At 39.9% G+C, this 144179-nt stretch overlaps 4 protein-coding genes and 1 long non-coding RNA gene across 10 annotated transcripts; 1 reads left to right on the top strand and 4 right to left on the bottom strand.

Moving 5' to 3' along the window:
- Positions 1-18051: 18051 nt before the first annotated feature.
- Positions 18052-26325, bottom strand: PDP1 (pyruvate dehydrogenase phosphatase catalytic subunit 1). 3 transcript variants are annotated; one of them, XM_069005133.1, is made up of 3 exons: positions 26191-26325; positions 25737-25771; positions 18052-22641 (listed from the first exon to the last, which is right to left on the bottom strand). In XM_069005133.1, the coding sequence occupies exons 2-3, from the start codon at positions 25765-25767 to the stop codon at positions 20990-20992; spliced, it is 1683 nt and encodes a 560-aa protein (XP_068861234.1). In that variant the 5' UTR covers positions 25768-25771; positions 26191-26325; the 3' UTR covers positions 18052-20989. The 3 variants fall into 3 exon arrangements, with proteins under 3 accessions (XP_068861234.1, XP_068861235.1, XP_068861233.1); XM_069005134.1 differs by lacking the exon at positions 25737-25771; XM_069005132.1 differs by lacking the exon at positions 26191-26325 and having other exon boundaries at positions 25737-26182.
- Positions 26326-27682: 1357 nt separating this feature from the next.
- Positions 27683-32323, bottom strand: LOC138105974 (uncharacterized). The gene is made up of 3 exons (XR_011148840.1): positions 32215-32323; positions 30260-30395; positions 27683-28838 (listed from the first exon to the last, which is right to left on the bottom strand). It is a non-coding gene; the product is annotated as an uncharacterized lncRNA (long non-coding RNA).
- Positions 32324-50351: 18028 nt separating this feature from the next.
- On the bottom strand, positions 50352-82924 carry TMEM67 (transmembrane protein 67). Its single transcript, XM_069005131.1, has 28 exons — positions 82732-82924; positions 80677-80765; positions 79144-79237; positions 77604-77703; positions 77081-77150; positions 76900-76974; positions 75639-75701; positions 73207-73361; positions 72978-73086; positions 71345-71431; positions 69341-69406; positions 66254-66410; positions 65751-65874; positions 64789-64894; positions 62910-62966; positions 62715-62813; positions 62126-62224; positions 61682-61768; positions 60840-60939; positions 60599-60738; positions 58959-59099; positions 58405-58485; positions 57118-57234; positions 55797-55913; positions 55610-55714; positions 55156-55258; positions 54001-54143; positions 50352-53553 (listed from the first exon to the last, which is right to left on the bottom strand). The coding sequence occupies exons 1-28, from the start codon at positions 82922-82924 to the stop codon at positions 53473-53475; spliced, it is 2958 nt and encodes a 985-aa protein (XP_068861232.1). The 3' UTR covers positions 50352-53472.
- A 1673-nt stretch (positions 82925-84597) lies between these two features.
- Positions 84598-90995, top strand: RBM12B (RNA binding motif protein 12B). Of its 2 annotated transcripts, none has more exons than XM_069005126.1 (3): positions 84598-84721; positions 87614-87659; positions 88345-90995. In XM_069005126.1, the coding sequence occupies exon 3, from the start codon at positions 88373-88375 to the stop codon at positions 90470-90472; it is 2100 nt and encodes a 699-aa protein (XP_068861227.1). In that variant the 5' UTR covers positions 84598-84721; positions 87614-87659; positions 88345-88372; the 3' UTR covers positions 90473-90995. The 2 variants fall into 2 exon arrangements, with proteins under 2 accessions (XP_068861227.1, XP_068861228.1); XM_069005127.1 differs by having other exon boundaries at positions 84598-85468; positions 85762-87659.
- Positions 90996-94706: 3711 nt separating this feature from the next.
- CIBAR1 (CBY1 interacting BAR domain containing 1) lies at positions 94707-115870 on the bottom strand. Of its 3 annotated transcripts, none has more exons than XM_069005128.1 (8): positions 115781-115870; positions 113710-113944; positions 111174-111242; positions 105882-105983; positions 101577-101681; positions 100925-101038; positions 99248-99367; positions 94707-95517 (listed from the first exon to the last, which is right to left on the bottom strand). In XM_069005128.1, the coding sequence occupies exons 1-8, from the start codon at positions 115810-115812 to the stop codon at positions 95404-95406; spliced, it is 891 nt and encodes a 296-aa protein (XP_068861229.1). In that variant the 5' UTR covers positions 115813-115870; the 3' UTR covers positions 94707-95403. The 3 variants fall into 3 exon arrangements, with proteins under 3 accessions (XP_068861229.1, XP_068861230.1, XP_068861231.1); XM_069005129.1 differs by having other exon boundaries at positions 94707-95514; XM_069005130.1 differs by lacking the exon at positions 105882-105983.
- Between the last annotated feature and the right edge of the window lie 28309 nt (positions 115871-144179).

Below are 144179 nucleotides of genomic sequence, written 5' to 3'. Positions count from 1 at the left end.
ACCTAGAAGCCTTGCTGCTATGCACATGTAAGTGAATCATCTTACTTCATAAATAGTGGGCAGCCTTCTAATCCTGTGTGTGACACTCCTCTGGATCCATTCCAACACATCCATCTTTCTTGTGCTGTGACCCCAGAGGTGGATACAGCACTGCAGGTGGGGTCTCACCAGCACAGAGCAGAGGGGCAGAATCCCCTCCCTCACCCTGCTGCACACACCTCTTTTGATGCAGCCCAGGACACAGCTGGCTTTCTGAACTGCAAGTGCACATTGCCAGGTCATGTCCAGCCTCTCATTCACCAGCACCCCCAAGTCCTTCTGGGCAGGGCTTCTTGCAATCTCTTCCTCTCCAGATTGTATTGATACAGAGGGCTGCTCCAACTCAGGTGCAGTACCTTGCACTTGGGCTTGTTGAACGTTATGAGATTCCCATGGGCCCACTTCTTGAGCTTCTCCAGATCCCTCTGGATGGTATCCCATCCCTCACATGTGTCAATTGCACCACTCAGCTTGGTGTCATTGGCAAACTTGCTGAGGGTGCACTGGCCCCACTGACTACATCACTGATGAAGATATTAAAGACATTGTTCCCAATATGGACTCTTGAGGGACACCTCTTGTCACTGATCTCTACTGGAACACTGAGCCATTGACCACTATCCTCCGGATGTGACCACACAATTAACCCCTCATCCACCAAACAGTCCACCCATCAAATCCCTCTCACTCCAATTTAGAGAGAAGGACATTGTGGGGGACCATGTCAAAGGTCTTACAGAAATCCAGACAGATGACATCCATAGCCATTCCCTTGTCCACTGATGTAGTCACTCCATCATAGAAGGCCACTATTCTGGTCAAGCAGGACTTACACGTGGAGAAGCTGTGCTGGTTGTCCCAAATCACCTCCCTGTCCTCCATGGGCCTTAGCACAGCTTCTAGGAGGATCTGTCTCATGATATTTCCAGGCACAGAGGTGAGCCTGACTGGTCCGTAGTCCCCAGAACCCTCCTTTCTCCCCTTTTTAAAAATGGGTGCAATGTTTCACTTTTTTCTGTCACCAAGGAATTCACCTGACTGCCATGACTTTTCAATATAACTTATTGTCAAATAAGCATGCAGAATAATTTGACTGCTATCTGCAATGATCAGGAGGAAGCCAATAAGCAGCTCTGCATTGTTCATACATGAACCCACAATGCTGCCAGGTTTTTTCATGCTTACATGCAGATTTGCATGCCTGGGTATCTCTGCCAGAATGCAATTTCAGGATAAAAGCCAAGGATTGGAAAAGGTAAATTGAGAGAAATATGAGTAGTTCTAAGGACTGGGGAGATTTGCCATCCATTTCAAGACCAGAGGAGGGTAACTGAGGGTAGGATAATGGAAGGGAAAATGAGGAACATCTAACCACGCAGCCAAAAGGTAAAAAATGTGAAAGTACCAGAACAGATCCAGATTCCTGAGCAAATAGCTGCACCAAAGCACCATACTGTGGCTTGGGAGTGCTGTTGTCACCTTGCCATGGCAGGGCAAGAATTCTCTCAAACTTATTTTTGTCATTGCACTGACAAAATGCACTGACAACTCTGAGAAATATCTCAGAGGAACGGAGAGAACAATACATCTGTATATAATTATATATATATAGGCCTGGAAAGATATCTTAATGGTTTAAAAACTGTAGGGAAACATTTTATTTAGAGACAGGGTAAAATTATGACACAATCAAAATGCCAGGCATTTTGTCACTGCCTTCACCAATAAGTCAAGATTTGATCAGCTATCTTCAGTTGAAAATATATAATTATCTCAAGTATGCTTAAACAATGAAAACCTGCAAAGGAGTAACTTTAGATTGGACCTATAATATTTTCTTTTGATAATCAAAATACTTGCTTCAATTTGGCTTTAATATTGCTGAAAATTAATTTAAATTTTTAAATTTTTTTTAAAAAATCTAACTGAAAAGTTGAAGTAGAGTATGTGAACAACTTCTAGGCATTTTAAAAAAGGTTTTAAATTTATTGAAATTGTTATTTTACAATACAGAGTTTGATAAATTAGCACTTTCTAGTGGAAAATCATTATGCGGGTCGACTTCTCAGCAGCTCTACCACTGTCACATCCTGCCTCTCACTATGAGATGTTGCCAATAGGACTTGACATTAACGGTACTGCTGATGGTTTTAGCCTGTTTAGATAATGAACCCAAGTGAAATCTCTGCCAAAATGACTGAGTAGGCAGCTTTTTCCAAGACTTATTGGTGACTGGGCAGGACTCTTACTCTACTGCAGCTGACAGGACAGATGAGTCACCTGCTGCACCTCACCGCTCATGCACTCCTGACCCAGGCAAGAACAGAGACTGCCACGTGCACACTTGGACATGCCCATTAGGTTTCATCTGAAGACAAAGAACTGTTTTCCAGTGAGAATAATCATTCACAGAACAATGTTCCCAGGGTTGTGGTAGAGTCCCTATAACTGGAGGTTTTGAAGATGTGATTGAACAGGGTGGTCGCTAATCTCATCTACACTCCCTTTCCCATGAAAGGTTGGACTAGATGATCTTCTGATGGCCCTTCCATTCTGGACTGTTCTATGATTCTATGATTTATATGCCCACATGCCCATTAGGATATGGATAATAAGTACAAATTATTTCAGAAAATGTTGGGTCCCCTAATTTTTTGGCACTTTTCTATGAAATAGCTCTTCACACAGGAATGAAGAACGTTGTTCTCCAAGACTTCAGAGATGAGGTGAGTCCCAGGAGAAACCTGCACATGAGAATTTTACTGAGTATGGCAGACGAGGGCTGTTCCTTTTGCCCTACCCAGCACAGCTTTCAGATGCTGTCAAGGGGATGTGACAAGAGCACTGTGAAAATGATGTAAAGCCCAGAGTACCCCCAGGCTCACAGAGTCTGCTCAGTACTCCTGTGTGGTGCTGAGAGCCTGTGGGGCAGTCGCTCTGTGAGAAAGGAGATGTGAGATATGTGAGAAAGGATTCATTCTGACTCTTTAAAACAAGCCATTACAGATTCTGTTGGAAGGATCGGCCCAATTCACTAAAATGTGAATTAATGCAAATTAATGAAATTCAGTACAATACAAGGCTTCAGAAAATGCCAAAAACAAACAGTGTCAACACACTGGAATAGGCCAATCCTTGTATTAGCCTTTTAACATTTTAATACTATTATCCTTAAACTTCTGGAAACAAAGGATGCTGGAAATAATAATAAGAAAATATTCATACTTATTAAATAATGAGGGAATCCTCACTAATAGCATCTGCAGATATCCACTTCAGTAACAATTAATAATGTTTAAGTGTCAAAACAATACCCAGGCTATACTGGTGAACTGAGTTCTCTTAGGGTTTGAGCCAAGTTGTGGCACACCAAGGTAGGCTAACAGTAGCTTCAGTGGACAGATATGACTGCAACATAACATCCATTTCAAATGTATAGCTAAAAACAGAAGAAAAGAATTCTTGAGAGGACTCTTCCCTGTATGAGAGATAATTTAAGATGATTAAGGCTATATTGGTGCCACACCAAAGGACTCTCAAGCATATTAGTGTACCAAGCAAATGGATTTTCTTAAGGTATAAAAATGGCCTGTTTGAAAAAAATTTCCTAATTCAAAGCTTGCAGTTTTCATTTTGGCATACCTTTCATCCTTCTCCTACCTTTACTTTTTGTCATAGGTTATTATTCTTCTTATTATTATTAGTTATTCTTTTGTTCTTTATTTTGTTTTGTCTCACTACATTGTTTTGTCCCTTGGAACTGCTTTAACTATAGAGCAAGAAAACATCCTAGCTGCTATATTTATTAGGATCTCCCTACTATAAATGAAAAATTAATTTAGAATTTGTTTTGAACTTGCCATGTGCCAAGAAGGATGGAAGAACTAACCGGACCTATCAGCCCTGCCAGCCCCTTGTGAGATCTGCTGCATGCCTAAGCTGCTAGGAGGTAGAAAATGAGAACAAAATTAAGGCCTCACTAATTAAAGACACAAGCCTTGGTCTTGTGTCTTTGCAAAATGGCCATATATACATTCAGTATTGAGTAACAAGATTTCCAATAATCCTCTCCAAAAAGATGCTTTTAAACATAACAAAGAGTTAATATTTTAAAGATAGTTTGTCCATTTAAGTAATGAGAGCAAAGGCCAAATAATGGCAGGAGGGACTTGAGAAGGACATGGCTGCTCAGTGTGTGCCATGTGAGGAAAAACTCTGGGCACAAAATATGGTATTTGCTCCTTTGCGAAATGGAAATATTTGAGAATTCCAGTTTAAACCAAGGAAAATGCCTGGAGACAAAACCCCAACTATTTTTGCACTCTCTGATGTCAGCTGAAAAGCAAAGACCAAGCAATCTCAATCTGTAAAGCTGAACTGAATCTGAAGAGAGGCGTTCTTGACTCATGAGTCATTTGGTTTATGCCAGCCAGAGCACATCCACACTCAGGCTTGAAACAAGCATTGTGACAGATGTAGGAAATAACAAGCAGAAATGCTCTTCAGATGGTGCTTTCCAGCATGGAGTCACATGGAGTAAATTTAAACATTACAGACTTTTCAAAAATTCAAAGCAGAATGTGAATGCTACAACTCCTCCCTGACTTCAGTAGCTCAGCCCCTTCCTTCCAGGAGCCAGGGACCTGGGCATCATGCAAACATCATGCAGTTTTTGTTTCAGAAAATGATGGGGGGTGTTTTGTTGTCATTGAGAGGCCAAGGGATGTCCAGAAGGTTCACAGATACAGGACCAAAACAAAGTGCTTCTTACACAGTTGTATCTTTCTGGCCTTACATTTAGTCCCTATCAGTACATTAAACAAATTATTTGGTTTTCTTACAGGTGAACCTGATTCCATAAGGTACCAAGAGGAAGACTGACTTTTGCTAACCATATTTAGCACAATAATTTTTAGATAGCTCAGGTCAGAAGTCCATTTAGTGCAGAACACTTAGGTAATGTGATTTATCAGAGGATCAACCCAGTTATAATCATCTCAATAAATTCCCTTTCCAAAGTCAGCTTTATCACAGGGGAGTAGTATTTCTTTCTAGGCTGAGATCTGGGTTACAGAAGCTCAGACAAATTTTAGCACTAACAGTTCTGTCATGTACAGGACAATGATAGAATTAATATCTCATAAATGTCAGCATCAAGTTTTCATAAAATATAGGACTAATCATAGGGACAAAACTTAAAGAAAAAAAACCACCTTGCCATGAAGTGGCTGTTCATCTTCTACATGATGAGATGGGCAGGCAGATCATAATTCCATGCTCATCCACTCAAATACCAATTTCTCTTCTAAATCAGTTCTGTCAGTTCAAGTATTTTTCAATTATTTATCTTGTTAGTTCTTCTCAAAATGTTCAAGCTAATTTATTCTTCCTTTGAGGAACAGTATGAATATTGAATTTTAAAAGGTATCTTTCTGACAGTCTTTCAGGAAGATAAATTTGCATTAATTACAATACAGTGACTTTAGCTTCTTCAGGAAAGGCTTGTTTGGATTATTTACTGAGCCAGGAATACAACTGCCAATAAATCCATACATCTTATTTATATATTTACTAAACCATTCTTCTCACATTCCATTATCTTCTCTCTTCTATACCATCTCCAAACCCAATGTAACAGTTTTTTGAGAAAGTTACAGGGAATCTATAGTTTGCAATCAAAAATTAACTTATTACTAAAACAATGTACTTCCTAAGGTGCTCAAAATAGCTTTCACCTTAAAGGTATGGAAGTAATCCTAATTTCCAAATGCATTTATAAAATCCTGCAAGTACTTCAGCTGTTTATATCATTATCTCTGTGACAATGACATAGACACAAAGATAATAAAGATTCATTTTTTTTCTTGACAAGACTATTGACAGGTTGATTGTAAGAAACCCTTTCTTTTGTAGTTCTTATTTTTATTTCCTTTCATGGCTGTTGAATATACTTTTTCCGTATTACAAAGAGCAAAGAAATGGGCTTATTTTCTTAAATACCTGCACAGAAAAAGTTTCACCTATCTGTATAGGATTTTTTTTTCTGCACTCAGTAGCATGCATAGTAGATAGTGATTCAGTCAGATCACTTAGATAGGTTTTTAAATTATTATTTTTATAGTATATTTCTACTGTTATAACTCTAATCCAAATGGAAAATCACAACAGCACTGTGGTCATCTTCATGTCCCAAGGACCTATGCAGTTATATCCCATGAGAATTCAACTTACTGGTTTGGTGACTCCTCTGGTTGTTCTGGTGGCACTTCAGGGCTCAGTAGGGTGAAGCTACAGGATGAGGAAAGGGACATGAGAAGTCCCTGGACTATGTTCCTGCTGCCAAGCAAGCTCATAGCAGCTGAAAACAAGGCTGCAGTGTGTAGAGCTTGCAGGCCAGAGCCAGCGCTCGTGACTGCTCACACACCCAGGCACAGATGCATATCTGGTCACAGCTGTAGTTTGAAAGACACAGAAATGTCATTGCTTGTGTCTGTCTAGAGTGAAAAAGTCACCAAGAGCAAAGCAAAGGAGGACTGTGAAAGCTATTCCCTGTATTGATCTTGTCTAATCACCTGCATATCCCTTTCATAGGGTATTGTAACAAATCCCTGATTAACATGTTTGCTAGAAAATAAAGACAATGCATAGACATACATTTTTGCTTCCCCTTGTCCTCCTATCTTAAAAATGAAAAAAGAACAGTAGTAAAGGGAAATGAAGTTGAATGAATGCTTTTTTCTCCCCTCTTTTCCAAGTGAGTGTGGATGTTAAACTTGCCATTTGCCAAAGCTGGGAGCTACACAAACACCCCTGACAGGACCAGAACCATCCTCCACTGCTTTTCCAGCCCAGGGAATGTCAATGCTAAGTACAAAGAGAAGCAAAGACTACAAAGAGTGCTTCCTAAAGACGCCATTAAAAGCCCAGTTAATATAAAAGAAAGGGAGATTTTTTTCATCATTTCTGTAAAGGATTTGTCTGTTTCCTTTTAAGAGTGTTTGCCTTTCACAAACAATCAATTTTAAATTAAATGAAAATTCAAAAATGTTATATTGAGAAAATCTCCGTTTTTATTTCAGGTGGACCTAATTTTATTTTGATTTTTCATAATTAGATGGAGAACATGTTTTGTGATTGGAAATATATATAAGATAGAACATCAAAGAAAAGCTGCATATAAGAACTACCTATAAATTGTATTAAGGTAAAATTTGAGTTTTTCAGACTTGAGTGGACAGTTTCAACTTTAACAGGATCCTTCATTACGGCATAACGTTCAGATATGATATTTGAAGGGTTGAAAATGCAGCTCATTATTCCAGCTTTACTAAAAGAATATTTGAGTGAAAAATCACCACGAAATAAAACTGCAGGCAGATTGGGTCATGGCCATTTTGCATTAATTCGAGACAAAGGGAAGTGTTAATGTTGGGGCCCTCCCCCTGCCATGTAGCCCTGGGAAAGGGGCCCTGAGGGAGGCACGGGGTTCCCCTGACCCTGGTCAGCCTCGTTCCCCATCGGTTGTTTTGTGTTCCCCTGCGTGGGCAAGGACCCTCGGGTCCCGTGATTGCCACAGTTCCTCGGCAGAGCCCCGGCCATGCGGCTGGAGAAATAAACATCTCTGAAACATCTACCAAGAATCAGTCCATATCTATTTCTTTTCCACAGCCTCGTTGTTTGATACCCGTGTTACAGCATCCACACTGTAACATGTTTCCTCTCAGGGTCTTTGCCCTTGCCAAGCCTGATGCTTTTGGCAGCAGTAGCTCCAGCTACTGTAAAATTAATTTTACATTAATGGAAGAGTGGTGGGTAAACTTGCTGGTATCAGCCATTGTGCCTTGCAGCCATTGAGACATAAGCGGCTGCTGTGAATAAAAGGCTGGTCGGGCTCCTCTGGAGAGCATCTTCCTTCGCACCACCTTGGCCTGGCTCTACAAAAACACCTCCAGAGCTCGTAACCATCAGCCACCCCTCACGCTTGCACATGAACCTCCGGTGTGAAGCGTTGGCACATGACTGAAAGGCTTTTTGCATATTAATCGCTAATGATTTGCTGTGCCTAAATCCAGGCAGCTGCAGGGATCGGCCCGCCCCTGCCCAGCCCTGTGCTATGAACATCACCCACAAGGAGGAGCCCCATTTACAAATAATTCATTAAGAGAAAAGACGAGAGTTCTGCCTTAGCCGTACCCAGGCTAAACAGATCAGCGAAGAACCACCTCCTGATGAAAGAAACAGTGGGGTATTTTACAACTAATTTCCCATCAGAGACAAGATTCACCAGATAGGGGATGTTTGCCTAATTACATTATTCCAACTTTTCCCAATTACAAGGAGAACACAAGTTTTGTGACTGGAAATGAACCCAAAGGGAAGAAACATCAAAGACCAACTGCCTACAACAAGAGCCTACAAAATCAATTTTTTTTCCTTAGACTCATTTAATTACGATGCCAAGCACGTTTTGTCCAGGCAGGAGGGTGTGATTAAGTGAAACTGCTTCCCTGGGGACTACAGGATGATGCTGAAAGAAACAGTAAAAGTTAGTAGAAAGTTTTACACAGTAAAGTTACTGCATGAATATACAACAGCAGTTTTCACTGTGAATTTATGGTGCTTATTACAGTATAACCCAGAAAGCTTAGTTTCACTGAGCACTGTCTTTGTGAATAGCCTCATTACTATCTTACAGCTACAACAGCATGGAGAAGAGTAGGAAGAGCAAGCGCACAAAGCCCTTGTGCAGTTGTGACTTCTCTTGCTCGATTTTCAGGTGCACTGAGCCTTCTGAGAGCCACTTGAAGCCAAAAGGGTGCATGGGCACTCTGAGCCTGTATGGGCACGGGCTTTTGAAATTGTAATCCAAAGCCTGAGGTTTGCAAATTAAGTGACTGTGTTTCAAAACTTCATCTTGAGCAACTTACCTAAGGTTACCCAGCCATGCCTGGTAGAATAAGGAACAAAATCCATGCCAATAATCAATAAAATTCTGCCAGATACCTCAAAAGAACAAGCAAGGATTTAGCTTGATCTCACTTGAGGAAGAATTTAATTCAAGATTTCTTTCATGTAGGTGGGTTTTAGCTCAATTTTCAGCTCACTCACTTTTAAAGTGGAGTGTTTTTTCCTTCCTGTTTGTACGTTTATTTTACATACCCAGAATTCACAGTAAGGTAAGCAGTTTTCTCTCTTTCTTATCTGTCTGCTGCTATCTTGATTACTTTTCAGCATGTTTAAGTTGTTGCCTACTTTGCAAAATAAAATTACCAGAGCTGTTAAGACTTCAGAAAAAAATCTCATGGCAATATATTTATTTTCTGCATTCTTCAGAAACAAGTATCTTCAACAGATTGTTTTAATAAAATGCTGAATTTTTATATTCTAACAAAATTCTGCCCTGCTATGATACTGGCTGGGAGGTCAACCCAGAAGGACCCAAGCAATCAGGGGGTTACTAGAGTGAGCAGCCGCCAACAAATATGATCACAGAGCTAATGGGGGCAAGACATTCTGCTGGACCCCACACTTAAAACCAAGGAATACAACCAAAGAAGAACCTACTGGGAATATGAAGGTCACAGGCAGCCTTTGCTGCAGTGGCCATGAAATGGTGGTGGATCCCACAAAAAGGGAACAAGCAAAATAGCAGGATTGACCTCTGGAGATCAGGAGAGCAGGTTGTGGCCTCTTAAGAAATCTACTTTGAGAAATCCTGTGCAATGCATCCATAGAGAGAAGAGGGGACCAGAAGAGTCAGTTGAGTTTCAAGTATCACCTCCTCCAGCTTCAGAATGATCCATCTCAATGTGCAGGAAATCAGTCAAAGGCAAGAGGCAGCTGCAAATATGAGCAAGGAGACTGAACAAAGCTCAAACAGAAAAAGGAAGTGTACAAGAGGTAGAAGCAAGGACAGGTGAACTGCCAGGAATATAGAGATGCTGTCCAAGCACGCAGGGACAGGGCTGGAAAAGGCAAAACCCATCTGGAGTTGAACATGGTAAGGAATTGTGGACAGCAGCAAGGACATCTACAAGTATACCAGCAGCAAAAGGAAGACAAGAGAAAACGTGGGCCTGCTGCTGAATGTGGTAGGGGAGCTGGTAACAAGAAAGCTGAGGTACTTGTGTTTTACTGGCAAGGCCAGCCTTCAGGAACCTCATGCCCTGAAACCTGTGAGAAAGTCTGGAGCAAGAGGAAAAAGATCAAGTTAAGGAACATTTGATTTAAAAAAAGGCATATTAAAGTCCATGGGGCCTTATGGGATGTATCCATGCCTCCTGACAGTGCTGGCTGGTGTCATTGAGGCCACTCTCAATTAAAGATTATGGTGCTCAGGGAAAGTTCTTAAACCATAGAAAAGAGTGAATGCCACTCCTGTCTTTAAGTAGGAGGACATAGGGAACTACAGGCCGGTCACCCTCATCTCTGTCCCCTGGAAGGTGATGGAGCAAGTATTCCTGGAGAGCACCTCCAAACAATTGAAGGACAAGGTTACTGGGAACAGCCAGCATGGCCTTTGCAACCACACAGCCCTGTAATACAGCGTAGGCATTGCTAGCAATGGGCCATAAGCTTTGTACTGAGTTTGCAAGGCCTCAGGATAGAGAGTCTTCAGGCTCGCTTTATCCAAATATCTCTTGACCTGCCTGAAGCTTTATTTAATTTGGTTGAGCTGAAACAGCAATTTTACTAACGGACCAGGGGGTTAAACATGAGAGTTGGACTAGATGATGCCCAGAGGTTTCTGGCAACCTCCACTATTCTGTGAAAATAAAGTCTGATGAAATTCAGCTAGAATTTGCCTCCCATTTAAGAAATATACAGAGCATTTTTTAAAATTGCTTGACTTCTTAAATAATTTCAAACCATTATTTTCTCCTTATTCCGACCCTCTCTTTTCTTGACTCAAGTGAAGGAATGAAAAGTAAATCTGATGCAACATGTTCGGGAGGAGTTTACAGATATAAAATGTCTTATTCAAGTTCCTAATTAAAAAAATAATGGTTTACTTTAACTTAAATTTTAAGAAAAAAATAAAACTAGCAAATAATGGATTTGTAATATTGCTCTTCACTGCTTCTTTGAAGAGTAATTCAGCAAATTCATTTGTTTAAATCTTTGGAAATCTATTTAAGCATATGAGAATTAATACACATTTTGAATTCATGATATCTTTTGCAGACATTGTAACTTATGCTACTTCTTAGTTTTCTCTTACAAATACATCTGCAAAGACCTGGTTTTTGAGTAGGTCTATTGATTTTCTAAAATCAAAAGCAGATCAAAACTGGTATTTGCTCAAACATTATCTCTGTCCTTATTATTAACCACTAGCTTTTGGATTTTTACCCTTCTTTTACAAAAAAACTTTGAACTTACAATGGAAAAGATTTGTTCGTTCTAGGTGTGTTAGACTTTTTGTTAGGTTTTTTTGTTTGGTTTTTTTTCAGCTGGAACAGGAAATTTTACTTCATATTTTACAAACTTTCATCCAGACCAATAATGCTTTTATTGTCATGCTATATATAGGATTGCCCATTAAATTATTACGCTTAAGATCTGAGTCAAGTTTTCTATTTACTTTGGGTTTTATTTTCCTGTTATGTTTTGCTGTCAGGTGTGGATGTATTACTGTCCCTGCTAATCAAGTGCTCTAGAATGCAATTTCTGCTTAGTTCAGTCAATGACTGATCAATTACTATTGCAAAGTTGAAATGTATGTTGCACTAATGTTCCTGGCAGGTTCTGCCCAAACAATCACACCATCAGTACAGACATAGTCACTTCTACTAAATTTCCACCAGTGGAACATTCTGGCAACTAAATTTATCTCAGAGGAAGTTTCTGGAAATGAAACACCCCCAAAAGTCATCCTAGGATAAAAATTTTAGTTCTCTGCCTATGAAGCTGCTAGGCATCATGTGATGCTCCCAGTTTTGCAAACAATTCAGCCATCTGATTATTTACTCCCCTCTTGGTAGTAGCTGACCCAGTTGTCTTTGATGGACTGGCAGGATGTCCAAATGCCTTGAGGACCTTCCATTTAAGGAATGCACATGGACATGCATTTGCATGCTTGCAGCATTGTTCTCTTGGGTGAGGGTGATTTAAGATAGACAAAATGAACTTTCTGTCTTCAGGATAGAAGCATTCACCTGGGGTATGGAGAACGAGAAAAACTTGTTGAACAAGGGAATGCCGCAATGATTAGCATTCATTTGGGCAGCAACTGGTGGAATGCAGAAGAGCAAAACTCCCAGTTTGGCATTTTAACAACCCTGAAAATGTCAGCATGTAGTTGCTTTTAACTACATTCTAAGCCAAACTTAACTTTTCACAGTCTACAAGCATAGCCCGAGGGCTCAAAAACCTCTGAAAAAAACCACACAGGCATCATTCAAATTAGAAGACTGACAGAAAAAGAAAATAAGTGACAAGTTCTCCTCAGCTCTGATTTTCTTTCCTCTTAGTTTTTTCTGATCTTTTTTCTTTCATCCTCACTCACAGCTTTCTTTCTGTCTTCTGTACTGAGGTGACATTGCAATGTAAAAATCAGGAAAGTACTGTTTTGTAATGTGCACTGCACACATACATTTGTTTTGATGACTTGTGTCTCTGTTTTCATATTTGCACAGAAATGGTAAAATAAACTTCATTTAAAAATCAAAACAACAGCAGCTGTACTTTGTTCAGGTTTTGTTGTTTTGGGTTTGTTGGTCTTCAGCTTAGACATTCAGTCACTTCTGATCTCTTGATCTCGCATTTGTTTTTGTTTTTTGCAGGACCATGTCACAAACCATAACTGCTGCAAGACCTTTCTCTTCATAGCTATCTCTGACATCATTCTGGTTTACTGTGCTGCCTTCTGCATTTGTTTTATGACACACACCTAAGTTTTCTTTCATGTGTGCAATTTCACCTTTAAAGACACATTATGACAGGTTTTTTCTCCCTTACATTTTCCTGAATTGTTTTTAGATTCACACTCTTGTATTTCTGTGTACTGTTGAAATAATCCACATTCTGTTGCTTTTCTGAATCTGTCTCCTAACTTCTTATTGCCTTTCTGGTCACTGCTTCACAGCTTATGATGGGCTTTTTGTGTCTCTTCTTTAGCTAGACAGATCTTGTGGTATTTTGGGTTTTTAAGAGTTAGTTGCTGCAGCAAGTGAGAGTTTCCAAGCCCTCCTCCTGTGCATACCCTGGGAACACTTGATCTCATATCAAAGGGACTTCTATGATTCTCTGACTTCAGAACTGAGCTTTTAGTATCACTGCTGTGATGCATTTCAAATGCCCCTTTAAGCTGCAGCATTGAGAAATAAGACTCATAACACTCCAATATTTCCATTTTAATACAGGTTAGCAAATACAGCAGACATCAGAATTGTCTTTTATCAATTTAGTCACGATATATTTCAACTGTTTGAAGCCTTGTCATAACTCAGGCAATTTTAATCCCCAAAATTTTGTAATACAGTGGTTTTAAAATGCAGTACTTAATCCATCTTGAATGCTTGCCATCTACCAACCTGGAGAGCCTATGTTATTTTTGGGCCCTAATCTTGTATGACCTCCTCTCCTCACTGCATTTTTCTGCCAGTTGGATTTTCACAACAGTTCCTTACATATTCTTCACAAAGTAGCAGAAGTAGTCAGCTCCTCATTCCTCAGCTGCAAGAAGCGTCTCTTACACACTGATTCTATAGAATATAGATTCTTTTCACCTGTTTGAGCACAATTTAGCATGAAGTTACATAAATATGATCCAAACATAAAAAAGCCCCAAATACTAGAAAGACAAAGTGTCTGTCAAAAATCTACACATTTTTTTATGCTTATCTGACATTGAGCTAGACAGCTTCTCAGACTTTTTTTGTCAGTGTTTGCTAAGCAGTGAATGATACTTTATTGTTCATTTCTAGATCAGCCTCAGAAGACAGACACAGGACTGCCTTGCATTGCCACACTACAATGCTGCCAAGCCACCTGCTAGAAGACTCTTCTGCCTTCTGTACTATCAACTATAAGTTTAGGCTCTGTTTTTCCTTAATTATTAATATTTCAGCCTTTTACAAGCTAGACTATTTTGGTAAAAAGACATTGTCTCTTCAGTTTAGGATATTTTAATTCTTTTAATTTGAATTTTAATTCATGTAAAGGGGGACTACGTAAAGGCCTGGATCATCCTTTCTGTAGAGTTGTTCTTAGGACTGAGCTTTGTAAAAAATAAATAGAAGAACATAGATTCCTCTGATCAGCTGTGTTGGGAGCTTTACAGATTCCTGCTTAGGCAAGAAGGAATGCTGAATGCTATTCCAAGTGCAGGCTTCAGAGGTTATGCCAAGGGAACCGTATGCTGCTTGCTTAACTTAACACTGGCAGGGCTCTGAACAGGGGAGACAAAGGGAGTCCTTGGTGTAACAGCAACACGTCCACGCGCACAGCAGTGACATCCTACACACCATCTGCCTAGGTCAACATAAAAGATGACACTGGCATTTGAGATGCACTTCCACATACCTTAAGAACCAAAGAGCAAGAACAAGCCCTTAGAATAGAGTTAATTACAGGTACATTAGGTACAAGACAATAAAAAACCCAAAGTAATTACGCAAAAGTGACAGATGCAAAAACTTCAGGACTACTGTACCTTTGAAGACCCTGGAAAAAATGTTTCAGATTTGTCTCCAGAAAACACCTAAATGGAGCTACCTATGTGTGGACAAGGTGACTAAACTTCTGTTGGGCTCAGTGGAGTTGAATGTAGGTGTGGAGTGGGCTGAACAGCTGAGACTCCACAGCATGCACTGAATGCATGGACAGCTGGACTCCACTGCCTGTAACAGGCGCTTCAACACTCAGGATGCAGCACACGCACAGAAGCACCCAAGTGTCTTAAGAAAAAGCTGGTAAGGGATCTGCCCATAAGCAACAGTGCTTATACATACACAGGAAAACACCAAGTTTTGCAGGGATATTTGAGCTACTTCCAGAGTAGCAGGGTGGTAGCTGCACTCATGTAGCATGCTGTACAAATGAATACACTTTGCTTCTTAGCAAGAGTAAAAAACCCCTATCAAACACTACTGTGCTATGGCTGGGTCTTGTGTACAGCAGTCAGGTTTTGTTAATAGAAAGATTTACTTTTTCCCCCTCTAGAAGAAGCTGCTCCCAGGGAAACAACATTCATTCCTCTCCCAGCTGCCTAAACCTAGGAACACTAACGAGTTACTATTAGCCATTTTAATCACCTTGCATAAAATCCACAAAATCCTGGAAAATGGTATTCTTGTTATTAGCCCAGCTGTTGCACCACCACAGTGGGCAAAGAAGTACTACGAATGAGCAACAGGAAAGACTACAGAATTAATGACCAAAGGCTTATAGCAATTTTGACAGACTCATTTCATTAATATACAGAGCTTTTGAATGAAACTATGCTTAATGCATGGCTGTGTGTCAGCTCATGGGTGCTTTCCTGTTAGCATCAATGATCTCCCTATTTATTAGGCATTTTCCTTGTCTTTCAGCATCATGTGACATGACACATGATGTCCAATTAGCCCTAACTGGACTGTTTTTGCAATTAAGGTGTGAGGCAATACATTAAAGGCTACCTTAAGTACACATATTGGATATTAAAACTGACCAGTTTGTTTATGATGCTATAAAAATAGTTTGGTATTCACAAGTTTTACTAAATAGGATTTTCTATCAAGGAAATCTAATAGAAAGTCTATAAAGCAAGCATAATTTTTGTGTTCAGAGAAAGATTGGCCATGAGGAGAGTGAACAGTCTGCTGCATAAAACATCCCCTGAAATCCATAAGACTGATTACTTACTTACCCAGACTAGGAACCATAGGAACAGATATATACTTTGCAGTCCACCTTTTTTTTCCTTCAACACAGAAAGAGATTATATTGGGAGAACAATTCTAAAATAATCTTGTACTGGGTCACCCTGATTTTTTGAGGTAGAGAACTTTTAGTCTACTCCTTTTATTTGTTAAGTTCTAAAAAAAAAAAAAAAAAATCAATCCAATTTCCTCTTAATTGCCACAAACAAAATAAAGTACCTGATTATCATGGTATATACTGAATGGTGCCTGTATTTTCTTACGCTGTTTTATGTAATCCTGGAAAGCTTCATGACTGACTAGGTGGGTCATTTGCAAGAAATGCCGTTTCAGAAGACTTGCACACTGATCAATACATGAGATAAGTTGTTTGGGTTTTTTTTACCCTCAGACCTTGCAGAACAGATAAGAACAGCCCATTTATGCATCTCAGATTGCCTTTGTTTTTGCCACCCAATGCCCCAGCCAATTTATACTTCATTTGTGATCCAGTTATGAAATTCGGGTTACCCTTTCCTTCTACCCAGAAATTTATTAGTAATACTCAGGAGCAGCAAATAAAACAGAATTGTAACAATAGGCCTATCTGTTGCATTGCAAATACAACCCTGGACTTGCCGCCACCACCACGTTAGCGGTGGGAACAATTAATACTGAAACCTGTCAAGGAAGCTTTTGAATACAGCCCTACCTAAGCTTCAATAAGAAACAACACTCTTTGTACAATTAACATGGGTAGTTTGTCACCATTCAGATGGATGGGATGCCAAACAGGACAAAAATTCAAATTAGTTTGACCATTTAAAGGATTAATGACAAGATTTGCTCTGTTAGTATTTTCCCCTCTGTTAAGAAGCTACTTCACATATTAAAAGCAACTCAGCAACTAGTTTCGTTTTTTACAAGACAGCAGCTTAAACACCAAAAATTAGCCATTAATAATGTTTATTATCTAACTGTTTACAATAGGGTAAAAGTAAAGTGAACCTATGTGTTTCCTCAAAGTATTCCAACTCCACAGATTTTGTTTCTACTTATACAATACTGAAAAACAATCAGGAGCTGTACAGGTTTCTCACACAGGATCAAGCATATCCACTAAAAGATGCCAACTCCACTGGTCTCCCAAAATGCCTTGTGCTAGCACTGTTCTTGGACTGCTGTGCAGCAGCACTCATGACAGTGTTCAGCAGCCTATGCCACAACAGCCCCTGGTACAAATCAGATAGCAAACTTTTTTTTTGTTATGAGACCAGATAAGACTGCAACAGGGACCCTATCTAGTTCTGTGCCAGGTAATCTCATCACAAATATGACTCCCCAGTGAGGAAGAACAGAGCATCTTAGCCATTCTGCAGAGCACTTATCAGAAATAGTTACAAAACATCCTCTCACTCCAGAATTGCTCCAAGTACAGGGACCCATGTTCAAGAATCTAACTACAAACAGTACCTCATGTTGAGGCTATGCTCCTTGGTGTAGGTCAAGTTTTACAAGTCTGCTATATGCAAAACTCTGCCCTGCAATGAGGAAATGAGTGGAAAGTGAGAATATTTAAAGTTCTGTACTCAAAGTCATGCACAGAGGGGGCAAACGAACAGTGGAGCACAAGTCTTAGGAGAAGCAGCTGTGGGAGGTAGTGTTTAGTGGAAAGGAGGCTTAAGGGAGACCGCATTGCCCTCTACAACCACCTGAAAGGAGGTTATAGACAGGTGAGGGTCAGACTTTTCTCCCATGTAAAAAGTGATACTGCGAGAGGAAACTGCCTTAAGTTGCACCAGAGGAGGTTTAGAGTGGATACTAGAAAAAAAATTATTTTTTTGGCCAGGCATTGAGACAGGATGCCCAAGAAAGTGGTGGAATTACCACCCATGGAAGTATTAAAAGAGCCCATGTAGATGTGGTGCTTTGGGACATGGCTGAATGGTGGACCTGGCCATGTTAGGTTAACAGTTGGACTCAATGATCTTAGAGGTCTTTTCCAACCTTAGTAAACTGAGAATATAGAAGTTACCACAAGAGTAGTTGTAAAATACTGCCAAATACAATGCACATACCACTGAACACAAGGGAACAGAGTTAACAGAGCCTTAAGCTCAAAGTACAGGTAACAGATGTCCCACTCCTCTCTTACCTAGTATTACTGGTAAACTGACACACTCATCTAGAACAGTTTTAAAGATTAAGGTGAAGCTTGTGTTTACTGTGAAGATTCAGCTATCCTCCCTGGTTGAACCACAGTTGCAGCTGTGAAATCCTTATTTGAAAAAGTAATCCCAGCATCCCCTCACATACACAATAACCGTACTTTCTACAATGCAACACTGCAGAAGACAAGGCAAATGTGCCCTCAGCCTGTAGCTCACCATCAGCTTGTTCTTACCCCAATTTAATCTGCACATATTTTAGACTGTTTATGAAATGCTGTACTGCTCTTTACAAAGTACAGTACACAGCTTTAAGATCTGAAATGATGCTGCTTCCTCAGAAGCACTGGCCCTGAAGGTACTCATGAGGTGCTGGGAACTGAGACGTGCAGTGATACCGATGTAAGCGTCTGAGCGTTGCTGCCTGGGGGAGGCAGCACCCTCATGCCTGATGCAGGGTGGCATTGAGCCTCACAGTGGCATTGAAGAGCTCTGAAGTTCAATTCTCAGTTTGTTTCCATTTATACTTCACTTTCATTGGCCATCTGATATATTCATAACAGGGGACACACAAAAGAACAAAGTCCCAGCAGAACAGATATCACATTCTACATCAACTCAATACACGTGGATTTCTGCATAATTGATCATTTTATTGGAATCTGTTAAAAGATGTTTGTTCACATCACCTGTTCAGCAGGCAGTTATGCTGCTTCTGTTCACTGCATACATACCGAGCAAGTCTCCAAGCAATATATAAATATTGTCTGACCCCATACTTAAGTATCTTTACTACAAAAAGCAGCTTTTCCTCAATGAAGTTGTATCCATGGGACCAATGTGCATTTCTTCTAGCTATGACTTGTACCAAATCTGTATCAACAACCATAGGTTAAATACATCAATGCATGTTAATAGAGCTTTAACAGTAAAAAAAATGTAAGAAAGTTAAATACTGCAACAGCTGAGATACATACTGCATTTGAATGATAGAACATAGTCTGTTGACCTAGTTAATGACACAGTCACCAAAACACAACATACAGAAGCAATGTCAACAGCCAGTACTTGTCTAAGCATTTTAGAGTTCCCCTTTTCCCTTCAAATAAAGAAGGGTTGTGCACATCTTGAATGTGAACTTAGGTATCATTAACCTTACAGCAGTATTGAAGCTGATAAAGGTTAGGTAGAGACACACTAAAGCTGCAGGCCACTGAGTACACATAGCATTTGTGAGTTTGAGAAGCCAATGTTTACTATAGGACAGGGTCATTGTTCAGACTAAGTGCAGCCTATGTAAGAGTAGCATTAATTGGCAAGACACACTTAGTAGAAAATGCCACTTTAGAAACCTAGCATATTTCAGTTAATTGAGTAAAGTGTTGATTTAACTAGCTATAATGAGGGCTAGGGAGGTATTTTAACTGAAACACCTTGGTAAAGTGAAATAAGCTGACTTATCATTGTTCTCTAGTACCCAGGAATAAAGGTAAATGCATTCTCTCTGTCATCAAAGACTAGTATTTCAGCAGGCATTTCAGTTTTTAACCCAAGGGCAGGTTAAAATAAATCTGTATACAATGTAACATACCTAAAATAGATGCAATGATGACCAATTAGCTGTCAGTCTCTACTTTTACTATTACAAGCCCAACAATTTTGACACACAAGTATAGCCAATCTTTTAAGTTCAAATTCAACCATTCCAAGCCAGAGAGACCCATTTCAGAGATTGCTCTGTGATAGCATTCTGGACTGTAAAAACATGCATATACCAGCTGCCCACAAACACACAACTAAAAGAAGTTGCTAGAAATAGCCACTGAACATACACATGCATGCCAGTGAGTTTCCCAATTAAAATGCTATTTACAAGCCATACTTCAATTTTTTGTAATTTGTAGTTTTCAACCCAACTTACACATATGAGTTCAAGTGAAGGACAAACAATACAACCTTTTGAAATATCCAAAGTGAAAATGAGTGCAAGTGACAAAGCTAGAAAGAAGTTAGCAATGATTTCCTGGTCTTTTCAGGTGAAAAATTATTTACTAGATAAGCAACACCAGAGAGGGGTGGAGTCCATGAAGGACATAACCTTTAGGAAAGCAAACACAGCCTCAACCAACAATACTGACTTTTTGAAAAGTCTGAAAGTTTCTTTATACTGAAAACTGAAGTCCTCCACAAAGTTATCTGGTATCTTGCTGCATGTTGCAATGTTATTGCCCTACAAGTTGTGCAGAAACCCACAGCAAAGTATTAATGCACAAGAAATTTAGAAGTTACCGTGCATAAGATATGATTAAGCTGTATCAGAATCTCAGGTATTGATTATGGCTTAGACCTGCATTGAAAGTCAACACTTAGACAAATATCCTTGCGTGGATGACATTGTCCATATGAAAGTGAGACAACTTTGCTACACTGAAGACTTACATGGTTAAAGTGACCTTTTGCTTAGAAGAAACAATAGACAATATATTCACAGATAACCATTGCAAGAATTAGCCCTGTAAAAAATTCAACAATACTTTTCATTTAAGTGTATATATTTGCAGATATTTTATAAGCAAGCTGTTTCTTGAACAGCCAGATATTTGATAGTTAATTCTTTATCCTACTTCCTCCCTCATCCAAATTTGCCAAATTCAAGACATTGTTTTAGCAGCATTCATGAAATCAATAGTGCAAAGCTGTTATAAAAACCTCTCTTCCCAAGCTATGACACACTTCAAGTTTTGTATTAGGTCAATAGCACTTCCCATGTATTTAGAGCTCTGGGGAAAGGCAGGAACAATAGATATGCTGAATCTAGCAAGCAAACAATTGTTTGCCAAAGGCTTTTTTGTATTTTATTTTTGGGTGGATTTTTTTTAATTTGCTGCTCATACTGGCCCTTGTTACAACTTTGGTAACTAGTTCACTGCATTAAATTCACAATTCCTCATTTTGATATGCACCTATAACATGTGAATTGAACTGCACCACAATAATTGTAATGTCATCTCTATACATCCGAGCCAGCTCTTCAGGAAGACTAAGCATCTTGGACAGTCGCTCATGATCCACTGTTCCAAACTCATTGTTACCCACTGCATGACGTATCAGGTGAGTTGCTGCATTCTGATCTTCAAATACTGAAGAGATTCGTGCTCTCCTTTCTGTTAAGAGACCATGCATCTGTCCCAAAGTTACCTTATAGCCACCAACAGCTATTGGCTGTTGGTGATGAACACCAGTGAGGTACTCCCCTACAATTCTAGCTACATCTTGCCTGTGCATTGTCTCCCACAGCCCATCTGTGGCCAAAACCAGGAACTTATCCTGTGGCCGTAATTTGTGATGTATGACTTCTGGTTCAGCTGTGAGGTATGGGGGAGTGTAATAGTTTGGAGGAATAAACTTTGTATATTCATTGTCATTCAGCTGATCTGGGCCTGATTCTATTACTCTCTTTTGCAGTTCAATACTCCATTTAAACTTTACGTCACCAAAAGCTCTGAAAGGCATCAGGAGACCCAAGAGACGATCTTGTTTCACAAGACTTTTCTCTTCAGACTTTGGATGCTCCATTTTCACACGTTCCACTTCATGTTCATTTTGTGCATTGTGGTCATAGGACAAATTAACTGCAGACCACGATCCATCTTCTTCCTGAACGCCAAGCATTGCCCTACTGTCACCTGTGTTTGCAATGTGCAAGTCGACACCATCCACATGAGCTACACATGCAGTTGCACCAGAAAATGCTACTCGCAGTACTAGGTAGTTGAGAAAAGAGTTAGGATCTCCTACTTGAGCTTCCAAAGAAATATCATTATCAAGCCTCTTAAAGGCATTAATTAAAGCTTCTCTAACATCAGTAGTCTCTCCACTGTTGAGATCAATCAGCTCCTGCCAGTAAGTTCTTAGACTGTTGAAGTAAAGCTTGGAAGCCTCTTTGCTAAAATAATCATTGGGATGCTTGTGCCACTGTAAAATGGGCAAGAGAGCTCTGCCGCTCTCCACAGCATTTTCTATTTCAAGTAGAGTCTCATGAGGTAACAAAGAGACAGCAATGTAGTAAAACAATCTTTCACTGACAGCTTGAGCACAAGCACAGCCTGCGTGGCCATCAAACACACCCAGAAGCATCCCTCTCGTCTGTAAACAAGTGGCAGCACTTCTCCGGTCCTCTATCGGAGCATTAGCAGGCAACTGGTTGCTATCGAAGCCAAGAACAGAACTTACATTTTTACCATCAAATTCTGGGACTTTGAAACTGTATTCATTTGCCTTCAGAATGCTGTTGACTTGTGGAGGGGTGAGGTAAAACCTCTGTGGTGTAGAAGCATAATCCCTTGTGTGAATAAAGTGATTAAAGTGCTCCTTTGGCCTATAAAGTGCCGCAAATTTCTTCTGCGGTGCATATCTGAAGTGACTGTGAGCAAAATGAGATGACAAACAACACAGATGTCTATGGTGGCAGTAACACGCAGTACTGCCTATCCTGCTAATCTCACAGTTACGAATCAATGGGAACAGATGAGCTGGTGCTGGCATGGCATCAGACAACAATGGCAGCCTGGAGCTTCGGACTGGAATTGCTGAAAGACAAGAGAACAACTATGCTTAGCGGGACAGCTAACAGATTATTTTTCCCTAGAATTCTGTTAAGATGTTTACAGCTCCTAACCAAGTTGCTTATTATATGGAGTTCATAGCTTCAAAGGACTTGACAAAAGAAAGGCATTACAAGGTGCTTGTTTATAGACACTACATTGGGTTGTAACCAAAAAGCTATACCATACTTCAGCACAGGTATTTTGGCTCTTATACCCAACTCAGATAGCAGGCAGGAAGTGAAAGCATCGCCCAGACAGTCAATGAAGCTTCAAACAACTTAGCACAATGGTTAGCATGGAGCACTCAACATAATTGCCACAGGACTTTTACAGCTATGTGCTTCCCTGGTGATTTCACAGCTGACAAACATGGCACACAAGGAAGAAAACTCTTTCTATAAGCCGGAAGAAGAGAAAGCATCTAACAGGAGGACTCAAGAAACAACTCTGAGATGACATACAGTGAAGACTGTTAAGACAACAGAAGCAAGCAGTAGGTGATAGAGAATGGATATTCTTTACACAATCAGAAGCCAGTAGCAGGTTTTGTTTCTTCTCCCCCCTTTCACATGTAAAACTTCAAACTTGTGTGACATATACAAAATAGCCACAGCAATCTATGCAGCAACTTTCTATCTTAAGATATAAGTACAAGAGTTAGAAAGGAAATAATACATATTTCCAACAGCTACTCCATCCCAGTAAATTTTAAGATTACAAAGCACTTTAAAAAGCTACTCAATTGAAGGACTGTATGCAAATTATTTGCTTCCATGTCTAGAACACAGGCTTGCACGATACTCTAATTCAGTGTTAAGATAAACCACTAGTATCTGAAAAAATATTCTACTGCTACTTGCCACATCTAAAAGCTTTCCTTACTTTTCACTTCCCTGAAGAAAGAGTATGCTAGCATACTCTTTCTTGTCCCCATTTACATACCAAATCACAACATCAGTGAGAGGGCCTCTCAAAAGCCTTATTCACTATGCCTCATTATCAGGAAGTCTTTCACAATGTAATACTTGAGAAACAATTCCAGAGGGGAATGGAGTTGAACTGTGCCTTGTGTGAAGTACACACATTTAAGGCAAATTCAATTTTCTCTTTTATGATCAAGTTTCATCATAAAAGCTTTTTCTCAGAAAAGACCATTAGAAAGCTTACTGCAGTCATAAGTATGAATCTATCAGCACTGCTAAATGTCATACTGTTTTACTGAAGAAATGGATACTGCTGTGTTATGCAAGGTGCTTCAGCTACTAAATGGATTTTTCAGCCAAGCAGGCACACCAGTATTTCAGATGAGACTCAACCCCACTAAAATAGGCAGCAAGCCCAAATACTCAGTCTAAAGGATCATACAACATAGGAGAAATTGCATTTTGCAATCACCCATAAGCTTTCCATAGCTTCAGCCATAGGATTCTGATCATCTGGACCAGCTAAGAAGTGTCTGGAAACATATGAAGCTTTACCCCATTCTCTCTGTTTCAAGAACGGGAAGCAAGTCACATTCTTACCTCCAAGCTTGTTTGTTCTTTTTAAGTAAACCAGATTGGAGCCCATTTCTCTGTTACATGACATGTAAGTGCTGAAAGCAGAGCAGAATTCATATTGCTATCACTCCACTGACTTCCCAGTATTAGTGAGTGACTGTTGTATGTTGACAAAGACTCTCCCGAATCTCCCACTGACAGCTGTGAAGACTGAAGTTTTCTGTTGTGCAGGTACCAGGAAGAGCTTGGGCTGCAGTCCAGACACCGAGCAGCAGTGAATTGGCCCAAGCTTCCAGATGCATACTGAATTTATGTTAGCCATTTGCTTCTCCAGTCCAGGCTTCACACACACACAGCACGACAGCAGTAGACTGCAACTCTAAATATAGATTTTAAATTCTATTCATTGCCTTCTAATTATATGGGAGCTATTTTGGTAAGTTATGCATATTTCTTCACGTGACATTGAAAAGCAACAATTTTGCTTACAGAACAGTAAGCTTAAGGTTCTATGGATGTGCCTGGCCTACAGCAGCACCTCAGTTTCAGTACTGGTCTCCCATTAGACTCCCACCGAATCAAGTTCTCCTGACTGCTCAGCATTTGTGTTCAGTGCTGACCCACAGTGGTGCCTCAACTGTTCTGACAGTTTTGTTGGTCCATGATGTAGCAAAAATACAAATGTATTGCTGCTGTAACAGTTCTGCAGTGCCAGCAGAGAATATTTTGCTGATTTTTAATCATTAGTTTATCAAATGTTACATGAAATCCAAGAGAAAGTAGTAAAAAGTTGGCCTCCCATTTTCCCTGGCTCTTATCATTTTCAGTAAATCTGTGTCAGTTTAAGAGATCAGTCTGTTTCACATACCAGATTCAATAATTCCAAGTTGATTAAGTAAATGCATAATTCCAAGTGTCCAAACCTGAACAGAAGTTAATCTCTCCCATTCACCCCCACAACACAGATGCCCCAAATATAACCAGACACTTCAGCTAGCCTTTAAATAATTAAGATCCCAAGATCATTATGGTGATCAAAAGATGGCAGAGAAGAAAAAGAAGTAGAAATTTTACAGTTCAAGCAAGATTCATTAAGATATTAGAATCAATCCAGTGTAAACACCTCCCCAAGCCCAGAGCAGGGTACAAGTGTTATTTTTCAAACTGTAAACATATTATGACCAATAATGAGTCAGATGGTCAACTTAGGGGTTTTGTAGTACTACACTAAAAAAATAGAAAAGTGTTCCACTTTTCTTTAATAAAGGCTCGTTATAGCCATTCTATAAGGGCTAATTGACACTGCACAGACAGGTTCCTCCAAAACACTGCGCCAAAGACACCCATGGCTTCAGGTAAAAACACTTATTCGGGTGCCTTTCCTACACCTGACAAACCTGAATGAGCCAGCTGGAGAGGACGGGGAGGTGGGGGAGGAGGAACAATAAGCATTCAACACAAGCAGCACCGTTAATCCTTCCCTTCGGCTTCAGCCCTCAGGCACAGCCCAGCCTAGCAGCCCCTTCCCAGGTCCCATCCGACCCCCGAGCCCGTCGCTCCACGAAGGGAGATACATACCGATCCGCCTGGGCCCAGGACATACACACATTCTCCTGTCACAACATGAAGCCGCCAACATCCACAAAGCAGAAGCCCGGGGGCGGGGGGAGAAGCAAGGCAGAGAGTTTGTTAGAGAAGACGTAGAGCTCCGGCACGGAGGTGGGACGGCAGACAGGAGGAGACACGCACACACAGCCCTTCTGCGGGCGCACGGCGCCGCTACTGCCGCTCGCCCGGCGATGGGACCGAGCCAGCTCCGCAGGGACCGCCCGCACCCGCCGCCCGCCCGGGCACCGAGCCGGCCCCGCTCTCCCTTCCGGCAGGGCGAGGGGCAGGGCCCGCTCGCGCTGCGCGCCGCCGGGCGGACACGGCTACCCGCTCAGGCACTGCGCGGCCCCGACATGGCCGCCCCTCCCCAGCTGCCCGCCCGCCTCCGGCACGACCACCTCCTCCTCCCGTCCCGGGCACAGACCTGGGCCTTTCCCGGGCGGCTCAGGGAGACGGGTAGAAGGACCGTGCGGCACAAGAAGAGAGGCGGGTGGAAGGCCCGCGCCGCCCCGAACACAACCGCTGCTCCCAGACCCCCCGACAGCCACCGCCTCACGCCCGCCGCCGCCGCGCCTTATAAAGGGCCCTGCAGCGCGCGGCGCGCCGCCTATTGGCTGCCGAGGAGGGCAAGGCGGGCACGTGACGCGGAGGCCGAGGGAGAGCGCGGGGGGCGGGAGGAGGAGGGGGCGCTGCGTGCGCGCGCACCGCGCAGGGGCGGGAAGGCGCGAACGCGGCGGCGGCGCGCGGTGTGCCCGCCCCCTCCCCCCGCGGTGTGCGTGAGGGGAGGGAGAGGCTCCCGGCGCGCTTTTCCGAGTGGGAAACCGGGCCGTGGGGGTTTCCCTCTGAAATGTTCGTGCAGGGTCTTTAACAGGTACGAAGCACGTTAACTCCAGAAGAGACCGCTAAAGTCTGTTCCCTAAGCCGGGGACCTTTCTGCCCTGAAAAAGCCCCTCACATTCCTTCGGTCAGGAGTCCAAGTCACAAAACTGCTGACTGTTACGGAGACCGAATATGGGAAAATGTCTAAATTTTGTTGGGCATATTGGCATTTACTCTGAATTCCTTTTAAAGAATGGTGCTCTGGTGTGTTTTTCCCCCCTTGAAATGTTCGAGTTGACTTGAACAGTCACAAAGCATGTTAACTCCTCAAGAGACCACTGAAGCTTGCACTGAAACGTGGGGTTTGGTTTTTTTTTTTTATTAATTTGCCCCGTGGAGTTTTGTCTTCTCCAGAATCCCTCCAGACAAAGCAAGCTGCTATGGAGTGCCAACGACCAGGGACCTGTCTGCCCTGACATCGCCGCCCTGCTGCCGACACTGCCAGCAATGAATGGTTTGAGGGCAGTAGCTGCGAAGAAGGAGCAGCCCTTCCCTAGAAGGGCAGCAGCTGCCTGTCGTTCCTGCCGGTGCGGCAGCAGCAGTAGCCTCCTTTCCCTCCCCCCTCTTAGTTACTGTCCTGTCCCTGTTCCACATCTCTACAGCAACACTCAATTTTGCATGTGCTTCTGAGACACTCTGATCCAGACTTGCTCGTCATGTACATTTCTGAATATGGAAAGTATATAAATTCGACAACATTTTGATTTCTTTGATCATCTCTCTGTTTATAGATGCCTGTGCTCTCACGCCTTACTATTTTTCACTATGTCCGGGATGCCCGCTTTGCTGTGTGTTGTGGACAGCAGATGTTAGCAAGCCTCGGGGTGTTGCAATTGAATCGCGCCGCAACCCGGCCAGGAGACACTTCAGAGACAGAGTCAGAGACGTGGGTATTTGCTTTATTCAGCGTGCCGGGTGTGTGGGGATCGCTCCTCCAAACACACACACCTGGTGCTCTCTACAACACAGTATTAAGGGTTAAATTATGAATATTCATCACATTCCTCGGAACAGGTGTGGTTAAACAAATTATTTCTCAGAAGTCATTAGCATATGGGCCACGCATGCGCTGTGTGTCCTGGTGGTTGCGCTGAGGAAGGCCTCTCCTCTTCCTCGGGGGTCTTTTCTGATGAAGGCCAGTAGTCATCCTCTCAGTGAACTTTTCACCTTTCTCCCTGGACATGCGTAGTCCTTTGAGGAATGATTCAGCAATCTCTGAGATGGTCCTTGTCCCCTCTATCTTGACAAGATTAGGATGAATTCGGCTTCTCAGGCTTTGTAATTAACATCTTCTGTCTGAACTAACATTTGCTGTCTCCCAATAGTTAACTTGTGCTTACATGAGTTAGTTATTGACTGCCCCTTCTTCACAATTAGTATTCCCTCAGTAGCTGTAACAAAACATAGATTTTGACTATACTTATGTATTTACTCAGTTGGTAGGATGTGTACAGCTGTGTACCAAAATCAGGAGAAGAAACAAAGGAAAATCTGCACATAGTGCCCAGAAGACTCAAGAGCTCTACTTGAAATTAAGAGTGTGGAAAGTACTGCCCTGTGACCCTCTGTGTGAAAACCAGCTAGAAAGATAAAACGATGCCATCCTTAGAAATGCAAGTCTTTCATGGTAGTAGTTGAAAACACAGAGTATTAAAATTTTCATTTATTGGTGTTCTGGGTGACTTTTGAGACATTTATTTGTTTATCCAGAATGGTAAAACATCATCTTCTCTTTGAGGCTTATTTTAGAAGTGAAAAAAAAAGGCATCTGACAGACACTACTGTACATTAAAAACTTCATTAAACAGCATTGAAAACAAATTATTTGCATGCCTTTTTAACGGTAGCACATGGTTAAAAATAGATTGCCAGAATGTGCTGAATCAACAACCATTTACATAATTTTCTATTTGCAGCAAGAATGACTGTAAAGCCCCAAAATTTAGAAAGTTTCTTATAGACTATGTAAAGGGGCACTATCATGGCACCTTCTCACCGTGTCAGAAGCAAGAAAGCTGTGGGAAGACGGACCTCTGCCTGGGTGAATTTGAGTGATGGTTGTATGAGTAGACACACAGAAATGGACTGGGATGAAGTCACCACTGATCAGCTCATATTCCTCTAAGTAAGGAGTTTGTAGAGTGGCTTCATGTATGACTTCCACAGAGAATGTTGCTGTCCAGAGTTGCCTACCTAGAGAAAAAATTCCACAAAATAGTTAGCAGTTAGCACTTTTGGTCTTCAGAACATCTTGTGCCCATTAGTTCAATTCTCCATAATTTGCTGTGAAATTGAAACGTTAGTGGTACAACTCCTTGTTTATTTATTTTATTATCCCTTTATTCCTGGTTTAAGGCAGGAGAGGAGCTACTTTTAGAGCTGGTCTTGGAAGTTGTAGCTCCCTGTATCACAGTATCCTGTTGATATCTCTGAACTTTACACAAAATTTGAATTTTAAAACACTGAGTGAGAAAAGATTTTGGCCTTAGCAGCCACATATAAATCCCACAAATTAAAGACAAAATGCTAAAATTTGGCTGACATTTTGCTCCTCAAGCTGTGAGTTTGCTGGTGTGCTGCCAGAAGTTGGATGTTGCAATGTAACTGGAAAGTTAGATTTTCCTTATCTTCATCTTGCTGCTGCCAAGACCTTTTTGTGCACTTTGAGCAACGGTTCAATTTTGCTGATTCTAAAGAATAAAAAATGCTTTAATGAATAAAAACATATTGTTCCACATTTAACATTTTACACCAGAGATTGATGGAAAAGTAATTACTTGTAACTACTCCAAGGTATGCAATTCTCCATTTCCCTGGATGAAAGGATTATCAACAGAGTGTAACAAGAGCCATCATTTCTTGTCTTACTGTGCCTGTTGCCAGTAGTGGCTAATTCTGCACTGCAGAACCAACAAGCAGCTATGCATTATCACTGCAGCTAAAGTGCTGCAGTACTTACCCTAACACACATTTCCAAAAAAATACATTTCCAGAGAAACTCTGTTACAAATCATCAAAATCCATTTTAATTTGAAATCAAGTGTTTGTAATAACCTTCTAGTTTAAATAGATTCTTGTGCCTAATGTATAAAATTTGATTCATTTTTATTGACTAATTTTTACTGCAAGTTAGTTCAGGAGCACTGGGTAATATTTCACTTGTTTTTATATCCCCTGACTCCTTAACATTCTTCTGATATCCTTGCACACAATGTTCCAGAAATGCTGTGTTTCTCCTGTGCTTGTTGAAAAGAGCAGCTGCTCATTAAACCTGTCTTAAAACTGAGTGCATGGATCAAACACTTCCACTTGGCATGGTGCCATACCGATCTGAAGCGGGGAAAAAAAAGGCAGAAGAGTCATATAAGTTTTGAGAGCAGAAAGAAAAGCCTAACAAGGGAGAAAATAAGGGAAACAAGCATGCCAGGTACTGAATAAACAGGAAGGATTGGGCAGGACTAAACTGCGTTCTCTCCTTTCCTGAGAGCACTACAGAAGCAATGACAGCAGTCTGAGTATGCTGTTCCACAGAGAGCAATTTATTTTTAGCAGAAATCAGGAGCATTATGTGGCAAAAATAAACGTGTCAGTAGAGCGCAAAGCAGATGGAGTACCTGCGAACAGCAGTGCCTGGGCTCTTCAGTCTGCTTCAAAGGGAGAGTTTGGTTGTGCATTCAGGTGTTCTGCTGCCCTCTCAGGGAGCGTTTGCTGTGGGTGGTGTATCTGTCCTCCCTCAACACAGCTGGGTTTCTGAGTATAGTGAACATTTCCAAAGTTTTACAATGAGCCCTGCAAAAGGGGATTTTTAAAGAACGTCTAAGAGTATCAACTTTAGAGTAAACCAGCAGCACTGAGCCACGATTCATTTATCCCCTGCCCTTTCTAAAGGCAATTCCAATGGCGAATCACAGACAATTGCTTTCAGTGGGTATTTTGCTGTCACTGTGGGATGCACAGATAGTTTAATTTATTTTGTCTGCCCTGGAGGCCCTTTGTATCTTCAGTCTTAATTCCTTTCCAAAATGAAGCAGTGGGTCTGATTCATTCAACAGTTCAGATTCAACTTCCTAGACTCAGAGAGTAATTGAGGTCAGACAGGACATGCTGAAAGCAGGGACACCTTCAAAGCTAGGTAAGATTGTTCAGGGACTTGGTCAATCCCGTTTTGGACATCTCTGAGGACTGAGGTGCTCCAGTCTGCATGGGCCCCAGTTCTAATACTTCATCACTTTCATTTTTAAGATTTTTAGTTTTTAGTTAATTAGAATTTTCCTTGTTAAGCTTGTATCTGTTGCTTCTTTCCCTTCAGGACTTCTTTGTACCATCCTATATGTTGATTTTCATCTCATGAGCAGAGAATTAAATGCATTTTTTTCATTTGGTAGTTGTTGTGCACTAGTTTGCGCTTTTCACCTTGATTGGTTTATCAGGGTCTGGTGTCCAGTTTGGGGAATAGAGCATTCTAACTTGATGAAGTAAAGGAAATTCTGTAGCAAAATAATTTCTTGGCCAGCTTCAGGAATGATACTTAGGACATTATCAGTGGCTGGCTTTGAGGAAGTAGTTTCAGGATATCAGGAAGTTGGATCCAGCAACTACCTCAGTTCTGAAGGGTCTGATCCCTTTTCCAGCTGTAGTTCATCATGTGCATTTTTCATATTTCTTTGTTACAGTCATTTAAAAAAGTAACTACATTTGCAATTATAATGGCTGCCATGCAAAAGATTCAATAGATTTCAGGGGAAGTAGTGGAGATTAAAACTGGGAGGGGAATCTGCCTGCATTTTTCCATGCAGAGAATAGCTTACACTTTTCAACAGAAAAAATATTGTTTACCTAATGCTGCTGGAACAATGATATCCTGGGTTCATTTTATCAGATATGATACCCTCAAATAAAAGATTGCTCAGAGGCTGGTAATTGGATACAGCCTTTTGTCTTTACTTGAGGTCACTGGAGTCAAGAAATGGAAAGCCAGTGGATGGTCTATAGAAACAGCTGGCTTATTTGAGTTGAGATCTTTCTATGCAAATGTGAATCTTAAAGACTAATAATTTCTCCAGCAATGAGGAAGAGCAACCAGTGCCAATTACTAGAAATACTGGTGTTACTGTCTTAGCATGAGGGGGTAATTTGAAGTGAAAAGTAGTTATGGAAGATAAAATTAGAAATTTTGATTTAGAACCAAGAGTAGGCTCTGAACGAATCTCTTAGATGTCTTGGGGTGCAGGGTTAGATCAGGTCACATTTCCACGTGTAACAAGGAAGTTTAGAAAGAATACCAAAGTGACCTCCTCTCATTCCTATTTGCCTTTCTCAGTTTAGCCTTACCTAAATGCTGGGAAAATAAGACCTTGTATCCTTTGGGGTTTATAGTTGATGAAAAAAATATAACCATTTGTTCTTTTTTTCTGTAGAAAAAAGATGAGTTAGGTTACTGGTTTCCTTGGTGGATAAAGAGACTTATTTTCTCAAGTGACCCCATCTACATAAATATTTATGATTTACTTTATACTATATGTTTAATTTATCTTTTTAAACAACAAACCAAACATGTATTTGTTCTAACCTCTTCCCTTTCCCTGACTAGATCCAGTATCCTGTTCTTCCAGGCAGGTATCCTAAACAGAAGGTTACAGAGCCTCATTTGCTGCCTCTGAGCCAAGGAGTGGTGGATTCCTGTGTGAGTGACCAGTCTTCACTGCACGGTAAGGCACTGCCCTTGCCTCAGCTGACCTGCAGCTAGACAGTAACAGGACTCACCTGGGAAAAGAGGCAGTGGGGAATTAAGGTGACAATTATACCAGCCTTTTACATTAAAAGCTTTAGCCACTAGGCTGTTACATGCTAAGATAGGAACAAGCAGAAGGAGCAACACTGTGTCATACAAGTGGAGCTGGAGCTTTGTTTATGGTATTCAGGAAGTGGAGGCAGCCAACTCCCTCTGAGAGATCCTGGCCATCTCAGCAGAACAAAGCTGTGCTTCTGTGCCAGGCTTTTAATCAAAAGAGAAGGCCTGACTGTGACCAGTTCCAGCAAGGCTGCTTTAGGGCTGTTTCTTGTCTTGGGGAATTTTTTATAATGTTGTTTAGGGATCCCCGCTCTAATTTTGCCCTGCAAAAGCAAAGGATGCTTTCCTTGAATCTGGATTCCAGCCCAGGGCTGGATTTGGCTAGGAAGTCTGAATAACCTGCATATTCAGTTGCACAGCTCAATAATGTCCCTGTGGCAGAGGCCAGGGAGGTGGTGCAAGATCACACGTTCCCCCATGAATGGGCTGTGACTCTGAGGAACCTCCATAAAGACCTAGGAGCATTGGGAGGACATTCAGTAAGCACAAGATGACTGCTACCTTGCTGCTTCTCAGGAGCTCAGGAGGCACATTTCCTGCGAAACTTTTGGGCTTGCAAGTGAGCAGTCCAGGCACCTTACTCCTTCCCCATGATCATTTACTCAGTGTGTTTCAAATGCCTTGGAGGAAATCCAGATTGCAAGCTAAGTGTTTTAGAGTAGTATTTTAAGAAGAAGGATTATTTATTCTATTAGTGTTGACTTTAAACACTGGGCTAAACACCAGGGACATCAGGCTGTTTCTTTGAAACTTCTTTGAACTTTGGATGCATCTCTGCAGCCTGCAGCCTTGTGTAACTGCAGAGGTTTGTTCAGTTTGTCTGGGTGTTATATAGGCTGTCTTTTATTTTCCTTTTGCTTGTGATCATGTTATGTAGGCTGCCTTCTTAAATTTCAGGAACCCTAAGGCAGCCTGAGTCATGCGTATAAGGCTCTTTTTTGCACTGTTGTGTAAGGGAGTGAATTGCAAAGGTCATGGGAATGAGTTATTTAAAAACTGAAACATGCTGGGCTCTATCCAGCTTAGAATAGATGAGCTCAGAAAGGCATTTGCGTTTTAAATTACAGCTTGGGTTATCAAGGACTGATTTACCTAACTCACTATTTCAGTTTCCTTAGCAAACTGCTGTAGCACACTATATTTTTGTTTCTTTTAAATGTGCTGCTGATACAATCATGCATTCACATGAGATAATGAATAAAATATTTACTTTCAATACTAGAAAACAAGTGCATTCACAAATATTGTCATCATAGGCACAGTCTTCATGCTCATTTGTTTTCAGTGCTCACAGCAATTATCTCCCTTACCATTTGATGCCAATGGAAGACGTAAGATGCATGGTCGAAGTGCGCAGAGTGCTTTGATCTACTCAGTGGACGACTGGGTTGTGATGTGTCACTGTGCTCTTGTGTAATTTGGCTCAGTCATACCGATGCCATGCAGGTTAAAGGCACAATAACAGATAACTCTGGAGTCTCTAGGGCTACTAGAGACTATGTTTCTGTTCCCTCTGTCTGCTCTCTGGTTTAAGCCATCCAACTGTACCCTCATTTGTAGAAAGACCTTTCTTGCTTCGTCTTTCATGTCCTCTTCCAGGCCCTCCAAGTCACCGCCCATACAAGAGCGTGTCCAGCCATACTTTAAAGTGAAAGTGCTCTGAACGCTCCCAAAAGCACTTTTAAACTTGGATCATTTCACAGAGCAGTTCAGGGCACAACTCCACCAACTGCTCAGCATGCAGAGCAGGGCAGGCAGCAGTCTCTGGAAGCAGGGAAGGGCATTGCAGCGGGCCAGGGGAGCAGGAGGGAATACAGAACTACGCCCTGTGAGTGATTTTTGTTCTCTCCATCAGCCTGTGGAGCTATCCCAGTATCATTTTGGCCATTTGCAAAATTCATGTGTGCAATGCTAATTTACTTCCCTTTTCATGCAGCAAAATGTAATCAACTTGTGATCACATCAACTCTTGTTGAAAATAGTAAGAAAAAGCTATGTAATGAGAAAAAATACATTAAATTGGTTTGGAATGAGGAAGAAGTTAAATGACTCTGATTACTGAAAACCAAACCAGTACAATCCACCTCCCCAAATATTGCACCAATATCACAAAATTAAGTAACAGCATGTCCCCATACAGGCTTGCAATGCAATGTACTGGTAAATGATACCGATAGAAAGTGGTTAAGCCAGAAGTTGTGGAGTCACACATGTGCATATAGGAGAGGAAAAAAAAAACATTAAAAAAAAAGTCTAGAAATGCTAAGGGCACAGTAAACTGAGTTCAGGGACATGACACTGAAAGGAAGGAGAACACTGGGGCAAAGGACTTCCTGGAAAGGGCTTGAATGTAAGCACAGGTGGGTTCTTGCTGTTTGCCTGCTTTTTGCTTTGTTCACAAAAACAAGAACATTTTAAATAAAGGAATTGTACATGTGAGTCTATTGCATTATACCCAGCATCATGACTCAAGATGATTGCTAGGATTAAACAGAAACAGCTGAAAAGAGCTGGAATAAGGGAGAACAGGGTCTATGAAGCTGTAAGGGTTTAAAGATGTTAGCAAAAAAAAAAAAATCCCAGTTATTTTCCTGTATCCAAGTCATTCTGGTTTGTATTTGCATGTATCAGTGGGTAAAATATATGAATCATGGGGTGGGGTTTTTTTCTTGCATGGTAATAATGAAGGGTCACCTTGCCCTGAGTCAAAAGGCAGTGCCTTAGGTTAATCCAGAAAACACTTCTTGGATCTGCCATCATGTGAAGACTGGCAACAAGCTCACTTTCCCCAGAGAAGAGCTATAAAACCAAGCAAGAGAAATCTGCAAACAGAAAGTCTGTTCACTTCTCTAACACTGCTTTTATCCTCGTGGACTATCTTGGGTCGAGCAGCTGGAAGACAGCATGTTCTGTAGGCAGACAGCTCCTGGCAGGCAGTCAGTACAGCTGCAAATACAACACTCTGTGCCAAACATGAATCTGTAATTTCTACTACTCTCCAATGGTCAGCTTTTTGAGGATAGCATTTAGTCATTTCCTGGGAAGACAAAGGGTGCCCATCAGAACTAATGATAGTTTACTTGCTCACACATTGCCATGTGGGAGGTGGCTATAAAACACCCTTGGAAAATGAGCACAACTGATTCAAAATTACAGCAACGGTGTTGATGCAGGAATTTGCTGCCAGGCAGTTCTCAGAATCCCTGCACCCTTTGTCAGACAAGGAGGAATTTTCTTCTGACTTACTTTTCTCAGCTGTCTGAATAGAAGAGCAAATGAGCCTCAGGAGAAATAAGAAGTGTGTTAGTTTTCATTAACTTTTAATTTGAAGTCTGCATAACTGAATGAAACCACTGTAGTAATCTGGAAAGGGTGTCTGAAAACCCTGTTGAATCAGAGATAATTCCTCCCTTCTCTCTGAAAAGTACATATCAATAAGGTGCTTTGTTCAGAGGCACAGTATCCCCACCAGTACTTGCAAAAAGCTCAAGCAGTGGGAGCAACTCTGGAAAGTCATTTCAGGCTGCTACAGCATTCCCAGGGCTGTAGTAAAGGTCAGTGTGTGTGTGTCCTTCAGCCACGTGGAGTTTTGATTAGCAAATCTGCCTCACTGACAACTCTGAACTGTTTCCAGACAGTGAAATATCAGGGCTCCCATGTGCACAAGAAGTGCACTCCCCATGCCCAGCTTGTGCTCAAAGGCATGGCACTTGCTGCACAGCGTTCAGGCTGTAACACATACTGCAGCAAGGCTCCCACCCAAACATTCCAATCATGTCAGGAAAGAAGTTTAAAAATGTTGTTTTGCTGCCAGGTCTTTCTTAAAAAAAAAAAAAAAAAATTAGTTTCAAAGACAATGTAAGTGAAAAGGGACTATAGCATAACTGAGTCTCTTCCCACACTGTACCATTTTCCAGGATCATTCATTAAGGCCATCTTTACAGCACTCAGAGCACCAGACCATCATGTTTTCATGATTTTAGCTTGCCTGCAGCAATCATAATTCTGCCAGGTGCCTTTTTACCTTTTGTTTTGTTCCTGTGGCCAAGCCTGTTTGGTCTTGCTACCAAGGCCGAATCACCAGGTGTAGTGTGATATTGGGAAGCCAGATGTCCCTGACCTGGTTGGGATTCAGTGATGAGTCCCACCAGAAATGTGCCCATCCCTATGAATTAGAAGTATCTTCTTTGTTGCATCCAAGCACCACTAACCAAACTTGTGTGGCTATGGATTAGCTTAAGTGTTTGTCAAACATGTATGGTGCAGTTGCTCCACATGCTGCATTGGTATAGTGAATGTTGAAACAAAGACAGCATCCAGAGCATTCTTCGGCTTCTCTTGGACATCAATAAATAGCAAACAGAAGCTTGTTCACTGGCTGTCTCAAACCAAACACCTCTGTTAAGAAAGGTTTGGTTTTGATGTTTGACAATTATTATTTTTCATCCTTTTGCTTTATCTTTTGTCAGTTATAGCCACTTTCTGTACCAGAAGAGTAGAGAAAAATGCTGTATGAAAAAAACAACAGGCTTGTGCCATATACCAGGGAGCAGCTGGTGAGTGAACAGCCCAGAACATCAGGGGAGCTGGATGCAGAGAGGAAATATACTATATTGATCCATTGCTTCTGTTTTGTTTTGTTTTCTGTTAATACCACACTACTCCTTTATTCCAGCTTATGTATGGGGAGCACTGGGAACTGGGACAATGCAGCAAGCTGAGGCTGCTGATGCCAGTCAAGGTGGGAGGGAAAAACACACATTTAAGGGAGAGAAAAATTTAGCCCAGTGTCCCCTTTTGACTCTATATAAACCAGGAAAAGTAAAATACTGTTGCTGTCAGTGCCAGCTTTTAACAGTAACTGCACAGTAACAGGACATTGTATTAGAATTTATGTTAATACTTAATTTTGTATTTAATTTTTTTATTTTGCTTGTCCTCTTGAAATGTATCTCCCTGAACACTTGGCTACTCTGAAAAGACAAGTCCCTGTAGTCAACATGAACAGTCAATGCAGAGGTAATGTCAAATGATTTCTGCAAATACAAACTCCTTATAAAGTTTTATTTTTGTAAAAGTTCATGTCTTTGAAATGTTTGTAAGCCAGTGATGTAGTAATTTATTCAAGCTTGCTAGGTGCACTATTTTTCTATAGTCTCAGTTAAATACTGTGAATGAAGATTGCCATAGTTACAGCTGAGTTCAGAAATTGGCACTATTGTGTTGCAATTCTGGTGTCCTACCTCGCTTATCTTGCTCTGGTACAGGGAGAAACACATTTCCATCTCTGTAATTAACTGTGATGTGAAAGATCTTGCACATTCATTTAAAAATGCTTGAGCAAATGTGAGGTGAGGGACATTTTCCATTGTCTTGTTTTCCCCCAAACCAGTGAGTGACATGGTACTTCCCACACCCAGTCTGCATACCTTCTGTGCACATCTTCAGCCTAGTCCTTGAAATTCAGTTTGGCATTTTTGGCATTTTCATTCATTGCAAAAATATACACCACCAAGTAAACAGGTACACTGACGGCTTCCTTTTATATAGGATATATTGCATGTAAAGACCTGCATTACGTTGGCATTTATTTTGACAAAAAACCAAAGGTGCCAATGTGACTGGAGCTGGCAGGTCTTAACACTGACTTCTGTGTGGTCTAGATAGGTCTCAGGATGGTGGCTGGTAAGCAGGAATTGTCAAGGACTTCATGTAGTATCCTCTGAAAAGCAAATGTCCTCTCCCCCAGCTGAGTAACAACAAGGTATGTCTTACTGTCAGAACAACTTGTCTCCATGAGTTGCTTTCTAACACATCAAAAATCACACATGAATAACTGGCAATGATTCAGGCGTTTAGTCAGGCTCCTGAGTCATTACAAAGCGGAATGGGATCTGGGTCGTACGGCCCTGCAGGTGAGGACTCAGGACATCTGGGTCTGCCCAGTGCTGACCGGTGAGAGCGGCGCCTCCCCTGCTCACGGGCCCGAGCAGCGGCTCAGCGGTACAGCAGCGACAACGCATCCTCACCGCGCTCCCGCATTTCTCACCGGCAGCCCAGCCCCCTTCCTTGTGCCGGCTGTCATATTTCACAGACCCTTTGCCAGGACAACACAGCTTCCAAAGCTGGAAATAGATGACTATTCTTTTTTTTTTTTTTTTTTTTTTCCTCACAGCATTGGATACTGCTGGTTCAGTGAATTGAATCTGCCCATAGAGGAGGCAGGAGTAACTGGGCCGGGGCGAGGGGAGTCAGGTCGCAAAGAGGAGCAAGGAAAGCAGGTCTGCTTGTCCTCTTAGCTCTTTTCCATCATCAAGCTGTGGCTTTTGAGATTAAAGGTTTGTGTGTTACCATAGGATTTGTTAAACAATCAGCATCTCTTCCTTAATACAGTAGTGAGAATAAATATGCTTTATTCTCCTGAGATGGTGGGTGGGAGGGAACACTCACAGCACAAGATGGGATAGGGCCAATCTTTGTCCTGTGAATATTTTCCTGGATTTTTTTTCCCAGACGGGATTATGCATGTATGTGCCATATAGAAGGGATCCCCTGGTCATTTGGGAACCACCGCAAACTGACATGAACAGAGCTTTGTTTTGAATGTTTGATACAATATAGGTAGAACTATAAGGAAAACCAGCATTCACCATGCTTTAGTATTGTAATTGAGCTCTCTGAGGTTATATGCCCAGCACATCTGCATAGTGGACATAATGAAATATGCATTTCATACCCATAGTGAAATAAATCTTCAGTTTGCTTGCTGCCTGTGATTGTGATGCCATATGCTTGGCTGAGCATTGCTCCTGATGGATCACTGTGCAAGGATGCCTTACACTGGGGGCTGAGTTCCGTGGTGAGTCACTGCAGTAGAATGCACGGTGGAAAAAGCTCATTTCCCCAGTTACTCAGAGGTAAAATATTTTTGGATCCATGCCTGGTTTGTGCTAGGATTATTAAGGATGTTTTTGTTTTTCTGATAAAGTTCTGTTAAGAGAGAGAGCGTGATCACTGCTCCAGTTAGCACTGAATTCTCTCAAACTGTAGCTGAGTTTTCCTTTCTAAATCAGTTATGTGGCCGTGTCTGAAATGTGCCTTGAAACAGTATGGTTCGCTTCTGTATTGAACACACAGGACTGCATTTACTCTTTCATCTTTGCTTTATCTTTAGTCCCCAGTGGAAAACTGGCATTGAGCCCTCATCTGAAGCATGGACCATAGCAAATCTATAATTTTTTAAGCTTTCATGCAGCAATTATAAAATGAAAAATCATGTTTTTTTTTTTTTTAAGCTCTGTTAAAATTATCCAAGTTCTTAAAAATTATGAGTAGAACTAAAGCTACTTTCTTAATCAAAACTAAAGCAGTGGAAGGAGTGCTGTGGTGGAAATCTGATAAGGCCCAGAGTGAAGTAGTGCTGGAGATGGAGGTCAGTCAGTAAAGGCATGTTCTGTGCACAGGTGTCTGTGCAAAGTGCTGATCATGACATGACAACTGGATGTGAGGACTGAGTGCAGAACTCACTCTGCCAGCAGCAAACACAGCAAAAGCAGACAACCAAAGAGAAAGTGGTGAAGGACTGAGCAGTCCTGTGTCTCTGAGTTCAGTAAACCTATGTCATCAGGATGGGAAAATGGCAGGCCATTCCCCAAATCGAAGTGTTTGTCTCTCCATTTATTGAATCCTAACCTCTTCTAAACATTTTATTTTTTTTCATCTGTTCTGTTTCTGAGGGTGTGGCCACCTGGATACAGAGGGCAGCATTGTCATCTGAGCTGCCTGCGGTTCTGATGGTTTTTTGACCAAAAAAGGCACCATGCTGAGCATGGTGATGATTTCTGCTTGTTTCTGCTGAAGGCACAATACTACAACCTTGAGGCAGGTGCTTTTAATAAACAAGGTGGTCTGGTAATCAAGTAATTGTAAGGAAAATAGGGTGGTGCATCAGGCCATGGTTAATTTGACATCAGAAGTCATTTCATAATCCCTGCTATAGGCACAAAGCCTCGGTGGTGACAATGGGGAAACCTTTTCTCTCCCCATCATCTTTCCTCATATTCTCTTCTGTTGTTCCCTATGTCACTCACTGCTTTTACTTCCCACAAGCAAAAGAAATGGGATGTATTTAGTGCCTTTCCTCAAAACCTTGTGGAACTATGGGACACCTTCTCTGCTCTCAGCTTGGGTCTGACACCCTTTGTAGCTGGTGCTCCTTTATGCCCTCCAGCACCATGTGAGGCTGAACCAGAGCTCTGGAGGAATGTGTGGATATCTGATATGGTTTTTAATGAGAATTTCAAGCTTAAGCAGATGGTTAGCCACAGGTAATAATCCAGAAACATCAATGGAAGCACTCCAGGTTATAAGGGAGGTTATAAGTGTGTGCCTTGTCCCTTTGGGGTCTGGGAAGTGTGTCTGTCAGAGCCAGGCACCTGCATGTCTACAAAATGCCCCTGAATGTCACCTTTCGTGTAAGCCCCAGAGACCAGTTTTCTCTGAGCTGTGGGTTTGAAAGGCATCCAAACAGCTCTGCACGGGTAAGACAATGAGGGCTATGGGCTTGTCACCTTGCATGAAAAGTCCTTGGACTGCACAGAGTAGCCTTTGCTCCCTCCAGCAGCATTAAATGACCCACCCAATTGGACATCCGGTCACACTCTGGATGGTAGAAGGAAACATCTATCCAGAAGAAGAGACTATCATAGCCAGTATGCCCCTTTTTTGCCCTATCTCTGGATCTTCATACAAGCAATTTCACTCTGGCATACATAAAGGAAGCAACACCTGTTATTAAAACACCTTGGAAATCATTGGCAAATAGCTCTTATAAACATCAAACACAGGAGAGATAAGTGCTTGGATAAAACGACAAATTGTGTGCCCTCAATACCATGAAGGCAGCACTGAGGTAAATGTATTTTCCCATAAGAAATGTGCAGGAAAGCCTGCAGATACTGCAAGAAGTGAGAGAAAAAGATGGAGAATTAGAAAGCACAAGTATTCTCCTTTCTCAGGGCTGGGATGACAGGTGGTGGGTCTGTTCCTCACAGACAACACAGGAGATGTTTAATTTCAAAATTAAGTTTTGATAGTATGAAACATGAACGGAGATCCTGGGGTTTAAATTAGTCGTTTAGGGCTTGGTGTTCCTATAAACTTCCTTTAGTCCAGGAATTTAATTTTGTGTTATCCAAGTCCTCTTCAATGTGTCCAGGCTCCTTGTTCCCTGGGCATGGGAACCTTTATGTCCTTGGTGTGATATGATATCCTCCAGGATGCCAGGCTCTGTTCTGTGCTGCAGGGACCCATAAGCCCTATTCCCGCTAGGCATTTCCAGGTTTCTCAGCACTGGAAAATAAAAAGTCTGAGATATTAGCCACCCTGCAGAGCTGTGGATGGGTGAGTCCTTGGCAAATGTGCAGCTCAAGAAACCAGGAAGGAATGAGGCAGGTTCTGAAAAGAATCTGTTTCTTTTTTTTTTTTTTTTTAAATTCATTAGAAACTGCTCTGCTGGTTCAAAGCTGGCTGAATTTGATGAACTGGCATTTTCTGATAAAAACCTGTTGTTTTGAAGACAATTCCTGCCAGCTGTAGGACATCCATTATTGCCTGGTGGAGCTGCAGTGACCAGTGGAAGCCAGGCCAACAAACTCTGAGCCACCATACCCAGGGAGCATAGCCCTGCTCAGTCTGCACCTCACCAGGCTTCACGAACCAGGTCCTGCCTTCACACCAGGCCAGCAGCAGAGAGGAGCAGCGTTACAGGCAGCCAGGTCCTTCATATCCCTGCAGCCGGTGGCCTTTTGCTGTTGATGCAATGGGGCTACCAGAGCTCTGTCTCTCCAGAGCAGTTTCTAATTTGTTTATTGATGTTGACAGAAGCCCATTTTTACTTCTGTCAGCAGAGGTGATGCGGCTGTAAATGAACTGGCTGCTCTGCCTCCCTCATTATTAGCAAAATTGCCAGCTAAGCACTAACTTCTGGACCCTCTGTGGCTGATACACCGAGCAGAGCAGCAAAACACGTGGCCTATTTACATTTCACTACACTGGGGGTGAGAAAAAATGTGGTTTTAACCCCATAATTGACTTGAGCTCATGACCAGGGAATGTACGTGTATGCATGTGGCTATATGGCCCCATGGAAGTGTATTTCTGATCATAATTGATCTAAAATAACTGAGGCTTTGGTAAGGTCTAGCTATTTTGCCTCAATTCATACTTTCAGAATAAAATTCGTAAGATATAGATGGGGATGACAAGAAGCTGATAACCCTGAAGTGATTTGCAGGTTCTTCTTTATAACAATATATATAACATATACATAAAAGAATATTAGCTCAGATTATTGTAGGCATGCCATTACAAAATGACCATTATCTTCAGATAATTACAGGGAGATTAGCTTTAATTAAGACTATATTTTCACATTTATGTCTCTCCCTCACTGAAATCCTATTCCAAGCATGTTGTTTTGAAGTTCCTTTAATATACATTTTATGTTTTTGCTGGGCACTTAATAACTCGACTGGAGTACAGTGGAGAGATTGTCACAAGCAGAAGTGGAAGGCTGTTCCTTTGGCTTTGGCCCCTCGGCAGCCAGCAGAAGCAGAGTCTGATACACAGCCAATGGATGGGATGGTCAGAAGAGGACATGGTTTTGTTCACTTTGAAGAAGCCTCAGCATTGAAACCCTGCTGGCAGTGTTTGGATCACTGCTGGAAAGGCAGTATTTGGGCTAGAACTTGTCCTTGTGCAAGAGCAGGCTGCACAGAGAAGGTTTGGGCCAGGGATCTCCAGGTGCTTGGCAGATACTCAATGGCAAAGAGCAAAGTATCTGGGAGTATTCCGGAGTGTTTCAACCACCATCCTCTGTGGGCATCCCCAGCTCTCTGTGCTGCAGTTGCATCACATAAATTAAATTGCCACACCAAAGCTTTCAGCAATCAGCCCAGGTATTTTTTGAAAACAATAGCTAATTTCATCAAAAGGCATTTATCCTATGTTCCCAGATGTTTTTACCCTCTTCGCCCCAGTGCTCTCTATCCAAGGAAACAAGATAAAATCCTGTATTGGTCATGGATGGAGAATTTTCCCGGGCAAGGGTGGTCCTGTAATTCCTTTATGTCCAAGAAAATGCTTGGCTTTGTCTGGCCTGACTTCTGTCAGCAATTGAGTGTAACTGGACAGGATGATGGTAGCCAGAGCTGCCCAGCAGCACCCATTCTCAGTGGTCCGCCCTGTCCTTGCAAAGAGACTGCAGGGCAGTGGGACTGCCTGCTGTGGGACACACGGACAGGGAGACGCTCTGAGCCTTGTAGTATGGGATTCAGGATAGGGAGCTGCATAAAGTGAGGAAGTGTCCTTAGAGAGGCTGAACGAGGGGACTTGGGAGCTTAGGAGGGAAGAGGAGTTTGGGGCGACGGCCAAGCAACACCCAGCAACATGTCTAAGACCAGCGTGACAGCTGCTCCTTGTCCCTCGGGCGCTGCCCAGAGCCTCTGCGGCTCCTCGTTCTGCAGCTGTGCGGAGTTTCCTGCTGAGCAGAGCTCGGCCTGACAGCAGAGCTGCTGCTGCGCAATGGCTTTGATCCTAACGCGACGCTTCCCTGTCAAAAGGACCCTTTCAGAGGCAGGTGGGTGGTGCACGGGTTTGCGAGCGCTGCTGCGGCTGCGCTGGGAGCAGCAGCTGGAGGGAGGAAGGGATGGCGGAAAACACCCTTCCTCCTTCAGCCTCCAGAGCTTACACAAATGTGCCTTTTCCCCCACAGTTTTGCACGCTCCCAAAGATGCCCCTGCATACATCGCCTCTTTCAGCTCTCTTCCGTGATTTGGGAGTGCAGTCCCCTGACCCAGGATACAGTCCAACCCCAGCAGGGCTCCAGCACTGGCACAGCCTTCCAAAAGCACTGCTCTGAAGCTGTATCTCATTTAAACGTGCATGCTCAGGTACAGGTAATTCTACCAGCTACTTTAATTTGTGCTTTTCCAGAGCCCTCCATTTTTTTCTTATGATGAGTCAGTGCAGCCTTCCAGGAGAATTAATGGGCACAGCTGGCTGCCTGGGGAGTGCCAACCTCTGCCACTGCTGGGACTGAGAAGCAGAGAGAAGCCTTCACTGAGAGGCCCCCTTTTCTCTCCAGGTTGTGAAAGAAATTTAAACTTTTCCAACAGGTCACCATCAAGACAATATTCTTAATACTGCTCTGGGACTGAGCAAACAAGAGGGAGGTTGTTTGAAACATTTCTGGTCCAGGTTTGGCTTGACTACAGCCTTTCTTATGTGTGTGTAAACCCAGAAGAAAATTGTGTTTGACAGTGTAGTCTGTTGGGAGCATGAATACTGTCCTCTGCTCAGTAATTAACCCTAAAAATAAATACCTTGGGAGCAAACTGTGCAAGAGCCTGTGCTATGACACAGCAAGGGGGATCAGGCCACCAGTGGGGTTTCAGCATGTGCTTGGTGCATTTCTTTGAGAAAAACATTTCCAGCCAAAGCAAATGGGGTGGTTTCCCATTTCCTCTAGCTAAATCACTCCTTGGCAACAAAGGACACACAGACCTGCAGCATCCCCAGATTGTGGACAGCAATATGAGCTTTGGAGCATTTTATATTGCTTACAGCCCTCCTTTAAACTCTTAAGCAATGCCTTGGGGCCAGGAAGGTCACTGGTCCCTGCTGGCTGTTGGGCTAATGATTACAGACACCTAGGGGCCAGGTACCTTTTACCTGCCAGCATGGCCACCCTGCTGGGAACCATCAGGTTTGTTTGCAGAGGTGGTTTGCAGGAGGAAAGTACAATTTGGGGTTACCCAGACCCACTGCTGGGAGCCCTACAAGACATTTCTCTCCACTCCCCACCTTGCTGATGGCTCCAGTTCTCCCACAGAGTTTAATTTGGTGCATATACCATTCTGCACCGTGGATCTCCTGTGCCTTTGTCACGTGGAAAATCTTGAAGATGGTAACTTCCTGGACTGTAGGCACCTTTCTCAAGAAATGCCTTTCTCTTGTACTTGCTGGGACAATGGAATCTGGTAATTCTTGGCTAAGGTCTGAATACAAAACCATGTGAGAAGGTGTCATCACTGGGTGATTGTCCCTGCTGCATTGGCTTGGGACTCTCACTGTAGTCCCAGCTTGCCCACGTTGGGTGTGCAGATTGCCGGCAGCCAGGGATGGGGCAGTACCGTGTGTTCAGCATTCACATTTACTGCAGGCTCTCCTTGTGGCAAAGGGGCTGAAGAGATGGAGCACACAAGAATGGGCTGCCTTATATTTCCTGTGCAATGCCAAAAAACAGCTGAAAGAGCTCATGATTCTAGGCTGATCCTGTGCTTTGCTCCAGTGTCTCTGGGAAAAACTGAGGCCTGCTCTCCCGGGCACCTCTTCCCAGGCCTGGCTCCTCCACTTTTTCTTCCCCTCACCTGGTGCCACCAGCATCATCCTAGCCCTGCAGGACAGCAAACCCTGCCGGGATTCTTTGCTCACAAACAACCCGCTGAGCCACTTGCCCAGTTAGATCCATTTCAATGCCACTGCACAGATAATATCAGGGGCTGAGGCTTGTTCCCAGCTGTGAGCTGAGTTCTAACTCATGCTCCTTGCAGATGTTTATTATGCCATCCTTGAGCTAAGAGACTGACAAGAGGTGTGAAGAGCAGCCAGGATTTTACATTCCTGCATACACACAGAGAATGTGAAAACATGCAACTCCTCTAATTATACACTGTGGTTTCCAGTACAGCTTTTATAACTGTGGATGGCATGGCAATGACTGAAGGGAAGTGAAGCTTCCTGAATTCTCTTAACTTCTGCCCTTACCTACTGCACCCATTTCAAGCTCTCCCAGGTAAAGCAGCTGCCACCAAACAGTGCTGGAGAGAAAGGGGAAGCAGAGAAAGCTAGAAGCCTCAGGAAACGGAAGTCATTCCCCAGAGCAGACCAACTCCTTTCTGTTCCCTCATCTAGATACATTTAAATGTCTCCTACTTAATTGCATCGTAAAGAATCCCAGCCCTTCCCTGGCAATGGTTGCTGAGAAGGCAGCGTTTCCCTTGATGACACGGGATGGAAAATCAGTGTGACCGTGCCAGGGGAGTCAAGAGCCCTGAGTGGCCACCAGGGGAAGCTCCATTACCTCATGGTCTCTTCTGCTTCTCGTCTGGTGAGCATGGGCAATGAATATTATTATTTCCAAGAAGCATGTCATCAAAGCACTGCTCTGCATTTATTCAGACTGTCAGAAATAAACCACTGGAGAGCAATGCTAAACAGGTAAAGAGATTGAGGAAATTGTGGTTTAGTCACAGTATTTGGGGTGAGGAAGCAAAACTTCCTCACTGACAGCAGCCAACCCTTCCTTACAACCTGTATAACAGGGGTGTCACAGCTGCACATCTGCAGCTGCAAACCAGACAGCGTCACTTTAGGATCCTGCTCTTCCTGTTGACAGACCAGATGGTCCTGATCCACAGGTCTCAGACTCAATGCTTTCCCATCACCATGCTCACAAATCCCTGAGACTCATCACAGCATCTGCAGCCTTCAAAGGAATTCAGTTGTGTTGCCTTCCAAACAGCGCGGTGCTGGCTTTTCTGCACAAGCAAAGGTATGGTGTCGCCTAAGAGAAATAATAGGCAGTAAGATGAGTGTTAGCTGGCAGTGAGAGCTGTAGCTGCCTGTGCAAGCTGGGCAGCCATATTCCTTCTCTGTCTTTTTTTTTAAGAACTGTAACTATGTCTACACAGATGAATTTGTCAGGCTTTGCCTCCATCCTTATGAAAAGATATACTTCCCTGTCCCTGTGGGTTTAGGATGATGTGGGGAGAACCCAGAATCTCATCAGGTTTTGCACTGAGCTTTGGGTACCCCATGTCACAACACCCTCTGCATTGTAATCTCCACAGAAAGCCATCTGCATATCCTGTCATGTGCCTGGCCATGCAGTAATATTTTCCAGTGTTTGTAGAGAGAATAATTTCCACTACAAGGTACAGGAGAGCAATTTTGGCCTTTTCAATAGTGAAGCTCATCACTTAATATCCACATACACAAAAAAAAGAAAATACTGCAAATGAGAAATGCAGCCTTTTCCTTCCCTGTCTCAAACTGTCGAAAAAAGAAACTAATTTCTGACTGTATGCTTTTAGGAGAAATGAACACCTGAGGGGTGCCTCTCTCAGCACCATCCAGGATAGTGCAATAAATACTGAGCTTTCAGCACAACTGTTGCTAAACATAAATACTTCAGCTTAACTCCTGCAATCCCCTTGACAAGGTTTCTGGGGCTTGGCTCTCTTGCAGGCCCAGGTGAACCTGAAAAGGAAGAGATGAGGAGAAGGGCTGGTGCAGGTGGGGCAGCAGCCTGGGGATGTGCCCTAAAGCCAGTGCCCTGATCCATCCTCTGAGAGGCCGCGGAGGGGAGGATGCTGCCCCAACAGCTCCATGGAGTGTGTAGAGGATTCAGGGGGAACTATAGCACATGAAAGTGCAAAATTTATTCATCCCAGGTTGGCTGCTGGTGGCAGGGCATGGATAGGAAGGGGGATCAGGCTCTGGGATGTACTGAGCTGTTTGCTTGGAAGGTCAGTTGGTACAACTCTTCTTGTCCCAGAGATCAGGCAAAGCCAAAAGCAAATATCTCCATTCAGCATTTGCAGGAAGAACTGGAGACTTATTTCTTGTATGGTTTGAAGGGGATTATTTTCCTGCAGCTGTAAACCAGGGTGAGAAGATTATGGAGACCATGGGGTTACAGGTCATTTTACCCATTCCTGTTTCCTCCATACTGCTTGAGCCTTTCTGCCACCCTGACACACAGACCTATAAAGTGGAAATTCAGTAATTCTGTAATAAAAGGCACGTATGTAAAAACCACCAAATCTAAACCCAACCACTGAAAGAAACCATCTAGATCTGTCTCTTACTTGCTGCATGTTTTCTAGGAGTAACAGCTTTAGTACTATGGCAAGTATATTTCCTTCTCTCTGCTCAGATTCAGCCTCTGGTTTGATTCCATGCACACCACAGGTTGTGAGGAGATTGACAGGTGTGGGCTCAGCTTTTGCAGATTAACAAAAGAACAATTCTGAACATTCAAAGGGAAATTCTCCATGTCAGCTAATGCAGTGCTGCCTCCTGATCTCTGCAGAGCTATTCCACAGACAAGCTTTGAACATCAAGTATTTCCTCATTAACCCCAAGGGCCGCCTTACCTCTCCCCAGCTCCCAGGCTTGGAGCTACTCCTGCTGTGACTGAAGTCACAGGGGGAAACTAAAGGGGTGACAAGTCTTGAGTAGCACCAGTGGTTTGGTAAAGCAGTCTGCAACAGAGAGGGATAAAACTGGTCAGGGCTCTGGACCATCACAGCTTACTGAATCTGTACCAGGGTAAAAGTAACTCAGCTTGTGGAGAGGCAAATGCATTTCCCATGGAGTTTCCTGGGGGTTGTTGCACAGGCTCCAGGATCCCCAGCCCAACCTGTGGATCCAGGTCCTCCCCATGGGCACTGGAGCCCAGACCTGCCCGCACACTTCTGCCCATGGAGGCTGGCACAGCTCAGCCACCTGCAGGATGTCATCCACAGCCCCGCTCCCTTTGGCAGCCAGTGGTGGGCCAGCAAGGACTGTGACTTTCTCAAGCCCCCAATGGCAGGGGTCATCTGTCTGCTGTGTCATGGTAAGAGGCTGGGAAGGAAGGAAAGTGGTATTCTGGGATGGAGATGGTATGTAGGCAATAGAAGAGGCAAAGCTGGAGGAAGCCAATGCTCAAAGAGCAGGTTTTTTGGAGGCATCTTGCTTTCATACCTTCTTCCTTTTAGACATACGAAGTTGGGACTTCATACTTTTAAACTGACTTTTAAGGCTATGTTTGGATTTTCATTCTTCTCACCAAAGAACCTGTGCTGCAACCCTAAGGCACACCTTGGCACACAGTGCTGCTCAGCTCGGCAGCAACTGCCCCGGCAGAGCCTGGCTGCCAGACCTGCAGGAAGGGAGGGGCAGGATCCTCATCTCAGCTGACAGCGATGGGGTGAAGAAGGCTGTGTCAGGCACTGCCTGAAGGCAGTGGCTTGGGGCGCAGGAGAGTTGAACAGGGGATTAGGGCTTTTAATTAGTGAAAAGGTACAGGAGAAACGGGCATGGTATTGGATAGAGAAGAAAAGTTAGGGGAAAGCAGGTAGTGTTGAGGGAGACCAGTTTTGAGAGGTTTGGTAGTTACCTCCTTCCACCATCTGTTTACTTGTGATTTTCTTAGGAGTGTGTCACAATGCCATTGTCCCCTTCACCCACTCCTCAAACGCTCCTGCTGAGCCTGAAAACAAACCAAAACCCCTGGAGCTCGGCTTGGCTGGCATCACTGTGCTGCCCACTCTGCAGCAGCTGATGGGAGGGTGGAAGCTGAGCACCCTGCCAGCTCCCCTTCTCACCTCTGGTAGGGTTTGCCTCAGTCACACATCTGCCCCTACCATTCAAGTGAATGTTGTAGTAAAATGGCAAGTCCTCACTAGTAAATGAAACTTGTACATTTTAACGTATTTTTGAAGTTACTGTACCTTGTCTGTACATACAAATTTTAATTATTTGTAGAAATAATTTGTTTGGTATCTAACTTGGCAAAAAACATCCATCTCATTCCATTAGTTTTGGCTATCCAAAATCATATCCTTCGTTGTTGCACTGACTGCAAAACCCATTTCTCACTCTTGTTCTGACAGAGCTTCTCTGCACTGTAGAGGCAGCAGCAGCCTCTGGCCATACTCTCGTGCATGGAAGGAGAAACACGCTGTAGGTTTGGGTCAGCTCAATTAACAAGTGGAAAAAAACCCATCTCCAATATTTGACTTTTTTTTATTGCTCAGAGAAACAGACAGGAGAGACTGAAATACCATGTGGGCAAACAGAACATTTAGAAACCTGAAAGACACTCATCACATGAACAACACATTGTAGATGCATATTAATTAAAAAAACCCAAAAACATTAAGCTGGAAATACAATCACAAGAGAGATTTATTGAACAAATACCGAGCTTGATATTTCCTGAAAAAATATCACGGAATAGGGGAACAAAGCTCAGTCAACCCATTCCAAGTGTTCACTGGACAGCAAGAGTAAAGAAAAGCTTCTATGAATTACTGGAGCTTTTGACTCCTGTAATTATTTCCTAAATCATGTAGAGTGCCTATGTTAGCTATAGAAACATTTCAGACAAATTATCTGGAAAAATAAAAGAGTAGCGTGTACACTGAGGAGAAAGAGAGGACCAAGTGACTGAACTGTTTTGACAGGATGTTTTTAGATTAATTTATCATTTTTCTGTAAGAAGAGTTGCTTTTAGCAGTAGTTCTTGCAAAATTCAAGGTCATTAAAGCTTTCATGTGCCTTTCTGTGCAGCAGATAATTAAAGGCATATCTAAAGCAAACTCAAAGCAGGAGTTTTGTATGGACAAGTGTACCTGGTTAGCACAAGCATTGAGAACAGAGCCCAGAGTGAGAGCCCACATGGTGAAATGTCTCCATTTCTGCTGGTACCAAACTGATAAAAACCGAACGAATTAAAACCACACATCTACAGATGGCACAACTACATCTTCATTCTGCTTTCAGACACTCTCTGATTCACCCAAGTCTTTAGTTATTCTGACTGCAGTTGGTCATAAATCTGACCACTCTGGAGAACGTATGGTTGAGGTGTGGTTCTGTTCCCTGGAAAAACTTCATAATCATGAATACATCATCAGAATTCACAGAGAACAAGCCTGTGCCTGTGACCACTGACAGTGACAGTGACAGTTCTATTGGTCTAAAGACCAGTATTAGGGCACTTCATCAGGGTCACCCTCGCTCATTAATGCACCACAGCAACGCCCTACACCCCTTCAGTCACATCTGTTGGCTTGAGTAAATACAGTCACATGACAAAGATTTTATTTTCTCTCATTCACTGACTTTGCAGTAGAACTTATAAGGACTTAAGTTTAGTGAAGCTGTGCAAAGATATCCACCAAAGAAATACCTGGACACCAGGTGAGGCTAACCTTGCTTTGTGAATGTCCTACTGCAGACTCTTTTTCAGAACGCTCCTTAGCTTAATTTACAGTTTTGGCTCTCAGTAAATCACTGACAAGAAACCTCTCAACTAATGAGGTCATACAGTCATGGTTCCCAGTGGAAATACGATTTTTGGCTGTTTAAACAGATCCAGAACCTAATGGACACTTTAATTACTACATTCACCATAAATGCAACAACCTTATTTTTATTTATCTTGGACAATCCACTCCATTAGAAGCTTTGTATTCAGACCTTTTCTGAGGCATAGGATGCACCAACAAATTAAGAATTGTGTCCTTAAGCAGACAAAAGCATGACATGGAAATGCCCATGCTAAACTGCACATTAATAAATGGATGTCCCACTGCAAATCAACTTTTCAGTTATCTCTCTGGTCACAGCCTTACTGGCAGGCACATTCTATCAGTCAATAGCAACTGTATAGGACTAGCAAGTGACACAGGCTTTGCAACACCAAAAGCAAATGCAGTGCAGCAATAGCGACTGTGAGATTTACGTCCATGTTACTCTGAGTTTCATATGATATGACATGGTACCAACATGAGAACATGTTCCTCTTTATGAAGCCAAAAACCATCTCAAATGCAATGCTGCTTCAACTCAGATAAGCACGTCTGAACTGGAAATATGCTAAGTTAAACTAACCATGTCCTCAGTCTCTGTTTCAGAATAAACATGAGATGATGTTGACTTATATTTTTCTGGTATTTTTGCTCGTGTAAGTCTCTTGTTGAATCATCTGAAGACAAGTACCAGCTATAAACCCAGCAAACACTATTCACGTTTAACCATTTACTTAAAAAACATTAAGTGTAAAAAGGTAGGGAGACTTTTCAGTGATAAATATGGGAGGTAGACATCTCAATTTAAGGTGATTTGAAGGCCATTCATAATCTCCCTTAACACTTAGTAGGTGGCACTTGAGTAATTATTAACTTGCCTAAATTACAAAAATATGATGATGGTAAAATGATTATGGTCTCTGTTATATCTAAAGATAATAAAGTCAGAAAATTAAGAGACCAAAGGTACATGAGCACCTGTGAAAACAATTCTAAAAAGATTTTAAAAAATTGCTTCCGTTTCACTTGTGTGGAAAAAGTGAACAGAATAATTACTGCTGTTTCCCTGAGCATCTTGCATCACATGACAGAAGATCAGTAAAAAATCCGAAATGCTGATGACCATCTCCTCTGCTCCATCATAGCCTCTTTTTCTACATCACTGTAACACCACTGTACCTCAAACACATGGGACATCATGTGTAGGCCACACCCAAGAAAAACAATGATAAACTCCAAGAGAAGAGACAGAATCATACAATACTGTATGACATAAGAAAAGTAAAAATTCCAAGTGGGAGTCGCTGCAAATAAGTGATCTTTAAAAAGTCCTCCTAAAATACTAGCTTAATTCAGAACAAAAGCCATGCTATGTAAAACTCGACATATATTTGGTAAACATCACATGTCAAAATTAAAGAAAAAGAAAAAAAATTGAAGGTATTTTCACAGAACTTCAGAGTTGGCAACCTCTCCTGTCAATCAGACGCTCATATTGTTGCCTCAAAGTCAATGGTCCATATCTTATCAAAAGCCATAAAATAATTTTTATCTTTTTCTAATAAAAACAGTAGTAAGTTTACTTCTGTCTTGTTCACATGTACCTTTCTTTTTAAAGGCCTATGGCTTAGTGTTCACAAATTAAAAAAAAAAACCCTATAAATACAGAAAAATAAAGCTTAATAGCACACAATATAAAAAATGAGAAGTTTCAAACCCATTACACTGTTATTGTTGAAAAGTGCACTACAATTAATCTGCAGGTCAGAGACACTTCGATCATGTTCATATTTTCCATGATTAAATCCTTAACAGTTCTTCATCTTCTTAATTAAATGAGAAATCTTTGATCCACCAAGGTTTTGGATGCCAAATTCTTCTGCCCAAGTGTATTACGAATAAACCTAAACATCTAAGAGCATTTTAGAAAACATGTATTAATGAAGAAATACTTACATCAGTATGTTTCAGTATCTAATATAAAACAGTAACTTCAGATTATCTTTAAATTGTGAATAATATGAATGTATTAGGTGCTTAACTTCCTTTAGCATTTTTAAAACAGTTTCCACTACCTTTCCACCCTAAATTACGATAGAATTACATATGATTAATTTTAACAGGTATTTGTGTTTTCTACTACAAATTATTTGTAACCTCTTCATTCAGGATCACCATGTGAACAAAATTAATTTCTCACAAGTCTATTTGACAAAATAAATAAAAAAACTATTTAATAAGTTCTCAGTATAATCTTCTGTCACTGCATACTGCTAACTCTATTATCTAGTTAACTATTTAAACTGCCATACTGACTCCCATTTAAAAAATATTACTGTGTTCTTAAATTGAAATTTACCTCTTGTTGCAAATATGTTAGAATAGCTGCTAAAACAAAACTTTGGGAAGCTAAATCCACAATGGAGAAAAACAGGATATCAAAGATGAGCAGTGTTGTTTCATTGCCATAATAGAGAACATCACTGAAAGAGTGTCCTTCATCTGTGGAAAGAGAATATTCTTTTACAAATTATTATTTTTAAGTTGCAAGTTTGTGGAGTCTCATCAGTCTATGCTGAGAGAGGTGATAAGAAAAAGGAAAATCAGAGATATAGAAATTTATGGCATTCTATGGCAACACAGAGATAGTCCTATCATCCTATTGAAAAATAACACAAACTTTTCACTTATAAAATCGCATCATACTGATGAACACAACAGGTAAAACCCATGTGTCACACACAACTCTATTTACTCCTGAAATCTCAATTAGGTTATTTTAAAAAGTTGTTTTAAACCAAGAAGCAGATGTAACTTCCTTGTCACTGAAATTCTTAGTAACTATTAGCTCTAGCCCCAACTCAACAAGATCATAAAAACATATACTTAATGCCTTACTATGGAGGAGGTTCAGAGCATTATTTTTGTTTAATGGTTAACAGTGCCCCGGAAAATGGGTCTTTTAAGGTGAAAGTACGTTTTTCATAGGCAAAGTACTCTAGACCATTTATCTACTTCTTTTTTTTTATCAAAAAGCACCACGTTTAAAAGAGAAAAGAACATGTAAACAATTACAGGAAACCTACTCTTTTCCCTCTTCCTACTTTTTAAAAAAATGTCCAATACAAGTTTGATTTGAAACAGTGTATTTTCATTATAAATTGTGTATTTCAGTGCCATGAAATCCTGATTTGTATCTAAACTTCTGGGAACTATGGCAGTCCAGACTACCAAACAACGTATTTTGATCAATGCTTATGATTGTGAACTTCATAAACACGTGCACATCTGTATATCCTTTCAGCTGCCTTAAATAAAAAACATCACAGTCAAACGACAAATTATAAATAGGATTTCTGTAACCTAAAGAACTTCTCTTAAATGCCTCCCTCACAAGCAGTCACTGAATGATCCCTCCTGCTGTAAAGTCCATTTTAGATTGTAAATCTTGGGAAAGGAGTCTATGCAGAAACTGGGATACTTAAAATAATACAAACACCACACATCTTTTTACCATTATAAAAAATACTTTTGTCTATTGGTTCCATGAACTCCATGCCAAGGATTCGTTCAAGCAGCAACTTATCTTTAACAATATAATCCATTTCTTTGTGAACCTGTAAGAAAAGGCAAAACAACACTTCTTGTTATATGATTTCAAAGTTGCTACGAAGTGAAGTGCAGCTACCTATATCTTTATGAATGAAACAAAACCCACGGGTCTATTCCAAGATGAAAATAAGTACATAACAAAAAGGATTTGTCATTTTTAAGTGCAGTCTGCACTGCTGGACAGCATTCCAATTGTTTCTTTTTTTTTGAATGAAGCACTGTTCTGGTTGCCATAGAACAACAAATCTTAAAGCATATATGCTTAAAGAGGAATTACAGTCCTTTGGATTTACAATTTTTAGTATCTACTTAGAATAAGTACATTTTCCTTAATACAGTAATGTCAACATACATACGTGATCAATAAAAGAACTGAGAAATTTGTTCATGGCATTGTAGGCCCTTGTGCTTTGTTCGAAAGTATTTGCAAACGAGTCCAAAAGCCTGGCAGGACCACGTTTCTGAAATAGAACAAGACCAAGACTTCAGCAGAAAAAAATAGTATTTTAAATAACATTCAAAGAATACCCATATCTCACTTACTCTTGTTAAGGTTTCATGAATCCAGTCATAGTGCAGTCGCATTTTTCTTGAAATGGAAATCTGAAATGTCTGGCCATCTGTGTTTGGTAACAAACCTCTCTGACTACACAGATTTTCCTATACAATTAAAGCAATTGTAAATTAACATTACTAATGCCATTCATAGACCCAAAAATAGTCAAAAGCTTTTCATTTCCTCTCTTTCATGTATACATAATATTTAATATCTCTAAATATTTGAATCCACTGCACTCTTGTTCTATTGCAGCAAGATTTCCATAGGACATGAAATCCTGACCCCTGCTGTCACAAAGTCATAGTTCTCTTTTCACCTGTGTTCAGTTCATTACCTTCTAGTAATACATATTCTGATATGCATTCTCAAGACCTTTCTTTTAGGTCTATAATTTATTCTAGACTTGTCTCTCTTTTTTTGTTTCTTTGTTTTGGGTTCCTGACTTTTTCCATATGTTTTTCAGGTCACATTTTAGAAATCTGAGAAACCTCAAGAAAATAAAAATATTCGACATCTTCATAGGGACAACCCCCTGCTTTTCCCAAAATTACATGAAAATAAGAAATTAGGAAAAAAATTGTAGGAACACACAAGTCAAAAACATTATTAATAAAATTCCTCTATATTTCAGTGTTTGAGATTTAATTTTCACATGGTTATGGTTTTTTTTCTGTCCACTTAACATTGAAATAGCAATATCCTTATTTAAGGTACTTTCACAGTTGTTCCTAAAAAGATACAAGATGTCATGAAATTTAGTGCAGTTTCTGATCTTGTATTAGACCTTTTATATTTGCCTGATCTTGAAGCAAATATACAACATATGACAAACTAGAAAAAATACTTATGCAAATTAACTTAGATAAAGAATGGGTTGCACCACCATAGTAGAAGAGATGGAATAAAAGAATTAATTGGAAGATTACGTGTTTCTGCATTAGTTTTTCAGATCTGTCTCTTTACAAAAGCTTTTTGGTATGCACCATTTTGAATGTGGCTGTGACCTTATGAAAAGCTTAAATATTGAAAAGAAGGTTCTTAAATACATGAAAAAAACTTTCTACAGAAACAGGAATTTTATATCCTTGAAATCTGAAGAAGTAACAAGAAGAAATAGTGAAGAAAAAGAAAGATAAAGAGCTAGTTAAAAGAACTACTGAGTCATATATTTACATACTAACAGCTGCTATCTTTAGGTAACATGGTTCAATGCAGTACACAACTGCAGATCCATAATGCAAAGATGCAGGGTCTTTATATAAAATAAATAATTGAGCAGGTATAAACTTGAATATTTTTACTTACTGCTTCTCTCTTTAGGTTCATATTCATTTCTTCCATATTGGTATCTGCATGTCCATGCACTGAGCGACCATGGATATAATGACCAAAGCAGTTGTGTGACAAGAGAAACACTGAAATCTAAGAGATGGGGGAAGAAAAGAACACTTTAATCAACAATTATCATTTTACTTTTGATCTTCTGAATTCACAGTGAAGATCAGTCAAACCAGCCAGCCCTGCTACAAATACAAAGTAGGAAGGTACCAAAATAAACATGGGAGAAAAATATTTAGCAACTCTTTTACTAATGAGTCTTATCTATCTGTAACTAGAAACACATACCAGCTTCAAGTTTAGTTTATCACAGCAAGGATCCCTGCTTAATTCCATTGAGCCAAGAAGTTAAAGCTCTTAGATTTTCTTTTGATTCAAAGGTTATTTCTGTGCTACATAATACATAGGCATGATTCCAGCTGAACTCATAAAAGACTACTTAACAGAGCTTCATTCAGTATGATACTATGCTTATCATTCAGTATGATACAATCTTACATCACATGAACTCCAAAACTAACTCTCTACAACCCAGGTGCTACATGGGTGTTTCACAGAAGAGGAATAACTAAGGCTGGAAAGATTGATAAAAGGGGAGAATCGGTATTTTTAAGAAGTTCTGGACAAATGAGGTAATCCAGTCTGTTCTGACTGCACTCTTCTTTGGTTAAAAGGGAATTTCTGCAGTACAAAGCTTCAAGACCCATATGTAAAGAAGAGAAAGAGTAGTAGTTCAGATATGAGTACATGAAAATGCATGCAGAAGGTGATAACTGTTAAGAGGGACAAAATGAAGTTCAGCAGTTGAGGGACAAACACAAGATAGGAGCAGAAAGTGAACACAAGTGTATTAAATAAAACCAAGACAACCTGCAAGTCAGAAGGATTAAAACACAAACCAATATACAGAATGGTAGCAAATGCTTCCACACCTAATTTCTGTTATAACGTGTTATTTTTTAATTCTGTATCAGCACATGCAACCAATTTAAATAAAAAAAAGAAAAACAATCCCTAAAAATCAGAGGTATAAAAGAACATATCGACACTATGCTTCCAGAATCTTTTTCCAATTAAAGTTTAACTGAAATCTTACAGAGTTCACCAATAAAATGAGCTGTAAGAAACATCAGCTTTGGCTGTCAGCTAGTAATCTAAATTAAATGAATAAATATTATTTATTATTCTTAAAACTATCTTATGTACTATTCTATTTAAAATGCCACTCTACAAATGAGACTAAGAAATACTTACATTGCTCACGCAACACAAATCAACGAATTGGCTTATCTTATCCTCAACAAATCTTTCATAAAACACAGCAAAAAATGTAACCTGAAATAAATCAACCAAATTTTCTTTTATTAGCTCATCAGATTTGACATTATTAAGCAATTAATTTCACCACTTAACACCCACAAATAATAGACTTCTGTAGTGGCCACTGTTGCACTGGACTTAATGAAACAGGATTGACATAATACTTCCTTTAAGAAGGAAAGTTGTAGCAAGAACCCGCTTTTCATTTTGAACTTGTCAGATGCTTCAAAGTAATTTAAAATAAAACAAAGTATTTGCATAAATTCACGTCTTCAAGAGGATCAAAATTCTGATTCCAAACGGAGATGTCTCATATCTCAGAAGATTAATTTTGAGTCCCAAAGGTGTACTACGCTAAAACAACTAAACATAACAGTTAAGAACATACCCAGTGCTATGATAAGCAGTTTGGACAGCCTAGTGACTTATTCTAGCTTCCAAGAACCAGCCTGAAAATGATAATTCAGGATGTCATATGTTTCACATACTTGTAAGAGGGCAATGGCTACCCAGAGTGCAGCAGACACACCAAATCTTAAAATGCGGCTCCAAGGAGCTACATAGCTCTCACTGCTTCTTGTAAGACTGGAAGAAGCATCCATTAAAGCCAGGTTAGAAAATCCCACCACCTGAAGAGACAAGAAGGTCAGTATAACAACAGGAGACAATGAATAGTATTAATTAGGATCCTGTTGTTTCCATCACAACAGGAACTAAGAAAAAATAATGAAAAATGGACCTGGGAGTAGTAGCATGCTCACTACGACAGAGCTCAATTGTGTGATCCAGCGTTGTTACTGAGAAACATAATTAAAACATAACCTGTACATATATGGTTGATACATAAATTAAAAAACATGCAGCTAAATCTCACAGAAAGACAATATTGGTTTTTACTGAAAAACTCCAGAAGATTCTACTGCTATATTGCATAGGGATATAATTTCTGCAAAATTTCAGCTCTTTAGTCCTATATATTCCAGTGTTAAAGCACTTTATTAACGTATTTTGCAACTCTTAAAAGCCTTTTTTTTTTTTCTTTTATTTAATAGAAAAATATTTTCCTCCACCATCTGTACAGCTGAATCTATTTTAAACAAAAAATCTAGAAAAAGTTCCAAACTAAAAAAGATGAGAGGAACACTATGTGTTGAAACACTTCAGAGGTGAAAAATTAGTGAAAATCTTTCAGAACAGAAGTTGCACCAAAATATACTGGTGGTGGGTTGGCCATTTCCTCATGTCCTAGTGCTTATTACTTGGGAGAAGAGACACCCACCTCACTACACCCTCCTTTCAGGTAGCTGCAGAATGCAGTAAGAACAGGTGCTCTCTTTTCTCCCATTCCTCTTACGTAACATGGCACTAAGTTGGTCCTGGCTGGTATTTACAAACAGCAAAAATGCTTATGCAGTGAATGAGGAAAGTTTCAGGACTTTAATTATTTAATTTAAAGGACAAATTTAAAATTTGACTATAAAATTGAATAAGAGTATTAAAATATGTATACAAACCTCACAAAAACAACTATATGCTAAACACTTTAAGAATACTTCCCAAGATACAAAAAATTACTAAACTACAGAAGAAACAAACCAAAACATTTTTGAAAAGCTAAAGCACAGTTTCTCACATATCCTGGAGCTGTAACTGAAGGCATACTGCCATCAGGAACAGAACTGGCACATTTTATTTCCTGCATTAGAAAAGGGGGAACTGCAGCAAATTAGCAGGAAGGAAGCTCAGTTCAGACAAACACGAAATCAGAAATAAAGCAATAGACTGTGGCAGGAATGGGCTAGTAGGCAAATAAAGAATTGAGTGTGTACACAGATTTATCAGTCTCTTAAGCCCTTTAAGGTAACTCATTACCTTAAAAGAAACCCCAAACAAAACTAACAAAGGTCTCTAAGGTATTTAAAGGTTGGATTTTTTTTTTAAGTCTTCCTTAATGAAATATTGCAATGACTTGTAAAAATAATTATTTTGATTTTACATGATTTCAAGTGAATTTAAAGGTGATTCCCTATTACCACACAGAATGCAAGAATTAAAAACCAGACCCTTATGTTACACTCTGGTTATGAATTATAAATAATAATAGTAATAATAATAATAGTAATATTACCTCCAGAAAAAAAAGAACTGCAAGCACTTGAAAGAGAGGATTTATTTTCCTCATTGTCTGAATTTCATTCCATTCATTTGCTATAAAGTATGTCCTCCATATGCTCACAGGTGCAGCTGCACTTTTAATAACACCTTCACCTAAAAAGAGTACATACAGTAAAGCTCTAAAATTAAATATCTGAGAGTAATATCTGAATTTCACCAAAGCTGCTTATACAAACAAGCATAGTTTGAGTTACCTTCAACTGCTTTAAGAACTTTGCCCTTAGGTCTTTCCCAGTCAATAAAGAAAATATCAATAGTAAGTTGTGAAACCAGCAAGTGTAAAAATTGTAGAGCCTAAGAGAGAAAATGGAGAAACACAAGAAGTAAGGACAGAAATAGCATATACACAGTGATGAAGGAATAGTCATTGCATAGATTATTCATTAAACATAACAAGCAATATCTTGACTATACTTGAGACTGCAACTTTATTACCAGCTTTTGATAATTTTTATGTTTGTTTAAAAGCTTGGAATAATGGTAAGTCATGTGATGATGTCCAAAATTACGAAGAAAATACAGCAAAGTAACAAATTTTAAAAACTGACTAAATATTTCCCCATAACATACTAACTACGAATTCCAATTCAATATACTACCCATAATTTATACAACATTTGTATGTGCCATGAAGGCAGAACAGTGATCTCAGAATTCTACATATTTGAACATAATTATTTAAATCTGTCTTCTTTCTAATCAGGAACTCACAGCACTTACATTCTGCTTTAAATGAAAGTACTTGCTTTCTTGACACGATGCTATTTTATTTGGGTTTCTTTATACCTTTATCCTTGAAAGAATGATTTTTCAGTCTTTCTTTTGTAACCTTCTTGAGATACTTATTTTCCTATAAGGACTCCACAAAATAAACTTCTATGGAAAAATGACTTAATTCTTAGAAGAATATAACTATTAGGACATAACATCTACACACTAACAACTAATAACTATACAAGATACTTAAAAACAAGCCTACTGAAAATATACAGAAGCATGTTGACATATATTTTATGGTGAGGAAAAAATTATTTACCTTTAAACTAAATGCACACGCTATGTATGTAACAAAATCTTCTTCTTGAGATGGAAGAGGTAAAAGGACAGATACAAACTGCTGAGCCTATAATCAAGAAGTTACATTGAAACAGTTCACCTGGCATATGTGACAACTGTAATAAATGCTTAAGTGTGAATAAGCTTTTCCAACAAAAGATCAATATTTAATGTGCAATCATTTTGAATGTGTAAATTATTTTAAGTGACTATTAAGCAGACTGCAAGTACAATGAATCCTAAGGAAAAGAAACAGGTGAACACAAAATTTAAGCACACAAAACAGAATATTATATAGAACTTGCCTCAATAGTCTGACAAGAAACAAAAAAAAGAACAGAAGAAAAAAGAAAATTAGTGTTAATGTAAAAATAGATTTAATATTACTAAGTTTTTATACATCCAAATCTGGAAAAACACTTACTTTGAAGAATACAAGCCAATAAATCCCTGTGCCCACAGTGATGATGAAGAAAACGTTGGCAAGGTCTCCAGCATAGAACAGTAAGAACTTGAAAACTGTCTGCAATTAGAAAAACAGCTGTAGACATCTGTAAAGCTAATTAAGTAATGCATTTGCTCATAATGCATTCATATAAAATGTTATGCAGCTCACATAGGAAACTCTAGTACTGAAAAGTAGCCCAGAACAAAAGTTTTCCACTCTGGTTATATATTTATTGTATATTGACTAGCTGAAACTCTTACATGCTGGTCTTTGTTCAAAGAAGAATTAATCTGAAAACTGAGTCCACTCAACTGATCAGAATAGCTCTGTCAATACCTTTATTTTTAGAGCAGCATTTCCTGAATGACAATATCAGAATCAAAAAGAATGCAAAAACTTACTTTCTCAAGTGAGCCTAACTCTGGGGCACAGTTCTATGCAGCTAGGCTAGAAATTATTTCTGTTACCTTAAGAAGATGAATAGTTATAATCACAGGGAACAACAGCAAAGGTGTCCTTAAAGAGAGGAAGAGCTATCCCATCTCAGTTTGCCAGCTGTTCATACCTGCAAGTCAATTATGGAGCTTCCTGTCCGCCTCTTCCAGCCTGCAGTCTTGAGAAGGGACCATAACACTGCCAGTCCACCCAACACACCCAATGCAATCTGAAAATAACAAAAAATTATTTGCAGATATTTTTTAAAAACCACAAAATAGAAGTAAATCATTATATTAACAAATTAAATGGAATTACAACTTACATCAGTCTGAATCTGAGCCTCTGACTGATTCATCTCATAGCTGACTGCGAAAGAAACCTGAATATTAAAGTACAAAAAGTAAACATGCATAGAATTCTGAAGTGCTACAACCATTACAGACAGTGATAGCTGTCACAGTTTCAGTTGGTGGAAATTCCCATCTAGAGCTACTATACAAGTACCACATACATCTTTTTTTACTGCATGTGACCTGGTGTGCTCTGGTGCCAGGCTTAGTACTGGCATGTGCTATGCTACTCTTACTGCAGATTTTACCAGCAGTCTGGTATCTGCCATCTGCAAGTTACCAGCTATACCAATTTGGAATTCTTTCAAATGTGCATGATTTTTTTCCTCCTGAAAGGAGACACTGAATGTTTGATACTTTCCCTTTCATCAGTGATTAAAGGCAACCTTGATGTCATTACACCAATATGCAAAATCATATGGTAAGCTTGCACAGCTCAGATACTGGGGTATTTGCAGCTTGAATGAAATAAAAATTGTCATGCAGCATCAAAATTGTTCCCTCTAGCTTAAATTTAACCCGAGACCTCTTTTGACTTTGGTCTGAAAAATTTGTACATGGAAGAGAAAATGTTTGGCTTGGTTTTATAATATTCTGGCCTGAGTCTTTGTCACTACACAGCTAAATTTAACACAAATATGATAATAAATAGTATTTTTAATTAAGTTTAAAAGAACTATCAACCCTCCCTGCCCCCCAAAACAATCCCTCCTTCCCTACACCTTGTCTTCCCCAAACATTTGTTCCTGTCAGACTTCCTTCTATGACTGCACTTGGACTTAAGTCTAGATATCCTCAGTTACTAGAAGCTCAGTGCTTACAGAAACTGGTAACGAAATTCAGTGTACCTCTTTAGTTGCATAAAATTTGTTAAATGCAACAAGACATCCAAAATTGACTATACCCAAATAGATCTCACATAGATGTAAGGATGAAATCATATGACAGAAAACTGAGGAACTGAAAACAATTGTTCCTACCATCACTATTTGAATGAATTACTTTGTAGATACAGTGCTCAGTGGTTAAACAAAGATATCACTTAAGCATGCAAAAACTGTCTTGATTTTTCTACTTTCTAATTCTCTTGCTTTCATGCAACTAATATGGAACTCAAGGAATGCTTCTAGCACCACAAATTTCTTCTAGCTAGATGTCTCTTTGAACTGTTGAAGGTTGACAAGCAGAAAATGCTAATATTAATTTTTTTTTAATAGGTGAATGATTATTCTACCATCCTAAGATCAACATTTTTACTTTTTAAAGCAGTGTGATCTAACACACAAACAAGGCAGAAGAATGGGACATCTGAGCTGCTGCCCATGAAGGCAGGCAAAAGGGCAAGCAGGAAATGCCCCTTCTGCATCTGCTACAGCAGAATTTGGTGGTTTTCAGTGCAGAAAGACAAAACACTAAAGGATGTTTTAAATACATTACCAATATTTTAACCTAAACTACCGGTGACCTGGAATGTTTGTGTCATAACAACCTCCCCTTAATGCATTGTTTAAATAAAAATACTAATCCCTTGCATAAATTGTTTGCAGTGTTTTATAGAGTCCTTTATCTGTTATTTTCCTATTATTGTGTGTATAATTTTATTTGAACTGTAGCCTAATTTAGCATTATAAAACCAACTTCAAATTCTAAGTATTTTAAGTTAAAAAAGACTGAAGAAAAATTGAAAAGAGAATCCTTTTAACTGATTTGTTTTAAAAGGTTTTAGTGAAAACTTACAACTTCAAAACTGATCAGAACGAGAAACTGCTTATTAGACTTTTATAACCCACTGCCAAAAACCATAATTTCAACAGAACTAAAAGTATAATTAAGGTAGCACAAAGATCTCACCATGACACTCTGGGTTTCAGGGTTTTGGATAAGCACATCTGTGTAAGCAACAGTAATTAGAGGAGGGTAGATAGTTCCTCTCTGTGTATGGGATACCAGACGAATACTGCAGAAATACAGAGTATGATTTTTAATACAAAAAAATGGATGAGTGCTTGGAAAACAATCATTGAAACTTGTACTTATAAGAAAATACTAAATGAACAGAACAACCTGATCAATAAAATGTGGATTTCTAACCCAATGACATGGCACTTCACATTTTAAAAGCAACTGGAGTGTACAAAGGCATGTACACAAATATATAAAAAGAAAAACATGGGAAGGGTTGTTTACTTGTAAGAAAATACCTGAATCAATCTTTACCTGTCTGCATCTCACAGAAGGACATCACAAAAAGAAGGAGAAAAAAAGTTTCTTCTAAAATATATTCCAGCTGAGATGAGCAATCAGTATTGACTCTAACAGGTAGTCTCACAATTTCAGTTAAATAACTACAAGCCTATTTTGGATTGTATAACAGAATAAGCAACAGGTTGTAAAAATACTGCAAAAAATAATATGGAGTATGAAATAACACCCTTGTGTTATTTCACACACATTTCATACACACATTGAAAAAGAATTAACAGAGGAGTTTTTAGGCCTTTCCAGACAACACCTGCTTCTGTGAGGTGACTGAACACCTGCTAAATTGCATTATGCAAACATGGTCTGATCCTTGTACCTGGAAGGGAATCATGGTGATTTTAACTCCCACAAGTCAATGTTGTTTTCTTTCACTCATCAGAACAACCCATGGAAATTCATGCCATTTCAAAATATGCAATGGAAAAAGCAGCATATATTACATATTAGACATATTAGAAAATACATAATAAAACCACTTTAAGACAATAAAATGCAGACTGTGCAACACTGGCTTTATTTTCTATGTACTGTGTATTATATGAGTTAATCACCTTATTGTTATTTTGCTAGCAATCCGAATTACCCTTGGTGGTTTTCCCAAGTCATTCTCTTTTCCACTAAGTGTATCCACCAAAAAAAATCGACGAGTCAAAAGCCAGTTGTTCATATTACTGCCTATGAAAAAGCGTAACAGTTTCACACACATTATTCAACACACAAAAAGAATGAAATGTGTTAGAAACACATATGATTGTATAACACATAGTAACTACTTAGGATATAAAATTGTTTATTTTCAATTTATACAAATGCATAATGAAATAAGATTATTCTACTGCATATTACTGATTGGAATGGTGTATGCAACCAAAGCTTGCACTTAAATTATCAGAACTTGCCCTGCCCACAAAATACTAAATTTTTAAAATGGAAACAAGTTATGGCATGTTGTGGTATCTTTAAAAATAACATGGTAACAGTAATTAATATAGATTATTTCTACTTGAAGTTTTCAGCTTGTTTAATTTCAGACATGTTACTATCATCCTCTTACCTTGATTAACAAACTTTTCATTGTATTGAAGATTCAAATTTAGAACTGGCACGGCCCAAAGATGTTGTTGTCCATTGCCACCATTATATTCAAGGAACAGGTCATAAAAGACTGGATTAGCAAAATCCAATAAAATCTTAGAAACTGAAATTTTGCACTACAGGAAAAAAAGTGAAAATAAAAAGATAACTTTAACTGTTTAATTATTTTGTCAAGCTGTGGATTCCTTCCCTACAAAATTATTGTGGAATCTGTCCCACTTCTTCACAAAAGAGACTATCACAGAATCATCAAGGTTCCACATGAGCCTCCTTTTCTCCAGGCTAAACACTCTCAGCTCCCTCACAGGACTTTGCTCCAGACCCTTCACCAGCTCCGTTGCCCTTCTCTTCATGCTCCAGGCACCTCAATGTCCTTTTTCAGTGAGGGGCCCAGAACTGGACACAGCACTTGAGGTGTGGCCTCACCAGTACCCAGTACAGGGGAACAATCACTGCCCTGGTCCAGCTGCACAATTCCTTGTACAGGCCAGGATGCCATTGGCCTTCTTGGCCACCTGGGCACATGCTGGTTCATGTTTGACCAGCTGGCTGTCAACCAGCAACCTCAGGTCGTCTTCTGCTGGGCAGCTTCCCAGCCACTCCTCCTCAAGTCTGAGCATTGCATGGGGTTGTTGTGACCCAAGTGCAGGACCTGGCACTAGGCCTTGTTGAACCTCATGCAACTAGCCTTGGCCCATCAATTCTGCCTGTCCAGATCCCTCTGCACAGCCTTCCTGGCCTCCAGCAGATCAACATCCCATCCAACCTAGTGTCATCTGCAAACTTGCTGAGGGGTGCCCTTGATCCCCTTGTCAAGGTCATTCATAAAGATGTTAAACAGGACCAGACCCACTACTGAGCCGTGGGAAACCACCAGTGACCAGCTGCCAACTGGATTTAGTTCCATTCACCACTCTCTGGGCCTGACATCCAGTCATTTTTTCATCCAGTGGAGAGTGCACCTGTCAAAGCCCTGAGCAGCCAGTTTCTTGAGAATGCTGTGGGAAACGGTGTCAAAATGCTTTAGTGAAGTACTGATAGACAAGTCATTCCAGCTATCTGCAAACAATTACTAAGTACTAATGATTTTATGCAAACTTCTCTGAAATGGTTGCAATTAACTAGAATGACTAATGTGGAGAATGAAGCTCTTAACATTTTTCAACAGATTTGGAAAAAATATCCTGGTGAACCTCACAGACATAAAATTTGAAACAGTGTAAACATTAAAGTCAAGAAACATAAATGCTGAAGTCATGGAGTACTGAATCTGGTCCTGGGCCCACCAGTACAGGAGAGAAAATAAGCTACTTGATACAGTCCAGCACAGGCCACTATGGTGAGGAAGGGACTGAAGCATCTCTGCTATGAAGAAGAGCTGAGACTCTTTTGCCTGGAGATAAGAAGGCTCAGGGGGATCCTATCAATGTGTACAAATATTGTGCAAGGGAGGGTGTACAAGACAGAGCCAGGCTCTTTTCAACAGCACCCAGTGACAAGACCAGAGGCAATGGGCATAAACTGAAACAGGAGGCTCCCTCTGAGCATCAGAAGACAGGTTTTCACTGTCACAGTGACCAAGCACTAACACAGGCTGTCCAGGGAGGCTGTGGAGTCTCACTCCCTGGAGATAAAGACCTATGTGGATATGGACCTAGGCAACCTGCTCTATATGGCCCTGCTTGAGCAGGGGTGTGGACAAGACAGCCTCCTGAGGTCCCCGACTACCTCAACCACTCTATGATTGTGTGAAGAAATTAGATGTGAAAGTAGGTAACCTTTTGCATATGTGAACAACCATGCATCTTTCAGTACATGTATAATTTGTCAACCATGTTTTCTCCACAGCCACATGGAAAAAAAAAAGTAATGTGTACAATGGATGAAAATAATTATACTAAAAAATACTCAGTAAGTTATTGATGTATCTATTCAAACCCAACAATACTAACTGTTATTAATATTGAATAACAGGTAATACAGACTCAATACCAAATACTCAAGATTTTAAAAAGAAAAAAAACCCCATACTTGACTAGTTCAGTGATCCTAAATAGAACATGTTTTCATTCTGTCTGAAATACTGAAATATGAATTAAACAACATTAAACAATATGGAAGAATAAAAATATTTAACAAAGATTTGTCAATGTTATTTGGTAAACACTTTAAATTTCCCAGACTAAGCTTTGACAGCCTTCCAAGACTTTCACACCACCTAAACAGCATCCAGAGTTTATATATTTTTACACTTCAACACATAATGTGGGGAATGGTTTTCAATGTTAGATGGTAATTAATAAACAATATTCATATAGAGGTATGAGATGCTGTGCATACATATGGAGTTTTATAAAGATGCTTCTTTCTCCACTCCCTTGCCAAAGAGACTACAACCTTCCCATTTAACACATTAAGTGACAAAAATTGAAACTCTATCACTGGCAGAACCATTTCTGCAGCTGACATGATTTAGTGTTCTATCCCCTCTTCCTTTCCTGGTGTTTAGAAAAGTAGGAAAACCCCAAAGGTTTTTTTTCATAATTAAGACAGCTAAAGAATCTCTTTCCTCTGATGAGCCACCTATTCTATTAAAATACATTTTCAATCTCTTTACTGAATTCACTATAATCAGGGCATACAATAAAAAGTAAATGGGAACAATATACAGGCACCACATGACTGGATTTGCCTTCTTTCCATATGAAAACTGACCAAAGATGGTGGTAGGAAAATTAGGAGATATGATACAAAGCATATGGCTGTCATTATTTAGGCACTGTGTTCTTCAACTGCTAAGTCAGCGACCTCACAAATACAAATGCCAGTTTAATTTATTGTGATTATGCTATGTAGTAAACAAGTTTTGTGATATAGTTAAATAATTTAAAAAACCCCACACTTACTTTACTCAATTTCACAAGAAGGAACTCCATGTTGCAGCTTATGCCTAAACTCCAAACGTTCTTCAATATGCACTGAATAACTAATGACATATAAGGCAGCTTAATTCAAAATTCAAAATAGCATTTTATATATTACTTACACTTTGTTGGTAAGTTGTTCCAAAAGCAAAAGCTGCATTCAATTTAGTTTGGGTATCAGGACAAAGCTGAATAAAACATGGTTATAATAAGGTTAATTCAAAGGTCTCATTTTCTCATGTGAAAAATATTTACAGGCACCTCAAGCACTTATGCATTCAGAGTTCTCACAAAAGATATTTTGTTCTATTTTTTAATAAGAGAAGGATTGATTTTGGAGTAAATACAGTTATTTATTTCACTAATATTGATGTTCTTAAAATGCTGGTTTAGTTTATTCATACTTGCATAGTGTTTTTAAGTTCCATCACAGAAATCTGTGGACAGCAGCATCCAACCAGGCAAGAACAATCTTTCTGTGGACTGAATATTAAATGCACTGTGCTGCCTCAAGCTCAATCAGTGGCTTCTGCTAAATTAAAGAATCCCATAAGAAAAGAAGTCCACATTTACACAGCCCTGTTTCTCTTAAGCTGGCATTCTCAGAGGATCAAAGTTATAGCAAATAACAGACTTCTTTTTCTTTTTTTAATACAACATTTATACTTTCAGCAAAGAACAGCAGATTCAGCTGAATCTGGAAAAAAAGGGCCAAAGTCTAACTAAATGAGTATGGCATTTAGCGGAGGGCACAGCCATTTTCCCGAAATGAAAATCAAGTCTAAATTTTCATAAAACACAATTCTATTAGTGTGAAACTGAAATTCTGGGAATTGCTACAATTATGCATTGAGACCACTTTAGCACTGTAATGTCTTATCATCATGCACAACCTATTACATTAAAAGAGGCTTTGAATGGGAAAGCAATTCCTTTCCCATTTGCTCTGGATAGCTGTTAAAAGCTTTGCCCTAAAAAACGTGCCCCAATAAACCTAAACTTCTATGTCAATATATAATTTTCTAGGCATAGTAACTATCTTAGTAACTTGTTCTGTCAGACACTACTTTTCCTTAAAACTGGAGATGCAAATGCAAGATGGCTCATCCTGAGGCAACAACAAAATAAATCCTGACTGTCAGCTGCTCTTCTGTAGACACTGGAGCGTCTAAAGTGACGTGCTCCAATAGAAAAGAGAGGGACAATTCCCAATTGTTCTTACTAGTGTTCCTATTGTTGTCTGCCTAGAGAAGTACTGAGTGCCTAGATCACCACTGGACTGCTAAATAAATTCTATTCTGCAACATGTTGCAGCTGCCAATTGTTCTCTCTGGTAGACTAATTACTATTGCACTTTCTAATTGCTGCTTACTTGCATTTTTCACCGCCTAACTATGCAGCATGGTACTGCTGAAGTAGAATGTCTGTGTCCCTGAAATCTGAGGGCGTAGTGTCCAAGGGTACTTCTACCCAGTAGTCCCCCTTTCTATGTAAAGTCTCCCACCAAGTATTTATAACTTTCTGTTATGAAAAAGACAGGCACATGCTGGTCAAACTGTACATTTTATATTTAAAAACAAAAGAAATAAGAAAGCAAAAAATTCCAAGACGACACAAAGAAAATAGTGTAGATCAGCTTTCCTACCTGCCTTGACAGTGACATAACCACTGATTTGGTTGTCACCCCCATGACGTGTGCAAATAGGTGACAGCATCTAATAGGGACATACTCATAGAATCATCTATAAACACACATGGACAAAGAGCTAAAGAATACACTTTTCTCAACAAGAAAAATAGGTTTAATAAGAAACTACCCACATGAGCAACTATGCTGAATGGAAGACAGAGATAGTTGGTTCTAAATTACTAGCACGATTTTTCAGAGCTTTCCAATATGCCACATTTATGCTGGTCCACAGGATGAAGGCAGTGTTGATGAATTTATACTTTTGATTTTGTAGAGATCATTGTGAGCGAGAATAAAGGGCTATTTTCCCTAACCTAGCTCTACAGTTATGAACTGTCATTAGTGTAGTAACCAAACTCTTGGCCTTTGCCTTAATTGGGCTAAAGACACTCAGAACGTTGTGTTATCAAGAAAAGATAATTAAAATCAAACATACCTGTAAGATGCCTCCTTCCAAACTTTGCCACTTTAGAAAGTTTCCTGCAGCATCAAATGAGGCTGCAATAAATTGCAGCTTTACATCCTGATGATGAAAAAAAGATAAAGAACAATGAAACTGCCCTGAAGTGGACATTCACATTTTAGAGATTGCTCTCCAATTGTTTGATGTTTCCTAAAACTTCCAGCACAATCCTTCATTTTTTCCCCTTTCTGATTTTGTTTTTAATCTTGGGTTTTGTAGTTTACTTTTTAAAAAAAAACATACCATTCTTCGACAGCTTCACTGGTGAACAGAAAAAGTTCCAGAGGAACTTCTACACAGGTAGACATGCCCTAAACTAATTCAAAATCTATGCAGATTTCTGATGTATACTATGCTGGGATCTTGAGGGCTTCCAGGACCTTCAGTGTTAGGAGGAATAACAAGTATTTTAGTAACTAAAACAACTGCTGCATTGCAACACTGTTCAATTTAAAACACAGCCTTGTAGAATATGGCTGAAAAAGGCTATCATTTTATTTTTGAGACAGGAAGAAAACTCTAGATAAATTGGCAGTACAACTGACAAACAGGTTATCACTAGTACTACTTTCTGTGATTACCTGAACTTGAATAACCTATTCCAGCTACTCTATTTTTACAATGAATTTGGAAAAATAAATCACTTTACTGTTTATTTACTATCCGATTTCTTCATAAAACTGTGGCAGTTAACAAGCTACTTAAGCAGTCCGTTCCTCCCAGGGATGGATATCTGGCTTTGATAACATTAAAATTATTTTCCTCACCTCGTTTTTTTTTCTCTAATTGACTGCAGTAAGAGGAAATGGCTGGAGTAATACACTGACTCCACCTCTGATACGATCAGCTTGTAGAGATTTGTAACAGAAATATTACAAGTGGTATAAATCAAATAGGGAGAGAAATGTGTGTGTGAGCAACAGAAAGGGTTAAACACCACATAATAGTGATGAAGAACACTGTTCCCAGCTACAGAGATGATAAATGGGTTGTGATAAAACCTGGCATAGACAACTTGTCAGCAAAAGACCCTGCACTTCGGCACACCAGAAGGGTGGCAGCAAAGATACAGCATGTCACATTTACCCCTCTTCTTCACATTAGTTCACCACAAAATCTGACAAAAGGATGCACATATTTCAACCATGGAAAAAAGACAAAGACAACTTTGCCTCAGATTTATGAAGAGGGAAGTAAACAAGACTCTGAAACAAAAGACAGTGTCAAAACAACTATGAATTCCTAAGGTGTCTAAAAGGCTTGTCTAATTACAAGTTTACCACTGCCAATCCAGATCCTTGGGGACACACTGAACACTTAAAATCTGGCATCCTGTGCTCCTTGTGCCCTGGTTAGACCACTCAGGCAAGCACACCTTGGCCTTATGAGAATGTGGCTATGAGAGTGTAAGCAAAGGAAGTGACTAGACATTATTTTACGTAAATAACACCTTCCTCTTCCAAAAGATCTCACACTGAGTTTTGTTACATTCACTGCCTAAAATTTACCTTCAGTAGAGTCACATCTATAATAAATCTAAACCTTTTTATGTGATTATGTCCTCTTCCTAACGTATGCTTCCCTATGTCTACTACCCAACACCTACCTTATCTGTTCCCTTAAAACTGAAGGCTGTAGGAAAATGATTTTTCTCAAGCACTTGAGATGCTAATCCGGGTTGGTCACCGTAATACAGCCACGGAAGATTATGCCTCCTGAAAAGAATAACAATGTTTTCTCTAAAGAAACATAATCTTTTTCATCAAAGAACATTTAGAATAATAATTTCCATACAAAGATATTAAAGACCAAAACTTATGGAAAAGGCAACTTACCAGTAGGGTATTGAATGAACGATGCCTACCCTGGCTGTACTGACAAAAATATACTGAAACAAACCACAGGCATCAGTACTTGAAGAACTCAATGAGTTCATATTCATCACACACATATTTCCAAGAGCTTGGCATGCTGTTAGATTAGAGTACAACTGCAGTGGAGAAACACAAGAACACAGAAGAAAGTATTTAATAACCTCTCCTTTTTGTGAGGCAGCCAGAAAATTAATGTTATTTTTAAGAAGCCACTCCTAAACCCTTGTTTTCACTTGAAAATAAATTCATTTTGTCAACACCTAATATTTTCTCCCAGGTATTCAGGTACCATATTTTTATAGATCTGCAGATGGCAGCATGAAATCAATATTCTCACTTTTTCAGCTTATTTTAGTTGCATCAGCTGGATGGTAAAAAGTGACAGAAATGTCAAAATCTGCACTTAGAAAACAAGGTAAGAATCAAAATGTTTAATACCACTTAGGCTGTATGGCAAAGATGACTCCATCAAAGACCTCAGACTGACAACCACAGATGCATGTAGTCTAAGTTTGTTAAACACAGCAGTGCCAAGTGATATGCAGAGGTGACACCTGGCATCTGTGTGCAGTGGTCGTTGCACTGGTATTAACTTGCCACCTCCTTACCCCCATTTGTGTGGGTCAGACCAGCAGCTGCTCATCACATTGAGGCAGCACCTCTGAATTGCTGAGCAGGGTGAGGCAGACAAACAGAATAAACTGATGTCAGTGGTAAAGAATGGGACCAGTGGGGGAATACATCTCAGAGCTGTGTTTATGAGATGGTGATGGGAGCAGCCACAAAGGTGATCTGGGAAAATTCTGAACAGAAGTCTGCTGAAACACTGACTGAGAGGACAGCTGCCAGCCTGTGAACATGGCCTGGGAGTCTGAAACATCCTTGAGAAGTGCAGCTGGGCACTTGAACTTCAGAGACCTTCTGAGATACCATCAATAAGCACAAACCCAAGGAATAGTAACGGCAACCTGTCATCTGGAAAGATGAAAAAGAGTCTAGAACAGGCTTAGGGTTTAGAAGGGGGAAAACATCCCAAAGGAGTAGGAATAGGCAACTGCTGTTGATTGTTGTACATGAAAGAGTAGAAAAAGAGTCTGGAAAAAACAAAATGTAGCCTGAGAGAATTTAAAACGTTGCCATCTATTGGCTGCTCCAGGTGGTGCTGTCCTACACCACCTTATGTCTCTCTGATATAAAAACTACTTTTTACCCAAAATGGGGAGTGAATCTGTCCCTGTCTCTCTCTCTCAATCTCTACACACAGAGAAGGTGTGTGTACACAAATTTTTCTATGAGCTCTCCTAGGCCAGTTATCAGACTGTGGCTAGGGATGCCTGACTGACTCCAGATTCTGCACCGTTGATCATCTTTGAAGTGAAACTTCATCTGTCATCAGTTTTGAGGCCCCACTCCTGGCAGTGTAGTACCTGCACTGATACTATTGGAATAATATACATGCATAGGGGTAATTCATCATAAGCACATTTGCTGCTTTCCTAGTGATCATTCTGTAGCAACCTGTAATATTGAAATGTATGTCTGCTGCTACTATTGACTGCTGCTACCAGTGCAGTACATACACACTTGCTTTACTAATCATAACTATACTCACTTTACCAGGAATAATTTGTAGCAATTTCTAATAAAGAAATGCAGGAAATAAAGACTCCATGTGCTTGTGTATTACAGAATCCTGTAAATCCATATTGTGATCTTTAGAGACTTCTAGGCCAAGTAACCCTTTGGGTTGTGACCCACAAGGACAAAATGTAGAACCTGAGAAGTATAAAATCTGATTTCAAGAGAGCAGTACAGAAGGAAAATGAGCATGTGTGGTAACAGAGTTGGTAAAAGGGAGGCAGAGGCACATGCCCTTCACAAGTGTCTGTGATTCTGTTGCTGCAGCCACTCTTTCACCCATGGTTACTGTCACCCAGAGCAACATAATGGTAAATAACACTTGCGTAACATAAAGCAAAGCTAAAAAGGTTGGTTCTGTGGTTATGAATAACTGAAAATCAACTAAGAAGTAAAGAGCAGGTGCTAATAAATACTGAATATATAAGAAATTAATTTTCAGAGTGATCCCTTACTGGATATGCTCATTTATATCCATATATATGGATAGTAGGTCACATGCTACTGAATATTGAAGGATTTTTTTTTAACACCATTCATCTTGTGAAAATTCCAACCCTGTAGACTTGCAGTAACATTGACTAGCCCTCAATATTTCTAAGCACTATGTATATATAATTATTTCTTTTCTATTCTCACCTCAAAATAAAACTCTTTAAAACTAAGCAAGGTAACTTCCAAAAATAAAAGTGACATGCTTTTATAGAATACCTTTCTGTATAAAAAAGCAAACTGCAAACATTAATGAAACTCACCGAACAGGCAAAGGCTGAGGACTGCAGGTTTTTCAGAAACCATGCTGACGTCAGTGTTATACCCTGTAAATAAGGAACTTTTTCACTGTCTTTGTTCACAACAACTCATCCATAAGGTAACAGTCTGGAAAACTGTGTCTGCTAGAGGATGCTACTTATTTTTTTCTAAAAGCTTTCTGTCCTTCGTAAATATCTCAGTCTAACAGTATTCAAAACACAATCAAAATGCAATAATTTCTTTCACTTCACTAAATTAGACAAAGTATACAGAACAAGAGCTGAAATATTTAAGCTTTGAACATGGATTCTGTGACACAGAAGTCTTCTTTACTGCACAAGGGAAGTACTAACAATTTCAAGGGTAAGAAGTAGACTTGATGGTAAATCTAATTCAGGACCAAATTTGCCAAATTAATTATTTCACAACCTCCTTTCCACAGCTACTCACATTTGAACTACACATAGCATTCATACATACTGCAAGCAAATGAAAAGACATATTTTCAATAAAATGTTACTTAGAAGATGGCATTTTCAGGGAGCAAAACAATGTTTGATAGTCAGAAAAACTGAAGACTGCTTCTTACTTTCTTTCAAGCAGTAGCTTTTAACATTAATTCATTTAGGAACAAAATACATTTCTTAGCCACATAGCATTTCCTGAATTCAGAACTATGTGGCAAATGGTCCTAACTTTGAGCAGATTTCATAACTAATGAAAGTTCATTAGATAAAACAATGAAAACCCCTTCATTCTTCTCAATAGAACATATTTTCATTCATTAATTCAAGGAGTTCAGCAATTTCATACACAACCTCATTTTCTTCTATAAGCTCTAAGATCAAGCAGTAAGCTCAACCCTTATATCTTTTTTCAAATATTTTCACAAATACAAATTTTATAGTAAAAAAGTCCAGAGGTACTCATGGACTCTTCAGTATATTTTTGTGATACAAGGGTATGCTTCAAATGCACACAGTTAATACAAAAGGCCACATGCTACTTGTTTTGATACTAAAGTAATGTAAATTACTTCCCTTTTTCAGTTTCCAAGAGGGCATGAATTTTTAGAAGTTTATTCCATTAGAACAATGCTTGCTTGGTGTCCATACCTACACTCCATCTTGATGCAAATGACCTTACAATCACTGTGATCAGACAAAAAGTTCCACCTTTGTTTTCCAAGAAGGGGAATTTGAAATACATACTGAAAGTAAGTAATGAGAAAGCTTAGAAGTGTTTTACAATAAATGCACTTACTAGCTGTGCAAAACGAACAGTTGCAACTCCCTTTGGGGGTAAGCCTTCATGAGCCAAAAAACACAATCCTCCGGTCTGAAAGAAATAAAAGAATAAAAAAATACTGATATGATATCGATACACTTGTCAAAATCACTTTGCTTTTTCTGAACTTCAATACAATAACCGTTCTTCTACTTACTAAAATGTTTGGGCTGTTGCAGTCACAAGACTTGCTTACTTGGATGAATGTCTTTTCACATCTTACACACCTATGGATCGCAAACATGAAGAACGCACTTAAAACGTAGCTAAGTATGAGATTTAGTACTCAATGAAAGTTGATTACATAGTATGCCTGGGAACAGTGCCAGCAACTTTACTAGTTTGAACTGAAATTCAAAAGTTATTATTGATTTGTTTCTACTATCAGTGAAGTAGAAAATAAATCAAATAATTAATTATCAAAATAAGAATTCTGTTCTGCTTCCAGTCCAAAGCATGCTTCTTAGTCACACAAAAGCAAGACAAAAAACCAAGCTGCTGGCCTTATAAGGACTTCAGTCAGCACAAAACACTGTGGGTTTGATATGGGTTGAGAATTTCCAATTCCCTGCCTTCAAAACTGTCATCCCAAAGATACAGTCTGTTCCTCAGCAACATTCCATTTGAATGGTAGCATGACACGTTCAAATTTATCATCACAAAAGGCAAAGAGCACCCACCTACTTCCTGATGCATCTGAGGCAGAGAATGACTGCTCACTTCCATTACAATGTAAGCACAATGCTTCATTAAGCAAAATGCCATCGATGCTTCTTTCCACTAAGTAGAAAAGAAAAGCAACTGTGATAAAATTGCTTGATGCAAAGTGTCACACAGGCTAAGATAAGTGTGAAAAAATTCAGCATCTGTGCAGATCTAAAATAAATTAAAAGAGTTTATTTTGAAAAAATCAAGAGCAAAACTTGCAAATAACATCCACTATTAAATGCACATTCATGTATGTATGTGTGCACTGCTTGTAGCTGTGCACATGCAGTTTAGTTTTAATGAGTAATGCAACATTTCCTGTCTAGTTTGGCGGTTCCTCTGTTATTTATTCTGAGTCAAATTTCAAACAAAGGCCTCACTGCAAAGCAAAAATTCAAAACAACAAGTTTGCAAATTATTGGGGAAAAAAAATTAAATTTCATCTGAAATGATTCAAGGAAATGTCACAATTTCCAAGTTTCAAAATGGCATCTTCCACCAACTGTATAATCTGGCAAGAGATTTCAAATCTAATTATTAAAAAAAAAATCAAAACCAAAGAGAATCAAAAAAATACAATACTAATGTTTTTCCTGCATGTCAAATTATAGATTCAACTTTGCTCTCAGTATTTTACCATAAAGGCCCAGAACGTATTTTGTAACTCTCATAAAGTTTAAGGTAGAAGACTGGTATTCACTGTTTTCCAGATTCCTAGGAAAATTAAAAATTATTGATCTGGAAAACAGTGATTCTCCAATATACCCTGTTGGAAATGTAACCAAAGTGGACATTTATAATACTTATTCAGAGAATTATAGGCATTCCATGTCTTTGAAAATAAGGAAAAGTAGAGGTCCCAAGAGCTTTTATGTTTTAGACCAGTGATGTGACTTTGCTCTCAGGTCTAGACTATGCAAAATAAGCAGAAATCCATTTAATACAAACACTAACATTTTTTTTCTGTCTACTGGAAATCATCTGCAACTACTAGAGAGCATCAAGTAAGAAGCACAGACACAGGGAAGCACAGGTATAGGGAAGCACATCTCAGAAAGCCACAGGTACAGGTGTCTCAGGGAGGCATGAAATGCACTGACACTAATGCACAGCCATTTGCTTGACTTGCTCAGGCTGTTCTCTTCCACCTACTCATGTAGGTATAACTCCTTTACTGCTTTTTATACTTCAAAACACTGTAATATTTTTATAGTCTATATTGACATTGTTTTTATTCCAACTCCATCTGCTGCCAAGGAGCTTGAAGTATTCATTGAGCAATATTCATTTATGGAATGTTTGCATAATAGTTTTTATTGAAATGAGCAATGGTACAGATTTATCCGTCGTCTTTCAGAAATGACGATTAAGATCAAGAGGAATGTTGAATTTTTACATTAGATATGTAAACATATGTAAAATTTTCTTTCTTATTTAACAGAAATCATAACTTAGTAAACTCAAATATCTAAAACAAGTGCTATCATCTCATAATTGGCATATATTTTTTACCTAGTATTTCGTTATTGGGGCATTTACAATTTCCTTTCGAAGTCAGGCCTTTGGGGCAAGTAATACAATTCCACCCATCTTGAGTAACTCCGCTCTAAAATAAAGCACAAAACTATTAGGATTTTCAAAACTATAGACATCACCCAGTATCTGTGAAGAATGCCTTATCCAGCCATTAGTTACTAGAAAATATGTTCAGATAAAACATTGATAACATTCATGAAGCTTTTAAAGATAAAAAAGCCTAAACAATCTGGCAAAAGTAACTCCTATGCAGACACAGAAAAAAATGTTAAGATCTTCTGAGCCTGTTAGCTTACACCCTTCAGTAAAAATTCAAAGTAGAATGTTTAAAAAGAGATATAGAAGTCCTACACTGAAAAGACATAATAATGCATACATAGACAATTACATATAAATATACAGAAGTAATGGAAATGGAGGAGTTCTAAGTGAAGCAGCTTATATAATTGCTTGGAATTTTGTACCTACCCAGACAGTTCACATCCACACTTATTATATACTACAAAGTAAACTGCACAACAGATAAAAACCACTGAGGAAAATGAAGATAATTGCTTATCCTCAAGTGCTACTGCTGTTACTCTCTTCCCCACTATCATCATTTTATCTCTGCAAAAGCCTTGGCAGTAGACCAAAGGCAAATGCCACCATTGCAGGAAAGAGGAAGAAACAGCAAAATATCACAACACAAAGGAATGTGTGCCAAAGTCTTTGTCTAACACAGCAAGAAGATGGGAAGAAAAGGGAAATTACCTACATTGCCCATTAGCCACTAAACACATAAGTCAGGCAACTAATCTGCTCTCCTGAGAGTTATTCTAGAGTTATTGAAGGGAAAGAAGTATTCAGGAAGGCTTCACCCTCAAAAGTTGATTTGCTGGAAAAATACATTCCTTTGTTTACTACAGTGGGAAAAATCTGGTTAAGCCTGGTGTCTCTGGCTCAATGCTGTGATTATGACAAAATTGTAACTTAATTTGTCAAGGAAGGTTAAAAGAACTGACCAAACTGTATTTATAATTAAAGTAACATAGTAGGAGCAACACATTTTGAAGTAAGAAGATGAAATATCAGGGATTATAAAGATACAGCCTAAATATTACAATAATAGTATTTATATAAATAATCAGTTAAGATACCTATGAGCTGAAAAGGATCTTTAACACTACAGAGTTGTGCTGTCTGGGCAAGGACAAAGTACAGAAGAAGAGCAGTGGAAGGAACTGAAACACTTTAAAAAATTCTTATTTTGTCTGTGGAGTCAAACTCCTAATGAAAAAATGCCTGCAAAATAATAGTAATAGACAATTCTAAGTTAAAAAAATAATAGCTATAAGCATGGTCTTAAAAATTCCCAAGCAAAGACTATTATGTAAAAATATTTTAAATTAATGAAAATAACTTGCAATCAGGATAAAATTTAAAATTAAAAAAACATAATGATTATGGTTTGTACAATTATGATTAGTATTATATCATTATGGCAAACATGAAAAGTTCAATACTTACCATATTTTCTGGGCATTTTTCACAAGTAACAGAGAACCCACCATTACTAGAAATCATCCTGTATCCTGGCTCACATACACAGGAACTACCTTAAAAAAAACAAAACAGACGTACTTTTAATCTATATAAAACTGACTGGTTGTAACAGAATACTAAGAACAACTGCAATTGTTCTCAAGAAATCAAGATGAGATAGACACATAAAAATACCTAAATGAGATGTGCACGAAAATCATCTTGCTTTTTAAAAAATTTACCTTCAGTAGAGTGTTACAGTTTGCACACAGACGTTTGAGGAGAATGTTACAAGGCTGACTGATCTACCAGGGTGAAACAGGGACCTGGAGCTTGTATTTTATGGGCTTTGTTAATTAAACCAAACTTTACCAGTTGGTCTGTAATAGATATAATCTCTCCATCTAAATCTTGCCACAGTCTTCCCTCTCTACAACACCAGCATTATATGTTTGTATACAGGTTTTATTTTTTCAATATGAAGTCAGTCCTAAAACCAAAATGTGTTCCTATGAAAAGGTTTTTCAAAATATAACTGTTGTATGGAAAGCTGTTTTAAACTTTTAAAACTGTGCACGGGGATCAAGGTTTATATTGAATGGTTTTCAGTGAGTGAACAGAACACAGTTAACATTTTATATGAAATAAAACACTACTTTCATGGCACAGTATAATGCCCATCTGCTAGTGCTCAACAACTTTTTTTAGGAACTTTTCCAGTCTCACTCTCATGGATTTCTCTCTGTACTTTTAAACACATACTACAAACCAAAATAGATTATATATACTAATAAACTGTTTTTATCATTGAAGCTTATTGAACTGTGCAGGTAAAAATAATGTCAAATTGTGTGAAAAGTTATATAACCTTAAAGTACACATTCTAATGAGACCAGTTGTACAGAAACATTTGTCAAAATGATCAACCATTTATACTTAATTCTAAAGAAAAAAAGCCCAACTGGATTAGATCAATGCAAAGTCTGACTTGCAACACTCACGGTGACAATACCTAGATTTTTAGGCATGTCACTTGAAAGCAGAATCCACAGTGATGAGCTAGCCAGGGAGTATATGGGCAATCAAAAGTGGAATTCAGTCAAGATGCAAACTGCACCAGGTGGCACCTACCTACACTGCTCCAGACAGATCTGCAGGAAAAAATAAACCCCTAACCTCCCCTTGGAATTTTCCTCTCCTTGAAGCCCTTGATTTAGAGGAAGATTCAGCCTAAAAGGGAGGTATGGATCTAGATACCCATGTCATCAGGGGATCTGAAAAAAAATAATGTATTTTTTTTCAGTAAGTGCACTATGGGATTACTCTTTAGGGTACCATGGCAGTGGTGGAAAAGGTGACCAGCTTTTATGCAGCAGTTGTGAAGACAGCCATCCGCATCACTGCTTCTGACTGAAGTACCAGTTCTGAAGAGATGCTGTTGGTCTTAGTCTCAAATTTGTGTCTGTACAAACAACAGGGAACCCCCACTCTTGTTGGACTGTGTATTTATAAAAGATGGACCCTTTAATACGTCCTTATGCCCTAAAGAAACCAACTATCTGTATTTTCCATTTAGTACTGTCCAGCCGTGTTGTATCTGCTCCAAGTTCCAGCGTGGGACTCGGACGAGCATGGGCACAGCCTGAGGATCTCAGACACTTGGTATCTCAGACCAATTCAAGTTTTGACAATGAGTTTCAAGTTACAGAAGTGTTCGAGAACATAAATTCAGTGTAGTTTTACACATGAAAATGCAAATGCCTATAATGTTTGAGGAAAAAAAGATTATTAAAAAAGGTGTACAGTCATTTCTCTGAGCTGTATCTCAGATACATCACAGCTGTGCTGGGGGCTCTTAGGTCTTTGCGGGATCCTGGCCCTTTCGCGGCTTTCCCAGACGTGCCCGGGGGCTGCTGTTTTACCGCCACAGCCTGAGCCCCGACTGTGCATCTCCCGCTGCTTGCGAGCGGATTCAGCGCGGAGCCGCCCGAGTCCCGCCTGCCCCGAGGCGCCGGCGGCGCCGCCTCCCCCATCGCTCACCGCCGGCGCTCTGCCGCTGGTGGGCCCCGCAGGGCGCGCAGGCCAGGCGGGAGCTGTCGAAGTAGCGGTCGGCGCCGCAGTCGGCGGGGCGCTGGAGCGGGACGGAGAAGCCGCGGGCGGGAGGCAGCGCCGCCGACAGCGCCGTGAGCAGCGCGGCGGCGGCAGCAGCGGTCCCGCGGCCCTGCGTCGCCATGGCCACCGCACGCCCCCCCGCGCACGCCGATTGGCCAGAGCCGCGCGGTACGGCGAGCGCCCAGGGCCCGTCGGCGCAGCACGCAAAGCGTCCGCTTTGCACAAGCCCGGGTTCATGTAGGCGGTCTGCAGAGGGTTTTGTTCGTCCTGTGCGAGAGCGGGAGCAAGAACCGAGAGGACTCCGAGCCCGGTACGCATGTTCCGGTACCTCGTCTCTAGAACTGGTGCACAGTACATCATACAGATGTAACACGTGTTTGTAATTTCTCCCCAGAGAGGAAAGTTGTTACAAGGTGAAACCACAAAATATGCGTAGAGCAATGGATGCACAACCAAAGTTACTCCCCTTTACCTCTTACACCTTTGTCAGCACACTTCTGTTCACATTCCACAGAATCACAGAATGTGTCAGGTTGGAAGGGAGCACAGTGGGTCATCTGGTCCAGCCTCCCTGCTCAAGCAGGGCCATCCCAGAGCACATGGCACAGGGTTGTGACCAGACAGTTCTTGAATCAGTGAGGGAGACTCCACCATCTCTGTGAGCAACCTGTTCTTGAGCAGCTGCACAGCAAAGTTCTTCATGCTCAGGTGGAAATTTCTGTGCATGTTTCTGCCTCTTGCCTCCTGTCCCATTCCCTCAGATGTTACCAAAACTTGGCAAGACACCGTGTCCTGGATTTTAATTATTTCTCACTGTCCCTCTCCTGCATGCTAATACCCTATTATGATTTTCGACATTAGCATGGTTTATTTCTCACTGAATTTATTTTGCTGGCTCAACAAACGTTTAAAAGTTGAGTTGATGTTTTCAAGTCAAATTATCTGTCCCCACGCTCAAGTTTATATAAATTTGACTGTGTAAAGATGTAACTTTTTACCGCTTGGTGTGCTTGATTTGTGGAAACCTCCACCTTGTACCCTGCACAGAATAAACAATGTCTTTTTTCTAAACAAGACTCTGCCTGTGTTGAGAAAGCTCCTAAAATCGGCAACACTGCTAGGTGAATCAATCATAAATAGTACAGATTTTTTTTTCTATGTAAAATGGAGCAGGCAAGTACTGATAAGCATAGGAAGACAGGGGAGAACAAAGACAGGGAAAAGCAGGTAGGATAAACATTAGGATAAAATACCTTACTTGCACAACCAAAGTACTCTGCCTGTGCCCTTCCCTTTCCTCCACCTTGAACCTTTCCTTCTCTTCCATTCCTCCATCCCTGCCTTCCTTTCCTCTCACAACTCCGACTTGAGCTAGCCCCGAGATGGGTTAGACACCGTGTCTGTAGGGACTGCAGGTACTGCAGGAGCGGCGGTGAGGGGTGCCCGAGGCTCGGCACGCGCCGGCACGAACGGCAACGAGCCTGAGACAGCGCTCCGCACGGCAGCGGCACTCGGCCACCGCGCGATCGATGTCTATATGCAGATCTATCATCGTACAGGTCTATCACTATACAAATCTATAATCATACAGATCTATAATTATGCAGCTCCATCAGATCTACTTAGATGGGGAGCGCAGACGCACGTCCAGGGCAGACAGCGCATGCGCACTACCTGCAGCGCCTCGCCCCTCGCCGACGGGGGCGCGCGGCCCGCGCAGGCGCGGCTGCAGCGGAGGGGGCGGGGTCGCGGCGTTCTGCGGCCCGCCCGGAGGGTGCGCGCGCAGGCCCGCGCTCGCGGGCCGGAAGCGCTCGCGCAGCGCAGCTTCTCTTCAGCGTGGGGGGGGGGGCTGTGGAGGCGGCGCCATCTTGGCGGAGCCGTGCCGGGAGCTGCGGGCCCCGTCCGAGCGGCGTGTCCGGTGGGTGCGCGGATGGATGGCATGAGGGACAGAGCACGCCTCCCCGCGGTGCGGCATGTGGCCGAGGGCGGCGCGGAGTTTGCCGGTTCTCAGTTGCCCGACCCTCGCGGAACCGCTGCGCGGCCGCTCCGTGTGCCCCGGCCCCCTCCTGTCCCTGGGCTTCCCACCCCCCTTTCCCGCTCCCGGTGCCTCCCTCAGCCCTGTCCCGGTGTCGGGCAGCAGACGGGCTTCTTCGTGGGGGCGGAGCACCGGCGGCTCCGGCGGGCCGAAGCGCGTGTGGCGCGGGGCGGCCTCCCCTCGCCCCGTCCCCTCGCCCGTTCCCTGCCCTGCCGCCCGCGGCCGGGCCCTCCAGCAGCGCTGGCGCCGGCAGGGCCACTTGCTCGGAAGCGGTTCCGTGCTGCATTCGACCGTGTAGCGGGCCCAGCTGCAGAGCTCACTCACGTTTTCCCTCTGCACTGTGAAAACTGCTATTAGTAGCAGGCTGCTTCCTCTATTTAAGGCTTATTTTGAGGAACAGAGTAAGAAACCTTTCCCTGTTCCGCTGGTTATTTTATACTGCTCCAGTTTCGTAGTCGGGGTATTTCTGTGGGTGTTCTTTCTAGCTTGCATACAGTCTGTGTAATCTTTCAGTGTTATGATAAAAATACTAGTCTAGTGCAGACTTAGTTTCCTACTGTGTTTACAAGATGTGGATTACTTAAACGGTTTTAATGATGTTTGGAATTTCCCGGGGCCGTGGAAGAATAGGTATTGTACTGTTTTCTAGCCAATTTTGCTTATATATAAAATTTCATGAAACTGTATGTACTTCTGTGCTTTTAACTTGTGGCATGAAGTTGTCTGTTCTCCAAATCCTTGCTCTCTGAAGTCCTTGTTTAGTTAATGAATTGCTCTTACTTTTCATGACAAGTCAACTTTTTTTGGTTATGCACTTTAAATTGTTGGATGGCTTGTCTATGCTTTCTGCCCATGCTTGATTGTTTACTTACAGTCAGTAAGAGCTGATTATTTGAACTTGTATTTGTTTGTGGACTTCTTAGAGATGACATTATGATCTGGAATCAGTGTGTCTGGTTTTCACCACTGAAGGTTGTGTATTATATCCCTGGTGCATCGTGGAGAACTTGCTGTTTATCACCGAAGAATTATGGAGGAGAGCTGTTGTGAATGATGTTTAAAAATTGGGATAAGAAAACGGAGTTGTGAATCCAGAAGTACTACAGATTAAATACGCCATGAAGTAGCAGGGCAGCGGATTTGCTTTTTCAAGACACGAAGGTGCCATATGAAAATTCTTCCCTTGAATTCTCCATGCTTTTTGGCACTGCCATTGCATCTGTTGAGAAGACACGTTGTAAAGTGTTCTGGGTCTGGCTGGGATGGAGTTAACGTTCTTCACAGCAGCCCATACAGTTCAGTTTGGATTTGTGGCTAAAAGAATGTTGACAACACATCGGTGTTTTGGCTGTGGCTGAACAGCACTTGCACAGTATCAAGGCTTTATCTATTTTCCCTACTCTGTTCCTCGAGTGAGTGTGCTCAGAGTAGGTGAGAAGCTGTGAGGGAATATGGCTGGAACAGCTGACCCAAACTCATCAAAGCGATATTCTGTGACATGTAACGTCGTGCTTGGCAACAAAAACTGAGGTAGAGGAAGAAGTATTTTGTTTGATGGTTTTGGTTTCTTTGGGGGGATTTTTTTCTTGACTCCCAAGGCAGTTATTTGGAGGAAGGCTGGACATCAGTCAGCTTGTGGGAGGTGGTGAGAGATTTCCTTTGTTTTGCATTTTTCGTTCCACTGATGAAACTGTCTCTATCTTGACCCACAAGTTTTCTCGACTTTGTTCTTTCCCATCCTGCTGATGGGGACGAGGAGTGAACAATCGGCTGTGTGGGTGCTGGCTGGGGTCGACTCACCACAAAAGTACACAGAACAGATGGTCTTTAGTGAAGTTTCTAAATGGGCAGTTGTTTTCGGTTTGTTGTGCTTACAGAGTACTGGTGCAGAAGTGACACAGAGTCCATTAGTTAGAGAATTTGGATTTTGGTCTTGTTTTGCTAAGTTCAGGTGGAGTGACAGTTATGGTTATTGATAGATAACTCATCATCAGGATCTAGTGCTTTATAGAGCAAGCTTTGTAGGGGAGTGTTCTCAAATGATCAGAGTGTTGGGCTGTTGTGTTTGTTTTAAAGGGATGCAGTAATCTGCTACAGAGGCTTGTGCTTGTTCTGAGAATATTGTGCTATTTATTGTGTGATGTTAGAAAATGTTGAAAATCGGGGTATGTTTAAGTCAGTGTTTTCAAGCTTTTCTTGTTCTTATGTTTGAAAGGCAGTAATGATGTAAGGAAAATACTGAAGTTGGCTTTGTAAATTCAGGTACTTTCTGAAGTTTCTCCTTGTTGGATATTTTCGCTCTTTCATTTGATGGTCTTCACTGTGTATGTTAAGTGCAGTGCTGGACTGGTGAGTAGCATATTCTTGTTGTGAACTTTGAAACCAGGTGGATTTCAGAAGAATGGACATGTCCTGTAATCCTGAGATGGACCTAAGCAACTTTGAAGAACTCAGTTGAGAACTGTTCCCTCGATACACTGTCAGTCTGTTTCATTGCAACAGTTCAGTGGCACAACTGATGACCAAGTAATCTCATCGTATTTTCATCGTTTCCAGAAGTCAACTTAAATTTTGAATTTCTTTTGCTTCTAAAATGGAAACAGAAAGATGCAGTGCATGGCATCTTGGAACATGGAAGGAGTTCTTCACATGGGTTCATAACATGCTTGGTTTTAGTATTAGCCACTGCTATGGATGGGCTGCAGCAGTGTAGCACAGTGTGTAAAGCAAAGTACAGGTATCAGCCATTAATTATGTTTCATTTTCTTTCCACAGTTAAGTTGATTTTACAGAATTTATCAGGTCTCCAAAGCAGAAACAGGTAAGCTGCCAAAAGCTTAACACTTCTCACTGAGTATTGTGACAAGATCATACACAGCCTTTTTTCCTCACAGACTTGTGGCTGGCAACTAGGATATGATTGTGGCCGCCGCAATTAATACTCTGACTACGTCAAAGAGACAACATTTTTGAATGCTGAGAAAACATACATTATTGAACAGAACTGATCACTGGGTAGAGGAACTTGTCAAAGCAGTAAAGTCATCACTGTTTCTGAATTACTTCATTTTCCAGTGACATAGTTATTCTTTTTCCTTTCTCCTTTTATCAGCTAGTGTCTTGTTCAAAAGTAAACTGGATTTTTTTTGTTCCTTAGGACTGGGCAGAGATCTCTGGCATGTAGTAACTATGCCGTGAAAGACTTGAGGTGTTCTTTAGGTATTGTGGATGGTGAGGAGTGACTTAGGTGGATTTTGTTGCCCTTAGGGCAGGGAATAGTGATAGATTTGTGCACGTGTGCTGGTGGAGTAGCTAATTGTTCTGACTAATCAACATTCAGTGAATTGTGTTTTAATCTTGTTCTTGTGAACTTGTGGGTTTTTTGATACTTTCTCTCTTGATGAGACAAGGGCATTCATTAAAAAGGCTCTAGCTTCTTAAGTGATAAGATACTGTAATAGCTGAGTACTAAAGACGTGCTATCATGTGTACCTTTTTGTCTGCAGGTGATTTTTGCTGTGGGTTGAGCTCAGCATGGCTGTAGTCATCCGTTTACAGGGGCTTCCTGTTGTTGCGGGTCCTCCAGATATTCGTCGTTTCTTCTTGGGATTGAATATTCCTGATGGAGGTGTGCATATTATTGGAGGAGAGATTGGGGAGGCTTTTATTATATTTGCAACAGATGAAGATGCACGGCGTGCCATGAGCTGTTCGGGAGGGTTTATCAAGGACTCGCGCATAGAGCTCTTTCTCAGCAGCAAGGCAGAGATGCAGAATACCATAGAAATGAGCCGGAAACGATTTGACCGTGGGGGACGAGAAACTATGTCTGGCTCTAGAAGAACAGGTACTAATGGTTCTAGTACATCAAGTGTTGGAGATATACCACATTTAGTTGCAGCTTCTCCAAAAGGAATAAGAAAACCTAGTTACGGGCCACCAAGTCGCCTGGAGGCTGGTTTCCATACCAACGGCACAAGATACGGTGATATGGGTATACCTAAATCAAACTATCAGTTAAGAAAGGATTCTCACCCATTTAACCCAGATGATCGTTACCTATTTCTGCGTGGCATACCTTACTCTGCAACGGAAGTTGAAGTACGTGCTTTCCTTTCGGGGATACGTGTGGATGGGGTGATTCTGATAAAGCACCGCAATGGTTTAAACAATGGTGATTGCTTGGTAAAATGTGCTACACCTGGTGATGCCTTAGAAGGACTTAAGCGTCATAGACAATACATGGATCAGAGGTTTATAGAAATTAGTCCAACTACAGAGGAACGGTGGATTGAATGTGGTGGGAGGATAGACATGCCAGATGAAATGGATCACTTTTTGTGCGAAGACCATTCTCCAAAAAGTTCAGGCTACATGCATTCAAGGAAGCATTCTCGTTCAAGGTCACCAAGGAGACAAAGAACACATTCTCGTTCATCTCCCAGCCAGGAATATTACATACACTTAAGAAATCTGTCTTTTAATGTGGAGAAGAGAGATTTGAGAGATTTTTTTCCTGATCTGGATATACACAGCAAACAGATCAAGATTCTAACAGATAAGCATCAGAAAAGGACTAGAGATGCCTTTGTAGTGTTAAGGAGTGAGAGAGAATATCAGGCTGCTTTGGAATGTCATAGAAAGGTTCTTCTCAATCGTCCTGTGTACATTTTCCCAATTTCAAGAAAGTCAATGTTGAAAATAATTGACTCTTGTGAGAGGAAAAGATCACCGGACAGAGATCATTTTGGACAGGCCATATCAGACAAGAGTTACCGGGAAGGTCATTCCAGCCCTAAGACGTGTGCTTATGTAAGGAATTTTCCATTTGATGTGTCAAAAATTGAAGTGCAAAAGTTCTTTGCGAGATTTGATATTGATGAAGATGATATCTACTTGCTCTATGATGAAAAAGGAGTTGGACTGGGAGAAGCACTAGTGAAATTTAAATCTGAAGAACAAGCCATGAAAGCAGAAAATTTAAATCGTCAGACATTTCTGGGAACAGAAGTATTAATAAGACTTATATCTCAAGACCAGATGCAGAAGTTTGGTGTAGCAGCACCATTATCTGCACCAAATGAAATGCACGGTCGTTCACATCTGTATGACAGAGGTGATCTCTCCCGTCCCGTTGGTTCGCCATCTGGGCCACCACAAGGGCCACCCATGCATTCGTTTGGTCCCCCTGGGAACTTTAGGCATCATTCTGAATTTAGAAATCCTCCTGAGGACTTCATATGCCCTCCTAAGAATTTTAGGGGTCCACCACCCCTCATGGATTTTGGTGGCGACAATGAACCTTTTGGCAGAATGGAGTTTGGGAATAATAAAATGGGAAATTTTCCTGAAGGAAGATTTATGCCAGATCCAAATTTCAGTGGTGGTTCTGAGCGTGTTGTTCCTATTCTATTGAAAAATTTACCTTTTAAAGCTACTCCTAACGAGATTCTGGATTTTTTCTATGGCTACAGAGTGATACCAGAGTCAGTTTCTGTGCAGTACAATGAACAAGGATTACCTTCTGGTGATGCCATCGTTGCTATGACAAACTATGAGGAAGCTATGGCTGCTATTAATGAACTGAATGATAGGCCCATTGGTCCACGGAAAGTTAAGCTGAGTTTGCTGTAAAGGAGGACAAGATGCTCTAATGACACATTCTAGGTTTGACAGTATTGACAGTTATTTTAACTTTAATTACTGGAAAATGCAAAAGAAACGGTTTCCATCAATGGTTGTAAATAATACGCAGTTCAGTTGTTTAGCTCTTGGTTGAAATATCTGTAGGATACTGAATGTCATACATCAAGGTGTAAAGGGATGGAGCTGTAATGCTTTGGTTTTTTTTTTTTAAAGATTAATTCCAGTTTTATGTCTTTGCATCAAATAAAAAGTGCTGGTTGACTGACCATACAAACGGTTCAAATAGAAGATTTTCAGTGCTACCTGCATTAGTAAACGACAGTTCTTACTGAAGTTAGCTTAATAAAATTTTTAAAATTACTGAGGATTTTTTTTGGTTGTTTCCTTTTGTGTAAACTCTTCAGGTTTTATTCGGTTTCATGTGTTTGCAGGCATTCCTGTTAAAGAGCTTCCTGTTCTCATTAGCTGGCTTTGCAGCTTTTTTAAAATAAAAAGGAAATTGCCATTTAAATGTGTGTCTTATATTTAAAACTTGTATACTTAATGATCTCAACTATTATGCTCAGCAGATCTGGGTCCTGGTGAGAATGATGCTGGCTGCTTCCTTTGGAAAGAGTGAACTGGTAGTTTGTCAACACAGCAAAGGATGGGTAGTTTACAGAGATTGCAGAGGCTGTATTAATCAGTTAGACAGGCTTTTTTCTTGTTCTCTGTAGTACCTTGAGGCAGAGATGGATGTTGGAATCAGATCAAGAATTCTGACTTCAGTGGTCTTTGTTTTATCTTCACATGCTGCATAATATGAATACTAACTTGCTAATGATGTCTGGATGCATTCCAGGTCAATCTCTGATTAGTTTTAAGTAACATCTGTCACTGGCAACCAAGCTGACAGCCAACTATGTTATTTTCTTATGTAATAAATGCTTGTGTCAGCATTTAGAACGGGTTGTTTTCATTGGTTTTGTACCAGCATATTTAAATTTTAGGAAGAAAAAAAAAGGTAGCTTGGAAAAGCTGTCTTCAAAATTTAGGCTTAGTAGGAAACTTCCGTTGTGTGGGTGAGGCGTTTCCTTGACATTGCAACTGTGCAAGATAGTATCTGTAGTATCAAAGAATTAAGTCTCAGTCCCCTCAAACAAAGTTGCAACTTGGCAGTGAAAACTTTTAACCTTTGCTTGGGCAATACCAAAAAATTCTAAATTCATGGAGAGGTCTCTATTCCAATCCCCTCATCAAAGCAGTTTAAGTTAGAATGGGCTACTCAAGGCCTTGTCCACTGCATCTATAATAGCTTTAAGGCCAGAGCTGTCTGGGCAGCCTTTCCAATGAATGATCTCCCCTCACTGATGGTCAAATTTTAATTACTTTATGTAAAGTCATCAACATGAATGCAAGACTTCCATGCCAAGTGTTTGGTACAAGCAAACAAAATGAGTGGAATTTTTTGTTTTGTAATTTTCAAAAAGTTAGTGTAGCTTTATTTCTTCTGCATATTATTTGTTCTGTGTTTTAAGCGTCAGGAAAAAAGCTTTTTGAATGATAATGCAAGGTCTGTATATGTAGAGTCCTCTGAGCAAGGAAATGTAATGGCCAAGTTTTCAAATTCTGAACACGTAGCATACTGGTTTTTGCTCTCCAGTAGGAATTAGTTTCAGAATCATACAGTTTTGAATCCTCTGAACTTAAAAGGAATTAAAACCCAACAATTTTGTGCTTTATTAAATAGCTACTGTAAAAGAGATGAAGAAGCCAGAAGATGTTGCAGGGAAAATAAAGACATGAGAATCCTCAAAATAAACTTCCCATACCTTACCATCATGTTGAAAACTTCAATGAAGTGACTGTTTTTGTAAGCTAGTATCTTTACTACTAAGGTGAGTTGAAAATGTGGATACAACTAACTTCTCCAGTTAAACATTTTTGATGATATGTTGATTTTAAAGCTCTTCTAGCTACTACACAACAGGAGATTTCAGACTTGCAGGCTGGAAAGGTAAGGGTGTTCAGTTGGTTGTTTTGCCAATAAAGTGTGAGATTTTCTTTTAGAAAAACCATTATCTGTTCTCAGAAAAGGTTAAGAGTAATTGCTGATAAGATAGCATTAGTTTTTGGGATGGTAAACATTTTTTCCCCCTTAGTGAACATATAAAAAATATCATAAAGCTTGTAATAGCAGAGGTCATAATTAAGGCATTTCAAAATGGTCTTCTGTTTGCCCTGTAGCTGATTTGTATTTCATTTAAAGCCAGATTAGAGTTTATGAGTACTTTAGGTTAATCTGAAATGTTTGATTGGTAGGCCAAAAAAATTATTTTTTCAAGGTCTGTACAGAGAAGAGCTGTACCTCAAAGTATGTACAGATGCACTGAAGCATAGGAAAATTGGAAAGGGATGCCAGTACATCAGTTAAATAATAAGGTTAATAGAACAGTTGATTCTTAGTTTATAGCTATTATCTGGTTGGTGTTTTGGTCTATGTGTGTCCGTCTCTCTCTGTTCCCCCTGCCTCTCCAGACTGGGCATTATATTCTGCTTCTGCCTGAATAGGTGGTATAGGTGCATGGCATGGTGACAGTATTTCCTGATAATTGGGTTTTATAGCATCAGATGTTTAGTCATTTGGAGGCACTGTATTTCCAGTACAAAGGACAAATCAGAGACTGTCTATAATTACATGGCTTGAAATACTGTTCTTCCTTTTTAAGTACCATCCATATAGTAAAGAGTAACAAATGAAATGCTACAGTTTGTGATGTTGATATAAAACATAGCAAGTTTCCTTAGTTATGCCTTCTCTGAAGTTGCTTTTGCTACCATTGTCCAAAAATTCTGATGTAATGGAGAACAGCTTCTGTTGTCAAAAACTAGAAATAGTGATCACCTATGAAAGCACCTTGAGGCACTTAGGGAAGGTCTAACTGGACAGTCTGATGACCATGCTTAATCCCAAAGGAATGTGCCAGTGTGTTCAACAGAGTGGCAAAATAGTTTAGGCAAGAATGGATACAAGCCTGCCTCATCTAGGTGCCAGTAATAAAAAATACAAATGAGTGAGTGGGATAACTGCAAGTCAGTCTTGCAGCATGCACCATAAGAAGATTCTTTGCAGAAGTATCTTTAGGTAATATTTAACTGTTTAGTAACATTCTAAATTATTCTGGCTATGAAGTATTTTAATCAGGGACTTATCATCTATAGTTTTGAGGTCACAGTTTCTGTGCACATGCAAACTTAAGACATCACACATGCAGGACAAAGTTGCCCAACACTGTACTTCTTTTCTGTAAGTTTTTCTGTAGTTCTTAAAGTTGACTTTTTTTTGTGACGTAGGGAGAATGAATTTGATGCTGCTGGGGAAAACAAAAATCTCTTTCTGTACCCTAGCTGCCAATCTTTTAGAGGGCAAGTAATCTAAACACATCGGCCTTTTTTTCAGTTGCTTTCTCAAGACATAGTACACAAATAATTGCTATTTGCATATATGTCTATGAAAACCTGAAATTGTTACGAAGTTAGCCATCTGTTTTGGAGACGGACTACTTCATTCTGTATGAAATGGTAAAGTGGTGATCACCAGAATTCTGATATGATACAACTATTTATTGAAGTGCCTTAGTTGCTGAAATAGATGGGAATTAATTACCTAGATACTTTTAAAATTTAGCTCATTGGTATTTACTGCAACAGTAATTCAATGTCAATAGTATGTAATGCTGGTGTAAAATTATTTTCTGGGTTTAAAACAACCCTATATTGTGAACTTTCACTTACTTTCATCACATTAATTTTTGGCAAAACCTTTTTTTTCACATGTCAAAACAGGTATGCATTGCGTACTTCGCATCAGTGGAGAAAAGTAGCATCAATATTAGAAATGAACCTCCTGATTTAGTTCTGTAACTGAAAGAATATTTCATTGTAATTTAAAATTGTTTTCCCAGTGACGAATTTGAATTCTTCTGCATTCGTTCTTTAGCAGATACTAAAGCTGGAGGTGAACAGTGTGGTATCAGCTTTCTGGCAGACAACCATACACTGTTAAAAAATGAACACACATAACCACCATCTCCAAACAGGATAAGAAATTACACTCAAAATGTGTAATTTCTTGTATATTTGATGGAATCAGTAACTGAATCATATAGCTAAACACATGAAATTTGAACTATGTATAGCATGTCAACTAATATAATAAACATCAACTACATAAAATATCCACTAGTTCTATCATGAAGGCACTTTTATTTAAAAGCAAAGCAGCATTAAACATAGATACTGGGCCAGGTCCTTATTTGTGACTGTTCATTCTGTATGTGTAAAGGAATCAAAAGTCATTTGAGCCTGATGAAAGCCTGAGGAAAGTGAAAAGTAAGAAAAAAGTACACCTCACCCTGCCTTCTGCCATCCAGGGTGGATAGCAAAATGAAATCTCAACAGGTTGTTGCTGCAAACAGTTTCTTGATTACTACAGTTACTTTAGGATGGATAAACCCAATTATAACAGGTACAGCTAGAGTGCTTAATAAATTCAAGAGGTCTGTAGCTAGAGAGGTAATGGCAAAGTAACAAGAAAACAATGTTCATAACTGCTTGAAAGCTTAGTGCAGTGTTTGGACACTGTTCATCATGTAAGCTTAAGCAAATGTGATTACAGTATAACATCTATGCAAATATAATACAGGCATCTATTTAATTATTTAATTTTCTAGCTACTGAAATTCTCCACTGTCAGCAGATTTTTTTCCATTCTTTGAAATGGGTCATTTGTTATCTGGCACTCCAGAATCAGTGCTGATTCCTGCTCCTGTATTTTAAATACATAGCCCTGGTGAAATTTTAGATCCAACACACAAAAGCCTTTAGGTAAAGGTTTTTTTTTTCCCCCGTAAAAGAACCCCCCTCTTAGAACAGCTTTGTTATCTCACTTCCTTAGTAGCACCAAATTCATCCTCCTCATCTTCTTCTACCTCATCTTCATCTTCTTCGTCCTCCTCTTCTTCATCTTTTCTTAGCACTCTGCGGGAAATCTGCTAAAACAAAAATCAAAAAAAGGGATATCAACTATTTGTTCTCTGCAAACAAAAACCAATTCTCCATTGACATTTTCAGTCTAAATGTTTGTAGGGTTTTCATTTGCAGGAGGCGGTAAGTTGCTTATTTATTAACCCTTTCTAACGTGCACGCCACTGGAAAGATACATGACACAGAATAAAAATACTGTAATGATTTTTAAAAGCTAAAAAAATCCCTGTAAGTCCTTGACAACTATTATAGGATAGGGAAAATGGTATTTTGATCCAATAAATGCTAGAAATCGAGATAGAAATCAGTTTTTTCCTGGGTTGGCTGTTGAAACAGCAGGCTGAAGATGAGTATTAAGTAATCTTATCTTGAAGACATCAGACCTCTTACATTAAAAGCTCAAAACTATGCTGCTCTAAGCTTTTTATTTTTGTTTTCAAGAATGAATTAGACAAACTTATTGAAAGAGTCTTGATTCATAGATGAATTCTTTGCCTGCCCTGCTTGCCTTCAGAGTGACTCCTCTTTTTGGTTCATCAAACATTTAAAAACAAGTGCCAGCTGCCAAGCTTTCATCTCATTTGACAGATTTTGCCATCTGTACTTTCTTCTAACGAGGGCTCAATCTAATTCCTATTGAAGATAGATTCTTCACAGACAATGCAACGTTTACAATTTAAAGAAAGATATATGGGTTTTTTTTTCTTTCCCCATGAGAAAGAGAATGTTGAAGACAGTTATCCAAGTCATCTGGAATGCTTTTGAAAAATTATTTCAGGTTCAGTAGTTCTCTAAGGGCAGCTGCAGCTCTAATTGTGGTTGTATTTTCTGTGTCATCTCACATACAGTGATATAATAAAACTTCTGTACTGAAGACAAATCTTGCCCATTTTTTTAAGCAGCCCCCTATTTTAAAAGTCCTTAAATGCTCATTATTAAACTGACTTCTGAGATGTTAGAATTCATATTGCCATGAATATAAGTTTTTTTGTGTGTGCATAAAGCAAACTGTAGCATTGAACTCCTGAAAGCAGTAAAGTTCTTAAATCTTGTTGATGCTCACGAAGTACATAATTTAGCTTGAAGCAAATGCTTGCTTACAAGTTCCTGAACACAACAGAAAATTGAGTTAATCATTGGATGAAGCTGGGTTAACTTGAGTTGAAATGTCCAAAGTAGCAGTCTCTCATTCTGTGAAAGAAGAAAAAGACAAATGGCACTGATTTGTAATTGGAGATTAAGGAATGCTGCAGATTGAGCCTGTTAAGGTAGCTTCATTTCAATGGGATAGACTAATTTTCTACGTTTTTTTTTCTAGTTCAGACCATCTGAAATTCTTCAGCAGAACTTGTATCATGTTTTTGAAGAAAAGCTCCCCCTTACCTTTTCCTCATATAAGAAGTGTTTTGGCTTTACGTCTTTTTTCTGCTCACTACTCAAATACCTCTGACCATGCAGCAATTAACTAAATAGTATATTAAATATTATCACTAGTGGTGCTAAGATGGCTATCCCTAAGAACCAACCTGGATCAGGGAAGGAAAGTGAGAAAAGAAATTACGCAGTTAAACCAAGTTACTGTGCCAAAGAATTAAAACACACCAGTACTGAAATTTAATTTTTTGTAACTTAATGCAAAAAAAAAAAAATTGTTGATCATAAATAATTTTATGTAAAAATTAATTCTATGAGTTGCAGGTAGGTGATGACTGTCCTTGCTTAAGCAGTTCAGCGCCATGTTTCACTGCAGATGCTACTACAGAAGCATGGCAATTCTCTCCTCATGTCTTAGTGTGGAATATTTGGATGTAGACATTTTCAATAATGGTTAAAATGATACTGTGCTGTCCTACAGTCAGTGCAGAAGTTTGTTGATATACCAACCTGAATCAGTAAACCAAAACGCTGAGGATAAATTGCCAAGTAAAGTGTAAAATGAAGGATGTAGGTCTTTGTGAAAAAATGAATCAAGCTCAAGGAGTTTAGATTTTTAACATACAGATAATACTGAAAGTTAGTCCACAGAACCAGAAATACATTCAAGGATGGTATGTGTTATATCCTCTGAAAAGACCTGAATTGTGTTACTGGCACACTTCATTCCATCTGGTATGCAGTGCCTTCCAACACTGTCCCTCACCTACAGGTTAGTGTTTGTGTGTATGTCTGTCTGCCCCTGCCCCACAGACTTAGGCCGTGTGATTCTGTGAACGGCTTAGCACATTATTTATACCACTTTACATTGGAAATCGCAAAGTACTGCATTACAGTCAGTAAAGGATTACTGTGTAGCAGGAAACTAGATTTTAGAAAAACTTCAGAGTGAAAGATCCACACAAAAGATAGAACAAGTCACCTGAAGGTTTTTCTGAATACAGCATTTTTTTCTCATGAGATGTTTGGTGGTTCCAGAGATTAGAGCACTTAGTGTAACTCAGCACCATGCTATTTGCACAATCAGGAAGGGCAACATGGGGAGTATGTGGAACAGGCTGCCCTTTCTTCACTGCCCTGTGGTGACTGCATTAGTCGGGTGTTCCACCCCTTTTTTCTGCCACATGATCCTCCTCTGCAGATACCCTGCACAGCCAAGTAAGATGACATTATTTTGAATTGCATTGCAGTTTCCCTCTAGGTCTGGGTGACTTTCTGTTCTTTTCAGGTAAGTGAGAGGTTATGAGAACACTAACACCCAAAGTTATAATTAAGACAGCAGTCTAAGAAAAGAGAAAGGTTAACTTGCAAGTTAGTCATAATGGAGTCCCACTCCATCTCTGGGAGAAATCACAGTGTACATACACTCAGTTTTCTGTTGTTTTTTGTTTTTTCTCTTATGTTTTCCGAAGTAGCCTGAACATGAAATTTGCTTGAGTGATAGAGAGGACTGGTAAGTTACTCAGTCAAGGTAGTACTTCATGCACTGCATCACTAAGTTGTATCTCTTCAGATGACACAATTCCTACTTTCAACAACAGAACAGCTCAACTGTAGTAACTGAACCATTCTGTGTTGAGAGCAGAGGTGTAAAGTGTGTATTAAGTCAAGAAAAGTTTTCCTTACTACTATATCAATGCATTATTCTATTCAAAGAAGAAAAGTAACATGCATACATTTTAAATGTGGCTTTGTCTTTAACTTCAACACTGGTAAGAATCATCATAGTTACAGGGTTACAGTTGCAATAAATAAAAATAACTTCATCATTTTGCAATGTCTGCAAGTTTACTGCTGTAAACAAGTGGCAAAGATATTTGCAAGGTAGTTGATCCAAAAAGAGTGGCACTGTCTTCAACTGTTTCACTCATTTTCAGAGTATAAAAGGAGAGGTCTGTTGGTTATAGGTTTGTTCTGCTGCTAGAAGGTATCACTACTCTGAATTAGGATCTGGTAGTCCACACTCTAGATATACAAGTGTATTTAAAGAATGTTACTACTCTTTCAAATAAGCTCCCAGATGTCTTCTCTGCAAGATGCCACAGTTTGTTAATGGAAGACAAAGTATCACTGGAAATGGCATTTGTCAAAAGTAAGCAACACAGCTTTAAAAGCTGAAGTTTTTTTTCCTTCAATGATAAAGCTGGTATTTATACCCTTGAAAGTTTCTTCACCCTTCTGATGGTCCTGAACTGAGTAAAGACAGTGGATCCATGTGCATTAGTGTGTTGCAACAATTAGCTAAAAGATTATCTTAAGTAGAGCTTTAATACAGTGATTTAGTATGTAATTTTTCTGTCTTACCTGTACTGTTCTCAATGAAGATTTTGAGGAGCCAGTTCTTTGCAGGGGGGACTTGGAATTTGCACGAACTATGTCTAAGCGAGACTGATAGTCTGGTGGATGAAGTGAGCTCCGAAAAACCTAATCAAATGGAGAAAGCTGTGACTTGGATGCTTGCAAGCTAAGAATCACCAAGACTGAAGCTAGCAGAAATGCAGCATTGGACAATGAAACCTGATCTAAAGATGTGCATCAGCTGTAGTTTGGCTTGATCACTTTTAGCTGAAACAATGTCCTTGCTTAACCTGAGACACATCACCATACTTATGTGGTCAAAGTACACATTCTTCAGAGATTTGAGGGCATTTACACAGGGAAAACTGCAATGGTTTCCCACCAACATATGTAGCTGTGTTTCAGGCTGAGCTAGAAGTATGAACCCCAGCAACTCCTTCAGGGGCTCTCTATTTCTTGCAAAGATGAACTCTTGGCCTCTTCACAAGCAAATCCTTGCTGTCGGTCACAACTGCATCAGGAAAATTTTACTTTAAATGTAAGGAGATGTACAACTCAAGAAAGATTTGGGAACCCTCTTAGAATACAGGGGAGACCATAACATCCATTATATTTTCAAGTTATTTCAATAACCAGTAAAGCTATTTGTGCAAGACTTTTAAGTCAAGAAGATGGTAAATTATGGTCAGTATTTTTATGAAAAGTAAATAATTGTCCAAGTAACAGGAAATTTAAAATTAGATTAGAAATTTGGTTGTGAAAGACGAAGTATTGACTTAAAGGAGATTTCTGAATCTGGTGACATCATAATTGTGAAACTAGAATAGTACAAAATTGCCATGGCATAGTTTACATTATGTAAAATTACCAAGTAGTCTCAAATATGACTGTCACTGAAGAATCGTGGTTTTTTAAGTCTTGTGCTAACTTGGTTCTGAGCTATATCATAGACAAAATTATGACTGGGAGGATTTACAAAAAAAGACTGAAAATGATCCAACTTTTTTGACAAACATATATACACAACACACATTTCAATGATATTAAGTTTAAAGGCCCAGTATCCAGAAGAACTGCAATAATGAATAAAGGACTGAAAAGCATGTCTTGGGAAAGAGAAACTATAATTCAAGTAGAAAACAAAGTGTGACTTGAAGCAGTTAACTGCCACAGGGCAAAAAACCCCAATGTAGTAAATAAAAAATGTCTCTTAATTCTAGAACAGCCTAATAAAAAATGAATAGAAGATGAAAACAAGCAAACAGAATTTAGGTTAGAGAGAGATCTTTAATGCAGTAATTAGTCTTTACATCATCTTATCATAGCAGTGTAAGATTTTTTCTTTGTGCATCTTTAGAACAGGATTGATTGGAGAAGTGTTCTATAAAAACTGTGATTAGCTGAGCTTGGAGTGGCAGGTAATTTTGTGAGTCTCTTTTCTGTGTTTTATGGAAAAGATTAGATTGCCACTGCAGTTGCTCTCTCTGTTCTGAGATTATAAACATGTATGCTCTTACTGAAAAAGTGCTAAAAAAAGGCTTGGTATACATGCGGTTGTTCTGGGAACCTGAAATATTTGTTGGATTTTTCTGCATTGGACACGTGTAGCCCAACTCTGAAAACTGTTTTTTATATAGGAAGTTGTCATAGGTTAGCAGAAAAGCAGATCTTAATCACTCTTACCTCCAAATCTTCATTTTCATCAATATTTTGGATATTTTGGTAGGCAGCAGTATATATCTCTAAAGCTTTCCCATGGAACAACATTTCAATAGTTATAAATTCAGAAAATATGTTCTGAAAGCAAAAGAAAGATTTTCTTAATGCAATAAAGTACATTTCCACTTCAAAAAAATTACTGTATTCTGTGTTTGGTATTTATATGATATAAATAACTGCACGATACTTAGTACTTTTAAATAGTCAGACCTGAATTTTGGAAATTAAACATATATCCTGGCTGGGCTATCACTTATGCAGTGATATTTTATTATTATGATATTTATTATTTCATAATAAATTTTAAATAAATACTTTGAAAAGGAAAGAGGAAATGTATTAGGAATGACATGTCTTACGGAAAAGTCACTTGATAATCTCCAGTATGTATTCACAAGATGTAGTCAGTCAGAAGTTTTGCTGTTTTGAAGACAGTCTTATAACAGGTTGGGGATAAGTTATCTGTAAATTCTATACATATCTATAATTTACAAATCTGTGAAATATTCATGAATACCATGAGATTTGCATTTCAGTGAATACTGAATGTTGCTAATCTTGCCCCTGACTAACTATAGTAATTTTATTATGCAAGATGAAATGAGAGCACACATACTTTGATGTCCTTTATTTTCTTTTTCTCAAAATTATCAATGGTTTCCTCTAAGTGCCGAGTTGTTCGAGTAGTCTCCAGCGTTGCTCTGTGCAGTTCATTTTCAGCCTGGTAAAGTAACACAAAGGTGAAATTAGTCTTGTATTTGATACAAAGCTATTTGCTGTAATTTCCATGAAAACATTTAAGTCTGAGTTTTCAAACCAGTATCTGTGTTACAGTATTTGAAATCTGTAGCTTAATGAACATATAAAGATGCTTTCTACATTGTTGTGACTTTGATGTGAAACATGAAAAATGATCAGCTGCAGCCAGTCAGGAAAGTCCCTCTGCCCGATTCATTTTCTGTAATAATCATGATAGTTTTACTGAGCCAGCCCTGACGCCCTGCTGACAACACAGTACCTGGGTTTAGGTACTTAACCCAGCACAGGCCAGAGTGGTGGGTGAACAGGAAAGATCACCCTTTGTTTTCTAGTGCAGATCAACCTGCTGGGTCCAGAAAGAATCTTTTCCAGTATCATGTGCTGAACCTCATCTTAGTAAGTATTTATAAATTATTTAAATAGACAACTATAGCAGCAGCTGTAATTAATGTGCTTATCCTGTAAATATCTCAATCTGCAGGCTAGAGTTACTGTAAATTTTAGATTCAAAGGCATTTCAGGTATTTTATATTTTTAATATTTTTGTATTATTAAAATAACTTGTAAAAAACATCTTCAACAGGGCACTGGGGACACATCAACCAATTCCTAACACATAACTACACAGAATTTCTTATTTTGTTACTACAGAAAGAATTTAGATAGCTATTTTAATTAGATAAAGTTATGAATTTTATAGAAAGTTCACTACCATTTAATGAAAGATATTGAAACTGTTCTCAGTAAGTCAAGTCTGAGAACTGTGTACTATTACAAATTAACAACGTATAGTTGTAAAAGCTTGCACTTGAAGTCTACAAAATTTGGGTCTAAACTTCTGTTATTTTCCATGCATTATTGGTCAAGCATCATATACTAGTGGTAATTACAGGCTCAGTCAGTAAGTATCATCACAAATCTATTTTGTTGTGAGATTTGAAAGTAGTATATGGATCAAGTATTGTATCCTATGATCAAGTTGTAGGGTTCTTTCCATTTCTACAAAAATGCAGCGTAAGAGAGGACTTTTTTTAATGGAAAAAGACACCACAGGTCCATTTCCTGTGATCTAACTTTTAGTGTTACATATATAGAAACCTAACGCATAAGGGATGCTCTGTTCACTTCTTTGATTATAATCTGCTAATTTTATATTGCAGGATAATCAACTGGGAACAATCTCCTTTCAAAAGCAGCCTGAAGTCACAGACACAATTCTGCAATTAGTGGGCAAACAAAATTGATAATGATCTTTAGTAGTACGTAAGGTCACACGTTCATTTCTCTTTATTGATTTTGCCCAAAACACAGGAGGGAAGGACAGTAAGAAAAGACATTTTATATATTCTCAATTAGTTCAATCACTCACTCTCTGTAAGTGAAGGCAGCTATTATGCATAAGCAGCCCTTACATATACAAATACAGTATGTTATTTCTATGATAATCAAATAGATCTTCTCAATACATCTTAAATAGACTGGACATAATTTGTGCACAGATGCTTTGGGAGAATTGTTTGTTGTAGAGTGAAGTGTCTAAAGTTGCAGAGCCTGCATAGTTTGCACAACAGCAGTTTGGTATTTTCTCTTCTGAACACTCACCTGTGACTGGAAATATTAGTAAAGGAAAAAATGGCAACGTAACAATCAATATTCAGGGAAGTATCAATTTTCACTTCCACTTTTAATATACTGTGAACTATTTACCTCAGTTATTTCAAAACATCTATATATTTAGTGCTATTATTATGTTGTCTGAAGCTTCTGGCTGTAAGATGTACAGTTTGTTAGAGCTTTGCTAGAATTCAAGTATCCAGGCCAAAACACTTCAGGACAGCTGTATGTCTTGGATGAGGGTTTAGTTATTTATTTTTGAGAGAATAAAATAAAAAGCAGGCAACCTAGGCAGACTATTAAAAAAAAAAAATCGATTTTGATTCATAAAAATATGTTTTTGTATTTTTAAAAATCTGGCAATGTTTTCTTTCCAAAGCTGTGCTAACATCCCATTTGTAAGATGGGAGTGAGTACAGATCCTTTGCTATCTGTGTCCAAAGTCGTTCACTGCTGCAACATCACAGTTGCTCAAGAAACAGTACGAAAACCCCGCAGGAGCCCAGCTGATGTGCTCTAATGTGGTAAAGCCTCTCTCAGAGCTCAAAGCTAACCTGCACGCACCTTCAAAAGCAAACGAACACATTCCTGCTCCTAATGCCTTTTTATGCGCTTTGTGTCAAATCACTTTAAAATGCAAATATGCAGCATTTGGTGCCTTTGTCCATGTGCAGAATCAGACTACTGAGATTTTATAACTCTTCAGGCAAAGCCTTAAGAACAGAAAACAGGCGTTACGAGAAGCGAAGTCACAGAGGGTATTTGGGTGAAGCTTAGAAAAGAAATTAGAAGAAATGAATTAGGTGCCGGTGACATACCCATGAAATGAAATGGCAATTAGCTTGAGGGAGAAAAATGGGACCAGTCTCCCTCTGGGGAAAACAGCTTACTGTTATAATTTACTCCCTTAATTCCAACAAAACAGAACTTTGCAACACAGCTCAAGTTCTAACCCTGTGGCTGACATGCATCTGTCTTTGTTACATGAGGAATTCTAATTAGTCATCACTTGATTTAACTGATTTGATTAATATTAAATGGAAATTCTCTAGAAGAGACAAAAATAAAATGTAGTTCTCTTGTGTTGCATTTGACCAACACATTTTCACTCTTTCTACAGTCTCATGCCCCAGTCACTATAAAGATCCTGAAGATTCTGAAATAGAGTTGATAAAATCCAACAACAAACAGGATTGCTTAATTCCCAAGCCCAATACTAAAATGTAATAAAAAGTAAACAGCACATCATGAACCTAATATCTGTATCATGATATGTAAGCATAAAGGGACTGAAGTAGGATTGCCTGTAGGAACCCAGAGTGCCGAGAATATTTCTCTGCTTGTTTTTAAGGGCTTTTACCCCCCTGGACAACACTGGTATAGCTTTAAACCTTGGAAAAAATTACCAACAGTCAGACAACAAGTAGAAAATACAATGGTGTGAATCAGGTTATAGACTACTATGTAAGATTGTCACAGGGTGAAAAATTTAGAGGTTTTGGGCTTCTCTTTATAGTATATAGATAAGAGTAAGAAATATCAAAATGGAGGATTGTTTTTGTTCTCTAAACCTTCTTCTCCTTCTTCTATTACTCCATATTCTGCAGTAAAAGTAGTTTGGATTGATTGGATAGAGAATTTCGCAGTTCCTAGTCATGTTACTGAATAATTGGTAGGAAAAGTGAAAATAATGTATGTTTTTAGTAACTATTGGTTAAAATGTCTTTAAAAGGCTGTGTAAATCTTGATAATTGCTCTCACTCCTACTTTTTCTCCTTCTATGCTGTACCTGGCTCAGTTCCTCTGATAAGACTTAATAAACAACTATCTAGAAGCACTGAAACTACAGAAGACGTCTTGCTTTATCTTTTAGACTCCTTGCAAGGACGTTCAGCAAATTCTCTCCCATCAGGAGAGACTCGATTTATGGCACGGTAAAGTGTCAATTGCCTTGATCCCGTTTATTCTGGCATTCCTTAGATTCTGATTGCTTCAAAATTTGAAACTTCAATGAGATTTCAATGGAAATTCTAATTCAGTTTGATGAAGGCTTAATTTTTACCGCTGTGGTACAAAATAGTATACTGGGGAGGGTGACTAGTCTTTGAAAAGGAAGAGTAGTCTAGTTGAGTATTCTACTATCAAAAACAACTTTTCCTTTCATGCAGCTGGAGGAAACTCATATCCCATCTAGGTACCAGGAAGCACAATTACCGAAATGGCAGGGAGAAAAACAATATACCAAAAAATCCACAGAATTAAAAAAGAAATTGTCTGATTACACTTACTTTCAAAAACTTCCAAATTCCTAGATGTAATCTATGCCTACCTCTCTTGAATAAACATAATAAATAATACATAGTTTCTTTTCAATTCAAAAGTGAGTAACAAAGCAGCTGTAACTCATCATAAAGTTTAAGAAAAGATTCAAACATTGGAAACAGTTCCTCTAAGGAGCATTATTGTTACTACTACTTCTTAAATACAACAGTTTAATTCCGAATAATTTTAAAAACTATTTCTCATAGTGACTAGAAATGCAGGATACGATAATGTGTAGATCTGATGGATTCCGCTGACGGGTCTTTTCCAGTTGAGATAATTGCTTGGCTTCTCGGTGCTTTGCTGTTAAAGTTGCTTTAAGATCATCCTGGAAATAAAATGTTTTAGACATGTTTGAAATACATCTAGGATAATACAAAATATGCTCTCCTCCATACATGCATTGCCTAGAAAACATGGACAAAACTTCTGCTTTGAACAAAAACAGATTTTACTGATCTTATTCTGTTAATTAATCCTCTGAAAGAGAAGTTAATGGGCATTGATGAAGTTTAGCACCTTGTGCAACTCCCTATAGCACACACTATAATTTAAAATGTGGGAAGGAAAGAAAAAGATGTTCACAGCTTTTCGTGAAAAGTACAGTAGGTGGTCATAAGCTGAGATCCCCAAAGCATTAAGAAGGCAGACTCATTCCTGACTTAGCAACAGAATAAATGTGGTACTTAGAAATAAAAAGCAGCATCAAATAAAGTGGCATCAGTAAGAAAAAACCCAAAGCAGGCAGCAGTCAGTAGCAAGCAGAAGTTAGGAAGAAAATACAACTGCTGTCACCTGTCCACTGCCAACTGCTGCCACTGCTGGCAACGGAGCTGCTGAAGGGGCTGGAGCAGAAGTCTGATGAGGAGCAGCTGAGGGAGCTGGGGGTGTTTAGCCTGGAGGAGGCTCAGGGGGAACCTTAGCACTCTCTACAACTCCCTGAAAGGAGGCTGTAGCCAGGTGGGGGTCAGCCTCTTCTCCCAGGCAACCAGTGACAGATGAGGTCATATAAGCTGCACCAGGGAAGGTTTAGATGAAATATCAGGAAATTTTTTTCCACTGGAGGGGTGGTCAGGCATTGGAATAGGCTGCCCATGGAACTGGTAGAATCACCATTCTGGAAGTGTTCAAAAAAGGTGTGGATATGGCACTTAGGGACATTGTTTACTGGTGAACATGGTGATGCTGGGCTAATGGCTGGACTCAATGATCACAGAGGTCTTTTTCAACCTAAACAATTCTATAGTTCTGTGCTACACAGATTTTAAGGTACCACAGGAATTCTATGGTTGAAAGGGTTAAACTGGCTATTTATATATATGCATTTAGTCAAGTGTTTAAAACCATTTGAAACAAAATACATCCAAGTAATGATGTAGCTGGAGAAGATAAAACTTAACTGATCTAGAACAGGCAGAAACTGTTGAAAACCATTTTTGCCCCTCATTTCTAAAGGAGTAATAGTATGTACTTCTAGGAAGACTTGTGAGAATTTAAGAATGTTTATCTATCAGTCTTCTCAAATTATTGTTCATGGTATAAAACTGTGCTTTGCAAATTGTTTTGACATTCATGGAATGTAAGGTTATCAGTCAAGTATTTATCACTCCATTGACACTGGTATGGAAAATGACATTAATTTTGATGGCTCCAGTTTAAAGGAGCAGTAGTTTAGAGCAAGCAGAAATACAGTCTAAAGTCCAACAAAATCTGAGGCAGGATTTGGCCTGCACTTCAAATGACCTTTTACTCTACAAATGCCATTTCCATTTACTACTCCAGAATGGAGGGAGTTAGAGCTATTAGAAACTATCATATTGTGAAGTTGTCTGTGCTCCATCCGTGAATTTCAGAATTTTAATGTGTGTATATCTCCTTCACTCAGAAGGACATGCAACTAAGAATGCATCTTTCAGCAAGTTTTGTGATCCTGTGACCAGATCACTAGTCAGTGACAAGCCCAAGACTGCCAAGTTTCACAGTGCTGTGTGTTCCTTCAATAATGAGGCTGTACATGAAGTTGGGGTCAAAACATGCAGTTTCTTCCCTGTTTCTATCCTTACTATCTATATGTCCTTGTATATAACTATCATTTTGCTTCATCTCTACAGAGACAGAGCTGTTTTCTGATAATAAAAACTACTTCATCTTCAGCCCATCAAAACTAGTTTTACTGCTCGGCTTTCAGAAGGGCATCTACACTACCTCTAAGGTCAAAGACTGCTGAAAAGGCCTTTTGCCTTTATGAAAACCATGTGACTGCAAGAAAAGCAATAATAGAATTTTTTTTTATTGTTTTGCATTTTAAATGTTAAAGGTAGAGAAAAGAATGTATTTATTTTTGAAACAGAACGAAGTTTTCTATCTAATGGTCGCAGCTGCATGTTTAGTGCTATTCAATGACTGAGCCCTGTTAACAGCACTGACTTTCTAGGCCTATTTAAAACAATCAGATTTAACACTGTGGCTTGAAAGGTTTCTGACTTTCATGCAAAGTGTACTTGAGGATGCAAAGTTCTAGAGTTGCCATTATTAAATTCAGTAATTTCTTTCTAGTACATAGTGACTTTGTAAATACCTACAGGGACTGGACTGTTCCCTCCTCTACCTCTGTTTTCTGTAGCAACAGCCACCATGAAACATACATCTCTTCTAACCAAAGGGTGAAAGAATTAGTGCTACTGTGGCTGTAGTGGTGAAGCTGTGTACAAGTTTTAGATGTACAAAAGTAGGGCCCAGTTACATACATATTTTGGCTAAGATGTTGAAAAACTGAAAAGGGTGCAGAAAAAACCCCAATAAAAATATTAAAAATCTGGGAAAAATGCAATTTATGGTGAAAGAATCAAGGTATACATTATTACCTAACAGGAAAAAAAAAATAAAAATTCATTTTACTAACATCTAAATACCTTCATCCAGAAAAAACCCAGAGCATTACAGAGCTCTTTCATCTCAGTGGAGCATATAACAAGAACCAAAGATTAGGTGAAGTCTTTCACTTAAAACAAAACACCACAAATATCAACTAACCACTAACTACCACAAACAGTCCTACATTCACCTCCACTGTTTTTAGACCAAGTTTTGACATGTTTTTGGAAAATATGCTTTAATGACACTCAAGAAAAAATGGAATGGAAAGGAATAGGCAATGAGATAAAAGGTACAGAGAATATGAAATTATTCACAGTCCTTCTAGGTTTTACCTATGAATTCAAGTCACATGTAAGAACTCTGGTCACCCATCTATTTCAAATAATACAGAAATACAGCTACAGTTCATCCACCAAACAATGAGCTGGCAGAGCCTCATCACTGTACTGTTACCTGCTTTAGTCACTGAAGTTATTAAAGCAAATCAATTCTTTCTTCTGCACGTGGATCACCTTGGTTTTATGATGTCCTGTTTTACATGAAGAAAAGGAACCAGGAACAGAGTTGCCAAAAAGCAGAAAAGTGAAGATTGATATACAGAACAATGAAACAGAAAGAAATCCTCATATCCTACATTTAAGCTGCGTTACAGGACAAGAATATTGTATTCGCTTCCACTGAAGCTATTCAGCATCGTGAACCAGAACAAGTGAATGAAACACTTTTATTGCATTAGCAGATAAAGTACAACACTACCCTGATTGACCTGAGCCTCTTTAAAGCATTTAGTAGCACAGGACATTGATGGCTTACACCACAGAAAAAGCAACAGTTTTATTTAGACAAAGCACAGAAATACTCCTGTGTAGATCCTGGAACAGATCCAGTAAGTAAGCAGCAGTGAGAACATCCCCTTTATAGAAAGTGCTGTAATGACATACCCTGCCTGGTTTTACTTAGCTAATGTAGGTACAGGTAAAGCAGTCCTAGAACTAGCAGCTTGTGCTAGATTTACATGAGTGACAGAATTTCCTTTGTCACTCAATATGTCCCAGTGATTAGAGATGATAACTGAAGACCAGACAGTTGAAGTTTTAACCAAGGTTTATAGTCAACGTGCAGTGGGAAAAGAATAACCACTTAATGGCCTACATCTTTAGTGAACTTTCTTAGTTCAAAGGTAAACTGGTAAAATAGTTAATCCCATCTACAGTTTAAGAATGCTTTTAGTAGCTAAAATAAACATGCAATGCTTTCTGACATTCTGAAAGGCAAAGACCACAGGAAATTCCATTCACTGTTGCAAGCAATGACTTGGTTTCAGTTGCTTCTGTCCTCAGCATTACTGGCTATCAGTGGCAATGCACAAGACAGGCTCTTCAATGCTTTGGAAGCCCCAGGCACAGCTGTAACATTTTGTGTCTCCTCAGCAACCCTACTGCCACAAACACATGAAACTTGTCTCCCACCCTCAACATGTATATCCTACAGCATACTCAGTTCTAGATCTCACAAACTGGGTTTCAGAGTGACCACTAGGATACCAGGTTTTAGGCTCTGTAGTCTACAGCTCTGCTAAGGACTACCATGGGTAGTCCTACTCAAGAGCAGGATGCATTTCCTTCACAATTGTTTCTCTGACCACCAAGTGAGGTAGGCTTCTCTAACCACCAAGTGAGGTTGCAGAAGGTTCCAAACACTCTACTTGGTTCTTCACCATATGGAAAAAAAACAGGAAAAAAAATATGAAAACTGCTTGCTTGAGATGCAGTGCCACAATCGACTCAAATTAACCATGATGAACACATCTCAAGATTTTTGTACATAAAATACCATCAGATAATAATAATAATTTAATATTTTGATTTATATAGATTATGGTACAGACTTATACATCAATTGCAGATTTGAGTTTGCAGGATTAAGGTATTCTCTGTATAAAATCCAAGTATTATGAATATCTACTTTCATCTTATAAACTAGTATGTGCTTATTAAAAATTACTTGCTCAAGCTTATCCTTTCTGGAGGAAAGAAACAGATATTTTAAGGGAATACTTCAAACCCCTATAAACACTGTTTCTAAAATATAGTGAATGAAGAGACCTCAGATTTTTGTATCTCTTCAGGTCATCGTGACGACTTAGCAGAGAGGGATTTAGGCCACTGCCTACTTATCAGGTTCAAATGTGTTTTCTAAATTATGAACTTTAATGTAGAATGTAATCTGAGTTAGAAAAGCTGTTAAAGGCAGCATATTGATGACTAAGAGTCAAAGTAGTAGTAGTAATAATAATAACAGTAATAATAATATCACCATCACCATCAAAATCAAACAATAATAAATGACATTGTTTATAAATAAAAAAGTCTTGAATTTACACTATCCAGGAAGTTTCATACTAATGCCTTTTCTGAGCATTTGCTTGTGCTCAAAGAGCTTGAATATCCTTGTCTTCACATCAAAGCTTTTTCCTCCTATATATATACAGCTTCAGTTCAGATGTCTAACTACATAATTAAGTTAAACTGATTACTGAAATATGAAAAATCAGAACCATTTTCCCCACAAATTAAAAGTTTTCAACTGAGTGGCCAGGACACTGAAATGTACCTTGTGAGAAAACAGGTTTTTAACCTACCCTTTTAAGTTTCACTATGGTCCCATAACATTTCAGAGGTTCAACAACCTTTGCTTCCAGCCTGTCAACCTAAAAAAGAAATCACAAGGTTGCTAAAATAAGCTATATCCATGGTGTGCAGAAATGGGAAACAATTAATTTAATAGTGACTCATCTTATTAGGAATTAAGTCCATATATGCTGAAAAAATATTAGGATAAAAGTTTTTAAAAATTCTGTAAAAACTACAGTCAAGCACATTAACCAATAAGTAATTTGTTTTCTGAAGAGCTCAACCTGATTTCTAGTAGAATTCCTTTTTTCTTAATTAGATCAGGATAAATGAAACATGGAAAATTCTGAATACATCAAACTGAGTACTAAATACATCCAACATTGCATCTTGGAGTTCTGTAGCCTTCTATCTAAAGACCAGTGTATTTGCTCTACACTTACTGATAGATTACAGACTAAGCCATCTTTGCTATCAAATATACTGTACAAAATGGAACACTTCTTAAAAATAATAGAAACAGCATCACTGGTACTGAGTGCACTAAAAAGACCAATAACAGGGTGTGTAAAATGCATAAATGCTCTCACAGATGAATGGTTGTGAATTTTTGTTTCAGTTCTCCTAGTCAGAAAAATAGCTACATATGGTCAGACAGGCAATAGGATAAGACCTGCTTGTCAAATCTGACAAAACTGTCTGAGTGGCCCCAGCGTAATCTGCCAGTGACTTATGGACCATGAGTGAGTCCTGTGGCCCATCGCTGCTACATCCAGATTAGAACAAGATGCATACCTCTACAAGGAAGGGACAGTTCCCTCTATACTGGTAGTCACCAGTCAGCCAAAATCTATGCCAGCAGAGCAAACATTTCTCCTTGGTACCATCTACCAGAGTGCTGTCAAACAATTTCACTTGAACTGCCAATTGAATAGAAAGGAATAGGGCAATAAGGCTCTAAACAACACACATGTTACAGACGTACCAAATAACCTGCCCATCTTGCTTACTTAACCTTCCACATGTTGTGGTACCTCACACCTCAGTATTTATATATCTAGCACTGCAGCTAAAGACCAGAAATTGATAATCCTTATAAGCTTATCTTCTCTGGCCCACTTTGTCAGCAAACAGGAGAACTGTTAAGTGACTTGATGCCCAGAAGAAACAAAGCTGAGATCATATATTTTGTTTTCAGGAGCAAAGGAGAACTTGATTTAAAGACTAAAAGCTTCTCTTTTCCTTTGCTGCTTCTGCCTTTTTTCCTTCACAGGGCAGTGTTGGTTTGCAGACAGGCATGGCAGGTGGATGTAGGCCAAATGTCAGTTTTTAAAAACACATTTAAAATTGAAAGAAGCAAAATTCAAGTTGTTACATATGTACCTCAGAATTACAGGTTCATCGTTTAATGATGAAAACAGAGAGCTCATGCAGTCTGAGTTCACATTCACCTTTGGCCACAATATAAATTGAATCTATTAGCAGAGGATAATTTGCTATTACATCAATTGAAGCATAAGGACCTATGTGTGGCTCAGCTGGAGCCAGATGTAGAAGAGTTTATGGAAAAAATAAAAATTACACACACCTTAAGGTTTCTTATTACTTCTTAAAAATCCCTCCCTAAATAGATTGTTAAAAATCCTCACATATTTCTTGTATTTGAAACTCTGCTTCCCATATTAACTGCTTTTAAAAGGTTTTCTTTTTCCACTTTGTTATTATGGAGAGATGACTTGCAACAGTCTCCAAAATAAGAAAGTCCTGTCTGAAAACATAAAGAATGTCAACTACTTCAGTCTCTTTTGTGAATTATAGTGGGTCTTGGCTGTTCAAAACTATAAATGGGAATTTTCTACGTTCTACTAGAAGAATAGACACATACTCCAAAAACTAGTTTGAGTACATGTGAATGAATTTTTTTTTTAATCTCAGTATTTGGAATTCTGCACTGTAAGTTACAGTTTGACTGGCACCACACATAAATGTGTAAGTGGCATAACCACCTTTCTTTACACTCTCACTCATCGAGCAGAAATGTGACTATATAGTCACATATGGTCCAGATCAAGTATGTACTTTTAGTGTTGAACTACAAACTTATGAAATCGACAGTGGTCCCTGACAGCACCTCTTCAATACTATTTCTGATAATCTCAGCAAAAGGAAAATGACTGACTTTACCTCAGCTGCTGCTAGACAACTCAAGTCAAACAACTAAAAAAGAACACTTTGTTAACCATAAATCATAACCCAAAGTCTAAGACAATAAAAAAAATACTTGCTCTCTCTCAAATACTTTGACTGTTCATAGGGATACTGTTGCTGACTTCAACAGGACTAATTTTAGGTAGTTTTCAATGAAGTTATTAGGAGGGTAAATGAAGAATGCTTTGGCAGCCTGCTCAGACACTAATATATTTAGACATGTTTTCTCCTATGTTTCTCTTTCAATTGCAGAGTATATGATTTCCCTTTTAATCACAGATAAGTAACTGAAAAGTTCAGATGGCAAACACAACATGTACAGTTTTAATTTTGTACCTCTGCCTGGCGATAATCCTGAAGTCTGGAAAATTCATCTGCAAAGTTTTTCAGTCCAACTTTTAAGTTTGGTGTCTCTGTAGCTGCATATGCATATATTTCATTTACTAGAAGATCTGCTTTGTCTCGTAGTCTGGCAGTTTTACGTACATATCCAGCAAATATTTGGCACAATTCACCAAAATGTTTTTCCACATTTGAAACAGCATCTTGTATTTGTCTAGTCTGATTGTCCCTGGATAGCAAAGAAAAGTAAATGAAAAATAAGAAGGGCACAAATGTTTACAACGCATAAAGAAGAAAAGCTATATAACTATACTATTAATAATTTGGATATCTTGTTTCAGTGCAAAGCAGAAATTTATTCTTAAAAAGAGAATGTTGTAACTGATGTAATACGTGATTTTTAATGAATGAATAACAAACAAACAAAAAAGTAGATTTAGACTTAAAGATCCAAGAGATGAAAACCCAAATCACAAAAATCTGCTTGGAAGTCTTCCTCCTGCAGTTAAGCCAAAGCTCACTATTACTACTGGTATTAGTTACTAACACAGTGGTAACACCTGCAGTCTCAAACAAGACTCCTGCAAGACCACCCCTTCCTGCAACAGTTTACAATCTAAACAGGCAAGTCAGTGGCTGGAGAAATTAGGCAGTAGAGGAAAAACTGGTAAAGGTATTACATGTTTTTTAAATTGTGAACAGTTACCAAACTGCTCCTGATCAGTACTACAGAGGATAAATACCACTGAGAATTAAAGAAGAAAAGTGCATGAACACAAGAGGTGAAAACTCTAATACCACTGAAAGGATATTAAGCACAAAAATTATTATCTTTTAAGCAACATAAACCTAATTAATTTATGTAGTTTAAAAGATAATAATTTACAATGCCTGTATGTTTCATTATTAATGATTTAGATAAGTCATTCCAGTAACTCACATATTTCATTTTGTACTTTGCTTTCATATTCCTATATTATTTGATGGTCATGTGAACTCATGCCAGTTCTTTTTGATCTGACTGAATCAGCTGTAAGACAATTCAGCTAACAGTACCTGCCAGATACTGGGTCCTAGGAAGTCTCTGCGGTCTAACACAAGTTATTGGTGTGAAGTGCTAGAATTCTCAAGAGAATGCACTCCTACCACTATCTTGGCAAAGGACAGAAACAAACACTTCTGTCATATCCTACTATCCCAATACTTAAATACCAATATTTAAACACTTCGTATCGGGATACACGATGATCAGAAAAATTTGAAGTATTCTGGTACTTTGACACTAAACAACAATGCTATCATTTCAAATGAGTAACACCTTTACTTCAGGAAAAGTATTTCATGCCGAAGTTCTGCCTTGGGCAAAAACCCAGTTGGGTTGCTTCATGGCAAGCTGGCTGGAAGACTGTTCAAAAGAGATTCTGTTAAGGTTAAAAAAAATCCAAGGAAGTTTTCCGTCCTCCAGGACATTCTGGAGCACAGAACCACAGGGAAGGTTTCACCTGGTGAGTAGGCAAGTAAGATTTTCATTAAGTACTAATAAAGCTGTTTTTCAAAATTAATACTACCTGTTAAGATCTTCAGTAAAAGGTATATCTTTCCTATTTTCTTGAAAGGTCTTCATGTCAGAAAGTGTTTCCCTCCAGGCGGAAGCCACAATCACCCACTTTACAATTCAGATCTCACAGTACACCCATGCAATTCGTATTTAATTTTGGGTCACGAAACACTACATTTTCTTATATGAGGGTGGAAGTTTTTATTCCCCCCTCATTATCGCGACCGCTTAGAATTCTCCACAGAATTATTCGCGAGAGGTCCAAATAAATATCGGCAGCACATCTTTACGCCATCTCTGCATAGCACACTAGGCCTGGAAAAGTTTTGCGGCCATTACTGGAGGAAGGCAGAGGCGGCCCCATCCCCTAAGGAGGGCAGATGCGCTGAGACGGACCGGGCCTGCATCGCTCCCCGACCCCCGCGCCACCGCCGGGCGCGCTGCCCGAAGCGGGGCCTCCTCCCCCGCAGCACCGCGGGGCTCCCCCGGCCCTCCGCGCCCCCGTACCTGGCGTCCAGCCCGCGGCCCAGGAGCATCATGGTGGCGACTGCGGCGGCGGCCCGGCGGGAAGCAGGGAAGGAGGGCGGCGCTCCGCGTGCGCTCGGTTTCCATGGACACCGCCCGCCCGCCCGCGAGCCGGCCCGGTCCCGCCCCTCGGCCTGCGGGACGGGCTGCGGCAGCTCCGCGGCCGGGGGGCGCCGCGGGGGGAGCACACAGTCCCCGCATCGGACAATCCCAGGATCACTGCGGTTCGAAAGGAACGCTGAGACCATCGAGTCCAACCTCTGACCGAACACCACCGTGTCAGCTGGACCATGGCACTGAGTGCCACGTCCAGTCTTTCCTTAAGCACCTCTAGGGACGGTGACTCCACCACCTCCCTGGGCAGCCCATTCTAGTGTCTAATCAGCCTTTCTGTGAAAAAAAGTCTTCTTATGTCCGACCTAAACCTCCTCTGGTGCATCTTAAGACTATCACTTGTTACCCGGGAGAAGAGGCCGACCCTCCCCTGGCTACAACCTCCTTCCAGGGAGCTGTCCAGAGCAATAAGGTCCCCCGTGAGCCTCCCTTTCTCCAGGCTAAACACCCCGGCTCCCTCAGCTGCTCCTCACAAGACTTGTGCTCCAGACCCTTCACCAGCTCCACTGCCCTCCTCTGGACTCGCTCCAGCACCTCAATGTCTTTCCTGTACTGAGGGGCCCAGAACCGGACAGAGCACTCGAGGTGTGGCCTTGCAAGTACCTGGTATAGGGTGACGACCCTGGTCCCGCTGGCCACACTATTGCTGATACAGGCCAGGATGCCATTGACCCTCTTGGCCACCTGGGTACACAGTGGCTCATATTCAGCCATTGTCAACCAGCATCCCCAGGTCCTTTGCCACTGGGCAGCTTTCCAGACACTCTTCCCCCAGCCTGTAGCACTGCAGGGGTTGTTGTGACCCAAGTGCAGGACCTGGCACTTGGCCCTGTTGAACCTCATACAGCTGATCTTGGCCCATGGATCCAGCCTGTCCGGGTCTCTTTGCAGATCCTTTCAACACTCCTGCCCAACTTACTGTCATCTGCAAATTTATTAAGGGTGCAATTGATTCCCTCATCCAGATCATCAATAAAGATACTGACTAGGACAGGGCCTAATGCTGATCCCCGGGGAACACCACTTAGTGACTGGAGTCATCCAGATGCTCCCCACACTGAGCCAGCCCAAGGGCAGGGGCTGGGTCTGTTCAAGGACAAGCACAGTGTCAAGGCCTGGGCTGGTACAGGAGCAGAAAAAAAAAAAATAGGGAACTTTTTTTTGTAAAGTCTCTTTTTTTGCATGTCCAGCCTTGGCAAGTGGCAAGGGGTACTGGGGGAACTGGCCAACCTGTCTTCACCTATGGGAGAGCTGTCGAGGTTGAGCAGCCATGGGAAAAATCCCATGGAGCACCAAGAAAAGTCTTGAAAAAAAAAAGAAGAACAAAACCAAACCAAAACCATTAAAAAAACCCAAACACCCTCTCTGTAGTGGTAATGTATTGGGAATGTGACTTCAGGACTTTGTGGCCATGGTACTGTCTCAGAGTCCCTGCACTTGCTTGTATGCGACCAATGTGAAAAAGACTTTTAAAGGGGCAAAGTGGGAACTATGCTGTGTCCAACACAAACCCCTCTGATATTACAGCAGTCTGTGGGAGCTAAGGACTCGGACAGTTGTCAGCATGCTGGCTGTACAGAAGTACATGGCAACAACTTCATGCAGATAACAAACTTTCATTTGCAACCAAAACCAATGGCCAAAAGTAATGAACAAAATGGGTAGGGGTGATGCTCCCATGGCATTTAACAGGTTACAGGTTTGGTGTACCCACTGGGATTATGTTACGTACATGCGCGCACACACACACACACACACACACACACAAAGAAAAGGCTTCTCACTCTTCTGGGTACCCAGAAGATTTAAGGGTCAAAGGATCACTCAGGGATATCCAGTAGGAAAATAGTCACTGCCCTGGGAGAGAGTGGTGCGGGGCACTCGGTCTGGGAAGTCTCCTTGGGTATCTCACTTCCCCTCATAGACCCTCTGCTCCGAGGAAAACCACACCTGGGGGTGTCTAGCAGGGCCCCCATGGATAACTGGTTCTGGTCATACCTGGTCATGGTGCAGAAATGTCTCTGCCCCATTGGCTGGGGACCCTGTCTGTGGGCCAAGGGTTCTGCTCTTCCCATTCTCACCTTGGGTCATGAAAGGTTGGTTGTCCACATGTGTCAGCCAGGGAGAAAGTGAGTGCTGCTGCCACACATGCATGAAAATAATTTTATAGGCTTTCATGAGTATGTGAATAGAAATTGGTTTAGTTAAAATTTGGTTTTTAACTTTTCATCTTGGTTTTTCTGTTAAAAGTAGATAATTTAGATCACTTCAACAAAAACTTTAATTCACATAAAGCAAAATATTCTTCAAATAATGAGGATCTAATTAGTGGTTTGCACCAACTAAAGCTAAAACAAAACCAAAATGTTGCCAGTTTTTCTTAAGGCAAATTTGTGAAATCAGTGGTAAAACTCACTCCAAAGGCTTGCAGCCCTTAAGGACTTGGCAGACTAATACATCTAAACCAAAAATATCTTTCAGAGGATGCAAGGGTGAGAGGGCATCTGTTACCTGGAGATCTTAATTTGTCTCAACTGCAGGCCTGAGAGGAGAGGCTTCAATGTTTATTGTTAAATCCACCCACTACTAATAATCTAATAAATCAGCTCAATGACCTAGCAAATAATGACATCACTATTATTACTGTGCAATCCTGTGATTCCCCACAATGTAGCAAGATCCAAGTTTATCACTCTTAGATCTTATTCATTACAGACAACTACCAACTTACAGCTCTATCACCCCTCTCTTGACTGCGTCACAGTGCTTGTTATCAGGGTGCAGTACAATCTGTCTCTGGATGGATTTTTTGAGGGAGATTTTTTCCCCAAATTCCCCTTCAGTAATGTAGTTTCTACTGTCTGCATGTTGTTTATGTAGCACACTTTCTGAGGCATATCATTCCATTTTATTCTTTTCTTCACCTAATTCCACTTACATCTAAGCACTTTATCCTATATATAGGAAATTGACATACCAGAGCAAGGCTTATCCTGTTAAATTTATTTTTTTTCCCACTGTTTTTGTGCTCAGATAGCATTCTGCTCTCAAGTGCTTAATTACAAGTCATTGCCCTTGACATGTTCTTTGGACAGCCTCCTGGTCTCTTGAGGTATTTTTGTCTCTTCACAAGGACCTGTACTCCAGCAGGACCTCTCACTCACAAATTCTAAGAGCTCTAAAAGTTGAAAACATCTATTCTGCTCCTTAGAGCATGTTTGGACTTCATTACCTAGGAAAGGTCAAGCAAAGCAAGTTCCAGAATACCCAGAAATTCTTAATAAACAGCAGAGCGGTGCTGTATGAGGTGCTATACAAATAGTAAAAAGAAGTACAGTTCTATTTACTTCAAATTATGGGTCAGTGAGAAACAGAGGCTGCCACTTAATGAGAGGCTAAAGGACTGAAAATAAGGAAAAGTTACTTGTGATTAAAGTTCAAGAAGTACTTGTCATTGTAATACGACATGAAAGAGGAATGACAGCTCATCTTCAGTTATTGCAAACTAATTCTACTTCAGTTCTGAAGTATGGTACTTGGCATAGACATTAAAAATCTTAATTTCTTTATGCTGATTTCACACATGGTTTGACTTAATAGTTCTTAATATGATGCTGTAGATAGTCCTGGAATATATGGCCCACCAGCTCCAGCTGCACATAGAAAGTTGAAAATAATGTCATGAGGGCCTGTTGAAATTTTGAGTCATCAGAGTGTACAAGAGCACAAGCTGCATAAATCATGGAGTGGAAAAATATTTTTGTACTATGATTTAGAAATAATTATGGAGAATTATGTTGAAAGTAATGCCAAATTTCCTGCTCATTACCTCTAAGTAAGTTTCCAGAATAACATACTAAAGATGATGACATCTTATAAATGACAAATTCTGCAGATAAGAAAGTTCTGAAATATCCAATTGACAGTGTTTTCCAATATTCCTCCAGAGGATAAGCAACAGACTCCTCCTGACTTAAATCAGCTTAAGTAAAGTCTCTGTACTGTTTTATTGAACAACAGTATGTAACTTCAGCAGTGTTCAGCAGTAGTGAAGAATTGCTTGCCATTGCTGGGTAGAAAAAACAGGGTATGCCTAAGTCTGTGGAAACTTCAGGAACACAAATTGGGATAGAATTTCTTCCATCATATTTAGGGAATGCCTTAGCCATTTGTAAGGTAAAGCCGTATTTCTGGGTTGGAATTTCATCAATAAGTGTGTCCTAGATATATGTAAAATATCAAGAGAATGTTCAGTCAACTTCTGTTTTATTTAACTGTCATTAATTTATGTGGTATAGTAATTACTGAGTGCTCCATACAGGTCCAGAGGGTCATCTGTGCACTGCAGTTTATGTGATTAAGTCTGAATGTAGTTGATGAGCTGCCTATATATTCATGTTACTACTTCTTTTCTCACACTGTGTTTGTAACTTTAGAATATCTTTTTTGCAATCTTTAAACTTTTTATATAACATTCCATTTTCTTGTTCACCTATGCTATCAAATCTTACTGTATATATTGAAGGGCAATCACTGTAGACCTTGGATGTCAAACGACACTAATTTTAGCAGAGAGGTTTAGCTCCTAGCAGATTGGGCATTACAGGCTTTTAATAATTCAAGTGTTTTCTCCTTCTGCAACAGTTTCCCTCTTCCTGCTATTTCACTTCTTTGGGTCTGCAGTTCCCTTACTTAATGCAGGAACTAGACCCCCTCTTTTTCCCAGTTCTGTGTTTTGTTAGGAACAGATAGGGACAAGAGGCAGCTTTTGGGAAACATCCTTCTCTGATGCACAAGTCTCCAATACCAAGTTTCAGAAATCTTAATTAAAAACCAGTTAGTTTGTTAGAGAAAAAATTGTCAACATAATTAGAAAACAGTAAAACATTGTTTCCTCGGGCTAATACCCGCAGGCCGGTATAACCTTCTGTCATCCATTTTGTCAGTACTGGTGAAAGCATAGCAGCCTCTTGATGATTTATGCATTTGCCTGTTGTTTCCTTACTTCTGTAAAAGAGCTTTAGCTGCTGTCAGAGGCAGGATGTTGGGCTAGCAGGGTCTTTGTTCAGCACAGGCACTTATGTGTTATGTTTTTTATAAACTAAGAGGAGTTCTTTTGTTTGGTTCCTTGTTTACCTTTGTGTAAGTATTTCTGCTCCCGTGCTTCTCTTTATGCAAACTGAGTTCAAAGGTGAAATGCAAAATATGTCTGGAACATGCTGCTGTACAAGTTTTTTTTGATGTGTCTTGTTTTCAGTGGTTTGTCAGACAGTAAGGTTTTGTTCAGTGTTACTGCCACTTTTTTCTACCATGTAAACTTTCAGACTTGTTTCTCCCAGACTCTTATTTGTGTAGTAGGACCCTAAGTCCTTGGCTTGCTTCCCCAGCCTGACTTATCCACGTTGTTGCTGGTTTATCATTAAGACCTATTGCTCAGTATGGACATATGAAAATGTTCTGTGTTGACAATGTTTGTGATGCTTGATACTCTATCTCAGGCAATCATATTTGTTGTGATGCAGACCGTGATCTCAGTAATGTTTGGTGAGTCCTGATTCATATTCCAGGGAAGGAATTGGAAAATATCTGTTTCTTGGATTCATGGTCTACATGATTCTGAATGTTCTTATTAGTATCAACAAATGGTGTTCCAGTTTTTGTTGGTTGCACTGTAGAAATCCAAGATTAGGCTGTCAGAATGCTTCACCTGAAGCCTGCTCAAGGTTCCTGAGCTGTGTGGGCACATTGTGAACATTGCCAAAGACAAAGGACCTGTGCCAATCTACTTCTGTTGTTGGAAACACAGAACAGAGGGGACTTTTGGAAAGAGACTATTACTACACATCTCCATGGAAATCTTTAGTAAAAACGAAAGTATGTATTTGAACTTAGTGTATAGATGGTGAGAAGAAGTTTTGAAGAGTGGGTCTGCTCCTCGTTCTGCAGTAGTGTCCCTTGTTCCTTCAGTGGCAGTAGCACTGTCAAAGCCTGCTCAGCTTTCCAGGGCTCTGATTGATGAAGGTAGGCAGTGGAGCCAGGCTGTTTTGCCATTCCCCTCAGGCTAGTGCCAGAAGCAATCTAATCTGCCTTTTGTTTTCAGATAACTGTGTTAATAAACACATTAATTAAATAGACACTTGTATTATTAACATAGTACATAATTTTAATTAGTAAATAGTTATTTTCCAGACATACTTTATTATTGAAATGAGTATGAGTCAACAAGAACAAGCAAGTCAGAATTATTCACTTTCAATTTGGTATTAATTAAACCACAAAAATGGTGGCAAGTCACTTTACTGCCTGAAAAGTAGAGCAGAGAGTACAGAGTTCTTTGATTGCTCCATTCAGCAGGCAGGGAATGTCTCCTTGGTCCTTCTCAAGTGAAATGAGTGAGGTTGGAAGAGTGGTGATACGAATGGAGCTCATGTATTTGAACCAGGTATCTCCAGCATGTACCAGGTGCAATACCTTTGATGGAAGGTTCTTCATGTCTTCTATGCCAGACTTATGCTGGTAGTTGTGGGAAAATTCCTGAAGGATGTCTATAATGCTCTCCAAGAATGAGAACATAGACAGGGTGTGTTTCTAAATTGCTTCTCACATAAGCAACTTCTTCCCAGAAATCCCAACAATGAGTGGCAGGGGTTGTCTTATACCCTTGCTGTAATTCCTGGCTCAGTAGGGTAGTGGAGCAGGCTGCCCACCTCTGTGCTGTGTGCCTGGATGGATCCTGTTGGGCCTCTTGCTGAGTCACCATGGCTGAAATAATGCAAAGGCATGAAATAACCCTCATGAGTGCTCTTGTTGCATGGAACTGAGGCTATATATGTCCTGAGATGTGGTTTATGAGATATTTGCAAACCTTGCTGCAATAATGTTGAAGGATGGTAGAAAACGCAGGGAGTTAATCACAGAGCAAATGGGCATGGCAAACCTGGAGCAATTTCAGCCAACTGGCTTTTGTGATCATTCCCTGGAGGAAATTGTTCCCAGCTCTGTGCCTGTACTTTGTCTGAGAGAGAACAATTTGCAACTGCCAAAAATAGGGTAGTGATAAGACAATTAAGCAATACTTGGATTTGTCTCATGGCCCTATGGCATTTATGTATGTATACCCAAAGAATCAGTTATGCACAGAGGGTCTCTTCCAGGTACACCAGGGATCTCTCTGGCAGGTTTGCTGTAAATCTGAACTGCAGATCTGGTCTCTTAATCAACCTTGAATTTGCTCTCAGAAGATTATAAGTATTTTACAAGGTTTCAAAAGGAAGTTGGTATTGCTTTCAGTTAAGTCCATGACGGTTCTGCCATTAGCAGTAGAAATTAAATCTTTTCTTTAGAGAATTCTTTTCCTCTTTTAGCAATAGTAATAGTCCATTCCTGACAAATGCCTGTACCAGGAATATTTTCGGCAGCTGAAGTGTTAGCGTAGAGTGAGGTCCTGCTGAAGACACTGGTATATGATAACAGCTACCACTTGGTGGCATCCACACCATACTTTATTTAGCTGAAAACTCCACAGCCAGCAATCTGAGAAAACTTTGGGAGTACCTGACTTGCCATTCACTCCTTAAGGGTGTTTAAAATAGTTAACCTTACCCTGGTCTGGATTGGTCGGGGCCTGACATGCATGACCCACCTTCTGTTTGTATTTTAGTGTGGGAGTATACACATTTATTGACCTTGTGGTTGACTCAAATAATCAAAGTGATTAAACTCTATCTTGCTGCCATTCTTTGGAAGACTGTTCAACTATTTTTTTTCACAGGAAAGCTGCTTAAACTCTTGGACCCTGGGTCTTGACCTTGCTGCTTACCTTACCTCAGTTTAAAATAAGGTTTGATTTTAGACAAGTCAATTAGAAGCAAAAAGAGCATAGATCTGGTTAGGGGGAGAGTATACTCGAAAAGACTTCTTGAATCTTTGATTTACACTTCAAAGGAAAAATACTCAGATTTATTCTGGAAAGTGTGAAACATTTGAATTACTAACAAATGTTTATTAGGAGATATAAGCAACTGCAGATTCACTGTACCTGAATTTTGACACTTAAATGAGATATCAGAAATATATTTCACCTGCCAAAATCTTAATTTGAAGGTCTCTGTCTGTCTCTGAAATGTCATATAGCAACAACAGTCACATTCAGTTTGAATCTTATGAGTACCTAACTTCAGATTTAAAGTTGCAAGCTGGTCCTGCTTATATTTGTTGTCAAAGTACTGAGAAGAGAAGCAAGTGCAGGGTAAGTGGTTGGGCTTGATAGGTTGGAAAAGATTTTTCCAATGTAAACAGTTTGGTGATTCTATGACAAATCTTTTTAAATGGCTGCTAAATATGAATTGATTTTTGGTAGGTTAGTGCATATATCCTTAAGTGGGCAATTTTTCTGATAGTATTAGTCAGATGTAAGGAGAATCAGGAACATTTCAGCTGTTCAAAACTTGGTCTGCAAGTCCTTTGTCACTTCCGGGAACAAAATATAGCAGTGAGCATGGTGTGAGATATAACTTAATGGCATTTGGCTACTTGTGGACTGGTACTAGAACAATATTTCTACTTTGACATATTTCAGACATAAAATCCACTTGTGATGGAAGTGAAATATTAAATAAATGAATAAATAATCTAAGAAAACCATATACTTGTAACTCGTAATCTAATTGCATTACAAGATGATGGTTGAATAGTATCTTGACATTTGAGTGCTATTCATTCATTGCTTTCAGGCTTAGATTCTTTAACCTTTTGGAGCTGAAGTTAGAAGGTTTGGTGTTGCTTTTTTTTTTTTTTTAATAAATTTTAATTTTAAACAAATTTCATTCCTAGGCCGTTGGGGAGTTTGTGGAAACCAGACACTTCCCAGTGGTTTTTAGGCTTGTTTTTCCCCTACTAATAAAACCAAAATAAAATTGAAAAAAAAATTCTAAACAATTGATAAATAATTATTATTAATAGATGAGATTGCTACTACCTTTGGAGGCAATAAAGGATTTAACTATCAAAACATTCCACATAATTGAAAGTCAATGACTTATTTTGTGATTTTTTTGTCCTAACCTGATGAATCCCCCATTCCTCTCAGTGTCCTGTATCAGTGTGGTGAGGGTTGGGCTTTAAATAAAGCACCCCTGATTCTATTCTATTAAGCAGAATAAAGCAATAATCTGAGTTAATTTCCTCTTGAAAGTTTGATAATCCCAGGAGCAATACATGACACTGTTACATGTTTCAAACAGAATAATCGGTGATGTTATAAAATAACTGAATTTAGAGAACACTTCAAAATTCTCAGTACCTTGTAGTTCCTCCCATCCCTCTGGTCCTTCGACATTGCTCTTCATTGTTGTTAAGTACATTTTTAAAATTACAGCGAGAAGGCCTGTACTGAAGTAAACGAAAGTGTATGTGTCAGCCTGCTTCTAGAGGGCAGCAAATGACTGTGCTTTAGCCACAAGAGGAACAAAAACTCACATACAGTTCTGCCAGCAACACCAAAGGCACCATCCAGCATCTTAATGGCAAACTTCCCACTTTCTTTGATGGGAGCAGGATCAGGCCCCTGATGCTTTCCTTGCTTTCTTCCCACCCCCACTTTTAAGTGGATAAATAGTGTGCATAAAAATACATTGGACTCCTGTTATCAATTGTAAGTTTTTTAAACTATGAACTGTGCATGCAAACATTATGGTTTTTGTTAACATTCTAAGGCTACAGTTCATTGGATATAAAAAGCACATGACACGAGTGTAATAGTATTTATATGAATATGAGCTCATTAGGGTTTTTTATCTGTTTTGTTTTGTGGTATTTAAAGGAATGTGAATGATTTTTTTGCTCTGTCCACACATGGTAGAGAACACTGGGGGGTGCCCCTTCTTTTGGAAGAAAACCCAACTATTGATAAATTCAAAAGTGCTCCTTAATGCAATCAAAAGAAAGAAAGAAAGAAATATTGTAGGTAAAAGTTTTATTTTAAATATATTTCACTTTTATTTACATAGGGCTATAGCATGGGTTTTTCTATACCCTCCTTATCACAGCCCTGGTATATTCTCATATGCTTATACCGATGTAGTGTAATCTAAATGGTGATGAGTTGCCTAAGCATCTCATAACTACTATATTTTTCTCAGTCAGTGATCTATCTCTATAGAAGGTGCTATCACTTTGTAGCCGTCAGTATCCCTTCCTCTTCCTTTTTTTTTCCATAAAAAAGACACAATTTATTCTCAATATTTCATTAGTTGAATTTGAGCAGAGCTAGAGGAATGGGAACAGGTCAGATAGCAACTTCTTTAGAGAGCTTGTTTTGACTCTTTATCTCTTTGGCCCTTTGCTTAGAAAAAGCTGAAGTTTTGTGCTCCACATACTTAGGGGACAACCTGGCTGCAGATATGAGCTGATGAAATTGTCGAGCTTCTCTAATATGTGATTTACTCCTCATGGCTACCTATGAATGTAGAAGACTGAAACCAGCAACAGTTCAGTACATTCTGCTCATGCAAACTCTGTGTTGTTGGCTGGGAACATGGGTTGTATACCCTCCAGCCGAGAGGACATTTTTACCAAGTATCAGATATCAGAAACAGCAGTGAAACAGAATCAGGCTCCGGCTGTCACCATTTCAGTGCTATGCAGGTCAAGAAAGGGGATTGTTCCAACAGAGGTGGAGAAACTCTCTTTTAGCTGAGAATATCCCAAAGCATTAGGTTGGATGTCTCTGGTTGAGGGAGAACCACCATGGATCATGTATGCACCACTCTTGCCAGTGGTGACCTTTCTGGGAAGAGTTGATTGCCTTGAGGGTGCTCAGAGTCCAGAGCTGTGGCAGGAGGATGCATGATGTAGAACACATCTCTTCTGGAGTCTACTGAAGCCTGCAGCTATTATTTTTTGTCTCAGAGATAGCCCTTACTTCTTTCACTAGTGAACAATTCTAGTGGCAATCCTGGTGCAAATCAGGTCTCATTTCAGTTGCATTTTAAAACATTACTATGGAACTGCATTAGTTTTTGCTCTGTTTCCAGTGCTGGTCCTGGATATCTGTGTCTGAAACCATTTACCATTCTGATTCAATTTTCTAATAGAAAAGTCTAAAGAGTGACTCACACCAGAGTTCCAATTTTTCTTTTCAATGGTTATGAATAAAGCATAACATAAAGGAAAAAAGAAAAGCTTTTGTTGTCTACTTCTGAGGGTACAAAGGAAACATAGAATATTCTGTGTGACTTAGTGCCTGAAAAAATCCCAGCAAGGCTTCTAGAAAAGTCAAGAGGTGAAATACTTTAGCTAGATATGATATCTTTGAGATGCCTCAAACAGGGCACTGTAGAATTTTGCACCCATAAAAAGAGAGGTTTTTCTCTCCAAAGTTTAGTTTTTGGCAGTCTGCATATCTAGAAATGATGATGTTTGCAATCATGTAGTTGTTTCTCGGAATAGTTATTAGTTACTCATTTCTGAAATATTTGCACAGATACTAGACCACAGCATACTGTAGTTTAGGCTACTAAGTGCATTACTTCTTGCCTGCTGACTTCTCCAGCATATGGTACTTTATTTTGTTGGCCACAGAAATGTTCTATAGCCTTGCAGTAGCTTTGAGTGTGGTTCATGGCATTCAACTTTAATTATGCTTAATAACATAATACATATACAGCAAATAACATTTCCCATATTTAAAGTGTGGTTCTACCCTGAAATGTGATGATTTAAAGATAATTCAACAAATAAGTTCCTTGTGCTAGTCAAATAATAACTTACTACTAACAACAATAAATTTCCCTATCTGCCTTTCCCTTATGTAGTGGGTTGATGCTGGCCAGACTCCAGACACCCACCAAAGCCTCTCTATCACTCCCCTCCGCAGCTGGACAGGGGAGAGAAAATATAATGAAGGATTCATGAGCTGAGATAAGGACTGGGAGAGATCACTCACCAAATATCAGCACAGGCAAAATGGGCTAAAATTAGAGATATTAATTAAATTTATTACTAACAAAATCAGAGCAGGATAATGAGAAGTAAAATAAGACCTTAAAAACATCTTCTGCTCACCCCTCCCTCCTTCCCAGCTCTGTCTCCTTCCCCCAGCAGTGCAGGGAGACAGGGAATGGGGGTTATGGTCAGTTCATCACCTGTGGTTTCTCCTGCTGCTCAGGGAGAGGAGCCCTTCCCCTGCTGCATTGTGGGGTCCCTCCCATGGGAGACAGTTCTCTGTGAACTTTTCTGATGTGGCTTCATCTCATGAACAACAGCTCTCTGTGAACTGCTCCAGTGTGAGTGCATCCCATGGGCAACAGTCCCACTCAAACTGCTGCAGCGTGGGTCACTCTCCCACAGTGTACCACTTGAAGGGATACAGTCCTTGAAGGACAGGCTGCTCCAGTGTAGGCTCCTCTCTCCACACTCCCACTGAGTCACAGCCTCCTCCAGGCAGCCACCCACTCTGGTGTGGGTCTTCTTCCTGGGTTGCAGGTGGATCTCTGCACCCTCATGGACCTCCATGGGCTTCAGGGGCACAGCTTGACCGTGGTCTGCACCATGGTCTGCACCAGGGTCTGCAGGGGAATCTCAGCTCCAATGCCAGGAGCATCTCCTCCCCCTCCTTCTTCACTGACCTTGGTGCCTTCTCACCCCACTCTTCTCTGGACTCAATTATAACCATGCAATAACTTGGTTTTTTTTCTTCTTAAGTATTTTATTGCAGAGATGTTCCCACCATCTCTAATTGGCCGAGCCTTTACCAGCAGCACGTGCCTCTTTGGACCAACCAGGGCTTGGCTCTGTCGGACAAAGAGGAAGCTTTTAGCAGCTTCTCATAGAAGCCACCTCTGTAGGCCCCTGGCTACCAAAGCTTGGCCATGCAAACCCAATACACTGCAGCAGGGCAGAACCAGCAGAGCTGATGCCCATGCTGGTACTCTTCCCTTCAACCTCCGTGCAGAAATGCATCTGATGTATTCAAGGGTGAGTATACTGCCCTGTGGCAGCTCTGTGAACTCTTCCCTTATTATAAAGATACCTTTTAGGATCTCTGCCTCCACCCAGCTGAGTTTTTTATACAGTTATTATTTGTTAAGCTATCAGAAAAGTCTTGAATAGACCTCAGTAAATGACTCAATCTTTTATTCCCATTTTAGCAAGGACATCAATGAGAATCAATAAAAATAATTTAAAAATCTGTGGAGCGCTGTCACTTTTTTCTTTCTCATGCTGTAGAGAGATGATTATGCTGAGGTAGGGTTTTTGTTTTGTTTTGATTTGCTTTCTTTCATTTAGACTAGAGGATTTTGTTGTCAGCCCTTTTAAACTAGCCATGCTTTCATTTTGATACAGAAGAAGACAAGTAAGCCAGCTTGACAGGCACAAGCTCAAACACAAAGTGATTGGGAAGTTAAGGACTGGGATAACCAAGGAAAAGTTGAGACTTAGCTTAGAGCTGTCAATAACTTCTTAGTATATATCTTACCTTGTATCAGGGCTTAAGTATGCTGTGGGCACAAGAGACAGTGGGGCTGTGTGCTGCCCTTGGAGCTGAAGGTGCAGCAAGGGATGGGGAGGACAGTGCTGCCTCCGAGAGCCATCCAGGCAAAGCGTGTGCTGGCTGTGGGCTGATGGGTGTGAGCTGGTGCCTCTGCACAGCAGTGCCTTGTGCACAGGGCAGCTCACCTGGAGGTCCCTGAAACAGGCTCCCTTCTTTGGACACGAGATGGCTTAATTTTCCTACAGAGAAATGGTTATGAACAGTTCCCAGTTTTTTTGCACAAAACTGAGAAAAACAGGAAATTGGTCCTTTTACTTTAATAAACGTGGCCACTTTTACAAGCTAACAAAAACCCCCAAACTACCTCAGATTGACAGTAGTGAAATAAGCAAAATAAGTTGTTGCTTTGTTGCTGCTTTGAATTTCCTAAAAAATCCATCCAATATCTCACTCAGAGCACATGTGGAGGCAGTCTTGCTATACTGTAACATGAACTGCAATAATCTCATCCCAGTACATGCTGGAATTTCACGTGCACACACACACACACACACACACACACACACACACATGCATATATAAAAAAAACCCCTTTAACTTAAGCAGAAAGTAATTGAAAATGGAGATTTTCTTTTTGTTTAATTACATTGAAAATAACTTTGTTTTAAATGGTCTACCAGTTTTCATTTCAAATCTCCTAGAGACAGTGATATTGGATGAAGAATTCATGCTGCACTTCTTCTACGGCTTCCTCAGTATAACAGTCTCTAGTTTGTTATATGAGTAAGGTAAAATTTGATTTGAAAAGTAGCCCTAAGCAGAGCAACGGTTGCTTAAACTTTGTTTCAGTGATCAAGGCAGCCCAAAGAAACGAAATCTTTTGGCAAAAACTAAACTCAAAGCTAAGAAGAAAATGCCATACCCTAAAAATACTTTCATAAAAGATTTTCCTTGTGTCTCTAGCCAAGGTTGCAATAAAGTTCACGCACAAAAAAGAGAAATCATTGTTCGTTTTTGCCCTTTAAAAGATTGCATTAACCCTGGCTTCTCTGCTCTTTTAAACTTAGATCAGACACTGGCACTCAGGAATACCCCTGGAAAGGTGTGCTAATGGCTTTGTGAGTAGGGATATTCTCTGCAGAGGTTCAGCTAGTGCTTGACACAAGGCTTGGAAATGTAGTACCAAGGGTTGTTTCGACTGGGCCTGGACATCTTGAGGTCATGTTCTTCCCACAGATTTTGTCATCCTGGCTGCACAGCTGCCAGCCAGGGAGCACCTTGGCACGTCACCTTCTTGGTGTGATACTGAATTCTCAACCCTTAATGCTTTCCAGGTGGAAAGGAGAAATGGGAAGCTTGGTTCAGTGAAGACGATAATGGAATGTGCCACTTCAGACTTGCTGTAGCTTATGCAGAAATTTCGCAGTTAATTGTAGTGGGTTGCCAGATACAAGGCAAAAGCAGGTCTTAAAAGTTTCAGCATGGCTTCAAATAAAACACACAGAAATTTTTCCTGAATTCTATAAAAATAAAATTCCTTGAGAGTGAACAAAAAATGCACAATAGAATTTATGCTCATGTCCAAAGCTTGAGTAATGACAATGACAAATTAGTGTTGTTTTCTAAGGTTCTCTTTGCTACAATGATCGATCCCAGTACAGCAGATATTCTGTCTGTTAACAATATATTATATCATTTTTTTGTTTGAGAAAATGAAGACTTTTGAAATGGGCATGTCTTTATTTTGGACTCAAATAATGGAAATATTAAAATGTTTCCCATAATTGTTTTTATCTATACAGTTTAAAGCAGAATCATCCACCATATGCATGATTATTTTTGAGACATTAATAATACCTCATTACTAGTGTCTCCAGCTCTTAGAGACTCCAGCTCTAAGAGACTCCAGCTTTGAACTTTGATAATACACCATCATGATATTGTATCATTTGCAACAGATAATGCTGAAGGAAAGTGTATACAAATTAATGGAAAATGGAAAAGTTATTTGTTTTCAACTATCTGCTTAGTTCTTGTACTACACAGTACATGAATAAATGTGTTAGCTACATTATTATTTCTTCTTGAGGTTGTGTGATACAAGTTTTTGCATACTGCATTGTGTCTGTCAAAGAGCTCAAAAATTACAAGGGAGATTTAATGTTGTCAGCCTTGAAGATGAGAAAATAATGAAGCATGTCCCCACAAGGTGGTTAATTCTATACAGCTCATTTTAAAGAAACTTAAAATATTCCTTATCTCATATAAATGACTGTTAGGTATGAACTGCACAACTGCAATTTTATATTCTACCAGGAAAAGGAAAATATAGAAAACACAGAGATATTTCCAGTGACAGTTTACAATGTGCTAGAAGATTTCTATGGATACACTTTTAAAATTAAAACAGTTTGGGTTTGTGTGTGCTCAAGCTTAAAACAGAATTTGTTAATTGAATGGTGAATTGCCACAAAAAGCTTCTGACAATTTTTGGCCATAGGCATTTGTACATAAAGCATATTTCATGGAAAAAGAGGAGAAAAATGGAAAGTGATGGTGAAAAATTTGCTGGTACTTTAGTGAATTATAAGCATGATTGGAAAACTGGTGGGTCTGAGGGATTCAGCTGAGTGTTGGGTCTTCTTTTGGGAGTTAGAAAGTCCCTTCTTATCTCTAGTATGGCAGCAGGAGGATACATTCCTGATGCAAAAATACTTGGACAGTTTGCAGAAGTCAGCTGAAGACTGATTGTGCTAAAGGTGAACTTCAATTAAATTTCTCTTGGTTTTATATGCAAGGAGGTCTAAGACACTATTAGAAAACCAAAATTAGAAAGAAATTACTAGAAAACCAAAAAGAGAGTGAACAATGCAATAAATATTAAATATAATTTAAATAATAAAATGACATTTTGTCATTTGTTGTTAATTTAACCTTTTAGTTCATAGTAACAGGAATGCATATTTAACAGGAAAGTGAATGACATACTAAAAATAATAATATTCTTATAATATTTTCTTTAAAGTAAAGAATTATTCCTTCTATTTTAAAAGAGCTAATATTGGTTTATTTGGTCGGGGTTTCTTTTTTAGCATCTCAGTTCACAAGTTCTTGTTTTTCCATCTTCTAAAATTTTAATAACTTATTTCTGGGTGGCACCAAATAAAAATAGAGAGGACACTTGCCTGAATAATTAAATTATAGTAAATTACACTTGTTGCATGGGTTCTACATTTCTGCTAGAGAAAATGCAAACAGAACTAAGCAGGATTTTCTCTTCTGTCAACCTTCTGCTCTCTGAGTAGGAGCTTGATATTTTTACTTAGGTTTTGAATTAAACTAACTGCCTGTTTCATCATCACACTTAGTTAGTTGGGGGCATGGTGTATTTTATTTTCAAATGGCAGCTATATGAGCACTTACAGATATCTGTCTTTGTGGATGGAAAGAAACTTCAATGAGAAGGTGCAATGAAGTGCTTGTGAGTTGGGCTGTAAAGGAGCAGGGGGCTTGGATAGGAGAGGTTACAGGCTTAGCTGGAAGCAGAGGTCCAGAGGCATTGGACAGTTCCAGTAAGCAGCTTGTTCCTTGGGGAGTCATGTACTCTGCAAGGCTGGGAAACTTCCACCTTTCTGTGGAACCTTGCCTTTCTGTCAAGTAGTCACCTGATACTCCTGGTTTTCTTCTGCTCCACACCCAATCAGTCGCCACATTTCTGAGAAGGTTCATGAAGCTGTCAGGCACAAGGCTGCAGCCCCAGCTGGCATGGGGATGCAGCAGGAGAGCTTTCTCCAGCAGCTTGTGGGGTCCTCTTGGTTCCTTCAAGGTCCCTGGCTAGGCCTCAGAGTGTGACACCATCTGATCAATGGCTTTGTGCATGGGTGTCTGTCCAGAGGAGAGGCACACCTGTGAATATTATTCTCACTAGTTATAAGTTGTTTGTGCTGGGACAAGTTGAAGTCAAGACCTCATGGGCAGCCACTGGATTTGCATCACCTGAGTGAAGCACAGGGCAGGCATGCTGGGTGGCAAAAGAAGGCTGATGGTTGAAATTACAGCTGAAAGCATTCAGGGAAATACATCCAGCTCCTGGGAACTCATTTGAAGGCAACAGGGTGAAGGATAACTTTGCAATTGAAAGCTGACATTTTGCTTTCCGTTAAGTTTCTGGCATATCCCTAGTGTTGGTCACAGTTTTGCAGCAGTGAGAAGGTGTGATCAGAGACCCCACACCTGAGCTTGCCTCCCTGGAGGCTGGGCATCCCACTGAGGCACACAGGTCTTGTGAGATGCGCTGTCTGTCACAGGCTTCTAAGTTTGCAGGAAACCCCCACAGCTTTTATGAGATGCAGGTAGAGCAGCAAGCCTGGTTGCTACTAGTGACAGAATCAGGCCTTTATGTGGTTAATAATATGCTCTGCGGAGCTTTAGTAATAAGTTGAGAGAAATTTTGGCTTCTTTAGAAAAATCAAAGTGATCATTAGCTTACACTGAGCTGACACCAGAAATGAGTCAGAAAGGATCTTGATCTGAAAGCTTCCCTGTAGGGCACGTACATGCATCCTCAAGCTTTTCTCTTCTTTCCCTGGGAGGGCTTGCCCTCATCCAGTTCATAACTCTTTGACTTTCTGCCTGATATTGGTAACTTTTGAAAAGTTGCCAAGAGGCAGAATTGTCTGATTCACAGGAACATTTGCAGGTTCTCCAAAAACCCATTTTATTTCTCAATAAGAAAGATTTTTGTGAAATCTCATAGGAGAGTGATCATCATTTCCTGCTCAGACCATGGGAAAAAAGGCAAGTGAAGCACTTAGCCTGTCCATAATCGTGATTTGTCATACTGTATGTAAGCTTTTGTTCAAGTGGATGAGTGGTGCAATATTGAATTAACAAAAATTTGAGGAAGGGGCTTTCCAATCTGTACTGATCTATTTATATTCACACTTCATAGAATTTAACTGATATGTTAGGCAACTATTTACTTCCCCACATCTCTTTTGGACTGCTGTATGTCGTAAAGACCCAGGCAGAGGGCTGAAAAATTATGAGGCCATTTTGCGGTGGAAATTATTTTGCTGCAATGATTATTAACAAGAAGGAGAGCAAAATGGGTCAAATAAATTTCTGGTTTCTCCCATAAATGCCAGAATGTTACTTCTTTTAACATAACCAGGAGCAGTAAGTAACAAAAGTTACATTTTAAGACCCTCCTTGGTTTCCAGGATAAGCACTGTGGCATGAGGAGAGGGATAGTTCAAACTTCATGCTCCTCTCCGTATTTGACTTGTGAGATATTTGAGTGAAAAATAAAATTTGCAGACAATATGAAAATAAACAACAGGAAAGCAGAACTTCACCTTTTCTTTTAGTTTGAGAGCTGCTAGAATCAGATCTTTGATTCTTCCTCTGTAAATGGCCTCTCAACTTCCTGACAGTCTACAGTTCATCATCTCATTTCCTTGGAAGGAAGAACCTGAGTTGTTTCACTGCATGAGAGCATCTCTCTTCATGACGTCCTGGTTGTCAGTATCTGTGAGCAGATGTCAATGCTCTCCCCAGGGTGGGCAGGCTTACTGCTCCTGTCCTTTCACAAGAGGATACTTTCCAACATTGTTTCTGCATGTGTGTGCACATGCCTTCTCTCTAAACTCTCTCAAGGGCTATTAAATAGCAGTTAAACAAAGTTCTCCAGCTGAGACCAAACAGATCTGTTGCTGAATAGAATTCCATAGCATTGCTTTTAGAGACAGAAAGAGAGGAACGAGTTCAGGGTGGATACAGACAACAGCAACTTTGCAGATTGAATAGATCTATAGCCCTAAAGCTAAAAAATAGCCATCTTGTTTTGAAGCTTTTGTATCTTTGTGTAATCTCTTATGGGAATTTTTTTCCCACTCACTATCTAGTTTCTGGAATTTTAGAGGTTTATTATTTGCTGAGGCCTCTTTATGAGACCAGTACCTTCAGCAGAAACCTGTTTGGTTGCTAAACAAAGTAAATGTTTGGTTGTTATGACAGAGTAAAGGGACAAGGTGCTAGGCTGTTCCCAGCTGGAAAAGGCGGTTGCTCTTGGGAGCCATTCAAGTAAGTCTGCACAATCTAGGAGAGACTGAGCAATTTTTAATAACTGACTGGACATTAAATCCTCCTGTAGCAACCCACTACCCCCTTTCTTCTCATTCTGGTCTTCAATTTCTGATGTAAATTTATTCATGGCCGTTTGTGTTGGTGTTTTGCTTTGATTTATATAGCTCTTTCCAGCCCTGATGTCTCTCCTTTTACGTTCCTAGAGAGAAACTGTATCTCACCTGAGACTTTGTTTTGCTGAGTTAATAACCTGAGCTCTTTGACTCTTCCTTCTCCCCCCTCCCTGCCCCGCAATGGTTCTTTTAGACCATCCCATCATTTTTCCCTTTTTTTGTGGAAATCGGTCACTGAGTTGATGCACAGCATTCCAGTTTAGAATTTACTGTTGACGGTACTGCCAATAGCAGTAATGACAATCCTCTGTTTGCATTACCTAGTTAATTCTAAATTTCATGATTTGTCATGCCAAAATCACCTCCAGTGTTGACACCTTCACTTAGGATCAACCATATAATCAGTTTAAAAACCCTATTTTTTTTAATCTCTGGGTATTAGTAAACCAACTGGTAACAAAATTTCTTGTTGTTAGCCCCAAAGTGCAGTAATTCACATTTAATACCATACTTGGTGTTCTCATTCCTGCCTATCAGGCCTGAAGGATGCTCAAGAGTATCATGGGCACATCACAATAAAATAGAAGACATGCTCATTGTCATAAGAAACTTGTAAACTTATTCAAAGCATGACACTATTTAATGGTATCAAAACTGAAAGAGGGTAATATTAGATTAGATATTAGGAAGAAATTATTTACTGCAAGGGTGGTGAGGCACTGAAATAGGTTGCCCAGAAAAGTTGTGGATACCCCATCCCTGGAGGTGTTCAAGGTCAGGCTGGATGGAACTCTGAGCAACCTGGTCTAGTGGAAGGTGTCCCTGTCCATGGCAGGAGGGTTGGAACTAGATGAGCCTGAAGGTCCTTTCCAATTCATACCTTTCCATGAATTTATGACTGAGGCTGAGGTAAATAAATAAGCCCACAGTGTAACTCAGAAAGACTAATAAATGGCATGATGGGATTAATAATTTTTAATTTCATTACTAAACCAAATATAATTTTTTATTGATGTGAAGCAGCAAAAATAGCTGACAGAATGTTGGAAATCATCAGAAAGGGTATTCAGAATAAGGCAGGAGATTCTGAATGCCATTCTGCTCTCTGCATATCAGAGTGTGGAGAAGGTACAAAGACAGCTAAAATGACTAAGAGGATGGAGTAGTTTCCTTATGAGGAGAAACTATAAAGGCTGATACACTTCAAACAGGAGACAAGAAGGTTGAAGTGGGGGTATGATTAAGCTTTTGGAAGTTGTAGAGATATTGGATAAGCTGAATGCAGAGTGGCTTTTTAGAAAATTTCTTGGTGTTAGAAATACAGGGAGCTTGGTGAAGGCAGTAGTTTAAAATATAAAACTATACTCTTTTTACTTCAAAGACAGGGACTTGCTGAATTTACTTACTAGAGAAGTCTGTGTACACAGTGTCAGCAAGCTCAAAATAGTTTAGTTTGTGGACATCAGGTCCAATTAGATCAAATGACTCAGAGCCATATACACTCAAATTGTGAACAGCTCCAAACACAGAGGATCCATAATTTAGGACTACCTGGTCCAGTGCTTGACCACCCTTGCAGTGGAAGAGATTTTTCTAATCTTTAAAGGAAGTTTTGCATGTTTCAGCTTGTGTCTGTTGCCTCTGGTTGAATCACTGTTCTCCTCTGAGAAGAGAGTGACTCTATCTTGTCAGTACTCTTCCATCAGGTAGCTGAAGAGAGCAGTATGATGCTCCACGGAGCCTTCTGTCTGCAGGTAGAACAAATTCAGGTTTCTCATCCTGTCTTTCTACCAGCTCCCAATCACATTGATGGACCTTCATTGGTCGTGCTGCAGCGTGTCCATGTTTTTCCATTGTTTATTTCAAAGAAACATGTTAATTTGAAGTAATAGCATTTTGAACTGATATCTTCCTTTTAAAAACTTTCATAAAACTCATCTCAAGGAGTTTTTAAATCTGGAGGGACACTAATATCATACTCATCCCCAGCACTGAAGTGTATGACATCTGGTCACTGATATTGCTGATCCTACAATTTGGGTTTTCAACTTGAGAGCGCTATAACCCTCCAAGTATTCAAAGTGACATTTGAAAAAATATTCTTCCACCTTCTAGAAATAATATCATAAACCTTGTCAAAATTCATTAAGTTTAAAGGGCAAGAAGGTCTAATCTCTGCATGAAGGACAGGATGAAAGCCATACTCCAGAATTTTAATGAGAATTCCACCATTGACTTAAGCTGGCTGTTCCAGTAATGGAAAAGTTCCAGGTATTATCTGCATCTCCTGTAGAGACTTTCCTTCTTTTACTTCTGAGGTAGAAATCCATTTTGTAGCTTGAACAATGATGCTTGTGATACTTCTGGGATTAAGGCTGAAATAAAGATGGTACAGTCAATCCACTGAAGAAAAACCATTTAATTATCCTATGAAATCTAAGAGCCAAACGTAGTTCGAAGGTGCATATCTGTATTGTATATACCTGAAAGAATGTAGCAACTTACAGGTTTTCTTCCCTGCAAACCAGCAATAAAAGTCAGATATCTGCTATGTATTGATTTACTCTACTGCTCCTAGACTGAATTGGGTAATAGCTTGCCATTAGCTGGCAGTTCATCATCTTGTGGCATCTAATCAATAGATCAAGTGGTAGCTGCAGTTAATCTTATTTCTACATATCAATGTACAGATCAGTGCAGACTTTTGTTTGTTTCTCTTCATCCACTTCAAGACTGATCCAGGAATTCCCATTCTTGATGGCAGGATGGATCAAAAATCCTGCTGCACTCCCTTCTTCCCCTTCTGTAACTTCCTCATAACCAGATGTGAGCAATTCACAACACTATCTAAACTCAAATTTAATCTTAATCAAAACTCAGACACTCAATCTTCTTTTTCTTTCTTCCTTTCCTTCTTTATACCTTTCAGACATATCATCAGCTCTTTTTGTACCTGATTGGCACTTTGTTTCCTCTGCCCATCTCTTTTCTGGAGCCCTCTTTCCAGTCCTCTCTCTTACAGTTTCCCACAAACCTATACTTGAGCAGACATTTTTGTCCTTCCTTTCATGAAAACAGCAGTCTTTCTCTTATAATAATTTTTGTTCTGGACTGCTCTTTGATGTTCCTGACTTTCTTGTTGAGATAGCTGTACAAAACTAAATCCATAGAATCACAGAATCATAGAATGGTTTGGGTTGGAAGGGACCTTAAAGATCATCTGGTTGCAACCCTCCTGACATGGGCAGGGACACCTTCCACTAGACCAGGTTACTCAGAGCCCCGTCCAACCTGGCCTTCAACACTTTCAGGGATGGTGCATCCACAGCTTCTCTGGTCAGCCTCACCACACTCACAGTAAAGAATTTCATGGGACAGATCCTCTTAGAAGCTGGGCTAAGGCACACGGAGAACAGGGAGATGATTCAGGACATCCAGCATGGCTTCACCAAGGGCAAGTCCTGCCTGACCAAACGAGAGGCTTTCTATGATGGGGTGACTACATCAGTGGACAAGGGGAGGGTTACAGATGTCATTTATCTGGACTTCTGTAAAGCCATTGACACAGCCCCCCACAACATCCTTCTCTCAAAATTGCAGAGGGGTGGCTTTGATGGGTGGACTGATGAATGAGGACGTGGTTGAACAGCCAAAGGGTGGTGGTCAACAGCTCAAATTCCAGTGGATATCTGTGACAAGTGGTGACCCTCAGGAGACTATCTATATTAGGAAAAGTGATATTTAATATCATTATTAGCGGCATAGATAATGGGATTGAGTGCAGCCTCAGCAAATTTGCAGATGACACCAAGCTGAGTGGTGTGGTTGACACACCTGAAGAAGGGGATGCCCTCCAGAGGGACGTGGACAAGCTCTAGAAGTGGCCTAAGGGAATCTCATGAGGCTTAACAGACTAAGAGCAAGGTTCTGGGGATGAACATATGGAGAGAAGCCCTGCTGAGAAGGACTCGGGGTGCTGGTGGATGAGAGGCTGGACATGACCTGGCAGTGTGCCCTTGCAGCCAAGAAAGGCAATTGTGTCCTGGGCTGTAGCAGAAGAAGTGTGTGCAGCAGGTCAAAGGAGAGGATTCTGCCCCTCTACTCCATGCTGGTGATACCCCACCTGCAGTGCCACATCCAGCTCTGGGGTCCCCAGCACAGGAAGGACATCGATCTGTTGGAGCAAGTCCAGAGGAGGCCACCAAGATGACTGGAGGGATGGAGTACCTCTCCTATGAGGAAAGGCTGAGAGAATTGGCATTGTTTAGCCTGGATAAGAGACAGCTTCAAGTTGACCTAATTCCAACCTTCTAGCATGTGAAGGGTCAAGAAAGACAGAGAGGGACGTTTTACAAGAGCACATAGTGGTAGGACAAGGGGGAATATCGCATATGGTCCAATAATTTTGTTTATTTTTCTAATGCTGTGTGTAAATGAATTGGTGCATGTGGTACAGCAGCACCTCTGCAGTCACAGTCCCCTAAAGGTTCAGATCATGGGTAGATCTGACTCATGTATTCTGGCTTTCACCCCAGGGAAAACAGGAGATATCAGCGTGAAGGAGCTGGTGTGTGTGCCTGCATTTTGCCCAAGTCCAAATTTCTGGAGTGTATATTACAGCCCAAGGAGACTGGAAGTGCTCCAAGGTACCCCAGCTTGGACACAGCTTAAAAGACAAGATCACTCAGGGATTTTGTTATTTTGTTTTCTCTACTTATCTATATTTGGACCCAATTCAGACAAAATAGAAAGAAAACATGAGGCTGCGTTTGTGTTACCTGCTTTGCAAGTAATGGCTTTTAGTAAAAATACATTCAGATATATTACACAAAGCAAAGAAATAATGTTCCTAGAAATAACTGTAAGGCCTCTTGTTGAGAATATCAATAAAAACTGAAACAAATAAAAATTAAAACAAAGATATATCTGATCTAAATTTGACATTTACAAGCCATTGGCTTCGGGTTGCATTTGACAGGTCTGTATAGATCCATCAGAAAAAAAAGCGCTCCTTCACTCTGGAGAATTTGAGATTAAAAAGTATTATAATAAGAAAGCATGTGAGTCACATGAAATGGCACTTAGACCCACAAATGAGTAGCGTGGGCAAATTATCTGAGGAGATGTGGCACAAGTTATGAAATGACAGCAACAACAACAAAAAGGATGAGACGAGAGGGATGCAGTGAAAAGAAGGAACTGAACAGCAATGGTTGTGCTTGCTTTGGATTGGCTGCTAGCTGGTGGGAAAAGTAATGGATAAATTACTGAGTTTCGGATGAATTTTGCAGCTGGGGTGGTGACATAAACTACTTGTCACCAGGGCTATTTTCCTTCATTTATAACCTGGTCACCCATCCATCTTCAAACATCACTTTCTTTATAGTGTACACTTCTGAAATTGTGCCCCTCAAAACTGGGGAAGTCATTGGAACAATAAAGAAAAATATAGAGTTCTTTCAAGAGCTAATAGTTTTGTTATCTTGTGTGAGTCAGCTTGTGTGGGAGTTGAAGAGCTTTGTAGCACATTTGTTAACTCTGTGCAGCTAGTGAAGTTTAGTGTTTAAATGAATGCCTATGAAAGTTGTCTCATCCAACTAAATCAATTTATTTTAAGTCTTTGCAACAAATCTGTTCTTACAATCTCTTTGGTATTGGGTTAAATTCCTCAGTGTAAAATGAATTGCATATCAGATTTTGCACATTATGAAAGCTGTACGCACAGTGTTTCCAGGCTTGAGAATATTAATTGGTGGAATTTAAAGATGAATACAGATGGTAAGCCTATTAATAAATGATGGGTAGGGAAGTACACACCAGTTCTTAGAAAAATATTGTATGTGGAGTGTATGGTGTAGTTTAAGATAAGCACGATTTTCATCCCCAAAGAATTTTTATATATACTTGCAAATTAGACCTAATATATGTATGTAATAGAAAAGTATAACTCTGCAGCAGGTTGAAATTGCTCACTTTTAGTGAAAAATAGAAATATTCTCATTAAGACAGAATATTAAACAACTGGCAGAGTGAACATCTCTTGGCTGAGTACAAGGAAAAAAAATTAATTACACCATCTCTCTATCCAGTGTAACACTGTGAAGAGGCAGTCCTGTAACATCCAAGCATGTGCTCTCAGAGCTCAGTGCAGATGTGCATGTGCTTTGCAAGGATTTATGGACTGTGATAGAGACAGTGCAACATTTTATGGGAATATCATGAGTGCCAGGACCACTGACCAACCTAATGCTGCTGCTGCAGTCCTACCTGGTGGTAACCTTGGTCCCAGCTGGAGTGCATGTGTGTGAGAAGCCGATAGCAAAATGGCACTCAGTGAAGTCTACTTTGGAGTACAATGTGTATATGTAGTCCAGGAAAGTGAAAAGCTGCCATGCTACTGAGGTGATGCAAGTATGTGCAGAGCCTCCTGGATCCTGGCACCCACACCACAGCCTCAAGAGAGGAGCACCCTGTGGGTAACTTGGTGTCGACCCAGATTGCTCTCCATGCACTACTAGGAACTCTGAAGAGTTACTTTTGCTTCTGTTACACAGACAGCAGTAAGGACTTGAGTTTAGCTGCTTGAAAAGAAGCCTTTCCTTACTGAAATGTCCTGCAGAAGTTAATCTGGGAAATGAAATTAAGGAATTCAAACTAGTCAAATAGTAGTTTTATAAAAGTGGTTCAAAACCCCAAAAGTGTGATAGGCAGTCATATTACCAGTGAAAAAATCTTCAGGATCAGCTAAACTGTCTTTGGACCATGCTCTGTTTAACTGTGTCACTGTTACTCCAGTAAGAAAAAAATGCAGTTGGAAATAAATACTAATATATTATGAATAATAAATGGTTGTATCCTAACATTTCCCAAGTATGTTTGCAGCATTTAATTTGGCCTGGGAAATGGTATCTAAGCCTTTAATTGCAGTCTCTCTTCTGGAACTTTTGTTGTCTGAGCTAACTTCTGCAGGCTTTGTCTTAGTTTGACAGTCAAAGATGTTTTCAGCTGAGCTCTGACTGAAGTTACAGTTCTGTAAACAGCTCAACTAAAGACAGTACTTATGTTCATTGGCTCACCAAACTCCCTGCTAACTTCCCAGGCTTGTAGTGTTGCCCATAGCTGGTAAGGATTTAAGATAGAGTAGTCAGGTATGGCTGTACAATATTATCATTCAGGCTCCGGTAAGCCTTTAGAATATGGTAGGCCCATTACAAAACAGGAATGTGTCCTTGTCCTAAGAGCTGCATTCATGGTGACACAGATGCCTATCACATGCTAGAAAGTTAGATAACAGAGAATGCATGAGAAGAAAGAGTAGAATAATAACACAGCAACATGCACTGAGGTACAAATACAACAATGCAGCTTCTTTTTATTACTTCTCCTGCCCTAGAATTCTCAAAGGAAAAATAACGGAATTCTACTATGAAACAAGTACCTGGATGGATGAAGGGAGAACAGGGGATATTTTCTACCTCAACTTCAGCAAGACTTTTGACGCTGTCTCTCACAACCTCCTCACAGGCACACTCAGGAAGTGTGGACTGGGTGAGTGAACAGAGAGGTGCTTTGAGAAGTGGCTGAACAGCAGATCCCAGAGGGTTGTAATCAGTGGCACAGGGTCTAGTTGGAGGCCTGCCACAGTGGTGTCCCCTAAGGTTCAGTACTGGGCCCAGTATTGTTGAATATTTCATCAATGACTTGGATGAAGGGACAGAGGCCTCCTCAGCAAGTTCCCCAACAACACAGAGCTGGGAGGAGTGGCTGATACCCCAGAGTGCTGTGCAGCCCTGCAGAAGGACCTCGACGGGCTGGAGAGATGGGCAGAGGAGAACTGCCTGAAATTCAACAAAGGCAAGTGCAGGGTCCTGCACCTGGGGAGGAATAACCCCAGGTACCAGCACAGGCTGGGGGTGACCTGCTGGAGACCAGTTCTGCAGAGAACGACCTGGAGGACAACAAACTGTCCGTGAGCCAGCACTGTGTCCTTATGGTCAAGAAAGACAAAGGTATCCTGGGGTGCATTAGGAAAAGCACTGCCAGCAGGTTGAGGGAGGTGATCCTGTCCCTCTGCTCAGCCCTAGTGAGGCACCATCTGGAGGGCTGTGTCCAGTTCTGGGCTCCTCAGTACAAGAGAGACATGGAGCTACTGGAGTGGGTCCAGAGGAGGGCTACAAAGAGGATGGGGGGACTGCAGCATCTCTCTTATGAGGAAATGCTGAGGGAGCTGGGCCTGTTCAGCCTCAAGAAGAGACAACTGGGAGGGGACCTCATCAATGTCTATCAGTCTCTGAAGGGAGGGTGTCAAGAGGATGGAGCCAAGCTCTTGTCAGTGGTGCCAAGCAATAGGACAAGAGGCAATGGGCAGAAACTGATGCACAGGAAGCTCCACCTGAACATGAGGAAAAACTTCTTTACTTGTGCAGGTGCACCAGAACAGGCTGCCCAGAGAGGTGGTGGAGTCTCCCTCACTGGAAATACTCAAGAACCATCTGGACACAATCCTGTGCCATGTGCTCTGGGATGGCCCTGCTTGAGCAGGGAGGTTGGACCAGATGACCCACTGTGGTCCTTT

The sequence above is a fragment of the Aphelocoma coerulescens genome, chromosome 2 (genome assembly GCF_041296385.1).
Source record: "Aphelocoma coerulescens isolate FSJ_1873_10779 chromosome 2, UR_Acoe_1.0, whole genome shotgun sequence".
Taxonomy (NCBI): domain Eukaryota; kingdom Metazoa; phylum Chordata; class Aves; order Passeriformes; family Corvidae; genus Aphelocoma; species Aphelocoma coerulescens.
This window is presented reverse-complemented; position numbering and strand designations above follow the sequence as displayed.

What these genes read in the sequence shown, in the direction of transcription:
- RBM12B (XM_069005126.1), top strand. Translation starts at nt 88,373, where the DNA reads ATGGCTGTAGTCATCCGTTTACAGGGGCTTCCTGTTGTTGCGGGTCCT.
- TMEM67 (XM_069005131.1), bottom strand. Translation starts at nt 82,924, where the DNA reads ATGGCGACGCAGGGCCGCGGGACCGCTGCTGCCGCCGCCGCGCTGCTC. An exon ending in CCAGCGGCAGAGCGCCGGCG is followed by an intron (nt 80,766 to 82,731) that starts GTGAGCGATGGG and finishes GTTTTTTTTAAG; the next exon opens with GTAGTTCCTGTGTATGTGAG. An exon ending in TGAAAAGTTTGTTAATCAAG is followed by an intron (nt 65,875 to 66,253) that starts GTAAGAGGATGA and finishes GCTTTTTCATAG; the next exon opens with GCAGTAATATGAACAACTGG.
- CIBAR1 (XM_069005128.1), bottom strand. Translation starts at nt 115,812, where the DNA reads ATGATGCTCCTGGGCCGCGGGCTGGACGCCAG. An exon ending in AGAAAATAAAGGACATCAAA is followed by an intron (nt 101,039 to 101,576) that starts GTATGTGTGCTC and finishes TTTTGCTTTCAG; the next exon opens with AACATATTTTCTGAATTTAT. An exon ending in CTTCATTGAGAACAGTACAG is followed by an intron (nt 95,518 to 99,247) that starts GTAAGACAGAAA and finishes TTTTTGTTTTAG; the next exon opens with CAGATTTCCCGCAGAGTGCT.
- PDP1 (XM_069005132.1), bottom strand. Translation starts at nt 25,797, where the DNA reads ATGTTGGCGGCTTCATGTTGTGACAGGAGAATGTGTGTATGTCCTGGG. An exon ending in TCCTGGGCCCAGGCGGATCG is followed by an intron (nt 22,642 to 25,736) that starts GTATGTATCTCC and finishes CTTGTCTTTCAG; the next exon opens with CAATTCCAGTCCGAAGCTCC.